A 144,179-nucleotide genomic window follows, 5' to 3' on the forward strand; every position below is an offset into this window, starting at 1 on the left:
TGCCAGCCACGGATGCTGGTGAAACATCAAGAATAAACTCTTCTACTACACAGCCACATAGCCTGAAATAACCACAAAAAACCACTGAGTGACCTTGAGCAATAGCAGACCATCTATGACTAAATCTTTCCAAGTAAACCTATGTTATGGTCACCATGAGTCAGAATCAACTTGAAGGCACATAACAACAACAACAACTGAATATCCTTGACATACTTTTCTTGGCAATACATTTTGCATAACTCCAAGGAACTACATGCATGCATAACCTCAGGATGGGCTTCCCATGTGTAAGTGGTTGGATGCTTGATGAACAGAATGTTGGATAACATACAATGGGCCTTTGTTCTGATCCAGTGTGACTCTTCCAATAATGACTCTGAATATTGCTTTTTTTCAGACATACTAGCCTTTTAATGTCCAGATAATGGTTTATTTTGAACAGCTGTTGCTTAGGATTCATTTAAAGATGATGATTCTTTGCAGTGTTCAGAACCTGGAGAGAGCATGGAGAAGAATATATTATTATATATTATATATACAGTCATGTACATCACCCTGACAGCCAACAGACTACTCCAGCTCCACTATTCTTCTGATTAATGCTCTACCAGCTTTCTCTATTGTCTCCCAAAATGCTGGAGCCAGTGGATCCTGGCACCAGACATTACTGAATTAATGGGTTATTGCTTCACAAGTCTCTGATCCCCAGCCAGTTGCTAACACCCTGACAGGTAGGCCAGGCACATGAATACAATCACAAGAGAGGGGCACTGTTACAGTTCAAACTAGAAGAGCCAGAATTCTTAGTGGTCTACCTGAGCATGACCTGACCGAGATCCTGACATGCTTTCACTCTAGGTCCACATATTGTGATTTACATTTGTCTGGCTCCTTTTCCTTTCTAGGCCTAGTTCATAGGTTCACTAATGGGAGTGTAAAGAACAGGCAAAGGAGGTGGTGGGGGGGGGGGAGTTCATGGGCTGCAAATGGCCCTCAGTGGCCCAATTTGCACCCCCTATGTACCTTTTAAGGGCCGTAGATGCACTTTTTAAAAAAAAGTGGGTAATTTTTCATGCAAAATTCCATGCAAAATGAGTGAAAATTATTGCAAAATGCAGTGCTTTCCATCCACAATTTCCCAGGACCCACCCATCCCCCCAATATTCCCTAGATCTTTTAAAAAATACCAGATAGACCCAAAATGGAACTAGAAGTGATGTTACATCACTTCCAGTCATGTCTGGTGAAGCACATTGGATGTGGGGATGAAAAATGGTCCCCCCATTCTATAGTCCCTTCTGCTCATATCGAGGCAGGGGCAAAATGGAGCAAGATTGATTTAGATTATTAGGAACAAGGACTACTGCCTGCTAGCTTGCCTCCTGTTCCCACTGAATTTAATTGCAGCTCCAACAATAAATGGTATTGCTGTGAACTCTCTCAGTTGCAGTGCAGTTTATTTGGGGTGGCATGGTTTAGAATAGACAATGAAGAATGGGCAGTGAAGACCCATTTGCTTTATAAATGAATGTACCCCTGGTGATGAAAAGTACTAGAACTGCTAGACATGGATCAATGCAGCTGACAGTATTTTTTAGACCATGGGTGTGAACATGCTGCCCTCCTGATGTTGTTGGACTGTAGCTCCCAGCATCCTTTCTCACTCGCTATGCTTGCTGTGTGTTCTAGCCCAACAGAGCATTTACATCTCTCTGTCAGACTCCAATGGCTATGATGACTGTGGTAGTGATGAGTCCTTCATTTCATATCACTAAACCACAAATATTTCATTGCTTTTGGCCAAAGACAGTTACAAAAACAAATAAAGGAAAATACAGGCATTAGAAACATAACACACAAAACTTAAATTACAGGTAATCTAACCTGGGGAGAGCCAGTATGGCATAGTGGTTTGAATATTGGACTAAGATTCTGGAGACCAGGGTTCAATTCTCAGCTCAGCCATGAAACCCAATGAGTGTCAGAAATCACTCGAAGGCATACAACAACCTAACCTGGACAATTCAAACAGTCTGATGAAATAAATCAGATCCTTGCAGATCTACTGCATGTCACTCAGAAAACTATTGATGGGACAGGCCCTTCTCCTCCCCCCTGTGGGCCAAACTTATATATCCACCAGAAACGACACTATATCATTACCGGGTGGATTATTATATTTTTGCAAGGGACATTTTCGATTATGGGGATGGATGAGACAAACTGTAACATTTATGGGCAGTTTGGGAGCATCTAGGGATGAGGGTAAAAGAAATATCATCCCAAATTAACCTGGATTGTAAAAAAAATAGTGAGTTTTGGGGGTCTCAATGGGGATTCAGGAGACATGGATGTGGGATGTGGGGTCCATATGCAACATCAAAGTACACATTCCCGATCTCATGTACTACTAGTCATTCAGACATCTATCCTGATCAAATTTCTGCCCACCTCTGCAGCAGAGAGTGAAGTAGGCTCAGTTCTAGGAAGGATAATGATAAGCTGGAACATGTCCAGAGAAGGGTGGCCAAGTTGTAAAAGGTCTGGAAGAGAAGGTCTATGAGAAATGACTTAGGGAGCTGGATATGTTTAGCTTGGAGAAGAGATTGTGTCAAGAACTGCCTCCCCCTCTCCTTTCAGAGAACCATCCTTCTGTATTTCAAACAGCAAGACCTTTATCCCAGTAACCATATATGTTAGAAGGAAGATATTTGTAGACAGAATCACCATCATCCACAAACATTGGCATAAAATTAAGTGTCTTGTCTCTAACATTTTGCATGCTTTCCTTTGATTAATTTACAAATTTAAACATACCTGCCCTCTCCAATCATATTTGCCCAGTCCACCCAGCCCCACATACCTTTTAGTCTTGCCTATTTTCCCTTTTCCCTGAGAAAGTTCTGATGAAAGGAAACCTCCCCCAGACATTCCAGTGCCAGGCAACAATCTTCCCTTTTCACCACTATTAAGTATTTAAACCAGCACGATGCCTCCCATCACTCACCAACAACAAAACCTATATACATTAAAACTTTCAAACTGCTATATTAACCAACATAACTAATTAGCATAATACAGATTCACAATTTATGACAGATTCAGTTAGATTCTGACAGACTGAGAGGTGATATGACAGTCATATTTAAAGACTGGAGGGTATATAATGCAAAAGAGGAACTGAGATTGTTTTGTGCAGATCCAAATTCAGATTACAAAAAGAAGAGACTCATCCTAAACATAAGAACTTCTTGGTGGTAACATACCTTCAAACATTTCACAGGTAAAAACTGAGATGTCTGAGGTGAAGCAACCATAGAATGTGGTCAAGATGGTAGAAATTATAAAACAGAAGCTAGGAAAGCTGCAGCAGCTTGCTTTTGTCTGAGTCTACTGGCATGGCAAGACCCCATCTCTACTGTCCTTTCTCCACACTGAATGCAAACTACTTTTCTACTTTGCAGTAATGGAAGCAAGTGAAGGACAAAAGGGAAAGGTGGAAGGAGGAGAGAGAAAATGGAACATTTTAAAAGCAACTTGGGGGGGGGGGGGGAGATGACAGAGGATTAGTTACAATTGTACCTGCCAAAACAGGATAGCTGGAGGGTATATGGTAAGAAGGTATTTTCAACAGTGCAGTGGACTGCTTTAGATGGTGGCGGACTCTCCCTCTTTGGAGGTCTTTAAACAGAAGTTGGACGGCTCTTTGAAATGTTTTAGGTGTCTATTCCTGGGTGGCACAGCATTGAACTAAATGGCTCTTGCAGTCCCTTCCTACTCTGTTATGAAGGGGGAAAGTAGGGGCTGATCAAAACAATTGTTCATCCAGTCAATCAGAAGATCCTCGTCCTTTCTCTCACCTAAGCAAGCTCAGGCAATGTCCTTTTCTTACCATTTCTCTTGATTTATTCCAGCCCAGTAATTGTTTTATCATGTTGCAACGTAATATTTTTCCACACTGCAGCACTGCAACTATTTCACATCCCTGACATGGAGCATAAATCTCTGTCAGCTCAACATAGGAGGCAGCAGTAGATAGCAGGTGTTTGTATGTGAGGTGGGGAAGAATAAATTTCCTAAATTGCAAAGATTTCTATATGAGAGAGCCAGCTAGTTAAATTAAAATATAGTTGGTTAAATTATATTTTAACGATGATCACTTTTTTGTATATTTTAATCTGTTCTATGTGTATTAGTATATGTTTTAATTTTCTGAGCTGCTGCCCAGTTTGGACTGGGGGAGAGTGTGAGGCAGGATATAATAATAAATGAAATTAATTATTCCCAGCCCCCACTTTTGAAAAGATATAGGATATAGGCTCTGAGCAGATAGGCCATTTTTTTTAGGATGGCATAAATATCTTAGGCTGCATCTGCACTGTCAAAATAATCCAGTTTGACAACTACCATGGCTCAATGTTATGGAATTCTGGAAAGTGTAGTTTGTTCCACTCTGGTGCCACAACAAACCACACTTCCCAGAATTCCATAGCATTGAGCCATTGAGCCAGGAGTTAAAGTGGCATCAAACTGTATGATTTTGGCAGTGTGGATGCAGCCTTAGTTCCCATTCAGGCTACATTTAAGGATGCCACTTGGTTCAACATCTGAAAGAACCTTTTGAGTTCATTGCCTCAGACACCTATTTCCAGGCATCTAAAAACAGAAAAAAATCCATGGCCCACTGAAAGTTTGGAAAAATTATCACCTAGGAGTCATGGACCTACTAAATAGAAAGCAATGACCTAACAGTAGCTGTTACAAAATAACTACAAAATAATGTTAGTCACTCATAAAAAATACCACTCATCTGAATGGAGTTACAATTCTTATGAGTGACTAACATTATTTTGTAACAGCTACTGGGCAGTAGCAGTTGTGGAGGGTTACACTGGCTGGGGGTATCTCAGAGACAAGGGCAGCAGCACCATAACTAATGCATGCCAATACTGTGTAGAAGGCGGCACTGGTAAGCCACATTAAAATGTCTTTTACCATGAAAACACAACACTGAGACAATCCAAAATGAAGCAAGAGATAGTGCCAAAAGATGACACTCCAAACTTAAAAAACACTTTTAACAAGCTACTGGAGTAGACCAGAGGACAACTACAAGTAGCACTGTGGCTAATGATGCAACTGGACTCAAGTCAAAAGGACATTCTTCTGTTGACATGCTCAAGGGGTGAAATGAAAGTCCAAGGCTGCACAACATATAGAGATATGGAATGCGAGAAGCATTAATCAAGGAAAGCTGACATAGCAAAACAAGAAATGGAACACAGGAATATTACAATACTTGGGGTGAGCAAGCTAAAGTGGACAGAAATGGGGCATTTTCAATCAGTAATTTCACAATATTTTACTCAGGAAATGAAAATCTAAGAAAAATGGGGTGTTATTAACAGTGAGCAGAGATATAGCAAAAGCAGTCAGAGGACATAATGCAAATATTGACTAAATAATATCAATAAGACTTCAGGGAAAACCCATCAGTATAACCACAATCCAAGTTTAGGCTCCAACTACAAAGCAAAAGAGGAAGATATTGAAATATTATATGCTGGAGTCCAGAAAGAAACTGATTAAACACCATAATAGGACATGTTGATCATTATAGGTGATTGGAGTGCAAAAGTAGGAAACACAGCAGTACCAAGCATTGTAGGAGAATTTGGCTTAAGATCAGGAGATTGACTGGTTTTCTAGGGATTGTATGCCACGAAATTCTGCTGCGTTTACCTTCTTTTCTTGATAGCTGAGTGCAGACCAACTAGAAAAGCAATTTCTGCATATTAATTCACTCAAGACTTGCCAATTCTCATCTCCATATTTTTTAATCTATTTCTTTTCCATATTTTTTAATCTATTTCTTTTCCACCTATCTACTTTGTGGTTTATGACAGATATGATTCTGTTATGATTAGACAATACCAAAACTGTGTTTGCTTTTGTCTCCAGTCCAACATTTTCCATGTCAAAGCTATGTCACAGAATCTTAGAATAATAGCATTGGAAGAAACCACAAGGGCCATCCAGTCCAACCCGATTCTGCCATGCAGGAACTCTCAGTCAAAGCATCCCCATTGACAGATGGCCATCCAGCCTCTGTTTAAAGACAAGGAGATTCCACTACACTCCAAGGAGTGTGTTCCACTGTCAAACAGCCCTTACTGTCAGGAAGTTCTTCCTAATGTTCAGGTGGAATCTCTTTTCCTGGAGCTTGCATCCATTGTTCCAGGTCCTAGTCTCTGGAGCAGCAGAAAACATGCTAGCCCCCTCCTCAATATGACATCACTTCAAGTATTTGAACAGGGCTATCTTATCACCTTTTAACCTTCTCTTCTCCAGGCTAAACATCCCCAGCTCCCTAAGTTGTTCCTCATAGGGCATGGTTTCCAGGCCCTTCACCATTTTAGTTGCCCTCCTTTGGACACGCTCGTGTTTCTCAACATCATTTTTAAATTGTGGTGCCCAGAACTGGACACAATATTCCAGGTGGGGCCTGACCAAAGCAGAATACAGTGGCACTATTACTTCCCTTGATCTAGACACATTTTACTTCTGTTGATGCAGCCTAAAATTGCATTGGCCTTGTTAGCTGCCGCATCGCACTGTTGACTCATGTTCAACTTGTGGTCTACTTGGACTTCCAGATCCCTTTCACACAGTTTCATTCAGCCAGGTGTCCCCCATCCTATATCTTTGCATTTCATTTTTCCACCCTAAGTGCAGTACCTTACATTTCTCCATGTTGAAATTCATTTTGTTAGCTTTGGCCCAGCTTTCTAATCTATTAAAGTCATTTTGAATTTTGCTCCTGTCCTCTGGAGTATTAGCTACTCCTCCTAGTTCGGTGTCATCTGCAAATTTGATAAGTATGCTCCCAATTCTGTCATCCAAGTCATTGATAAAGATGTTGAATAGCACTGGGCCCAGGACAGAGCCCTGTGGGACCCCACTGGTCACTTCTCTCCAGGATGAAGTTTGTAGAAGCAATACTATCCATAACTACAGGTCTGAGTCTCACACCCAAGCCTTATGCATGTGATGTAGTGATTAGTGTCCTGCTTTTGGAAATTGGGAGATCCAGATTTACGTCCCCACTAAATCAGAAAATTTGCAGGGTTACCCTATCTGACAGGCTTGTTTTGGGAATTGGGAAAGAAGCCAGGTATACAGCCTTGAGCTCGCTGGAGGAAAGAGAAGAAAGAAATGTAAGTAATATAAAACTAAGCAAAAACAAAAACAAATTTTAGTCAGCCCACTAAATTCAGTGGGGCTTACTGTTTAGTAAGCCTGCATGGTATTGCAAGCTTAGTCTGAAGTGTGTGTATGTGCATACATGCATATATACACACATATATACTAATGTGGGGAGGTGTATCTTCAAGTCACCTGTCAGTCTATGGAGAACCCATGAATTTCAAAGGGCTTTCTTACTCAAGGAATATTCAGAGCTTGTTTGCCATTTTCTTTCTCTGAAATATAGCCTACAGTATTTCCTGGTAGTATTCCATTCAAATACTAACTTGGTCTAATCTTCCTTAGCTTTCAGAATCAGACAGGATCTGGTGCTCTCAGAATATTTAGACATATATACATATAGTACTGTATGTGGAAATTAAACTTTAATTATTGCAATGAGACTATTTCCAAATTTATACACTAGGCCTAAGGTGTAAACCAGTTACTTGCCTGTTCAGTTCTCTGACTCAAACTCCACACCACTTATGTAACTTCACCATCTTCCTTGTTTGTATCATAGTGCACACATGCATACCTTTCGGTCTAGTTCATTTCTGTGGTGTTTATTTACATGCTACTACAGCTCTCTGCAGAAGCAGCTGGCTCTTGGGTTTTCCCATGCTTTTCTCCCTTACCACAGTAATGGCTGCTTCTCCTCTGTAGATTGCTGGTAAAGGAATGATCTGAACACATACTTTGACATCTAGGTGGACAAAACAAATCAGTCTGTGTTGAAAGACAGGCTTCCAGAAGATAGAAATGGCATTGCTAAGAGATCTGTTGGCATTCCAGCAATGGCTGAAAATTCTTTCAGGAAACCTTTGAGATGGGTCACAGATGGGTGCCAGTTTTAGAGGCAGTGTGGCCTAATGGTTGGCATGTGATTTGAGGAGTTCAAATCCTGACTAGAAAATCATCTAAGTGTATCTTTCAGCTTGACCTATCTCACCGTGGGTACATCTACACTGTAGAAATAATGAAGTGCTGTAGATCCCTCCTATTGAATCCTGGGATTTGTAGTTTTATAAACTCTTTAGCTTTCTCTGCCACAGCGTGCTGGTGGCTCACAGAACTACAAATACCAGGATTCTGTAGAATGATACCATAGCACCAAAAGTGCTATAAAACGGCATTATTTCTACAGTGTAGATGCCCCCAGGATTATTGTGGGCGCTGGACTGGAGGAGAGCCACATACACAAGCCCTGGGCTCATTTGAGGAAAACCAGCAGATAAGTTGGAAATTACTTGAAGGCACATAACAATAACAACAACAAAATGTAATAAATAAATACCTTTCCTAAGATTCTGGCAAAAAGTAAGAGTGAGCTGGAACAGGAAAGCACTGTAAAACATTAAATGGGATATCCCTGCAGAACTTCTTTAAAGGATGAGTGTATACAACTGAACACTAAAGTTAGAATGGTTCACACCATTGTATTCCCCCTCACCATGGGTGCAAGAGCCGGACAGTTAAGAAAGCCCATGGGAAGAAAATAAATTCATTTGAGATATGGTACTGGAGAAGAATGCTGAGGATACCATAGACAGATAAAAAGACAAATAAATGAGTTCTGTGCAGATCAAGCCTGAACTGTCCCTGGAAGCCAAGATGACAAAACTGAGGCTGTCATACTTTGGTCACATCAAGAGAAGGCATGACTCAATTAGAAAAGACAATGATGCTATGAAAGTTATAGAGCAGCAGAGAAAAAGAGCATATGCCAGATGAATAGACTCAGTCATGGATGACATAGCCATGGGCCTGCCGGTCCTGAGTAGAGAAGGACAGTGGGTTTTGGAAATGTCTCATCCACAGGGTCACTATGAGTCTGGCCACCTCGAGGGCAGTTAACAATAGTATGGGGGAGGGATGCTCTCTTTAATCTTGTGACCTGTAAACAGGCTCATTGCCTTTGTGCTCTATTGTCATCACAGGCACTGTGGTCCATTCTAGCATCTCTTTTGTCTGGCTTTATTAACTCCCATGTAAAAAAATAAAAATAAAAGAACATGAAAAGGCCAAGCAGAAAAGATATGTTGATTGCTGCAGCTTCAGTTATCTGCTTACTGACTTGCCCTTTGTCAGTTGTTTCCTTTTTTGGTTGATTTCAGTATTTCTCTTTGACAGTCAACTATATTTACAAAGAAGTCTCATCTAGCCTCTTTTCTCCACCAGTTATTAAGACTTTTCCTTTTTCTCATCTTCAGGAAAGTCTAATACATAGTTCTGGGTAGGTAGTAAAAGGAGGAGAATCCTGGAAATAGATAAGTTCACTGCATAGACAATAGACAATGCAGTAGGTTGTCATTTATGGAAGCTTTTGCCCCAATTATTTTCCCCCCAATTCAAACCTAAACTCATTAATTTGTGAATCTGATAATGTTCCCTTCAACTCACCCAAGATGTACCTATGAGTCTGGATACAATGGCAGCATTTAGGCACAATCCAAACTCTTAGCAAACCAACTCATGATGGATTATAGTCTAATCCTTGTTTTCTTACAACTGAAAGCACAACACTTTTGCACGTGGATAAAACACAGCTATGTCCAAGATCAGCAAGGGAAAGGGTCCTTTATGCTAGGCTTCAGTTTTTGCCTGGGTAGGGGATTCATGAGGCTACATCCCAGGACTAAAGAGGCCAGCATGCAATAGTCCCTATTTCCTGCCACTGTGGATGCAGAAGGCACAAATTCTAAACTTCAATTTGTATTCTAAACTTTAGGTTGTAAATTGACCAATATGGGCCCATTCCATCTCACTCCTAGTTCCCAAAATAAGGCATGGCAACTTTCAGTGAGAATACAAGAATAAAATTTTATTTAAAGTGTGAAGTTTTTAAAGTGAATTTCCATAGCTCCCTCCCTCATTGTCTCCAAGTAGTCATAGGCCAGGGCTTAGATCTTGAATTGTAAAGTCATTTGGTCAGTTGGCATCAAAGTCATTTTCAGCTGGTTCTTACAAAAAGTTCTATATCATTTTAGGAACTGGTGTCTGTATTCACTTCCCTCTCCCTTATCTCTCCATCCTCCACCTTTTCTTTTTCTATTGCATCTTTTACATATAAACCAGGAGGCAAGGATTTTATTCTTTTTGCTGACTGCATAAGCCAGTGTGCAAGCCCCTTAGGTTGAAGAAAGGACTAATACTTCAAATAAATAAACACACACATGTAGGAATAGCTAAATTTCATCTTATCCACCTATCTGTCTGTCTGTGCCTACAGTAGCATTTCGAGATCCAGCATGGTGTAGTGGTTTCAGCATTGGACTATGACTCCAGAGACCAGGGTTTGAATCTCCATTCAGCCATGGAAACCCACTGAGTGACCTTGGGCAAGTCACTCTCCCAGCCTCTCAGGAAGGCAAATGCAACATTCCCCCTCAGTCCGAATAAACCTTGCCAAGAAAACCCCATGATAGGTTCAGTTTAGGGTTGCCATGTCAGAAACAACATAAAGGCAGACCAGAACAATTTATAGTAGCATTGCATGTAAGCCATAGACAATTACTATAAAATTTCACACATACAATTTCAGTGCAAGGAGAAAAAGTGAGGGATCTCCTGTCCTGAAGGAAGGTATAGTAGCCCCCTTGCAGAAGCTAAGCAATTCGTCTGATCAGTGACTGGAAATCAGTCTGCCTGGGAACCCTATGTGAGCTGCATAGGAAGGTATGCAGAGATGGAAAAAATGACTTTTTTGGATTATAACTCATAGACTCCCCAGCCAGCAAAGACATTTGCTAAAATTTGCATAACTAACAAGGAAACAGGCTGGCTTATGCACTGCTTATTTGTGTTCTGTCTCAGAATTACGTGACTACTTACCTACTACTTCTAAGTCCCTTTACTAGTAAATATATTTCAAAATAACATACTAGTAAAATCATATAGAATTAATTATATCCATGTACAGTTGCAACCAAAATAAGGATTTTGTGGCACCTTGAAGGCTAACAGCTTTACTGTATCATAGCTTGTGTGATGAATCTACAACGCCTCTGGGAAAGATTCTCATTTTCCTTTGAAGCTGTTTGCCACTTTGGGCTTCCCTTTGGAAGAGAAAGTGAGATCCAAACAAACACTGCAATGGAGTAGGAAAAGAATAATACATTGTGTTCATTTTGCTGCAACAGACTAACACAGCCACCTCTTTGGAAGCTGCTATCAGAGAACTGCTGTTAAAACTCCATGCTCAATGTCACAAAACATGTATCTTCTTAAAGTGAATGTTTGAGTGCACTTTGGAACCCAAGGGAGGTAACCTGAAGTCTTTGTGAATGGAGAGAAATAGCAGTTAATTTCTTCAGCTGTACAAAATCTCTTCAGCTGTACAAAATGACATTATATTTGTTTTATATGATACAGCTGACAGTTAAATGGGTGCTTATTTCCAAGGGTTCAGACTGAATCATTTTCAAATTATATTTCGAGAAATGGATTTAAGCTGTTGAACTCATTTATACTTAAATTAACTAGGATGCCAATTGTACATATGTCAATTGTGCTTAAGTCTATCATTTAAAATGGATGGATTCTGACAATCTTCAATCCATGGTGCAGCCTATTTGCACGGTTTAACTTTTGCAAGGAGCAATTTCAGAATATTTTAAGGAATCAGGGGCATAATCTGCTTTGAAGTCCTGTGGACTCCAGAGAAAGAGCTGAACACATATTTAAATATGTCACACTGAAATAAATTGATTTTAAAAGTGAAGTCAAAGGCTTTCATGGCCGGCATCCATATGTTTTTGTGGGTTTTTCAGGCTATGTGGCCATGTTCTAGAAGTTTATTCCTGACATTTCACCAGCATCTGTGGTTGACATCTTCATTTCTCTGAAGATGCCAGCTACAGATGCTGGCGAAACATCAGGAATAAACTCTTCTAGAACATGGCCAGATTTTAAAAGTGTTTACCCACATCCGGAACATGTCCATAACTGTGAGATATTTCTAAACACTATACTCAGAAGTTCTCAAAACTTTTTTTTAAAAAAAGAAATGTTTAGGAAAAGGATTTACAAATATCTCATTGTTTAAGTGGTATTAGGCTCAATGGGGGAAGATTACAGAAGACAAGATACTGTTATAGTGTGTCTTTAGAAATAAGATGAATTAAGAATTCAACATAGTTTACACATCCATGCAAACATATTCACCCACACACATATGCTGAAATCAGTATTAGACCTTTTCAAAGAATTACTCGCAAGCATTTAATCCTTTAACCCTTCCTGACTACCCTTTGAAGAGGTGAAACTCAGAACATGAGTGTGATTGTTGTATTGGATTTTGGCATTCTCATCAGGAGTCCCATTGAACGTGGAGCAAGCCACTTTTGAGGTTCCAAAACAGTTTGTGATATAACAGGGTATAACAAGGATAAAAATAATATTAGGGGTGTTCAAAGGCTCCAAGTAACTTCTTGGATTCTGACCCTATGGATTTTGACACAGCTAGATTGCAACATAACTGCAATCTGGTAAACGGTATGCAAAACCACTTTTGTACACCTGAAGGGGCTGCTATTCCTCATCCTACAACAGATTCTTCCTGTGACACTGTAAATTGTTTCTTCAGTATAGCACAGGGAGCTGCTGTACCAGAAATACAGGTCTCAAAGCCCTACTGGGCAGATAGAACTAGTCATTCTGTGCTCAGAACTGTGGCCTGTTGTTCTGTGGCTAAGACATCAGTTTGTGAAGCACAGCCTGGGGAAAGAGAAGTGACTTGCAGAACTATGGCACCCAGAATCCTCAGCTAGCATGACCACTGGCTGAACATTCTGGGAGTTGTAGTCTTTTTCAAGCTCTGGTTTGACACAAGAGATGAAGCAGTGAGTGGAAATAAGCAAAACAAGGGGAGAAGAAAACCAGTGCAGATCCTGACACCATTTTATGCCTGCCCCCACATTTCCCATTTTACAATGCATTGCACATACACACGGCATGCTTTCTTCTCCTTTTACCAAACTGTGACTGAAATCTTATACACACTTAGGTGGGAGTTAAGTCCCCTGACTACAATGGAACTCACTTCTGAGAAGATATAGCTGGGTTTGCATTGTAAAAAACTAAATCTGTACATATTTATTCAGCCTTCAAGTGAGTTCAACAGGACTTATTCCCAAGTAAAGAAGAAGATTGCAACCTAAGACAAACAGTGGTTTACTATAACTGATAATGACAGAAACTGACTTCTTATACTGGATACAATGGGTTTGGATCAGCAGATCAGGTATGAAAGAGGATTTCATTATACCTTGAAATGCAACTGATTAGATTTTGTTTTTAAAGTCTCTTTTGACAGCTGTGCTTTCACATGTATTTGGCTTCTGACCCAATGCAGGGTAAGGATGAAAAGGTTTGCATATAATTCCCAGCCAATCTCAATACCTAACAATCCACAAAGAAACATAAAGATACAGTACTTTATCTAATTCCTTCCATCATATCCTTGAAAACCTTTTGGCAAAGGATTATGGAGGTTGCAATACCATCTGGCAGACCCAACTGGTGGTTATAGGGATTCTGACTCTTGGATTGCAGCTCCCAGAAGCACCCTGCTGAGCATAGTCAGTGTGGTCAGGCTGTTTGTGAGAGTCTGGGAATTGTGATCCAAAAAAATACCATTTCCAAATGCTAAACAGCCACACAATTGTCACACGCCTGTTTTGCATCTGAGGAAGGAGACTTTAGTCTACGAAGTTCATGTTGCCAACTTGTTTCTTTCAGTTAATCTCAAAAGCACTACAAGATCTCTTTATATACCGATTCTACAAACTAACACGGCAATATCTTTGGACTCCTGTTCTGAGTTTCACCTCTTCAAAGGGTAACCAGGAAGGTTTAAAGAAATTCTTTGCCATGGGATTTGGATATCAGAGTTTAGAGACAAGGAAAATGCTGAGTAAGACCAGATTCTTCACTACCACCAGCACATGCATGCACACACGGTGAACTCCAGGTACTGTTAACGTTTTACAAGCAACTCAAGAGCAAAAAGGCGCTTCCTGGCCTTGAGAAATCCTTCATGCTATCACCACTAGCACACTCGCACCACCATTTAAAAACATATAAGCTCATGGAGTCCAGCATTCGTTTCACACAGTGGCTAGCCAAATGCTTCTGGGTAGCCCACCAACAGGCATATGGGCAACTGCCCCATCTTGCTTTTGTGGCCTTTACCACTTGCTTGTATACAACACACACATACACGCAACCCCTTGGGCTATGCCTGCAGTCAGTCTGACTATAACCCCATCCCTTCCCCTTCCACAGCAATAGCATATTAAAAGGCACGAATGACAATATAAGGCTAATGGGCTAGAAAAAAGGACAAGCTTTCCTAAGCCTCAAGACAACACTGGAGGCTGGAGCTAATTGCCTTCTTTCTGCTAGCTGCAATTAACACAATTTGCATCTAATTCACTTTAATATGGCAGATGCTAAGCTGGGAGACATGGATTGCACTTATTGTGCCTTTAAGTCTTTCTCCCACTGCCAAGGCTTTCCAGGACAGCCCCATTGCTTAAGATTGTCTTGCAAGCCTCTGGCCTGTTACAGACTGCCAAAATAAAGCTGCTTCAGGTCTCTTTGGAGGTATGCTATTTAAATGATGCGTGCATCCTAAGAATCCGGAAGCTGCACCACGGTGCTTAGGAATGGAGTGTGGCTTTGGTGCGACCTCCGGACTCTTAGGACCCATGCATCATTTAAATAGCATACCTCCAAAGAGACCCGAAGCAGCTTTATTTTGGCAGTCTGTAACAGGCCTCTAAGTCTCTTAATTTTACTTCTAAGAGTATGGAATCCATGCATTTTAAAAGAACAGTGAGACCAGGAAAATAAAATGAATCTGAATACTGTATTTGGCATCTGTGTTTGGACACATTAGCTTAGCTTACCATTATATTTACAATTTTATCCCAACCATGTGAGTTAGGTCTAAAACACACTGCAGAAATAATCCAGTTTGAGACCACTTTAACTGCCTGGGCTCAATGCTAGGGAATTCTGGGAACTGTAGTTTTGTGAGACATTTAGCTTTCTCTGTCAAGAGCGCCCTGGTACCACAATAAACTACAATTCCCAGGATTCCCTAGTACTGAGCCAGGGCAGTTAAAGTAGTCTCAAACTGGATTATTTCTACAGTGTGTTTTGGACCTTAGAAACTTGTTTTCCTAAAATCTGAGATTCTCTGACTTTAACTGGATTTTCTATGCTGCACAAGTTACTCTGAACAGAAGTCTATGTTCATGCCACACAAAACCCTAACCTTTCTTAGTATGTCTATGTCCTTCCTAACAGTAAGGTAAGCAAATCTGAAACACTGGCTCTGATCACACCAGGCAGACACATACAATGAACAGTCAGATAAAGATTTTCACACTCACAGATTTAAGTCATCTGTTTTTAATGCTGCCCCTTCCTTCCCATTGCCCATATTATAAAAACTCAGTATAAATCAACAACATTAGAAAACAGGGAGAGAACGTAGAGACTTACTGTGCCAGTTATCTTCTGATTCTCTTGGGTTTTGTTGTTACTAACCCAGGAAAACTGAAAGAATGAGCAGCATATTTTTACTTAGAGAGTGGGAGAAACCCAGAACTTGCTTCACTGGACAGGACAACACCAATGTTAACCACGTTAATATTTTCAGATCACTCTCCCACCATCTCATCTCCCCCATGAAAATGAACATTTGTTGCTGTTAATGCCTTAAAAGAAACAAGCTCTCATTTTCCATCCTAGCAATAAAGTTTTATTAAAATTGTTCATTAATGCTGCATAGCAAGAATGCATAGATCCCAAAATATACATATGTCCTTTTTTCCTTATAGAAATAGATCATTCTTTTATTATTTTTTTAAAAAAACCTGTAAGAACATCTTTAACAGATTACTCAATCCATGACTGACAGTTACATGAGGTTGCATCATGTGTAGCTAACTTCCCAGCCATGTTTTAAAAGATTGCATCACTCTGGATTCCCTTCCTCTCTACTTTTATGTTATTGTCCCTTTCTTTCTTTCTTCCATTCTTTCCTTAAATAACACTAACATTCAACCAAAAAAGGGGGAGAGGGGGGTGAAAGGGGAGCAAAACAACAACAGCCCTGCAAAGATGGCTTGCTTGGATTTGGTATCTCTTTTTCTTTCCCCTTAGGGAAAAAACCCTAGTAAAGTTGGGGAGGAGGAGGGCAGAGATACATGGAAACGGCCAGGAGACTCCCCCCGCCAGCCGAAGGAGTTAAAGCACAGAGAAAAGGCTCTCCCAACATCAGTGTCAATTAAAGGGGGGGGGGATATATATAATATATAATATCTATGTAAACCCTCTGGGCTTTCTCTCTCTCTCCCTATATATATTTTCTAATACTCCCCAGCCCCTCAATGCTTTTCCATTTTGGGGGTGGAAGAGAGATGCACCCCCCACTGCCATTCATTCACCCTCCTCCCCAAACTCTTCCTATCTCCCCCCCCCCCCCCCTTTAAACCTAGGGGCAAAAAGACATCCATCCCGGCTTCATTTCAGTCAATTAAAAGGGGAAAACATATAATAATCTATATGCAACCCGCCTGAGGTTTCTCTTTGTGTGTCTCTGTATAAATCTATTTTCTAACACAGCCCCTCAACAATGCTTTCCCATTCGAGGGCTGGGGGAGAGGCTCACCCCCACATACAGCCCTCGCCCCCAAATCTCCCCTCCCTCCCCCGGGGCCCAAAGGGCATCCAAGCCCGGGCTGCTCCTCCTCCTCCTCCTCCTCCTCCTCCTCGGGGCCTTCCTTTCTCCCGGGACGTCGAGGCCAAAGCGCAGGGCCTCTCCAGCGGTGGCTCCCTCCTTCCTTCCCTCCCTCCCTCCTTTCCTTTGGGTCCCACTCGGCGGCGAGGGAGAGGGGGGCTAGCAGTGTCCGGCGTTGGCGGCCAAGAGGGGCTCGGGCAGCTGCTTGAACAAGTTCCGGAGGGTGCCGAGCTCCCGGGAGAGCTGCTCCACTTTCTTCTGGAGCCGCTCGTTCTCGGCGGTCAGTTCCAAGACCTTGTGCTGGGTCTCCAGGTTGCGCATCTTGGCCTTGTCGCGGCTCTTGCGGACGGCGATGTTGTTGCGCTCGCGGCGGATCTTGTACTCCTCGCTGTGCTTGTCCAGGCACTTCTTGGACTTGTGCTTCCCGGCGCCCGACGAGTAAAGGCCGCCGCCGCCTCCAAGGCTGCCTCCTCCGCTGCGGTCTCCAGCCGAGGCGGACTTAGAGGAGTCGGAAGGGTTGGGGGTCCCCGGGGGGCTGGAGGAGGAGGCGGTGGAGAGGTTGCCGCTGCTGCCGCTGGGCACCGACTGGTAGCCTAAGTAGGAGCGGACGGCGCTGCCGTAGGGAGAAGCCAGGCCCCCCAGCCCCGGCCCCGCCGCCCCTCCGGCCCCGGCCCCCTCCTCCTTCCGAGGCCCCCCTCCTCCTCCTCCTCCTTTGCAAGAGTCCAAGTGCTCAAACACCGGCTCCACCTTGGTCTCCACCATCTGCGGAGGGAAGCAGCCTAGGAGAGGCCCCGGCTTGTGGCTCTGCCCGATGGCGGCTCCTGGGTGATGGTGGTGGGGATGATGGAGCTGGTGGTGGTGGCTATGCTTAGCCAGGCTGATGTAGGTGTAGTCGGAAGAGGGGTGCTGCTTCTTCCCGCCGCCGCCGCCGCCGCCTCCTCCTCCTTTGTAGTCCTGCTCGGAGAAAAGGTCGGAGAGGAAATCTTGGGGGTGGCTGCTGCTGCTGGTGTTGCTGCTGGCGCTGCTGTTGCTGCAGACCGGCTCGAAGTTGCCCCCTGGCGCCGCGGAAGAAGGAGGCGGCGGCTGCTGCTGCTGCTGCTGCTGCTGCTGCTGCTGCTGCTGCTGCTGCTGGGCTCCGACGGGGTCCAGGTAAGGGCTGAAGTCGATGGCTCTCTCGTGGTCGCCGATGCTCAGCTCGGACATGGAGCGTCCCCCGGCGGCCCTCGGGTGCAGCTTGCTCACCGCCGCCAGGCAGTCCGTTTCGTAGTAGAGGTTGGCCACTTCCATGGATTTAAAGGCCGAGGGCGGGAGCGGGAGGCATGCCTGGTCCCAGGCCACCAGGCGTTGCATGAAAGCAACGGGGAAAGGAGGCCGGGGCTGAGCACTCAGGGAGGGCGCTTGGAAGAGGGGTCACACTCTCTCGGCCTCTCTCGCCCCCTCCAAGCCCCTCGTCGGCGCTCTCTGTCTCCCTCTCTCGCCTCCTTCCCACCGTCCCAAACCCACCCGCAGAAGGGCTTCAGAAGGGCTTCGCAAGGGCTCTGGGGGTTGGAGGAGGCTGAGGAAGAGGAGCCTGTCTCTGGACTTCGCAACCACCTCTAAGGGTTGGCGTCCTTCTTGGTTGAGGGAGACTCGTCCGGAGGAGCATCTGGCCTCGCCTCTCTCCTCTTCCTTCCCTCTCTCTGGCTGGACTTGGGAAAGTTCTTGGGCGCTTGGGGTATTTATAGGGCGCGTCCCATGGCAACCAAGGCGCGTCACGGGGTTGGCTGCTTGGCATGCTGCTTTGCTCCCCTCCTTCCCCTCCCTCCCTCCTTGCTTGCTGGGCCTGTCAATCATAGGGCTCGCGCGCCCAGAGGCTGAGAAGGAAAGGAGGCACACACAGAGAGGGCCTGGTGCGCGTGCTGGGGCTGCAAGGGCTCGGGGACGAGCTCCCTCTCCAGCCAATCACAAGGAAGGAAATGAGCAAGGAAGGCTGGGCGGGGCTGTTTGGGGGGAAAGAAGAAGAGGGAAGGAAGCAGGCAGGAAGGAGCGCGCCACCCCCGGGACTCACTCGCTCACTCTCGGGGCGGGAAGGGAAGTTGAAGTCTGTGCTTCCCTCAGGCTCCAGTCCCACCAGAGCGGGCCCTCTCCACACACACACACACACACACACACACAGCCCCCCGGTTGCATGGGTAAGAGGGGATTTTGAGCCCAGAGAAGAGAAGGCGGAGAGGAGAGGTGTGCTTCAGAGTGGAAGACGCTGCCTCCGAGGAGGGGGGGGGGGAGTCTCCTGCTTTGGAGGGTTTTAAGCAGAGCCCCCCTGAATATATGTGTGTGTGTGTGTGTGTGTGCGCGCTTTGGTTGGGAGTTCCTGCATGGCAAGGGGGTTGGACTGTATGGCCCTTGGGATCTCTTCCAGCTCGATGATTCTGTGATCAGAGAAAAGCTGAAAAGCATGGCTGCATCCACAGTTGATAAATAACCCGTTTTAGCACCGCTTTAACTCCAGAAAAAACTCCGCTCCGGGACCACAACAAACTCCAACTCCCAGAATTCCATAGCCTTGAGCCAGAGAAAGAGAGAAAGTTGCAATTGCGAAGGGAGCCGACAAATCTGCCTGAGAGGAAATAGAGACAAGAATAACGATTTTGTTCGTTATTGTAAGGGCTTCCTTCTGTGTCAAGAGGAGAACTGGGCAAGCAGGCTGAACATTGGGCCCCAGCCCCAGGGGTTGGTGTGTGTCTGTCTGTGTGTTGTCTCCTTCAAGTCATTTCTGACTTATGATGGAAACTCTATCATGGAGTTTTCTTGGCCAGATTGGTTCAGAGGAGGTTTGCCATTGCCTTCCCTTGAGGCTGAGAGAGTGTGACTTGCCCAAGGTCACCCAATGGTGTTCCATGGCCAAGCTGGGAAACTGAACCCTGGTCTCCAGAATTCTAGTCCAACACTCAAAGCATTCCCCCACACTGGCTCAGCCCTCTTTATGTTGAGGCGCAGCAGAGCTTGGCAAAAGGTACATCTGCACTGTGAAAATAATGCGGTTTGTTACCACTTTAACGGCCCTGGCTCCATTACACAGAATCGTGGGACTTGTCATTTTTGTGAGGCACCAGCACTCTGGCAGAGAAGACTAAAGACTGTAAAACCACAAAACCCAGGATTCCAGAAGATGGCACTACAGCACTTAAAGTGGCTCCATACTGCATTATTTCTAGACGCACCCAAAATCCCTTTATGGACAGCATTGCTGTTGCGTGCCTTCAAGTCATTTCCGACTTATGGTGAGCCTGTCATGGGGATTTTTGCCAAGCTTCTTCAGAGGATGTTTGCCATTGCCATCCTCTGAGGCGGAGAGAGTGTGATTTGTCCAAGGTCACCAAGTGGGTTTACATGGCCAAGATGGGGTAAAATTCCTGCTCTTCAGAGTCCTGTTAAACCTCCATGCCCACACTCTGGGGAATTCTGGGAGTTGTAGTTCAAAAACTTGGCAAAGCTCAGGTGAGGAGGAAGGCCCTTTAGAGAGTGGCACACCCAACTTTCTTCTCTAGGAAAAAGTAGATGTAATAAGGAACTCAGGAGGGAGGAGAAGCAAAAGCCACCCCCTCCTGCCTCTGCCACCCGAAGCAGCTGCTGTGCTCTGTTCCATGGTAGGACTTGTCCTGTTCTGAGCTCACAGACAGATTCAACTCAGTTTCCTTTTGCCAACACCTTAGAGAGGTGGTTTCCATTATCTATTTCAGACTGCAATTCAAAACATACCTGCTTGCAGCCTCCCACCAACCTGGTGCCTCAGTCTTAAATGTCTTGCATTACACCTCCCATCTTTCCAAAAAACATGGTCATGGTGACTGGGAATGATAGAATTGGTAGTGCAACAGGACACCAAACTGGGAAGGGACCAATTTCCATTAAATGCAATGGAACTAATTTTAGAATAAGCAGGCATCAATTGTAGTTTTTTGTGGGTTTTTCAGGCTATATGGCTATATTCTAGAAGAGTTTATTCCTGACGTTTCGCCAGCATCTGTGCCTGGCATCTTCAGAGAAAGGCATCAGTTGTGTTTTCAAAGAGTGAGCACATAAAGGTAACCTCTCCCACAACTATAGGTGACAAGAGAACAGAAGATCACAATTATTCCATTAATGCAAAACTGGGTTCCAGGAGTAAAATTAAAATCTTGCTTAAATTTAGAACTGGCAAGAGAAAGTAGACTTGGTTTCTGCCCTTTCTAGTCCAGCACTCTGCATTAATTTATATTTTCTTGCATGCTTGTAGTTGCCCATCTTTATGGAAAAGGAAAAAGAATTGGTTAAAAGAGCCACACTAGGATCTGGATTCAAAACAAAATATCTTGGAATTGATTAGAAGTGATCGGTACCTGATTTGCATTTGTTGCTGATGTGTTTATGTGGTTGTTGTTGTTTTTAATGAGACAGAGGCATTGGGACAAAACGTGTGGACATGTCTAATTGGAAAGACCTTTTCCTTAATCCCACATTGGGGTGTGAGATAAGGAAATAGAAATGGCAACTTGCACCCATTCAGAGGAACATTTTTCTAAGGGAATTGCTTCATCCATTTCTAGGCTATGCCTTAGTAAAGAAAACAGGTTCGGGTGTTCTGCAGAGCTGTAGCAAAACTTCACGTGGCCCCAAAGAGGAGCACCAGACCTCACCATTTCTACTATCAGGGCCATTTTGTTTGCCCTTTTCCTTTGGAAAAGCTGAGTCAGACACTAAACTGCTATTGATAAGGACAACACACAGTAGGCATGCTCAGGCAAAGAGCTCTTCCTTGTCCAGCACAGGAAAGTGCCTTGTACTGAGTCAGACCACATAGGCCCATCTACTCCATTTCTCTCGCCTCTGATTCGTAGCCATGGATCTCCAGTGTTTCAGGCAGGACTTTTTCCTAGCCCTGTCTGGAGATTCCTAGTATGCCTTAATCAATGGTTTCCCCGCTTAGCCTCTGAAATCCGACTAGGAGGGAAACATAAGAAACTGCCCTTATGTTGAATCAGACCCTTGGTCCATCCAGCCCTGTATTGTCAGCCCTGCCTGTCAGCCATGGCTCTCTAGGGGTTCATGGAGGACAGTTTCCTAACCCTAACTGAACATCCCTGGTATCTCCTAGTGGTCTGATACTATGGAATAAATATAAAAAACACACTTTTATAATAAAATTCCAAGGTGGACTTCTACACAAGAAGCACTTCATAAAGAAGAAGAAATGGCAGGAAGAGGAAGATGGCTAAGGTGTGAAGAAATCTTAATAAGAACAGGAGAATCAGACAAACTTAAAATGGGGGAACAAATCGTGCAAGAAAATTGAGAAATATTGGCTTAAATATTGGCAAATAAGAGAAGATTTCAAAAAAGATATAGAAACACAAGGAATAGGAAAAGGAAAGGCTTTGATAAAATAATGAAGGAAGAAGTCAATTGATAAAAAAATTACAAATATCTATTAGAGATAGAATTATATGAAGAAACAATTAAGGTAAACATGATTAAATGGTCACAAAATATTGGAAATGAAAAAATTAAGATTTACACAATGTAATAAAAGAAAATTATTACAAAGTTTTTTACAGGTGATAGGGATTTGCACTTGACTTGGTATTGAAGGCTAGTCTGTTTTAAATGCCTGTTGGGTGGGAGAGGGCAGTGACCTTTGAAGGCTCGGTGCATGAACTTCTGAGATCTCTGCCATTGGGACTGTTGAAGTACAGCTGAAGAGGGAGTGCCATTACTTGGAAGTAATGAAGCCTAATACCCTGTCTAATTAAAGACACCCACCTTGGAGAGGCAAACCTATATTTTCCCCTCTTTGACTCCCACATTTACCTGTTTACAAGAGGGTGACTCAGTCCCAGCATAAAGGACACCAATTTGAAGCAAAACATATCATTAAAAGCAGTGGGAGTGTCACATGCCTGAGCAAAAGACAACCCAGCACTGGGGAAAAGGGAAAAAATGGCTTTGCCTCTCCGAATAATGTGAAGCAATCCTGCGGTGTGAGAAACATTGTAACATTAAGCCAGAGGAACAGGTATTGCATTATGCGATTCAAACAGTCAACTGTTTATGAAGGCTCCAACCTCAGAGTTTTAAAAAGAGGAAGAAATCAACAGTCGGGCTGTGCAGTCTTGCATCCCTTCACTCCTCAGACTCGTGTTCTTGGTTGGAAGTATAATAGTGTCACAGCACCTAGAAATATGCACAGTTGCTAGCACAGCCTTCGGCTTTGTGGCATAGATTCTTAGGCATTTTAAAAAAATTCTCTTTAAAAATATGGCTCCAGTCCACATGGCTAATACTTTATCCAGTTTGAGACTGCTTTAACAGCCCTGGCTCAGTGCTAGGGAATCCTGGAAATTGTGGTTTATTGTGGCCCAAGCTCTCTGACAGAGAAGGCTAAATGTCACACAATAATACAATTCCCAGAATTCCCTAGCATTGAGCCAGGGCAGTTAAAGTGGGCTCAAACTGGATTATTTGTGCAGTGTGTTTTGGACCTTAGAGAGAATGAGTGGGCCTCATGGTAACTAAGATCCAAATTTGGCACATATTTTCTAGTGTTTCTGTATGATCATTAGGATCTTATCAATTTCATTTTATTTCTTCCAAGGAATATTATTGATTTTATTTATGATGATGATGATGATGATGATGATGATAATAATAATTTATTTATATTCCACTTAATCTCAAGGAATCCAAGCTGATTACAACAGTAAAAATAGCAAAATACAGTTAAAAGAAAGATGCTTAAAAATGCAAAACCCCATTCCTCATCCCAATCTTAAAAGCAGTTAACACTAAAAAGAAATTAAACCTAGAAAGAGTATAAAACCATTAATATACAATTGGATATTAGCTGTACCATAATAACAAGTTCTCTTGTCTGCTGGATGTGCAGCAGTTCTGATACACTTAATTATGCTTCATTTTCTTTTTTCTTTTAGTGAGCCAGCATTGACAAGAATGAAAATAGAAAAGTCTAGGTATGAATAATTTTCCACATCTCATTCTCAGTAAAGATAGAAACTTGGGGAACAGAACGAAAATTTCAGTATTTAAAGGGGAATAGAATTCTTATTGTGGAGGCAATGCCCAAATTTTGGAAATGATTAATGGTTCATCCCAGCCAATTGCTGAACTTCAGGCTTTATGGTGGGTTTTTCGGGCTATATGGCCATGTTCTAGCAGAGTTTCTTTCTGATGTTTCGCCAGCATCTGTGGCTGGCATCTTCAGAGAATGCTTTGCCTGGAAAAATTGGGTGTATATATACTGCAGGAGTGATTTGCATGTGCATTCCCAGGCTCACACAGTATATATACACCCAATTTTTCCAGGCAAAGCATTCTCTGAAGATGCCAGCCACAGATGCTGGCGAAACGTCAGAAAGAAACTCTGCTAGAACATGGCCACATAGCCCAAAAAACCCACAAAAGGCTATGGATGCTGGCCATGAAAGCCTTCGACTTTACATCGAACTTCAGGCTATCCAGCAAGCTCCCAAAACCGCCACAAAAATTGTCAGCTAGGGACACCAGCATCTCACAGTTATCCTGGCCATCAGGAGGTGGGTGGAAAATGTTGGGGATTTTACACCATGACAGCCTCCTAACATCGACTATCCCAGTTTCCTAATGTCAGTTACTTCCTTCGGTCAAATTTTTCTTCTTTTCCCTTTTACAACAGTTTAAAAATATCTAATGATGTAAAGCACTCCCAAAAGATAGTCATCCAACCTCTGTTTAAAGACCTCCAAAGAGGTGAAACCAGGAACTTCTGTGGCAGTTCATTCCACTGCTGAATAGATCTTACAGTAAATTTAAGTGGAGCCTCTTTTCTTACAATTTGAATTCATGGGTTAATGTTCTAATCTTTGGAGCAGAAGAAAACAAGCTGTCTCAGTTTTGTACATGACATCCCTTCAGATGTTTAAAAATGACCATCAGACCACCTCTCCATCTTCCCCCCCTCCACATTGCCAATGAAAATCCTCTGTCCTCAGTTTTTGATTTTTTGATTTTTTATAACTGGAATAAATCATGCAAATTAAACTAATGTACTGCATTCTCATTATGAGGGTTGTATGTGTTTAGAGAACAATATGGGGAATCATAGAATCATAGAATCATAGAATCGTAGAGTTGGAAGAGACCACTAGGGCCATCCAGTCCAACCCCCTGCCATGCAGGAAATCCAATTCAAAGCATCCCTGACAGATGACCATCCAGCCTCTGTTTAAAGACCTCCAAGGAAGGAGACTCTATCACCCTCCGAGGGAGTGCATTCCACTGTCGAACAGCCCTTACTGTCAGGAAGTTCCTCCTAATGTTCAGGTGGAATCTCTTTTCCTGTAGCTTGCATCCATTGTTCCGGGTCCTGTTCTCTGGAGCAGCAGAGAACAAGCTTGCTCCCTCTTCAATATGACATCCTTTCAAATATTTAAACAGGGCTATCATATCACCTCTTAACCTTCTTTTCTCCAGGTTAAGAGGAAAGCTGGATGGAAGCAGTTACACTTCATTTGTAAATACAACAGTAAATTCACACAAGCCATTTTGGGGGTTCATCTTGGGGGGTTCATCCTCTACTTGCAGGGACTGAGCCAAGAGTGTTTAATACAGCTGCTATGTAGTCGGCTTAGCATTTTGAGCAGGAAAATAAAAATGATAATTAACAGCAACACGTTTACAGAAAATGAAGCTTAGACTGTCACTTCACCACCCCCAAATTCAACCTGGGCTGGCACAACAAAATTACAAGATCAACTCTGGTCTTGTGATCTGTTCTTCATTGATTTCATATTGTTCATATTTTGGTTGAGAAAACCCATTTTGCATTTCCCAAGACTACCAACAGAATCTGTACATTTCTGAGGTATATGAGTGTTTGAGAGGAGATAAAAGGAATGGAACCATGCATGCACTTGCAAAAATGTGCATGACTAAAATGTGTACTTAAAAAAAATACACACAAATATGCATTGATTAATCAAAAAATGGGAAATCATACTTTAAAAAAAAAAAAAAAGCACAAAAATATCTGCAAACAAGTATGCAGGGAGGAAAAAAAAGGTCTCTCCATCCAATGTGAATCAAAGAGCCAGAATAGCAAGGTGAAAGAAAGTTAACAAGAAAAGGCCAGCCAGCTTTACCCATTCCTGACTGCTGATGTTTTGTCTTCTTTCTGTTGCAATATCTGTTTACTGGACCAAGAGTCTATGAAAGAAAATGAAAGTTATCTCATGGAAGTCACTGGTGGACAAGTTTACCAAATGGGTTAGAAGTATGCCATTGTTGCTTTGGACACAAAACAGATATTGGCAAGTAACCTTTTGCTGCCTGAGGCAAAGGACAAAATGGTTCCTCTCCCATTCCACCTACTGATTGGATTGGGAGTTGGAGATGATGATGATGATGATGATGATGATGAGTCTCTTCCTATCACGTCTTCTTCCCCAAAACCAAAACTCAAGGCAATTTACTGATTAAAACAAACACTGTATGATATAGCAAATATCTTACCTCCATTAAATGTAACAGAATTCTCAACAATACTAAAATCAAATCTTAAAATACAATTAACAGTAATGACGCTATTTTGAAAACAGCACAGCTCAAAATAATAAAGCCCTTTTTTAAAAAAAAACACAATTTCTCACAAGCTTGTCAGAATAACAACAACAAATTGTTGTAGATGAAAGGACAGCAAAGAGCTGCCCATTCTGTTCTTCTTAAGAAGGGAGTTCCAGAGCCTTGGAACAGCTAATAACAAAACCCTACCTTGTGTCCCCACCAGATTTGCTTATGAATGTGATGGGAATGAGAGAAGGATCTCTCCCAAGGCCTAGACAAACTGATATGCCCTCCCCTCCCTCCTTCCATCTGTCATCTACTGGCCTTAGAGGGAGTGAAAAGACAGGCCCAACGCCATTGGGCCCGGCCTCGATTAAGAAAAAGAGCCCCCCTTCCAGTCCATCTGCCTTGGTCCAGGCCTCAGAGGGAGAGAAGAATACTGAACCTGATCCCCTCCCCATCACCATTCCCTTCTCCTTTTGTGTCCTGTCTTTTTAGATTGTAAGCCTGAGGGCAGGGAACCGTCTATTATCCCCTCTGTTGTAAGCCGCCCAGATTCCCAGTGATCGAGCGGGCGGCATATAAATAAATCCTATTATTATTATTATTATTATTATTATTATTATTATATGGCAAGATACAGTTGGCCCTCCATATTCACAGATTCTTTATTCATGGATTCAATCATCCACAGTTTGAAAATATTTTTAAAAAAATATTAATTCCAAAAAGCAAACCCTGATTTTGCCATTTTATATGAGTGACATGATTTTACTATATTTAATGGGGCTTGAGCATCCACAGATTTGGGTATCCATGAGGGGTCCTAGAACCAAACCCCAGTGGATACCAAGGGCCCACTGTACAGTATATCAGATTTCAATGCTGTTGTCAGGATTGCATCCTTCATGGCACCTAAAAACAGCAGGCTACCTTAGGTGGTATCCAGACCGGTGCAAAGCACCGGCCTGGATACATGCTAGGGTTGCCTCGGGGTGTCCTTTCCGACGCCCCACAACCTTAGCACGTAACCTCGGTGTTGTAATGGCAGCGCCCTGTCTACATGGGCACTGCCATTACGACGCCACAGCCACACCGCTGCATTATTGCTGGCGCGGCCTTTAAATGACCGCACCAGTGATACAGAGAGAAAGGGGCTGAATGGCCCCTTTCTCCCTTTCCCCTCCACTGTTGGGGTGTCCTTGGGGCATGAAGCCCCAAGGACACCCCTTTCCAGGCTGTGGAGAAGCGGCATTTTGCTGCTTCCCCAAGGCCAGGAAAAACGGCGGATCAAGGCTTCCGGGGCTGCCGCTGTGACAGCTGAAGCCCCGATCCATTGGGGAAAGGGGCGGGTGCAGGCTGCCCCAAAGGGGCGGTCTGTATCCCGCCAAAGTTTCACAGGCCAGATAGTTTAATGCTTTACTCTGATGATGGTTACCATCTTGGTACTGGCAGGCAACAGTGGTGAGATGTCCACTTACAATGCTGGATGCTGGACAGTACCATTTCAGCTGTGTTAGTCTTCTCTGAAACTTAGACATTAGACCTCTGCTAAGAAATAAAATTATTATTAATATAAAGTGCCCCACATTCCAAGTGAAATGCAAATATCTGTTTTCCTCTAAATGTTACAAAATATGCAACGGTTTCTTTTTTAAAAAATCACCATTGAGCAGTCTGTTTTTAATATCTTACTTGAAAAAGACAGTTCTTCTATGAATTGCAAATATTTTCAGTCCCTCATAACCCAGCTTTACAAATAGTCCACTGTCAGGAATACAAGTGTGATCAAACACTCGAGATGAAGGTTCCAGAGGGTGAGCATGTTAAATCTATTATGGGAGAAGAAAATGGAGAGAAGCACCTAGTAATAGCTGGTGGTTCCAATGTCAGTCAGGTGGTGAATTTGTTCTGGGTTGGGCCATGAGACATTCCTTAGTTACATGTTCATTACTAAGTTGCTTGAGGATACAACTACACTGCAGAATTAATAGAGTTTGTCACTGTATTAACTGCCATGTCTCCATGCCATGGAATTCTAGGTTCTGTGGTTTTGTGAGATATTTTGCCTTCTCTGTTAGAAAGTTCTGTTGCCACAGCAAACTAAAAATCCCAGGATTTTACAGGATGGAGCTATGACCATGAAATCAGTGTCCAACTGCTTTAATTATGCAGTGTGGCAGTAGACAATGTAGGGTCTTGATCTTTATTTATGATCCTCCTGTCTCTCATTATGGGACCCAAGGTGTCCCAGGTTCATGCATGAGATTATCTTCTGCAGTTCATGCATGAAATTATCTTCTGCAGTTTATGCATGAGATTATCTTCTTCTAGATATACCAGCAGAAAATAACCACTTCTTTAGTCTGAGGGTACAGTGAGACAATTTTCACTGTGGGGTAACAACAAAAATTGGAGAGGGGAGAGGAGGTTTGGGGCATCAGTAATTATAAAAGTGGTTTCTGAGGGGGAAATGTTTTCATAGACAATGACTAAAATAACCCCCAATTAATGCATTTTAATTAGAAAGTATGATATGTATTTTCCAAACAAGCAAATTAGCCTAAAATGAAATATTTTCCACAAGCAAAATTGTTATGTAAACTAAATAACAGTGACTATGACAGAAATGCATATTGCACAAGTTATCCTGCTAGAATGATCTGAATTGTTAATAAAGTGTAATGAGCCATGATTTCTCTGCTAATTTGTAGAGAAACTAACTGCTGGAAATTTCTTCAAATAGTTTATTTTCAAAAGCCAAGATGACTAAATTTGCTATTCTCTGATAAAGCCCTGAATGTTGGTATAGTGTCAGCACATGAACCAAAGTTGAGAATGAGTTTTCACACACAACTGTAGATGCACCAACACTCATGCAGACTACAAACTGATTTTTAGTATACTGGTGAAATGTTAGTATTGAGGTTTTGCAGGATTCAAATACTGAAAGCATGCTGCAAGGGAAAAAAATGAGCAGGGTTTCTTTCAAGAGAGATGTTAGTCTTTCTCAGTCTGGATGGTGCTTGGCTGTCCTTCAAATGCATCCTTCATCTGGCTCCCCTCTGATCAGTTGTTCCCTCGCCTTGTGAGATTGCACAATCTGAGCCTTATCTGGCCAGAGGATGCTCTTTGCCCTCCAAAATGCAGGAGAGACGTCACCTGGCCAATGGGCAGCTCCAGTCTATTGCCTCTGGGGGACAACATGACCAAAATGCACAAAAAGGAAAAAGATCTAGTACAGCAGAAAGGTCAAAGGAGCACATGCCTGTCAGCTTTGATGGTGGCACAGGAAGAACTGTCAGCCAGCTGAACTCATGCCTCCTGTATGTTTTCTATACAGCCATGGAATCAAATTTTCAAATAGTTTACACAATACTTTGCCAACTGTTGGGAGAATTACTTCTTTGGAATACAACTCCCAGAATCCCCCAGTCAGCCAGAAGTCCTTGCCTTCCTCAAGCAGCTAAATATGGAATCATACCATATACACAAAAATAGGGTTACCAAATTTCAGGACTTGGACCTGGATCTCCAGTTTCATGTCATCTCCAAGCAGGAGATGAGGGTCCAAATTCCCCAGTTTTGGGGCACTCAGCTCTTGACAAGAGCAAAGTACTGTGTGCAAATCTCCAGCTCATCTAAAAGAACAGCCCCTTTAGCTAAGATTTCTATCTCTATTTCCAAACAGAAAAATAGAGCTCAAAAGTGGTGTAGTGGTTGAGTATTGGATTACAACTCTGGAGACCAGGGTTTGATCCCGTTTGGCCATAGAAACCCACTGGGTGACCTTGGGCAAGTCACACACTCTCAGCCCCAGAAAAACCCATGATAGAGTTGCCTTAGGGTCTCCAGAAGACAGAAACGGCTTGAAGGCACATGGGAACAACAACAACAAAGAGCACCATATTAGAAGAGACCCCCCCCCCCTCCAAAAGATGATGATGGTGATGGTGATGGTGATGATGGCTTAACCCCCCTCCCTGTGGATTGAGTCAGGGAACAATAACAAATAACAGAACACTTATGAAACCACATACATGGCAAATTGCAGGTATAAGCAATAATAGGGTGCAGATATGATAAGATAATATGCAACTTAAGAAACAATTATGGATGATAGTTTATACTTCGAGGTAACATGAAAATAGTTAGAAAGGGGAAATGGGAAAAAAGAGAAGTAGGAGCTTGTGATGTACAGAGTTGAGAATTGTATTCAAAGTAACAATGGAAGTATTGGTTAATATTTTTCAATATATTTTCTGACACCATGGTGTAATGATGAGTTTGTTTTTTAATTTTCTGTATATAAAAAGTTTTATAAATAATTTTTTTAAAAAATAAAACATATATAAGAGCATATAAAACCAATACAATCCATCGATAAATAATTTATAAACCATTTTTTAAAATAATCTAGATAGGCCTGCTGGAAGAGACTGGTCTTTACTGCTGATTTAAACTTAGAAAGCACCTTGAGCTTCATCTCTAAAGTTCAAATTTAAAGAACTAGATCCTGATCCTATTTGACCTTGGATAGTGCATCTGAATTTTGAACTAAAACAGAGGAGATTTACCATGTCATTGGCATCAAACCACCAACCTCCACTAGAATGGGGGGGGGGGGGTGTCAGTTTTATTGGTCTGTGGAATTATCCTAACAGAGGAGATTCTGCTAAGTAAATGAGAAACCCTAAAGATTTCAAGCAGTTTCAATCAGTTGCCAGCAGTGGGTCAATTTTCTCATTGTAGTGAGAACTATGATTCTTAAGCTTCCTGCCTGTGGCCTAGCCCAGAAACAGAGCGCCTGTGGCCTGTGGGGTAATGATTATTTTGTTCTAGGTGTGAAGGTAAGCATGTCATTGGTGTTGAAACAGTAGATCTGAAAAGACCAAAAACAAAGGGTACTATAAGTAAGTTTTGTCTATATTTGTTTAAAAGGATAACCAACAATGTATATAACAAAAGTATACAAAGCCAATATATACAAAGGATACAAAATAAACTAAAGTGCGCTTGCATCATATGCGGGTGCGCCATATGTGGCTTCCAGCAAACGCTGGAAGCCATGCTGGAAAAAAGCCTCCTGTGCCCTGGAAGGAGTAATGGGGTGCGCTGCAGGCATTTTCTGTAATTTTCTGGCATCAAAATAACCCACTTGTGGTTCACATTCATGAATGAATTGATTCAAAATGATTCGGCTCCAGTCAGCTAAAGCACAAATTTGAATCGATTCTGATCTGCTTCTGGTTCATACTTGTGTTGAATCAATTTGGTGAAAAAGATGTGGAAAAAATCAGTGTCAAAAAGACATGGGTCAAATGGGTCGCATGGTCTCCCTCACCGAATCACTTTAGCAAATCAATTTAAGTGGGACCCAATTTAAGGGTTATTTGACCCAGTTCAAACCACATTGCAATCTGGTTTAAAAGATAGTGGGAATGAGGCCTAAAGCTAGACATACACAGCTGAAGATCATGTGTATTCTCAGTAGCTCACCATTAATCCTATAAGGGTCATTAACCCTATAATGACTCAAATATAGATCTTGTTACTATTCCAACAATTGGAAGTAAATAAAATACATGTTACCCTGTACAAATAGTAAAGTCAGGCACTGACTGACAATGACTGTGTAATGAGTATTACATACTGACAATCCAGAAACTGAAAGTCAAAGCTTTAAAAGCATCTTGGTGTGAATGTTCTAAGGAGGCAATTCACACCACACATGCATACATACAGCCAACAGAGAACTAAACATGCACAGCGGTTAGTTCCACTAACCAAACTGCTCTCATTGTCAAGATGCTCCTTCTAATGTTCAGTCGAAATCTACTCCCCTCTAACTTAAAACTATTCAACCAAGTTCTACCTTCTCAGGCAGCAGAGGACAAGCCTGCTCCCTCCTCTCTGTGGCAGCCCTTGAGGTAGTTAGACACAGCCCATGCATCTTTGCAACCTATATAGTCTATGTCCTGACATGAGAAGAACCACTGAATCAATTAAATTGGTATATATGTTGACTCAGCATTTGATTCAATGAGTCTGCTTTAATGGGAATCAACTAACAGTATTCCTGCCTATATGTACCATACCCAGGAATGGGTAAGAGGTATGAGAAGGTTAGAATCCCTATAGAATTGATTCATAACCTCCTGATTCCTGCCCCTCTCCATAACATACTCATGGATCACTTCCTACCCCCCCCCCCCCCCCGAGCCACTTCTACCAACACTTGATTGATTGATCTTGAAAAAGTTACTTTTTTGGGACCACAGCTTCCCAAACCTCCAACACTGCCTGGGGAGAGCCTGGAAACAATAGTCCAAAGAGTAACTTTCAAAAGCTCTGGTTCTAACATGGAAAGGACTATGGAAATAGTCCCTGCAATTGGGAGGGAGTTTGCAAGGTTGGGCTTTCCCTCTGGCCTTGGATGACCTCCCAGGATAATAAGATTACAGCAGAAGTAAAAGAAGGGCCTTACATTTCTAGGAGATGGAGCCAATGTTTGCACAAAAGCAGCACAGTATGAAATATGTTGCTCAGAATTTTCATTTTGGCCAAGAAGCAAAATGCAACAAAATCCAAAGGATGCATTTATTAGATCAGTTCAACCATGCAAAATATATTATACTAATTATTAAAGTTCCAAGCCTTATTTATCAGGCAAAGGTGTTAAACACCACACAAAACAGAAGTGATGAATGATGTTGAAAGCTTGCAATGCATCAAGGACAGAAAGAGCAAAAAAAAAAAAATTACTTTGTTGTTGCCAATAGAGATGGTAAATTTATGACTTCATTTTTACTGCCTTTACCTTAAGAAAGAATGTGGCCTCTGAGTGCATCAATGCACCCTCAAGACCTTCTTAAACACCAGCTTAAGCAAACGCTCAAACCAGATGCAGGTGCATGACTGTTTTTTCTCCTGTATGATTTTTAACATTTTGATTACATGCCTTGATTTCCTCCCCTTTGGATTACTGTAACTTTCCTCCCCTTTGGATTACTGTAAATGAGGTGCCTTTGCAAACTGCTCAGAAATTTTATCAGGTCCAAAATGCAGGTCCAAATATCTGAAGTCATATCATGTAAGAGATGGAGCCAACTTTGTGATCGCTGTTCTAGAAACTAGAAAGCTAACCAATGGATCCAAATGACAAGAAAAGAGAATCCGCCTAAATGTTAAGAAAAACCTTTTGTCAGCAAAAGCTGTTTAATCATGCAACAAACTGTCAGCACACAGCAACATATATTGATTATTTGATTTTATGAAATTTTCTGGTTTAAACTGAGGTTTTAAAACATGCTTCTCACAAAAGTTATGTCCTGCACATACATTAACTTTATTTTTATTTTTTACAAGCTAACTTCAGCTTTATTGTCAATTGGATATGACAGGTGAGTACCTACTGATTTGGACTGTACTCTCTGTATTGGTCCTCCTCCTGCAGATTTTCATCATTTGGCATGGGGATCTACATAGTCTCCTTACAGCTTTTGACATTCAGGTATGCTTCTGATTCTGCAGATTTCAGCACTCACAAATCTCCTGTCTAGAAGGACTTTTTATTTATGTACTTTTTTTTTCTTCCTAAGAGCTTGGTAGGAAAAAAAAACAAAACAATAATTTTAAACACATTTTAATGAAATGAATGTGAGTTCATGCTGCCATCTTGTGGCTTACCTGTTAATAGCCACTTGTTAAGGTAAAAATGGCCAGAGATAGATGTGGCGTGGCAGCGGTGATACTAGAGTTAGGGACCGTGCAGCAACTGCACAGTCCCTAACCCTAGTACATGTGGGCGGTGTAACAATGGTGGCATCCTGTGTACACTAGCACCGCCATTGTGACGTAAGCACCGCGTGGCATCCACACGGCACCGCACATCGCTTACATTTCAAGTGCCCCATTGGCACACTCGTGACATCTGCCCCATGGCACAAAAAGAACCTGGTTTTTCCAGGTTCTTTTTACTCTGGAGGGAAGCCATGCAGTTTGGTGGCTGCGGCTTCCCTTTGGAGGGAATTAGGCCACTGGCAGGCTGCCCCTTTGGGGCGGTCTGTACTGCACCAATGTTCTGTTTCCTGTTTTCAAAGAAGTAGCATAAAAAAGGAGGAAGGAGAAGAAAAGAAATGTAGGCTAACTGGGTTTATTTTTTAAAATAAACTGATTGGTTTTTATTTTGAGCTTTTGTGGATTTAAATCCACTTCTTTTGATGCTTACAGAGTGATAATAATTAAGATATAAAGTATATATGCAAGGCCTAAATACCCTAGAAGCACAAAATCTTGTCTGAGCTTGCAAACTAAGCAGGGTCAGCTCTGATTAGTACTTGGACGGGAGACTGCCATGGGTTAGATTTCAGAAGAAGGAGCTGGCAGAACCACCTTTGAGCATTCCTTGCCTTAGAAAATAGAAAATCCTATTAAATTCATGGGGTCACCATAAGTCAACAGGCAACTTGAAGGTGCGCGCGCACACGCACGCACGCGCACACACACACACACACACACAAACACACACAAAGCATATATACAAAGCTGTGAGAGTGGGATGGAATATAATAGGATCCAGAAGGATGCAAATCATGACCATTGTCCTAAATTTTCAAAGGTGGTAAGTGTTGATGTGTGAAAGCATTTAATCCACTTACCAAAAGTCAGTTCCTCTAGTGAGAAGATTCCTTTTGTTACACTAGAAAGGACTCTTTTGTTACAGTAGCAAGGATTTCTCTCTTTGTCTGAAAGGTGCTAAAAGATCTCTTTGCATAAAGACACTTTTGTTAATATGTATAGCCTGCATGAAGCCATTGTATTTGTTCATATGTGTTAATAGTTTGGAATGTGTAAATAAAATTCAATTCAGTTGTTTCTCTTTTGAGCTTTCTTTTTTCAAGGACTGCAACCTTTAAATCCCTTTTCTTGTTGTAGCACTTTATGGAAAGGCCTAAATACCCTAAAGGCACCAGATCTGTTCAGATCATGAATGGTAAGCAGGGTCAGCTTGGGTTAGTACCTGGATGGGAGACCACAAATGGATACCAGGTTCAGCAGGTTACATTTCAGAAGAAAGAACCAGCAAAACCACTTCTGCTTATTCCTTACCTGAAAAAAACCTATGAAATTCATGGGGTCACCAAAACTCTACAAGTGACTTGAAGGCAGATACACACACACAGTGCTTCCGGACAGCTTTAACTATGATCCCCCAAATTTGGAATTCTCTCCAAACTTATGACAAAGTTTTACAACTGTTTTGCAACAACAACTGCATGTTTTACAATACCCCTAAAATCGAGTATTGTTTCAAATCTGGGTACCTACTAAACCCCTAAAGTCCATTGCTCCAAATCTTTGCCAGAGTCAGAGCACTAGTTATGTCTTTCCATTCACAGAAGCATGTGAGTGTATACATGATTTGTAAACTGAAGGGTTGAACTGACTGCCCCTTTTAGTGCTGGAATGGGGCTGCGGAACTACATACTGTGGCTCTGATCTCACCTTTCCACAGTGCAAAAGGAGTCGCACAAAACAGGTCCTTTTTGCACACCGAAAAGGGCACAATAGCCACCGGTGCATGGCTTTTCTGCGCTCCTTTGGTGCTGTGTCATGTAGACACATTGTCGGAGGAACACCATGCCACCATCCAGCATGTCGTGTGGCGTATGGCTTCACACTGGCCTGGGGGCGGAGTCAGGGTATGCATCATGTGGATGCCATGCCCTAACCCTGCCCCCAGGCCGACCTTAATGGCTGGTCTGTACAGCCCCTGAGGCAACATTTCATGTCTCTGATGAAGCTGGCTGTTTTTTAAATCCAATATTTTTATTAATTATATCACGCATGATAGACAGCAAATAACTCAAGACAAAACATTACATATTACACATCAAACACACAATTAATTGCACAGAGGTTTGTTTTTTTTTTTTTACAGAAGGACAATATCATGTCAACAATTTGCCAAAAAGCTTCCCAAATGAAAAGATATCAGCCTAAGTCATTGTGTTTTAGGTTATTGTTGTTATGTACCTTCAAGTCATTTCCAGTGTATGGTGACCCTAAGGCCCTGAACCTATCATGGGGTTTACTTGGGAAGATTTGTTCAGAGGGGCTTTGCCATTGCCTTCCCCTGAGGTTGAGAGCATGTGAATTGCTCAAGGTCACTCAGTGGGTTTTATGGCTTAGCTGGGAATCAAACTCTGGTCTCCAGAATTGCAGTCAATCATTGAAGCCACTACACCTTGCTGTTTCCCATAGGCAGACCTTCCTAGTAAAGAATGTAAAAAGAAAATTGATGGTTGAATCATATTTTTTTCCTTTTCCAATCTTTTTAGATTAACATACCCATAGATTAATTTTCACAGGATATTCTGTGAATAAAAAGCAATGCTAGAATTCCTCTTTATTCATGGGCTAATTGCAATGTCACACAATGTTGTATGATAAACATGGCTTCATTCTGTGAATCTATGATCTTACCACTGTTCAGTAACAGACCCCTGTCATCTATTCATTCTTCTTTAGAATAGCTATCCAAATTCTGCCCTCCCCAGGGGCCAGATTTCAAATTGGGAAAAGTTTTGGGGGCTGCACTCCAGCAGTGGATGGGACTAAAGGTACAACACAGGTTCAGAGACAGAGTTTTGTTGTTTGTTGTTATCTGCCCCTGAGCCAACCTCAACTTATGGCGACCCTGTGAATGAGACACCTCCAAGAACCCCTATCTTCTACTTCTCTGCTTAGTTCCTGCAATCCCATGCCCATATCCCCCCTTGATTGGGTCAATCCATCTGGCATGTGGTCTTCCTTTTCTTCTTCTGCCCTATACTTTTCCTAAGATTATTGCCTTTTCCAGTGTTCCATACTTTCTCATTATTGGCCAAATTACATCAGTCTCAATTTTATCATCTTGGCTTCTAATGAGATGTCTGGCTTGATCTGTTCCAAAACTCATTTGTTTGTCTTCTTGGCTGTCCACAGTATCATAAGCACTCTTCTCCAGCACCACATCTCAAATGAGTTGATTTTCCTTCTGTCTGCTTCCTTTGCTGTCCTGCTCTCACATCCATGCATAGTAATAGGAAACATGATGACTTGGATAATTCTTACTTTTGTGCTCAGTTGTATATCTTTACTCTTCAGTAGTTTTTCTAGTCCTTTCATAACCACTCTTCCAATTCCCAATCTTCTTCTTATTTCCTGACTGCTGTCACCATTCCTGCCTATATTTGATCCTAGCTATAAGAATGCTTTTAACTATTTCAGTTTCCTCATTGTCTAGGCTGAATTTCTGTGTCTCTTCTGTGGTCATAATTTTTGTTTCCCTTATGTTCAGCATTAATCCTGCCTTTGTGAGACCAAAGGAAAATGATTCAGATGTCTACTTGGACAGTCTGCCACTGGGCATGCAGTTTAGAATGCCAAACCTAAGCAGATCAGGTTGGCCACAAAGGGGAGCTGTTCTACAGTTTATTTTCTTATATCCACAGAAGAGAATGAACAATTTGATGGAGGCTTCTTTCTTCCTCCTATTCCTTTCATCCTATCCACCTTCACCCTGGCTGCATTTACACTGCAGAATTAATGCAGTTTGACACTGCTTTAACGGCCATGGCTCAATACTATGGATTTTGGGGAGTTGTAGTTTTAGGAGCAGTTTAGCCTTCTGTGTCAGAGAGCTCAGTGCCACAACAAACTATAAATTCCAGGATTCTATAGGATGGTTAAAGCAGGGATGTAGCTAGCATTTTAGGAAGGGGGGGGGGGGGTCCAGACTAAGTGCCACCATTATAATGGGGCTTGGGTGCGGCGGCGCAGCAGCACGCACCATTCATTTTTCTAATGGAAGGGGGGGTCCAGACCTCAAGACCCCCCCCCCTTTTTGGCTACATCCCTGGTTAAAGTGGTGTCAGTCTGCCTCCATTGGCTACCAGTTTGGACCAGAGCTCATTACAAGCTTTAGGTCTTGGCATTTAAGGCCCTGTGCTGTAACTTCTCCAATACCTGACAGTTCAGCTACCATGGTATGTACCATCTAGGAATTTAAGATCTACAGACAAAGGACTAGTGACAGTTCCAGCAATGCATCCAGTTCTATCAAGGCTGCAAGCCTTTCAGAATTTGGCCCTGCAATTAACAGTCTTATTTTGCATCTCCATCTGGAAGAGGATCTTACCTGCTTTCATAAAGGATTGAAGACTTTCCTCTTTGATTTGCTGGATTAAGTTGCTGAGTGAGTCTAAGGTGGCCAAGATGGGTAACAATATTTGTTTTTGATTATATATGTCTGATGTTCTACCCTTTGGTGAAAAGGGTGCTATAAATAGATGTTGTAGGTATTATTATTATTATTATTATTATTATTATGTTGTTGTTGTTGTTGTTGTTGTACAAATGCCATGCCCCCAACACAGCCTGAAGCTGGCACTTTTGCCCATCTGTTTTGGGCCTTTGTTTTCTCCCTCCCTCACCATTTCTCCTCATTTTACTTCAACTACTACAAACTGAGTTCAAAGTTCAAAAGTGGTTTGGACTCATTTAGCAGGGTGGAGGGGGGAAAAGGGACAGTCTCTTGCCCTTGCCAGTAAACTCAGGCAAAAGCAAAGTGCTGCAGCCTCTCTTAGCTTGTGTGCTCTTCCTCATTAATAACGCTGCCATCTTGACAACATTCCAATATTGCTTGGTCTCAAATTTCATTTTTCATCTGTGAAATTTTGCTCTGCCTGTTTACTGTTACTTTCATGCCTGGCCAGATTATCTATGGAGCAACTGTTTCAGCTCTTTCATTAGCTAGGCACTTAGCACTGGAAGGGAAAAGCAGTCACTTGCATCCTCTTTGCCTCCAGTCGTGTCCAGAATCTCCCAATATTTCTGATTCTAAAACATAGGTTGAGATCCTACATTGAGCATAGGCCGCATTTCACACACTGTTCTTCAATCCAATGCCTTTTGCTGTATCTCCCTGCCCATACTTAATATCTGCTGCTGAGGTTGCTGCCTCATCTAGTTTACTAGTAGGATCAGCTCTACAGATGTATTTTATCCATTGCTCACATACATAATTTTAAAATAAAAGGCAACATTAATAATACCTTTCCTGTTGTTTTTGTTTTCTGCTTTCAACTCATTTCCAACTTATGGTGACCCTAAGGCGAACCTATCATGGAGTTTTCTTGGCAAGATTTCAGAGGAGGTTTCCCACTGCCTTCCCTTGAGCCTGAGAAAGACTTGCCCAAGTGGGTTTCACAACTAAACTGGAAATTGAATCCTGGTCTCCAGTACTCAAAACACTACACCTTACGGATTGCTAAAATGCCACAAATATAGCAAATATAAGAGTTCTAGGTGTGAATGATTTTCAATGTTTCACTGTCTGCAATGCTAGAAATTTGGGGGATGAAGGAAAATTTCATTGGGGGAAGCAGAATTCTTAGTTATGCTGTTTTGTCTCGCCCTCCACAGACTCATAGTTCTACACCTGCATTGGTAAGAGCCATGTCTATATTCTGTAATCTGTTTTTCGGAAGCAAACAGAACAGAAGGCCAAATGTACACTTTCTTCTAACTCTTCATTCTACACATAAAACCTAATTTCTGGCTGGTGAACCCTACTTGGCAATGCAACAGGGTTTTCTACAAGACCCAGAGAAAAGACAGGATATACAGGAGAGTTCAGGGGTAAGAATAGACTGTGTGGCACACATGCTGCTGCTCCCCAATATTGGACTGCTTGTCGGTCCATTTGAGATCCTGGCCACTTGAGACAGTTGTGTCCCTGTGCCAGGATTTCAAAGGGACTAACAAGAAGCCAGCACCTTTCATGGATTTTCTCTTGTCAGAGACTGATATTGCATGGAGGAACTCCTCTCACTCCCACCCCAACCCCATTTCCTTAATATACAAAGGCATAGAAATTACACCAAATGTCTTTTACCTTGTCTCTTTAATAATGCATCCAGGCTGAGCAGCTGCTTCAGATGCACTGTACCATGCCTGGAAGAAAACAAAGGCGATCAGAGAAATAGCTTGAAATATGCTTTTGTTCTCTGCTGCCTTTTCAATGTGGACAAGGACATATTTACTGTCCCAGTATCATCTAAGGCCTAAAATGGGGTGCATAGTTGTTGTTATTGTGTGCCTTCAAGTCGTTCCTGACTTATGACAACTCAAAGATGAACCTATCATGGGGTTTTCTTGGCACATTTATTTGGGGGGGAGGGGGGCATTGCCATCCTCTGAGGCTGAGAGAGTGTGATGTGCCCAACATCACCCAATGGGTTTACATGGCCAAGCTGGATTCTGAACCCTGGTCTCCAGAGTCATAGTCCAACACTCAAACCACTACACCACACAGACTCCTCTGTTTGTATTATTATTATTATTATTATTATTATTATTATTATTATTATTATTAACCTTTATTTATAAAGCGCTGAAACCTGAAATCCCAGAGCTGAATTCAGACCTCTGGGAGTCCCCGCCCTAACATGTGGGGTTCCTCAGATGGCCCACCCTCTCACATGACAGCATCGTTTGATGGTTTCCCAACTTTCCTATGCTTTTCCCGCCTACATTCCAAAAGGTTGAATTGCTTCTCCTAAGGGTTAGATGCTGTCAGTAAGGGTTTTAAGTCCAAATATGCTGGTATTATTAGCCTTATCATTTTGCCATTGGCCTTGGACTGAAATAAGTTTTTGAGCTGTGGTCTAAACTCAGTTTTGTGCTAATGCCTAACTACTAATACAATAGGATTTTATTCTACTCTCCTGCTCACAGTTTCACTGGTGGAAGCGGTCACAACAGAGAAACCATGCTGTCAAATCTCAACTTAAGCAATCATTTGTCAAATTATCAAAACAAAACAAAAACCACAAAAAAAGTGCTATCCATCCCCTAATTTTGAAACTGCAATGAAAGCTAGCCGAACAATACTGCTTGCATCTCTTGGTAATTCAAAAAATCCCAAATCCACAATTGATAATACAGATACCTCAGTTAACAAAACCCCTGACAATGGAACATCTTTTTCCAAAGCTTTTTTAACATCAAGCCTCGTTTTCTTCCTTGTTCCCTATCTGGTTGGAAGTTTTTTTAGCAGCATTGGGAGGATGGTGAGAGGTGAAGGGCTGGAGAAACACAGACTTTTGATGTGGGGTTGCAGCTGTGTGTCCACCATAAACAATACACTATTGCTTGAGCTGGGAAAGAATGGGATTCCACTTTAGCTCATCCTATTGTAGCTGTTTATGGTTGTCTATAATAGCAAGGTGAACAGCAGATATCTCCAGAATCCCTTTCTAAGACGGGGTACAGACCACCAAAAAGAGGTGCCTCCTCGGCGCCTCTCTTTCCTGCGCAGGAGCGCCGCAGCATACAAATTGCGCGGTGCTGCTGCGCAGGAAAAAAGGAGCCCCAAAAAGGCTTCTTTTTGCGGCGCCGCAAAGCACCAGAGACGGCGCTGTTATGGCTCAGCTGCGCAGCCCTATTTGGAGGCTGCACAGCTGTGCTGTAACCGTCACATGTCGTGTCTGGCAGGAGTGCTGCAGCTGTGGCGCCCTCATCACGTGCGAGGGCTGCCAGGCATGTGGGTGCTCCGCCCACCAGGCAGCCCTCACACTTGACAAGGGCAGCTCAAAGGCCCGTCTGTTCTGGGCCTAAGCATTCATGAACAGCAAAACAGAGAGAAAATGGAAAAGTAGCTATAGGCTGGTGAAAGAATTTGGAAGATGCTTCCAAATGGTATCTAGAAGTTTCAAAAGGTTTTTTTTTTTTTTATGTAAGACCTGCAATGACCTGGGGCTCTTTCACATTGCACAGTTACAACACTATGACTGCACTTTAACTGCATCCTATGGTGAGACACTAGAGGTTTCTGTCTGAATATTTGAAATACCCTTCCTTAAACTACAAACCCTAGGATTCCATAGGAAGCAGTCATGGCAGTTAAAATGGAATCACAGTGCTATGATTATGTACTGTGAAAGGGACCCAGGTTGTTTCTTTCACACTGATATATTGCTTTAAATAAAAGGTTTGCTGAAACATGTCAAACTGTTCTTCTTTTGTGGGGTGGGGGGATGTATGAACTTCTTCCTGTGCTTTCTGTATTATTTCTGCCTCTAGTACAGGATCACATCTGCTTTGTTACTTGAGGTATTCCAGAGTGACGCAGTGGTTTGGGCATTAGACTACAACTCTGGAGATCAGGGTTTGAATCCTAGCTTGACCATGTAAGCACGCTGAGTGACCTTCGGCAAGTCACAGTCTCTCAGGCTCAGAGGATGGCAATAGCAAACCCACTCTGAAGAGACTTGTCAAGAAAACCCCATGATAGGTTCACTTTAAGGTTGGAAACAACTTGAAAACACACAAGTACCTTGTTTAGTATGCAAAGGGATCTTGTAGCACCTTTGAGACTAACAGAAAGAAAGAATGAAAGAAAGAAAGAAAGAAAGAAAGAAAGAAAGAGGTAGCATGAGCTTTTGTAGACTTGAGCCTACTTCCTCAAATGCATGGCAGTAGGCTCGAGTCTATGAAAGCTCATGCTGCCAGCTTCTTTTTTTTCCAGTTAGTCTGAAAGATGCTACAAGAAGATCCCTTTGCATACTGATTTTCCAGACTAAAACGACTATGTCTTTGAATTCCAGTACCTTGATTAGTTGTTTTGTTGTGTGACTTCAAATCATTTCCAACTTATAGCAACTCTAAGGGGAACCTATCATTACAGTAGATTCTCTAGAGTTGAGAGTGTGTGACTCAGCCAAGTCCACCCAGTGGGTTTCCTTGATCAAGTGGGAAAACTGAACCCTGGTCTCCCAAGTCATAGTCCAACACATGAACCACTACACCACACTGGCTTTCATACCTTGATTAGGCTAAGCCACAATTTAACAAAATAAACAGCAAGTATTTGAGCCTTCCAGCATCAACTGGCTACCTGGCTCTTGGGAAGTTACCTTTTAAAATATAGCGGGCCCTGGTATCTGCTGGGTTTGGTTCCAGGACCCACCGTGGATTCCAAAATCCATGGATGCTCAAGTCCCTTTAAATACAATGGCATAGTAAAATGGTGTCCCTTATATAAAATGGCAAAGTCATGGTTTGCTTTTTGGAGTTATTTTATTTATTTATTTTAATATTTTCAAGCCATGAATGGTTGAATTCATGGTTGCAGAATCCGTCCATATGGAGGACTGACCGGATGCCAATGTAAAATCTGTCAGGGATGTACCTAAAAGTTCACAGTAAATTCATACTTTTACTTAAAGCTAGAGGGAAACAATGGAATACATATGAGGGAGATCAGAGCTTGGACATGTTTCTTTTGGATTATAGCTTTAAAAAACCAAACCAGAAAAAAAAACCCTCAAGGGAATTCTTGGATATATAGTTCAAAGAATGTAACTTTCCTGGGTTCTGAGCTCCAATTCACCCCTGTGTTTTGCATACTTTTCTTACAAGCACTTTGTGAAATTAGTTGTGACCCATTAAGTCATTTAAAAAAGTCAAAACAGAATTGGCCACAGTAAGATCATTCCTGTGACACTGTGCCAGTATCACTAACCACACTGATCCATGATATGGCAGAGGCGTGGCATTATGAGCTGACATCACTATGCCACGTGAGTTGCATCAGCAGGTGTGTCATAATGGTGATAGACAAAGGCAGTAAGGTTTATGTCATGTGCATTCTTATATGAGAGTAAGCTTAATCCAACCCACTCTTTCCAAGCACAGGGCCAGGGTATAAGAGGCACAGAAAAGAACAGAAAAGTCACTAAAAATCAGATGAGAATTAATCCAGTATACATTTTACAACAGGAGGAAATCAGCTGCCTCCAGAAATACCACAAATGGGACATGGAGGCCACAATCCTGCTTTTCTTTTTGTCCCCAATATTTCTGTTCAGAAGTTTCTTATATTTGACTCAAAGCTTCGGAAAGGTGTTTTGGACTGTATTTCCCAGCCGGTGTGGACACTAGAAATTGTACTAAAAAGTAGCTCTGTGTTAAACTTGGAAGACCTATATTACCATCTCACTTTCATGGTTAATACATCTTCCTGGCTGACCAAATTTATAATCCAGAACACACTTGTGTAGAATAAACCAACAGAACTCCAAGGGATTTACTTTCTGAATAAGTATGCAAAATATGAGAAGCTATATGATCTCTACTGCCTAGCACAGTGAATTTGATTGTTTGAATACTAGCCAGGAAATACTCAGGCTGGTTAGATAATATGTTCAGGACTGGCCCTCCCATTAGGCAGAGGGGGAGAACTGCATGCGCTGGACAGCAATGCTAAACTCTGCTGTTCCACATGAACTCTGTTCTTCCCTGCTAGAGAAAAGACTCTGGCTACACCTGCACAACAGAAATAATGCAAAGTCGAAAGCTTTCATGGCTGGCATTCATAGTGTTTTGTGGGGTTTTCAGCCTATGTGGCTATGTTTTAGATGGGCACATAAATATTCTTGCTGTTTATTTATGCTGGCAAAATGTCAGGAATAAACTATTCTAGAACATGACCACATAGCTTGAAAAACTCCCAAATAAATAATGCAGTTTGAAATCACTTTAACTGCCATGGTTGAATGCTATGGAACTCTGGGATTTGTCATTTTGTGAAATACTTAGCCTTCTGTGTCAGAGAGCTCTGGCGCCACAACAAACTGCAAATCTCAGGATTCGATAGCATGGAGCCATGGCAGTAAACCAATGTCAAACTGCATTATTTCTGCAGAGCAGATACAGCCTATTTATGCTACACAACCTACCCTGGTCTTCTAAACTGGACTGTGCTCAGTTGTGGGTAAAGGACACTGTTTCATTACCAGTGCTGAAATACTGTACGATTCAGTACCTACTGTACATTCAATATGGAGACTGAAGAACAGGTACCATCTTAGTCTTCACCTCAGGCAGCAAATGCCTTGGGCTGGTCCTGTTGTTTCTTTGATGCAGCTGTTCTGAACAGAGGAGTTGTCATGATGAGAGACAAAGGGCTCTTCTATACTGTTCTAATGAAGCCTGGCTACTCACAATATAGCTCCATGGGTTTGCTGTTTCGCCAGTTGCTGCTGCCTCTGCATCCATGTACTCTATTCTTTTGGGGGAGCTGTTCATACCAATTCTTTCAATCTGTACTTGGGCTTTTCCAACATTTATTTTATGACTAGTGCATGGTTTGCTGGAGTAGTCCAATGATTTGAAGGCCAACTTTCCTTTCTGATTTTTTTTTTTAATTAGAGTTGTGGTGCTATAGTGTAAAAAGTGCCATTTCACCTGATTGCACCCTGATCCTATCCAGTTTACTCAGCTTATGAAGATTCACTAACTTCAGAGGAATTTATTTAATGGCTTGTATTCCTTGCCTAAACACACACATTTCAGAATTTCCTTTCTGAACCACAAGGGATTGCTTTATTATTCTATGAACTATGTTTTGTAACACATTATGCACAGGCTTGGCTACTGAGAAGGAAGACTGTAAACAGGGCAGGAGAAAAGACCATGAAATGACAAGCGATACAAGGTCCAGTTTTAATTATTGTTGCAGACTTCATAAATCATGACTCAAGAAGCCTTGGGGCTAAGCATTCCTCCCCTTGCCAGCTTCCATACAAAAACTTGAACTTGTATTATGCCAGAGTTCTTTGTTATGTCAAAACCAGATGATCCTGTCTTAATGTCATTTAACAAATGAGTGGGGAAATTCAGGATCACACCCTGAAATATTTGTCTGAATCAGATGTTGTTGAATAATCTGCAACAGAACTGGGCTCAAGCCTATGAAATATCATACCCAAAATATAATTATTCATTAAGATGCTATATAAGATTGCTTGTTTTTATTGCAACAAACCACTCTAGTTTAAGCTGATTATTATTATTATTATTAAACTTTATTTCTAGAGCGCTGTAATTATACTGCTATTCCAGAGTAGGGCTGACTGAGCCACATGAAAGAAAGTTTGATCATCTTAGCTTCCAGGGAGAGTTCTGGCAGAAAGAAATAAAGATCCGGAGCAATTACTGAAAAAGGTCAAGGAGGAAAGTGCCAAGGTCAGATTAATGTCGAACATTACGGAAACAAAAATAATGACCACAGAAGATCTAGAAGAATTCATCCTAGATAAGGATAAAATTGAATTCATCAAAGAGTTCCCATACCTTGGATCAAATATTGATCAGAATGGTGACTGCAGTCAAGAATTTAAAAGAAGACTAAGACTGGGAAGGGCAGCTATGAAAGAATTATTAAGATCCTAAAATGTAAAGATATACAACTGAGAACTAAAGTCACAGTTGTCCAAGCCATTATATTCCCCATTACGAAATATGAGTGCAAGAGCTGGATAGTGAAGAAAGCTGCCAGAAAGAAAACCAACCCATTTGAGATGTGGTGATGGAGAAGAGTGCTGAGGATACTGTGGATGGCCAAAAAGACAAATAAATGTATTCCACAGAAAGCCAAAGAGAAAGTGAAAGGGTAAGCCCATCCCTAAACAAAAAGAAAACAAAAATAATGACCACGGAGATTTTACATAAATTCAGCCTAGATAATGAGGAAACTGAAATAGGTAAAGATCCCATACCTTGGATCAAACATTGATCAGAACTGAGACTGAGAGACTGAATGGGGACTCAAGAAATCAGAAGAAGCCTAGGACTGGGAAGGGCAGCTATGAAAGACGTAGACCAAATCCTAAAATGTACAGATATACACCTGAACACTAAAGCTGGAATCATCCAAGCCATCGTATTTCCCATCAACATGTAGGGATATGAGAGCTGGACAGTGAAGGAAGTCGATAGGAAAGAAAACCAACTCATTTGAGATGTGGTGCTGGAGGAGAGTGCAGAGACAAACAAGTGGGTCCTTGAACAGATCAAGCCTGAACTCTCTCCCTGGAAGCTAAGATGACCAAACTGAGGTTGTTGTTCTTTGGCCACATCATGCGAAAGTACAACTCATTAGAAAAGACAATAAAACTAGGAAAGGTAGAAGTTGTAGAAAGAGAAGAAGACCAGATGGATGGAGTCAATCAAGGCGGTCATAGGCATGAAGCTGCAAGACTTGAGCAGAGCAGTGGGGGGCAGGAGGAGTTGGAGATGAACCATGAACATCCACATGAACCAACGTCGACTCGAGGGCAGTTAACACCAAAGATGCATCCTCAAGAAAAGTATCCAAAATACTTGATAACATCCAAACCATGGAGTTTATCAGACGCGAGTTTTTGGCGATTTTTCCTGCCTATCGCGCAATGTTAGTGTCACCAACGTTGCGCAATAACGTGAAAGCGCGATGTTCTTCCAGATGTTCCTCCCATTTCTACACTGTAGAACGAATCAAGTTTGACACCAGTTTAACTGGTGTGTAATCCTGGGAAGCAGCCTCTAATAGGGTCCCTTTCTGAGAGAATGGTGCCATAGAAATGGAATTAACAACAACAATAATGATAATAATAATAGTAGGGTCTCTTTCTGGGAGAAAGGCAGCATAGAAATGATAATAATAATAACAACAACAATAATAATGAGGATGACGATGATGATAATTAATAATAATAATAATAGACACACCTGCTGCATTTGCTCCCACCCTCCATTTTCCTCAGAAATGAGGTGCCATAGAAATTGAATTAACAATAACAATAACAACAATAATAGGGTTCCTTTCTGGGAGAAAGGTGCTATAGAAATGGAATTAACAACAACAATAATGATCACGATCATGATAATAATAATAACAATAATGTCCTTTTCTGGCAGAAAGTTGCCATAGAAATGAAATTAACAACAATAGTAATGATCATGATAATGATAATAACAATAATAGGGTCCCTTTCTTTTAGAAAAGTGGCATAGAAATAATAATAATGATGATGATAATGATAATGATAGGGTTCCTTGCTGGGAGAAAGGTGGCATAGAAATGAAATTAAGAACTACGATGATGATGATGATGATGATGATGGGGTCCCTTTTTGGGAGAAACTGATGATGATGAAGATGAAGAAACAGAAGACCCACCTGCCTCAGTGCTGCCCCCTGCGTCTCCCTGAGGAACTGCCATCTGCGCCGGCAACCCCTCCCTCCCTGGCTGAGCTTCTTTGGTGGGAGGAGCCAGAACCTTCGGGTCCCGACGTTCCCATGCCGCCATTGGCCGAGGCAGGAGCGTCCTCCTGATTGGCCGGCTCCTCCTCTGCTGGGGGCGTGGCCTGCCCTGACGCCTCTCTGGGCCGGCGGACGCGGCGGAGGGCGGCTCGGAGATGCTGCTCCCGCTGCCGCCGACACCGCCTTCCTCCTCTTCCTCGGCTCCGCTGTTGCTGGCGGCGGAGATCCTGGAGGAGGCCGAGGAGGAGGAGCGGGGCCTCGGGGGGACCCCTATGGCCGGGGCCGAGAGCGTCCAGCGCCGGGCGGAGGAGGAGGAGGAGGCCGCTGCGTCAGCCGGAGCCCAGGAGGAGCCCGAGGGCGGAGGTCCGCGGTGGGGGGCTCAGCACGCCGGAGCCCGGGAGCTGGCCGAGCTTTACTCCCCCGGTGAGCCCTGCTATGGCAGAAGCCACACGAGTCTATTCAGATATTGAGACATTTCTTTTGTGTGTCGCCTTTCTCTCAGGGAAAGGACCCCAGGCGGATCACAGAATTTTTTAAAATATATATTTAATTCTTTTTGTAAGTTAACCCAATGAAAGAGGCATAGAATTGACCCATGGGTTAAAAACTGTGGGTGAGTTTGTTCTCAGTCCTATAACTAGCGCTTGCTGTTGGAGGAGATCAGTTGTTACAGTCATAGCCATATATAGATAGATAGATAGATATCTTCTTGGTTGTGGTTCAGCTGAACTGTGGACTTTGTAGATCTTATCTTTAGGAAAGCCAGGATGTTTTTGGAAAAGGATGTTCTTTCTGAGGACTTGATGTTCTGTTTTGTTTTGAGCCAACCTTTCGCCCCACTTGGCAGCTCCTGTCTGTCAGTGGAGCCATCCCTTCTGGTTTAGTCTTAGAAAACTGTAGCTACTTATAAAAGAAGAAAGGAAATATAGTTACTTATTGCCAGTGTGTTGTCCCATGATCTTAATGGTCTTGTTGTTTGTTGTGTGCCTTCAAATCCTTTCCAACTTATGGTGACCCTAAAGCAAACCGATCTTGGGGTTTTCTTGGCAAGATGTGTTCAGAGGAGGTTTGCCATTGCCTTCCTCTGAGGCTGAGAGAGTGTGACTTGGCCACGGTCACCTGATGGGTTTCATGGATGAGCAGGGAATTGAACCATGGTCTCCAGAGCCATAGTCTCAACACTCAAACCACTGTGTGCCACACAGGCTCTCAACACTAATAATACACACAGCTAAGTTTGGGGCTGAGAGTGTGTGACGTGCCCAAGGTCACCCAGTGGGTTTCATGGCCAAGCTGGGAATCGAACCCTTGGTCTCCAGCGTTCAGACCATACTGGCTCTCATGGTGACCCTAACGTTGACCCTGTCCTGGAGTTTCCTTGCCAAGATTTGTTCAGAGGAGGTTTGCTAGTGCCTTCCCCTGAGGCTGAGAGCATGTGACTTCCCCAAGGTCACCCAGTGGGTTTACATGTAAGATATAAGCTCATCCAGTGTATTTATATGTTTGTATCTACAGTAAATCCACCATATCCACAGATACTTTTTTTAAGTCACAGATTAAAAGATCCATGGCTTGAAAATATTTTTAAAACATGTACAATAGGCAAACCTTGATTTGGCCATTTCATATAAGGGGCATCAATTTACTCTGCTGTTGTATTTAATGGGACTTGTGCATCTATGTTTTTTGGTATCCATGGGGAACCCTGGCACCAAACCCCAGCAGATACAGCAAGGGCCCACTGTAGTTCCTTTCCTTTGCATCCTCACAACTATACTCTGGTTTCTCTTCAGGTCTTATAAATCTCACAAGAAACCTATCAGGTAGGCCAACCTGAGAAAAAGTGGCAGTTGAAGGCTGCTCCTTTGAGTTTCATGTCTTGCTGGTTACTCTAATCTGGATCCTCCAAAGATCAGTAGAAACTCTGTAACCACTGCACCACACTGGCTCTTCTTAGCCCTGGCAGTCCTGTGAAAGAAAGCGGCACTTGCCGTAATGCATAATCTAGAAATCCTAGATGTGATCAGTTGAGTAGGATATCTGTCATTGAGTGATGGCAATAACTGTAATTTTGCAGTCAATGTGATAGGTGGATTGCTTGAATTAGACTTGAGAATGCAACAAATGCCTTTATGGTAACTAGTGTATATACCTAAATTCAAAGATATAGCTGTGTTAGTCTGTAGAATCAGTGTGGAGAGATATCTTGTAGCACCTTTTGAGACTAGCTGAAAGAAAGAAATGCTGCCCACCTCCTTCTTTAAGTTAGTCTCAAAGGTGGTACAAGATCTTTCTACATATTGAGTATAGCATATTCTCTGTTGTCATGTAACACATTAAATGGCTTTCCGAAGACACAGAGCCGAGCACATTGTGGCAGTTGACACTGATGAACTCAACCATTTTCTAATGTTCTCATTGCTAATCTCAAGTAGCCACAACCTGCATCAGCATGCTTCTGTTCAAGGTTGTTTAATGTGAGTTGGTTGGCTTGTAAAACCTTCTTATCTGCTTCAGCTTGGCAAGTCTCTTGCCCTGGAGATTTGCCAGAAAACTCTTGGTGTATCTTACAGAGGTGGTGTTTGATTTATTCATTCCGCCTGGCATTTGGAGCCTAGGGGAGAATCACACAGATATTGTTTCCCACCCCAAGCCCTCAGGTTAGGGCAGGTTGCAGGGCTCATAGACTTGCCCTGTCGTATTCTCTACAACAGAGGTGAGCAAAGTTTGCTCCTGAAGTTGCATGTTGTTTCCAAGCCTGTTTTTCTGGCCCTGTTTCTCCAGATTCCTATGGACTCCCTTCATCCAGCCAAAAATGGTGAGTTGCCTCTCCTAGAATCCTTCAGGAGAAGCAGGTCACCTTTTAAATAAATTGCAGCCTGTCATGTACTATTTAACTTCAAAAAATACCAATTTGTCAAAAACAGAACTGGATCAATCCTTTGCCTTTGGCATTCTTGGCTGTGTGTACAGTATTATCCAAAGCCCACAAAATAGTAGCATCTTTATTGGGCCAATCCAAATGCATGTTAAACATGTTGCAAGCTTTTGAAGCTCCACTGGCTTCTTCATCAGGCAAAGGTATTAAAAATTATACAGAAGAAAGAGAGTTGCTTTTGTGGTTGTTTTACAATGCCAGGCTTAACCCTACATTTGATCAAAATGTTGTGGTTGTTGTCTACAGTTCAGATGGTATGGAAGGGTATTTATGCAGGTGGACCCCTCCTCCTTCTTGCCACGTAGCTACTGGGATATTCAGTCCAGGAAATAAACTTTACATCCCATTAGTAAGACAAAAGCTACTACCATTGAGATCCAGAAGTGTATGTGGGTCTAAGAGCAGAAAAGTGCCCCCCTAGGCCCACCACACTTGCTTCCTCCCCTGCTCTACAATAATGGGGTGTGGTAAAAAATAGTATATCTTCCTGCTAAATCTTCTGGCTATGGCAGAAAAGGAGTTTCTGGAAGGGTATTCATGCAGGTGGTACAGCAAAGTTTTACATGTTAAAAGCGTTTAATACATTGTGTGGGAGCTACTTAAATCTTGTACCATATACTGTCAGCACAACTGGAGAAAAAACAGGCCACACAGGTGTCCTCAAGGCAAGATGTTAGTGTGCAGTGACTCCCTACATTGGTGTCTATGTGTATGTGTTGTGCGCTGACCCTAAGGTGAACCCGTTCTTAGCAAGATTTGTTCAGAGAAGATTTGCCATTGCCTTCCCTGGAGGCTGAGAGCATCTGACTTGGCCGAAGTCACTCAGTCGGTTTCATGGCCAATTGAGGAATCGGCCCCTGATCTCCAAAGTCATAGTCCAGCACTCAAACCACTATGCCATGCTGGCTGTCTGCTACATTGACATAGCAATCCTAATCCTTGTTAGAACTAAACGGGAGAAGGGTGAGATCTTCATGCACGTGGTATTCGGATGTGGCTTTGGGTCCCTTATGCTTTTGAAAGCAGGGGAAGCTGCTGTTTTTGCCTTTGAGGTTGCATGGTGATGATTCATCTTAAGGAGAAGTGTGTGTCCTGAGGAGTTGATCATTTTCTGCCTTGGGGGAGAAATGTGCCGTTCATTCTAGGGTGGAGTCTTCATATTGCTTTCTTAATGAAACCAGCATGCTTAATTTCTTCCTAATGACTTCTGAATCAATGTTTTGCAAAGTAAAGCTCAGGAAGAGTACAGCTGTGGACTCCCAAAATTCTCCAGAGTGGTCATGCTGGCTAGGGGATTCTGTAACTTGTAGTCCAAAAATAACTCTTCCAAGCATTGTCCCAAAGTAACTCTAGTACTGGAAGTATTTCATTGTATCATATGAGTTAATCTGAATGAGTGATACATTATTTGAAGGTTTTCTGCAACCTTTATTTTATAGTTAAGTATGTGAGAGGAGAGGTTAGAAGTTTGGTCTTGTGGTTCTATCATGGGGTCTGATGGACCAAAAAATGAAGTATTTATGATACTTTAAAGTCTTTATGACAGAGTTTGGACTTCTGACAGCTTACTATCAGTTTAAGGTATGTTTATTTTTAGTTTGCGTGTGTCTTTCTTGAGGTATAATAAAGATAAGTTCAAAAGGAATTTTGTAAAATTTCTAGAAAGGACACTGTAGGCCTGGTTTTTTTAGAAGCTTGAGGGTTGTTTATCTGAAAGCAGATCCCCACTTAGGCGTTTATGAGCTGACTTGAAGGCCAGGCTTGGTACTTGGACACTCCATACATCCCATCTGTTAACTTAAATGGAAAGCCCATGCTGTTCTGCCTGCCTTATGGCCAACTAGGGTCATATTTGCAGTTAGGTGAATTCAAGTCAATTCTGACACATGGCAACACAGTTATGGGGGTTTCTTGGCAAGATTTCTTCAGCAGAGGTTTCCCATTGCCTTCTTCTTAGGCTGAGAGTGTGTGACGTGCCCAAGGCCACCCCAGTGGATATCTGTGACTGAGCATTTGACCCTTGGTTTTCCAGAGTCCAACAATCAAACCATTACACAACATATGGTCATACGTTTCACCAAAAGGTTTGTAGTAGTTGCATAAAATCCAGGATCTCTGGCCCATTCAAAAGTTGCTCATTTCCTGTTTGTGTATATTGTAGATTTAGAGGAAGAAGAAAAAACATCAGATAAGTGTGGGCTGGCATTTAGAACAGATCTGGGGGAAAGTTGGAGGCCTTATGTGGGTTTTATCTTACTTTTGTTCTCACAAACTGTTTTAAGAAATAGCAACAAATGAAAGAATGGGAAAAAAATTCTGCAAGGTGTATGGATTTTGTAATGCCACGTACATGTTTGGGAATTATTAAAACTATGTTGGAGTGGTAACATAAAACTTTAGTAACTTTTTTAAAATGTGAGCACTTAGGAGTCTCTTTTTCTTCAGCTCTGCATAGGATAATTTGCTTTTGTCCAGCCTTAACGCTGTGAAAATCTAAGTCCCTCCTTGGTTCAGGAAGTATCATGAATTCCCCCAGTAACTTTTGTATCTCATGTGATGAAGGCTTGTAAATGAACTTTTTAGGTCACTTTCTGGCTCACTGAAAGACAAAACCCCACCCAAACCAGACTCCAGAGAATGAGGCCTGTAGACGCCAAGTGTCTCTGAATGCAGTTACAGTGCAAGCTGATCTGTTTCCTTTAATTCTGTTTGCCATGCTGTCATCTTGCCACTGTGGTCAGAGCTGGCTTTTCTGCATGGTACAAGAAACACAGTTTTCATCCTGGTTTCAATATTTAAGGTATGCGTAAGCTACTTATGGTGGTAATTATAGTCTTTAAGATCTGATACATTGTGTTGGTCTCCTTAGGACCAGTGTGCAAATAAGTTACAATCCCATAAGTCAACAGTATGCCACAATAACCAGCTTTACAAAAGCGTCCTTAGCAGGTCACCAGGAAATGACTTTCACTCACCATAGGTAAATGACTGTTGGTAAGTCGGCTTTAGCACAAACAATTTTGCATTGAAGTGTCACTGCATTTAGACACTTTCACATGCTATTCTGAACACACAATGATAGCTTTCATATGCAGTGGGAATTTTTAAACAGTAGTTTGGAGTTATCACAGGTTGTTTCAGTTTGTTTTGAGCCTAGTTTTTTTAGTTGGTTGATGATAGGGCAAGCAGGCTGGTTCATGGTCAAAAACATACTTTGAAAGCTTTCTGCTTTCCGTACTGGGGGTGTTTCTTTACTTAATCAGAAAGTTAAAAAGTATGTGTTGTTGCTGCTGTGTGCCCTCAAGTCATTTCTTACTTATGGCAACCCTATCATGGAGTTTTCTTGGCAAGTTCCTTCAGAGGTGTAGGGGGTTTGGCGTTGCCATTCTCTGAGGTTGAGAGAGAAAGTCACTTGCCCAAGGTCACCCAGTGGGTTTCCATGGCTGAGCTGGGATTCAAACTTTGGTCTGCAGAGGTGTAGTCCAAAACTACACCACACTGACTCTGTTAAAAAGTATATGAAAGGCTTGGTTTAATTATTGTATTTGTATGTTGTATATATTTGTGTTGCTGTATTTTAATCAATAAAATTTATTAAAAAAAATAAAATAAAAAGTATATGAAAGGCTTAAAGTAACAGGTTTCCAGGTCAGATCAAGTCTTCTGAAGGAATATAGGCTGGCTTCTTTGCACAATCTCAAAGACAAGAAATGAACCTCTGTTTCCACACTTAAGCAAGACACACCAGGAAAGCACTTCATTTTCATGTGGAAAGGTAATGTTTAAAGAGTCTAGAAGGAGTTGCTGCTCCACTGCCAGGTTTTGGTGGAATGTAGCCTGTAGCACTATGCAAGGAGGGTGAGATTGGTCATTGATAGCTTTGTTTCCCTTGAATTTATCTAATCCCTTTACAAGTTGACTGAGTTGGAGGCTGTCACTACATTTTGTGGTAGCAAACTCTGTTTCTCAAGGGAAGGCAAAAACAAAGCCTCTCTTGAATAATATTATCAACAAAACCCATGACAGGTTCTCCATAAGTCATAAATGACTTGAAGGCACAGAACAACAAAAACAAAACTCTGGCTATGAGATGTGTACCGAAGTGCCTTCTGATGAGCTTCATTGAGTCACCTTGAACTCCAGTTTAATAGGAGAGGGAGAGAATCCTTTCTTTATACAGTATACTTTCTCCACCTTGTGCCACATCAAGTCTTGCATGCCTCTTTTCTAAGGTGAAGACCTTCAGATGTTGCAGCCTTCCTTTGTTGCTCTTGTACCTTGATCTGTGTTGTACTTCTGTGCAGCATCTCCACATGCATAGTGTCTGTTCTCGAAGTGCCTTGGGCTGTGTACATTGTTTCAAATGTGGTCATCCATAGGTTGATATAAAGGCATTATGGTATTGGCAGCGGCTTTTTTTTTTCTTTCCTAATGGGCCCAGTATAGATTTTGTCTTTCTCATGGTGGCTGCGCACCGAGTTGACATTTTCACCGAACTGTGCTGGGCCTACAAACTGCATGTTAAGGGTTACTGCCTCTTCCAATTTTCTCTTACAGTGGTTAAACTATATCTCTGTGTTGTGGTGATGTTGTAACTCAGTACTTTACTCTCCTGTTCCACTTAATGGCAGCTGCTTGGGTGAAAAAATAATAGGTGAAGTGATACAGAACGTATTTAACTAAGTGTTGGTTGGCAGTATGCATGTTTCTGTGATTCCTTAGCGTGACATAACGTTTTTGTCCTGAACATACTGCTCAATTGTTGTTTTCTGCATTGTAGCTGTGTCAACTTGAAATGATAGAATGTGGGAAGTGGGGGGGGGGGAGGAATCCATTCATTTGTTGAATTTCTCTATGTGTTTATTATTTAATAGATATGTTTACTCTAACTATTAGGGACTGGTTTCATGTCTAGTTGTCCTTTTGAAATTATGGGACTTAATCATAGCTAATTCAGACACTGTTCATTTTAGTATGTCTCCTCACAGTATGACTAAATCTGGTAACAGCATTTTGTCTCAAATTGAAACCGAGATCTGTGTGCTTGATTTTTAATTATTTGTTAGGGTTTTTGAAATGTTTCAGACCCTGGTGTATGGAATCCATACCATTCAAACACAATGGTGAACCAGCATGGTTGGAGTGTTGGATTAGGATTCTAGGAGACCAGGTTTCAAATTCCTGCTCAGCCATGGAAACCCACTGGGTGACTTTGGGCAAGTCACATTCTCTCAGCTTCAGAGGAAGGCAAAACAATCCCCCCTGAACAAAACTTTCAAAGAAAACTCTTGATAGGATTCCCTTGTGAGGTGCCATAAGTCAGAAATGATTTGAAGGCACACAATAAAAGGAAAAAATACTCCCATCTTCGTCACAAGATAATTATGGATGTCTTTAAGATATGACCAGCTGACATTCACCACATTTCAAGGATCAGTGCCTTCCATAAGCAGCCAACTTATTCCAACATAGGACAAATTTTAAGGAATGGAAACGGTAGTATTTGACTGTTAAAGCGGCTTTCACCAAAAAGGCTACAAATGGCATTTTAGTTAAAACACCTTAGCAGGCAGGTTTTGTGTAAGCAAAACTGCACTTCTCTGATTTCTTGTGCTTGGTGGCTTATTCCACCTTAGGAGTTATGATTTAGTGCTGAGACTAAAGTGGTGAGCAATTACCAACATTTGGCTATTTTAGGGCCTGTATATTGCAAAAATAGTAAAATACACTTACTTTAAAATTTGTCCTATGTTGGAGTAAGTTGGCTGTTAATGGAAGGCATTGATCCTTGAACCAGAAGCTCTGTCGCTTTGGTTGTTTTAGCATGTGAATATTTATAAGTAATTTATGACTACTGGTTTTGGACCAGTGCTGTTTTCAGGGCATTTTTCAGTACATACAGAGCTGGGCCTGCAGTTGTACGACCTCCCAAGCAAAACACAGCCAGACTGTTTTTATTTTTATAAACTGCTTACATGTCAAAATAGTACTTGTGTTTACTCTTATTTAATGTTTAAAAATAAGCTTCTCTGGCTGTGTTAATAGATCTATAAGTAAAAATGGTCTTATTTTGTTAAACAGGGAAAAGACTTCAAGAATGGATCAGTGTCATCTTATGCTTTTCTCTGATGTCTTTCAACTTCTACAAGCTCCTCCTCTGCTTAAGACTGGAACATGCCTTCTCAGTTATTGTTGGGATATGTAAGTACACATTAGTTTCGATACAGTAAAGTAATATTTTCCATAACTATTAAAGTGTATGTTGGATGCTAAAAAACATCACAACCCTGTGCAGAATTTTTTGTGCTCTGAATAGGGGAATCATGTCTTCATCTATAATTTGGAGGTAACACAAGGGCTGTTAACTTTGGCTCTTTGTCTCTCCAGAAATTTCCTGGCTTTTTAAACATAAACTGTATACAGGTGGAATTATACATTAACCTAATGAGATATCATTTGGTGTAGGAAGTGATATAGAATAAATGAAGATTAAGTGTACTCTGAAAATGAAAAGTTGAGTTGAAAAATTAGTTTGGGCAATGTTTTATCAAACTGGTTTGTATAGCATTCCCAGAGCAGCTCTGCAGAATCAGTGCAACAAGGAAAATCACAACTAGTAGCACAAAATCACCCTTGCAATCAGTACAAATTGGCCCTTGCTTATAGGCTGTGACTACATTTACCACAATAATTTTGGGTTGCCAGTACACCTCCCAAGTTGTCCAACCCTTGGCTGAATCAGGCAAGGAAGGCATAGTATTATTAGTAACCTGGGATGATGGCATATTGTGCCCAAGCAAGCTTTGAATCAGGAGCTAGCTCTAAACAACTGCATTTGTTGTTGGATTACATACCTGGATTGGGGTGGGTGGGCACAATATACTATTATCTACAATAAACTCTTTTACTAATCTGACTCTGCTTAGTTGATGTATCTGCACTCTTGTAGGGAGGAGCAAATGGGCTGTGTACACCTCTGTCCAGCTTGTTCACATTGCAGTTTTAGAACCCCAAATATCTGGCTTCTTATGTGTGGGCATAACCAGTGAAAACCCATCTGTGGTAATGAGGTTGGGTCAGAATAGCATACTTAAGCCATATTCTGTATTCCCAAATGTGTTAATCAGAATGAAAACATTGGAATAACCAGTGAAGAAACAGGGTCAGGAGGAAAAGGTGTATAAAAACACACACACCCAAGAAACCCAGAGTTTGTTTTATTATTATTTAAACCAGATTTTTTACATTAATGTTTTAATTCCAGCTCATATCCACAGTTCTTGCACTTGGCTCTACATCCTTTTTTACTCTCATTTTTATCTCATGAAAAGAGAGGTAGACTATGTCTTTTTTCGTTCCACTCATCTCACTGCATTGGTTCAGCTCACTCAAAGACCACAAGCAGCAGGAATGTGGAATAATAATTCTTGCCTTGTAAAATAAAGTGATTGAAAAGAAACAACTGACACTGGATACTAGTCTAACTATGAACAATTACCAATATCAAATACCAGACTGTTAAAGTTGAAATGTTTAAATTCAATTAGTAATTGTTTTTCCAGTAAGAGGGCTGGTAAATAGTAATAATAGCCAGACTTTTTTAAAAAAAGACATGACTAGTCAGTTTTAAAAGCCAGGAGTGTTTTTTTAAAGTCATATGGTTTAAACCAGCCAACCCTGTAAAGAAATAAATACTTCTGATCTCATTTATACCAATGAAAAATAGCTTGAAATGTATGGGTCTGCTAGTTCCTTTTCTGGCTGGCACTCGGTACCATTCTAGCTATATAGAGAAGCTAGAAATTGGATCTATCCTGAAAACTGTCTCACCATACAGAGTCCTTGAACTGGATGTTCTGGGATCTCAGGGAATTGTCTTACTTCTGCGCTGAAACAGGAATGATGTCATATTTGGCTTGTTACCCTACCAATTAATGTGTCCAAAATGTCATTCATTAATTGAAAGGCTGCCTTTCAATCAAAGTGTGCAATCAGCAACCCTTGGCCTAACACCAAAAGTTCTTTTTCCACCAAGCCACCCCCCCCCCCCCCCATCCACCATATGGTCCCTGACTAATAACATGGAGGTAGTACAGCCTTTGATAATGAAAAGGGGCTTTTCATTCAGGGATGATATCAAATGGGGTCAAAAATACTGAATACAATTTTGATAGGTTATGTACCTCATCCGTCAGGAACTATCATGGTCTTATAGCTTTGGTTGCGATCTTTACTATATCAATTATAAAGTTAACTTTTAATTATATCAAATGTATAAACATTATGCAATGTTTATTATTACATTTGTCTGTACAATTATTGTGTTCTCTTCTGTGTGCCTCCCTCTCTCATAAGGGGATAGGGACTGGCTCCATGCTGTTCAGACTATGTTACTATGGTGCTTTTTGTGTGACAATTTTAATTATACAAGGTCTTGGCCTGTAGAGTATTTTTAAATGATGAATCTTGCAGGGGAACATCCTGGTACATACATAATATTCAAGATTGGAAGCTTCTCAGGTGTGGGTGTTTTGTTTTTTGTTTTTCATTCAAAACCAATATTACTATGGGTTCTTGGCATCTCTTGACCTACAACTGCACTCAATAAAAGGCATTGTGCAGTCTGACATACTTTTAACTTTATTTGTCTGACTCCCCAACAGGTCAGACAGCATTGTTTGTTGAGGAAGACAATTAATGGGGTTTTCTTAACAACTTCAATGTAGAAGGATTCTTTTCCTTATTGAAATGTTATGCCTGGACATTCTGTGCCTGAGCTTAACTTTGGAAAACAGACAGATCACCTCCTCAGTTCTGTTCTGCATAACAAGGAGATTTGCTTTGGCATTGTCCTTTTCTCTGAAAGTCAATTCTTCCATTTCAAATGTCAATGTAATTAATGTCTTGGGAACCGTGATGCAAATACTGTATTAGGAACTGTTCTCAGTGAGTTTATGTGGGTGCAGGTGTGGTAACTTGGTCTGTTTGGCTTCCGACCATTTTACCAGCAGCCTGTTCAACTCAAGGCCAAACATCAAATAGATTGAATTTTCATACTTTTAACCTGTTCAGTGAAGACTTACAATTAAAATATCACCTGTTGCTACTAAAAAGTTGTTTAACTGAACTGTCACAGGGCCAAACTAGATGTCATATTAACTACACTAATACAAAAGGCTGTTAGTCCCAACAGAAATTGCCTCTCCAGAATTGCTATTTGCATTTCAAGGGGTAATGGTGGTGATGATGATGGAGGATATTGCCCTGCAGAAGTAGTACTGCTACATCAGGCTTTTGGGTGGGAAGTATACTTTGTCTTTGTTAAGAATTCAGAGACATAGTTGTGTTACTCTGGAACAGGGGTAGGCAACCTTTTTGAGCTGGGGGCCAGGTTGCTGTCCCTTAGACAACTGGGGGGCCGAAGCCAAAAAATAAATAATTAAAAAATGTAAAAAAATTTCAATAAATAAATAAACCGGGACAAATGTAGGACAAAATTTTCAAATGGTGGACACTTTTTTAAAAAAAAACTGGAGGACACGCAAAAAAATTTGCTAATTTAAAAAAAATGTTAATATAAATGCATGTTTCTGAGGCTTCTATAGACAATTGCCCCTGCGTGCGAGAGGCCAAAGGCCCCGGCGGCAATCGGCGGCAGGACTGGGCTGGGGCCGGTCCCAAGGCCTCGCCGGGCCGCATCCGGCCCGCGGGCCGCAGGTTGCCTACCCCTGCTCTGGAATATCAATATGCAAAGGGATCTTGTTGCGCTTGAGATCAGCTGAACAAGTTGTAGTGTAAGCTTTTCTTCTTCCTCAAACACATCTGAGAAAATAGACTTATGCTACAACTTGTCTCACACAGTTAATTTCAGAGATGCTACAAGATCCCTTTTCATTCTGATTGTCTTGGTTAAATCTTTCTTGCAGAAATGTAGAATCCATCAGTTATGTTCATTATGTTGTAGCAAGCATTTTTGTCTTCCACTATAAAGTTCTCAGCTATTATCAGTTCAGTGATTAGTGGGTAAGGACTGACATCTTGCTGATAGTATTATTGAAGTAATAGTAAATCATTAAAACAATGGAACAGAGATTCTTCGTAAACAGAGCTTTCTGACAACCACAGGTGGTGGTGGTGTTTTTTGAAAAAGTCATGCATTCTGTGGCCTGAGTCCAAAAAAACAGCCAGTTCTTAAAAGCCCAAAGTTTTAACTGGGTTCTCAAAAGTCAGCCCCCCACCTCCACACCAGAGTGTCACAACACAAATTACATTTCTAGTTGACCCTTTAAATATAGTTACTGAGCAGATATTGTATCATTGGCAATAGGATTAAATAGATTTAATTAAGCATTGATATCCTCAGAAATTTAATTCATTTGCAATAATGTTAATGGATTTTAACATGTTTAATTGTACATTCAAAGCAAGCAGTGTCACAAACCAAAGAACTGCCAGAGAATATTTGGGTTCTCAGCCTTTGGTCCTACAGCCTTTGGTCCCAGGAACAGTAGCCAACATGGCCCATGTTGAGAGATTCTGGGAGCTGAACTACATAACATCTGGAGAACTAGAGTGTTAGTCCCTTGAGTTCCTGCCATGTCTGTTAGTGAAATATGCTGAGCCTGCTTGGGTTTGTATTACTGGATGTTGGGATGTGTCATACCTTAGGGTGAAATAATGTTTGTCTAAGAAGGATTTGGTTAATGAGCAGATGTGAAGCAGAAGTAATAGGCATGGGAGCGGTCAAGGTCACTTCTTGGAAATGTAAGGTACAAGAGAAATAATGGGGCTCTTGAAGAGAGATGTTTTGGCTTGGGGACAAATGAGTTTTGAGTGCACAAAAAAGTTTGAAATGCTTTGTGTTTTCAAAATGCAGCTGAAATTGCTTTAGCTGTAACAACATCACCATGCTGTGAACTACTTTATTTTTCCAAATAAAGCTTTATGTTTTCACACTGAGGCATGGCTTACCGAACTAAGGTCAGCCAGTACATGACACAGTGGTTGAAAGTTCATGGCATAGATTATAAATGGCACAATTTGTTTTTGGCTCCTTCAGAAGTGTATTTCTGGGAGTCTAAATTACCATCTCCAATTTATGATACTTTGCATCTCTTCTCTTTTTTCTTACCCCCACTCACTCCCAGCAACCCCTGTACTGGTCACTTGCCCTTCAAGCACCATGGATTATTTGAGAGAGAATGGCATAAAGCTTGAAAGATTCCTGTCAAAATACCTCTGAAATGCCCTTCAGAAAAAGCTTTGTAAAACACCATCCATCATCATCATCATCATCATCATCATCATCATCATCATCATCTCTAATTTCCGCTTTCCCGCCAGAGTTGGGACCCAAAGAGTACAATAAAATACTTGTTAAACCAGAGGTGGGCAAAGTGTGGCCATTGAAGTCCCCACCATTCCCTTAAAATCCTTCCTGTTATATAAAATTAGCATGATTTGGGGATTTTTTTTGTCCCTACCCACACAGAAAGCCCCCAACTTCATGGGAAAAGAACCCAGAAATAGTTCTCCCTCACCTCACCAGTAAGTAGCTCAGAACTCTGTCCTACCCTCAGATTCTTCAGTGAGGGTTTGCAGAGAAAACAGAAGTATTTAGACTTACTCTCTAGGAGGTGCATCCCACAGTGGAGCTGCGAGAAACTGGTGGCCCCCATGCACTTTCTCACTCTGTTAAATCTAAACTGGTATCTCCCCCCTACCCTCCGCACATTCTGTTTCCTTTGAATTACAGTTACATCCTCATTGCCAACAACAAAAACTTTACACACAACTGGATTATTTTTACAGTGTTCATTCCCATCTCTGCTATTGACTAATACTGTTCTGTGTTCTGTTTACTTACAGAAAATTTCATAGGCTGCCCTATTTTTCATACCCTTTCATTAACTTTCCCATTTTGATTGTGAAAGAGGCTTGATCAAAATCTATATGTGATTAATTACAAACTCTTCAACAATGAGGCACCATGTGTATTGTAGCTGGGCACCTAATTTCAGCCCTTGGTGACCCAGTTCAAGAATCAGGAACTGGAGCCAATATTTGTTTTGCAATAACTGCTCACTTGCCACAGAAAAATTTCTTAACAGAGTTCAAAAGCAATGGGATAAAATACACAATGTCTTTAAAATTTATACATGTTTTACAGCTCTTAAAGCTAATTTCTGATGAGAGGCTTCCCTTACAAATTTACCAAAGAGACTGCAAGCCATTCCACTGTAAATCAAATACAATTTGGATTTTGGAGCTGCATTGCTGCTCTTGCTCTCTATCATATGATGGTCAATGATGCCTGTTTAGATGGCTTTTTGGCCTACAGATTACATCATCCCTAGCCAGTGTAGCCAAGAGTATGAAGGCAGTGGGAGTTGAAGTTCAGAAACATCTGCAAAGGCAGACTTGCCCAAACCTCAGTTGAAGCAATTCCACAGTATTGAACCTCTTTTGCTTATTTAGTAACATGTGCCATCTCATTTTCTTTCTCATCTAGCTGGCAGGATATAAATAGAATCATAGAGTTGGAAGAGGAGACCACAAGGGCCATCCAGCCTTTGTTTAAAGACCTCCAAAGATGGAGGCTCTATCGCACTCTGAGGGGAATGTGTTTTACTGTTGAACAGTTCTTACCGTAAGGAAGTTCTTCCTAATGTTTAGGTGGAATCTCTCTTCCTATAGCTTCCATCCATTGTTCTGGATACTGTTCTCTCAAATTACATTTGAGTTTGAATATTGTAGTCCAGGGGTGGGAACTGTATTATTCATGGGGGGCTTTTGTGTATCCTGTTGAGCTCGTAATTAAAGAAACTCTTGACAGTTGAAAATGGGAAATGTTGAGGTGGTGGCCCTGTTATGCCCAAGATTGTAAGGGCAACCTGTTTATCCTGAGAGCGTGTAATGAAAACCTCTCCCTCTGTGGACTTATTCACAGCAAGGCTGAGAAAGACATTGAGACACCAAATTTGGTTTTAAACACCATGCATGTAACATTTATTGAATCACACAAGTAACACAACCATTGATTATCAAGAGCTCTTTCACTCACACATTCATACAATACTCACACACACTTTCCTTCCGCCGAACATTGATCAGTTGTTCTCGAAGGCTGGGGATGACACCGTTGCCGCGGATGGTGCCAACAAAATGGAGATGAAAGTCCAGGGTCTTTATACTTTTTCTTCTCTCTGGCTCTTGGCTGCTGAAGTCTTGCAATATTACAGCCCATTACTCAACTTCCTCTTTTGGGAGGACAGACAGGTTGTTCAGATCAGTCCGTGTTCAAAGCAACTCGTTCTGTTCAAAGTTCTCCATTGTCCTGTCAGTTCCTCATCATGGCGACTGAGGAGATAAGGTTCTTCCCGGTCATGGTTCGTCACACCTGGACGGCACCCCGCTTCAGCTTCCAAGTTTTCAGACTTTCCTCGCCTCGGTTGCCAAATACCTTCGTCACATCAGTGCTTTGCGCGGAACCATCTTGTTTGTTCCTTTAGCTATGTTTAAAGCACAATTCCTTGGTTCTTCGGTTCTTCAGCTCTGAGTTTAAGTCAGAACTCACGCATTCCTCTTACAGCCCTTACCCTCCAAAGATGTTTGCTTCCATTCCACTACATTTTGTATCTTCATGAGATGTCAAGACTGGCAGATTATGCATATTGTCTGTTCCTGTTAGCTAGAGACAGTTTCTTATCTGTGTATTTTCTGTTTCTTGCTGACTAGACAAACACTGCAGGCTGTGAATGACCCTATTCTGTGCTCCTTGTCAAAGAGACTGTTCCTTGGGTGTCATGAGGAGGCTTTGGTTAGATCTCCTGACATCTAAAATCTTTGTGTATCCAGGATTGCATTGTGCACAGATTTCTTTCTCCTCCTCCTGCAGTGTAAACTGAAATAACATGGTTGGTGTCAGTTTGTCAGCATTGGCAGTGCTGGGGAGAACCAGTCTGTTCTAAACTATGGATTACTGAAAATAACTGTGGTTTTAGCAGAGATCTAAAAAGCAGTAGACTTCTGTTTTGGGAATAAACTAGTGGGGACCCATGGAATAATATGGTTGAGGTGGGTGCAAGGTTGGTGAAAGCGATCTTTCAGGCCATTGTCTCCAACTACAAATGTCTTAAATTGAGAGGTAATGACACAAGAAGTTTGGACAACAACTTCACCATCCCCTGTCATTGGCCATCCTGGGTGAAGTTGACTCTTAGACCAATACATCTTGAACTCCAAATGATCAATGCAGTTTTAAAGAATCCATTAGTAGGAGGATTTGGTTGCAACTAAGAACATATCCTTGAGTCTACACATGATTGAAGTTGAGCCTAATATCTGCATTTAAGTCTTTGGCTTCCCTCCTTCCAAACTCCTGCTCTTGTCCAGCTGAAATCTATGGCTGTGTGGAAGTACTACATAACCAACAATCATAGGCACATAATGTGCAGCTTTTCATCCATTTGCCTCCTTACTTCAGTGATCATCCCTGCTTGTAGTAATCCATGCTTGTGTTTTTCACCTCCCATCAGATAAGCTAGCAGTGCGCCATAGCAACATGGGGACTGAATCTGTCAATTTTCACACACTTACTAGGAAACACCAGAGCTTGAGTGCCAAGTGATGGATTTCAGAAATTCTGAATTTGGACTACTTTAAACCACCTGACCCTTGAATATATTACCCCTTTTCTGATAGACCTTCATAGGAACAGAGGCGGCTGTTTTCATATTTGAATCAGAGCATAAATCCATTTACCTCAGAGTTGGTAGTTCAGGCAGGATGTTTCCCAAGTCTTATCAGGATTTATTTTAAAGCTTTCTCATCTAAGTACTAGCTGGGATTGATCGTACATAACTTCCTAAATCAGAGGGTGTGGTACATATTTATAAGTGTTTCCTTTCTGTATCCTTCAATAATCATTTGGGAAGAGGATTATTTGATGTATCTACCATATGATAGCTGCCGAACACATCTGGGACCAAACAAGATACTTTCTTTTCTACCATGCACTCAAAGTAGTGATCCCTTTGTGCTTTTGATGAAGGATTCATGATCCCTAGAACTTTCTGTTGCAGTATATTTGTTAAGTTTTAAAGGACGTAAGGGATGTTTGGCCCTCCAGAGTTTATTGGACTATTTCAGCTGTCATCTTTGATCATTGTTTGTGCTATCTGAGGCTGATGGAGAGTTGGGAATCCCAACAACTACAGCAATGATGGGCAACCTGTGACCCTCCAGATGTTACTGGACTGCAGTTCTCTTTAGATCTAGCCAGCATAGCTAGTGGTGAAAGAATATGGGAGCTGTAGTCTAACAACATCTGGAGAGTGCCAGGTTGTCAAACTTGGGTCTAGAGAACCCAATCGCTGTTTATAATATACTTAATTATTGCATATACAAGTTGAGTATCCCTTATCCAAAATGCTTGGAACCTGAAGAGTTCCGTTTTGGGGCTTTTTTTTTCCTTTCAGATTTTGGAATACTTACATTTATTTTCACATAGATTATAAGGCAAAATGAGGCTGCAGAGAGACTGACAATCTGTGAAATTGTGGGAATCCACTTGTGGTACTTGGCAAGAATCCACACCTCCCACCATTTCACAGATGTTTGTGCCTCTCTCCAACCTTACAAATATGGTTCAGGTATATAGCTCAAAAAGTTGTGGATTTTGGAATTTAGGATAAGGGGTATTCAACTTGTACTATGTCAGATTGCTACAGCTTCCTGGAACAGAATGCTGTAAAGGAAGCACTTGTAATCTAAAACATAGGAAGGACACCGGGTTGTCCAACCCTGAGTTATATTACTTGCTAGTGTGGTTTAGTGGTTTGAGCATTGTACTGTGACTTTGGAGACCAGGGTTCAGGTCCTTGCTTGGCCATGGAAACTCACTGGGTGACTTTGAACAAGTCACATTCTCTCAACCTCAGCGGAAGGAAAAGACAAACCTCTGAACTAATCTTGGCTCAAAAACAACCTATGATAGGTTTGTCTTAGGCTTGCCATAAGTTGGAAGTGACTTGAAATCACACCAGCACAGTAACAAAATGTAAAGAGGAATAGAAAGAATGAGAAGGGAAAGAATATTGTGTAGGTCTCAGAATGTTGGGGATAACAGTAGCAGTCAGAAGAAATCAAAGTCATTTCAGAGTTGACAGAAGCCTCAAAAGAGGGTTTTACTGTAGTTGCCTCAGTCCAGGGAATTGAAAGCATACCATAGATTTGGAAAATCAGAAGTGTACTGCATACTGGTTATTTAGAAAACTTTTGGAAATGTTTGCTCTATTGTAGTGTGCCATTCCTGCTGAATTTTTCTTGTGAGGTGACACTGAGAAGTTCAACAGAGAATGTGCCATTGTTTGTAGGCAACAGTGGCCCTATTACTGTGTAGGAAGGCTGGGCATGAGCATGCTGACAAAGAACATTCTGTCTGTTTATAAAGACTTATCCATTCACAAAGGGTACAGCATGAGTTCTATGGAAACCTTTGTGGGAGCACTTGGTTCATAGTGTAGCTTTTGAACTCCATGTATATCTGTAACTATAAGCCTGACTTAATAACCATTCTTTCCACCATCCTGCAAGCACAGAGGGCTAGAAATGAGACATTGCTTAGATTCACACATCATGGTAAGCCAAGGATCCATATGAACCTTGCCTTACTGTTGGTGAGTAGTCTGTTGATGCATGCTTCCCATGCAGGTGAAGCATCAAAACAAACCAAGAACCAAAGTAACTTGTTCATTTTGGCATGTGAATCCAACAGGAAGCCAGCTCTTCCACTTAATTTCCTCCTGACAAGCCAGAGTTAACCTTAAAAGAAACTGTGGATTATTTTCTTAATGGAGACTTCTGTTATGTTTATATGCCACAATAAATAAACTAATAGCCAGGCCTGTTGCAAGTAAGAATAATCAGACAGCACATATCAGCATGATGTCATCCTGGACAAGGTAGAATTCCTTTAAATTCTGAAATGTCTTGACCTCTGAAGGCAGCCAGATTCTTACTTCCTTTGCCCACATGCTTAGATAAAGGAAGAATCAGCAGGAGAATTTTTGTCAGAGGACAAGGATGTTTGACCTGGCAAGGTGAGTGAAATTGTGATGCCTGGTTGTGTGTGTGTGTGTGTGTGTGGTGGAAGAGCAGATGGACTGAAAAAAATTGGAACTGGACTATGGTGGTAAAGAGAAAAGCTAGTTGTGATCATATGACCTTCTGGGTGTAGTGTTATAAGATCTGTTCCTAAGTGGCAGTTTTTTTATGCGCGTGGAATCAGGCATTTGACATTTTGGTCAATTTTAAAGCATTAACATTTCACAGTTGTGGCAAATTCTAGTGTCATCTTGTTCCCAGAAGCTTTAGGCCATGTCAGTACTAATATTAATGGCCAGAATCCCAGATGGAACTTACTTCTCTGTAAGTGCACTTGCACATGTGGGAATTAGAATTGGTTAGTTCCGTAATGTCTCTTTACAAGGCAACCCTTGCCTTCTCTAGAATGCAATGTCTCACTCTGACTCCTTGTCTTCAAAGGCCACCTCACCCCTGTCCATAGCTAACAACTGGTACTCTCACCCTGTTGCCAATTTCATTCTGTGTGGGTTGAGCCTGTAGAGGATCTGCCTTCAGCCTTTGGAGCAGCATTTCCCAACCTGATGGACTTCTGCTAATAGGGATTCTTCATTATGCGGTGTTTCTGCATATGTTCCCTTGTCAAAAGGAGCCCTGCTCTGCTGAAGGGTCTGGGAGCTGCAGTCCAAAATAATAGTAACAGCAACAACAAACATATCCAAACTCTTCCATTGTTGTATAGATCAGTTCAAAATTGTTGGCCAGAATAGGTTGGGAATGGGGTAAGACCAACTGGCTTTATCCCCTGTTCAGCCTATTAAAAAGTACTTAACACAAAGATGTTGTTAACTTTATTAAATATTTGTTCAGTTAGTTAATCAGTGCCTCAGTCCTTCTTCAAAGGACCACTTTAACTTTCTCGGCACAGTTTTTCCAACTTTTAGATTCTTAATGTAAGTATGAGATAGGTGCTCTATGAAGATTCTTTTCTTCTTTCAGGACACTTACCAAGCTTTAAGTGTGATGAGTGTTTAACTGAATGACTGCTCCTAACATTTTGTACTTTGGGTTTTTCACACGGAACTCAAATGAACAGCAGCATAGAAGCCAGCTGCGTGGAACCAGCTGAGAACAGGAGGAAACCTGTTGAGTCACTTTCCTGCAATAGTTTCAGAATACCACACACAAATTCTGTGAAGAGGCAGTCTTGTACACAAAGAACTGCTACTAAATTGCATCAGGCTGCTTCATACCTGACACATGAATCACCAAGTATTCTCAGTGCTCATTGCTGTAGTACAGAATAAGTACCTACTTCAGTTATGAGTGCCTTTTGTTTCCTCCACCCAGCAGCTAGCAATCTTTCTTTTATAGGCTGTTACAAACCACATTACTGGATAGCTACACATTTCCTGATTTTACTGAAATGTTGATTATGGGATGGGAACCTGTGGTCCTTCAGCTGATGAGCAGTTTCCACAAACCCTGATTATTGCTCAAACTTGTGGCACTGCTGGTGCTTCCCACCACTTCTCAAGGACCACTGATTCTCAACACACACCTGCACAGTCTTAGTTATGAGCGAGAATTGGCTACTTTTAGAAAGTCACAGCCTGCCTGTCTACTATTGTGCCTTTAAGAACAGATTAACCTCCATAAAGCAGCAAGTGATCCATTTCTAGGTTTAGAGACAAGAATTCTCCTTCCTGATAGCAGACAATGGTGCATGTAGTAGTAAGAATGTCTTTGATGGGATAAATATTAGGGTTAAACATTGCTTGTTTTTTAACATATTATTTGAGTTTATTAATATAAACATTTTCCCTTACAAGCCAACAAATTAATCATATCCGATCTCAAAAATATTCTCAACTATTTACCAATCCTTCATACACACACACACACATCATATTTCCTCTATTTATTTATTTTTGCCCCTCCCCCATCCACCCCAGGAATGGTGTTTTCTTTTTAATTTCTTTTTCCTCCCATGTGGAAAATCATTTTAACTGTTTCCTTAACAATTTCATACCCTTCTCCTTGGGCTAAGCAATATTGCCATTGAAGTTAATGGAACTTGGCAATCATGTATCCTGGGTGAACCACGTCCCTGTACTTTACGACAAATAAAATACAGTAGCTCAGTGCAAACAGTGCAAAGAAGGCATCATTACATAACTGACATTCCAGTGTTTTTTATCCCCTGCTGGCATGTTCTCTGTTATCTTAATGCACTTTTGTGTTTATTTGTATCGGCTGCCTGGTTTGCTTTGTTTGCTTCCAGGGATTGAAGGTAGTGTTCAGTCTCCCCTTAAGGTTTCCTAGTTTAGCAAGAATCTGGATGGCTCCAAACTCAGTCACTGCAAAACAGTTGTCATGCTATTTATGACCTAATAAAATCCTGTATTTGTCCTGGGTCCAAGCTACTATATTTGGAACGCTGCCTTTCCCCGTATTAACCTGCTGGTATCTTAAAATCCTAAGGAGAGACCTTTGCCCCTGTCCAATAAGTGGTGTGCTTGGGACGAACATGAGAGAGAGCCTTCTCAATGGCTGATCCCAGGCTCAGGAACTCTCTGCTAAAGGAGGACAGATTTGTTCATTGTCTTGCCCTCTATCTAGCAAGCAGTTCCACTTTTAGTCAGGCAGACCTTTGGCTTTTTGACTTGTTTGCTGAAAGCAGGTTTTAATCTGAGAATCACAGATTCTCCAAAGAAAGAGACTTCACCACACTCTGAGGAAGTGTGTTCCACTGTCAAGCAGCTCTTACTGAGATTAGGAAAGTTACTTCTTTTGGACAACGAATCCCAGAATCCCAGTGGCCATGGAGGGTAGGGATTCTGGGAGCCATAATCCAGAAAATAAGCTTTAACTTGAATACGAAGGATACTCTTCAATGTTGTGTATAATCTTGTATTATTTGTATTTTATTGCTAGTTGCCTTGATGGCTATTTTAGTGGAAATGCGGGATAAGGCTTTTTTAAAAATGAAAAAACAAAAACACATCAGATGGAAGAGATACATCTTGGATGCTATAGAATCTTCCTTACTGACCAGTGCTTTTAGTCCAAAAGCTAGATTTCCCCCCATTTACAGGTTCTAGAAAACCATTCAGAATTTGGCATAGGGACATAGCTAAGTTAAGCAAGTTTAAATTTTGGCAAGGCAAAAGACCGAGAATCAGGTTTAAAACTCTTCAAGATGTACGAGAGAGATGGGGATTGGCAGTTCCAAATTTGCAGACATATTTTGAAGCTTGCAGACTTCTCTGGATGAGAGATTGGATGCATTTAAATGATAGAAGACTTTTAGAATTAGAGGAGGAAGGATTAAAATTTGGTTGACATGCATATCTGGCCTATAATAAAGAAAAAAAATTAACATTCAACAATCATTGTGTGAGGAAAAACCTCTTATTACATTGGAAAAACTATAAGAATAGAATAATGTAGAAATTTTCTATGTGGCTGCCTCCCCAGGAAGCTATATATAGTAAAGAAATGTATAGAGAAAAGAAATGGTTTAAATATAGCAAAATTATAAAGAAACATATGGGGAAAATAAAAATTAAAACACAAGAAGAACTGCAACAATTGGGATTTGATCTGGGATGGTTTGAGTATAGACAAATTTATGAAAGAACAATGATGGATTTAAAGATATTTGGGGCAGAGGAAAAAAAATCAGACTTGGAAAAAATACTATATGATGAAAATTCAAAGTTAATAGGGAAATTATATCAAAAATTATTAGAAATTGAAATGGAGGATGAAACAATGAAAGATACTATGGTTAATTGGCCAAATTTGACCAATGGGGGAAAATGTGGAACAGAGGGATCAAATATACGGCATCACAAATTATGAAAGAAAACTGGTATAAAATGTTCTAGAGATGGTACCTAACCCCAGAGAAGTTAGCCAAGATTTACAAAAACAATAAGTGCTGGAAATGTGGTGAAGCAGTAGGAACATTTATGCATTGTTGGTGGTCATGCAAATATTCTAAAAATTATTGGAAAAAGCTGACACAAATGTTAAAGACTAGACCAAAAGACAAAATTGATAAAGATTGGTTATTAATTTTGGAATATATGAAGGAGCATCGGAAGAACACAATAATAAAAATAAAATAATAAAATTTATTTATATACCGCTATTCCATGGATCATAGCGGTTTACAGCATAGTAAAAACAATTTAAAAACACAATATACAATAAGATAACAAGATAAAAACAACAATACAATTACAAGGCTGACAGAATGGAAAAACGTCACATTCAGGGGGAGAAAAATAACACCAACGATTCATGGGGGGAATGCCTGATGAAAAAGGTAAGTCTTCAAGTTTTTCTTGAAAACGTCAAGGGAGGTGGACATGCGGAGCTCATTAGGGAGTGCGTTCCAGAGTCTAGGGGCTGAGACAGAATAAGCCCTCCTCGTAACAGCGTAGCGGACATCTGGAACCGTCAACAGATGTCTTTCTCCTGATCTAAGAGTGCTGATATACTGATATAACATGGAGTAAAATATAAGTGATGTAAGTGATATAAAAAGAATATATATTAATAAATAGAACTCAGTAAATGTAGTAAGGCCAATTAGCTAGAGATGTAAGAGAATAGAAAATAGAATGGCATAGTATAGTTTAATAATTTAATAGTAGAAGATAAATTGAAAAGAGAATAAATAATAGGGATATTATGTTGTAACAGACAAATATAAGGGAGGGAGGGAGGGAGGGAGGGAGGGAGGGAGGAAGTCAATGTTTGAGATGGTTTAGATGAATTGGAATAAAAAAAGGGAAGAATGAGTTTTAGAGGGATTAGGCATGTAGGTAAGATATAGATGAAGTACAGGAAGGTTAGAGTAATTGTAGAAGGTTAGAGAGGGTGGGGAAGGAATGGAGGTAGATTGGAGGAGAGGGGTAGAAGAGATGGATAAGACAAGGCTTGTGATTGGAGAAAGGAGGAGAGGAAGATGGAAGGGGGGGGGATAAGGAGAAGGGTGTGAGGGAAGTTATTTCTTTGGACCATCACAAAGCATAGCCCAAAAGTAATTTTTCCAAGTTCTAGTGGACACAATCCTTTCAGGAAGGGTTCCACAAGACTTTTCCTTTTACTTAATTGAAATTGCACATGTCTGTTTTGCTTTGGATATAGAGAAAGGGCTGGTAGCTTTTGATGAGTTTTATTCAGGAATGCAGATTTAGTTGGGGAAACATGAGCTGATGTGTGTGTTGTGAAAGAAATAACCTGATCTGTGTAATGCCTTTCTGCAAACAGGCAAAGGAAATGCAACGCAGTGTTAAAAGTAGCCTTCTGACTTCTGCACTGCTGCTGTTATCTGCTGTCTGCAATCTTGCTAATTCGGAACAAAATCCTGTTAACTGGGATCTAAGAGAGCTGATCTAAGTGGCTTGTTCAGAATGGGAAGTTGGCTCACCAGCCCTGATTTGCATGAGCCACATGTCTGGATTTGCTCATGGTGGAGGGCAAAACCTGCTTCTCTGGCCAATGATATCAGGCTGATCTAGGAGTGGTGATAATTCCATGAAAGTGACTAACACACATGATTTTCAGAAAGACAATAAGAACGCAGAGAGGAGGGATATAAAACATCTTTTTAGCATGTTCCTTCACGGATTTCCTCTGTTTCTTCAGATCATTAATGGGCTACAGTCGTCTTAGTGAAAATCTGTCTCTTCTCCCCACACCGGCCATAATGAAAGAGAATAGGCCATAGTAAGGGAGGATATTTGGTATCATGATGATGATGAGCGTATTATCCCCTCATTCCCATGCAACAGCTGCTTCTGAGGGAGGGGCACTGTAGTGGCTATTTCTAACTTTTGTAACATGTGGATTGCTTTCCTGGTCAGCGTTGCCAATTTCTGGGGAATTCCCTGGAATCTGGGGAATTTATTTAATTTCTTTCAGGGGATTTTGACTGAATATTCCGGTAAATATTGGGGAATTCCAGGGATTTGGGATTTTGGTAAAACGTTCTGGGGAATATCTTCGAGGCTTGTTGGCCACACTGTTCGTGATACTGTTGTATCCAAGGCAGTGGAGTTGATATGCCAGACCTTCAGCTCTGGCTCCTCTATTTTCAGCAGTACAAACAAATTTACAGTAGCATAAGGAATTCCATCACCTTCACGTGAATCACCAGGCTTTAGAACATACAGTATATTTATTTGATGAAAAGGTGGCGGGGTACAGACCACCCAAAAAGGGAGGTCTGCTGGTGCCTTGCTTTGCTGCGCGAGGGAGCCACAGTGGACAAACCGTGCGGCTCCCTCGCTCAGCAAAAAGGACCGGCAAAAGGTGGGTCCTTCTTGCGGTGCCATAAGGATGTTGCAGTATGCCAATGGCGCACTGATGTCCTTATGACGCTGGGATGTGCGGACGCTAAGTGTACAGGGTGCCGCCATTTTGGCGCCCCCATCACATGCTGGGGTGAGGCCAATATGGGCGGTGCGCCCTTGGCCAACCCCTAGCACGTGACGGGTGCGCCACAAAGGCCCGTCTAGATCGGGCCAATATGAAAAAGAAAATTTTCATAAACTCCTATGTACGTTAAAATGCAACAAAGTGTGTATTTCATAGAATTATAAAACATGGAGTTGGAAGAGACCTCAAGGGCCATCACATCCAACCCTCTGCCATGCAGAAATCCCCAGTGAAAGCATTCCCAACAGATGGCCATCCAGCCTCTGTTTAAAGATCTGCAAAGAAGAAGACTCCACCACACTCTGAGGGAGTGTCTTCAACTGTCGAACAGCTCTTACTGTCAAGAAGTTCTTCCTAATGCTGGAGTGGAATCTCTTTCCCTATAGTTTGTATCCGTTGCTTAGTGTCCTAGTCTCTGAAGCAGCAGAAGACATCTCAAGCATGATAGCCCTTCAGATATTTAAACAGGGCTATCATATCGCCTCTTAATCTTCTCTTCTCCTTTTTAAAATATCATTATTATTTTATACATTTTAAAAAGGGTTTTACAGAAACATAGTATATGTCTTAAAATTAAAGAATATATAAAATTAAGACAAACAGAGCATAATACATATATTGTTACACTGCTACTATATTTGTTTATTTTGAAGTTGGAGTCAAAGTTGGCACATTTCTACCAACTCTTACTCCACTCCAAATTGCTTTTGACTGACTTCATAACTCAGACTCCATAATTTCGACTGCACAGCCCTGGTTGTATCTAGTTTTCTTTTGTATTTTCTCAACTTTCACTTTGTGGTTGGGAGGGTTCCTGAGACCTTCCCATTTCAAGATCAGACTTCTCCCTTGACCACTCTGGCCATCATTATCTGCACAATACTTCCCCAGCAGCTGAGGAAAGGTCCTCCATCTATATCAGCTGCCTTGTCCAGGCCTCTTTGAGTTAGCCAACATTTGCTACATGTAGTTCCTTGGAAGCTAAGATTGTCAAGTTGAGGCTATCATACTTTGGCCACATAATGAGAAGGCATGGATCGCTAGAAAAAACAATAATGCTAGGAAAAGTAGAGGGTGAAAGAAGGAAGAGAAGACCACAGACCAGATGGATGGACTCAGTCAGGGGGGTTATGGACATGGACTTGCAGGGCCTGACCAGAACAGTGGAGGATAGGGTAAGATGCCTCATCCAAAGGGTCGCCATGAGGCAGAATCAACCCAAGGGCAGCTAACAACAGCAACAAGTTCCTTCCCCACTGCCATGTTCCTTTCCTTGCACTTTGTGGCATAGATTGTAAACCCGAGGGCAGGCTGAGGCAGGGAACTGTCTTATTAACAATCTGTAAACCCCTCGGGGAGCCTTTTTGGTAAAGGGCAGGGTATAAATGTTCTAAATGAATAAGCAGCAAAGTGTCTCAAAAGCAAAACATTATTTGTATTGCAGCAAAGGAGAGTGAGATTTACAGGTAGCATGCAAGCACAATAAAAGGGGTAGAGCAAAAGTGAAATTATGTGAGGGCTATTTAATGCATGTTAGTTTTTAGTAAACTCTATACTGCATCCTTAATTCAGAGATGAACAGTGTTGCCTTGTTCTTCACAACTCACTTTGGGAAACTGTGTGTATACATGTTTGTTACAAATCTTGGCAAAATTACTATTTGGATTATAATCCCAACAGTCCCCCAGCCAGCATGATTGTGGTGTTTGAGGGTTCCAGGTGCCCAAATTCATGTTTTATAAGGTTAGCCTTCATATTTAGGACCAGACAGAATATAGTGCTCTCTAAATAAACATTTAGATTAGATCACACTTAAATATCTTCAAGCAGAAGCACACATTACTGTCTCCTGAACAGCAAAATTAATTTTACAGTAAGCCACACATTTTAGTCAAATATAAATTGATTGAATGGACCTTTTGTTACTCTTTGCCCCTTGGTTGCAGCTTGAGACTTTCAGCAAAGCCAAAAACATGTCTGCATAATTAATGAAAGAGAACTGTGCAGCCTCACAACTGTTTTCTGGTACTTGAATGGCACAAAACAAATGCTTACAAATCTACACTTAGTGGCTGGCTGCTGCAGTTGGGCTGGGCACATTCCTGAAGTTACATGCCTCTGTCTGGTCTCCTCCTTCCCCTCCCCCATTAGATGAATGGCTTGCTTAGAAATGCAGTTGAGGATTATAAAAGCTGGGGTAGTATGGTTGCTAAGCCTTGTAAACTGTGATGAATCAAAGTTCCCAATTCAAATGTGGCTACCAAGTAACTAAAAAGTTGCTGTTTGTGGCATTGTGCATTATTGGAGTGAAACAGTCTGCCTTATAGACTGCTGTGAGAATGGCTGAGATGGTGTATGTGGGGGATTTACTTTGAACCCTTAGAAGATCTTACTGTTGTAATTGGATGTTACGAGCGTTCATTGGCTCTAAAGTTGGGAAATGAGAGGTGATTTATGGTTCTGGGAAACCCATGAAAACACAGATACCTCTGTCTACTGTATATAGCATATCTTGATTTCAGTAAGGCCTTTGACAAGGTCTCCCATGATATTCTTGCAAACAAGCTAGTAAAATGTGGACTAGACAATGCAGCGGTTAGGTGGATTTGTAATTGGTTGACTGGCTCAGCAATGGCTCCTCTTCAAATTGGAGAAAAGTGACCAGTGGGGTGCTGCAGGGTTCTCGGCCCAGTGCTATTCAACATCTTTATCAATGACTTGGATGAAAGAACAGAGAGCATGCTTATCAAATTTGCAGATGACACCAAATTAATAGGAGTAGCTAATACCCCAGAGGAAAGGGTCAAAATCCAAAATGACCTTAAGAAGGCCAAAACTAAAAAAATAAACTTCAACAGGGAGAAATGTAAGGTACTGCCCTTAGGGCAAAAAAATAAAATGCATAAATATAGGATGGTGGACACCTGGCTTAACAGGACTGCATGAGAAAGGGATCTAGGAGTTCTAGTAGACCACAAGTTGAACATGAGTCAACAGAGTGGTGTGGCAGGTAAAAAAGCCAATGTGATTCTAAGCTGAATCAATAGAAGTAATCAAGGGAAGTAATAGTGCGGCCACTCTATTTTGCTTAGGTCAGGTCTCACCTGGAATACTGTGTCCAGTTTTGGGGATCACAATTCAAAAAGGATGTTGTGAAGCTAGAGCATGTCCAGAGGAGGGTGACAAAATGGTTCTTCTTTCTTTTAATTAAAATTTTATTAATACATTCTAAAACAAAACATGACAACAAACAGTAAACCAAAACAACAATAAATACAGGCAGTAACCCAGATAAGGCCCTGAAAATTATAGATAAAAGGTGTATTCAGGGATCCTGACAGAAATGGTGAAGGGCCTGGAAACCGTGCTTTATGAGGAGAGACTTAAGAAGCTGGATATGTTTAGCCTGAGGAAGAGAAGGTTAAGAGATGATATGATAGCCCTGTTTAAGTATTCGAAAGGTTATCGTATTGAAGATGGAGCAAGCTTGTTTTCTACTGCTGCAGAGACTAGAACACAGAACAGTGGATTTAAACTACAGGAAAAGAGATTCCACCTCAACATTAGGGGGGACTTCCTGACAGAGCAGTTCAACAGTGGAACACACTCCCTCAGAGTATAGTGGAGTCTCCTTCTTTGGAGGTCTTTAAACAGCCTGGCTGGCCATCTGTCAGGAGTACAGTCGGCCCTTCTTATACACAGATTTTTTATACACTGATTCAAGCATCTATGGTTTGACAATGTTCAAAAAAAGTATAAATTTCAAATATCAAACCTTGATTTTCCATTTTGCTATGTCATTATATTTAATGGGACTTGAGCATCCACGGATTTTGTTATCCCCAGGGGATCTTGGAACCAAACTCCAGCGTATAACAAGGGTCCACTGTACTTTGATTTTGTGTTCATACATGGCAGGTGGTTGCACTGGAAGACCCCTGAGGTCTCTTCCAACTCTATGATTCTTTGATAAGAGTTTGCTTACCTATGTTTTCTAGGTGTTTAAATATTGGGTTCTGAATATAATCCTAGAGTTTGGGAAGGTTATTCTTTTGGACCACAATTCCAATACACACACACACAGAGAGAGAGAGAGAGAGACAGACAGACAGACAGACAGAGACAGAGATATCGGCATGATCACTGAGATTTGTAGTCACAAAATTATTCTTCCTAAGATCTAAGATGTCAAGTCTCAAAGGTGCCATGGTTTTTTTTCCCACAGAAATGGAAAATCTTTGCCATGATCAACCTTTGTATATCTTTCAAAAGAGCACCTATACAGTATTGAGATGTTGTGTGGTTTTTAAAAATAGCAATAATTTTTTTTTCTCCCTCCTCTTCTTTGTCTCTAAAGTTGCAGGAGTTATTACTGCTGACTTTGTCTCAGGTCTGGTGCACTGGGGAGCAGACACATGGGGATCTGTAGACCTGCCAATTGTTGGAAAGGTTTGACTTTTAAAAATGTCATTATTATTATTATTATTATTATTACTATTGAGATTTTTTAAAGCTGAATTCATGTACAAGACTATTAATTTTTTCCTATATTAATGTTTGAAGCTTATTTATTTATTTAGAATATTATTACCAGTGGTGGGTAACTGTGGACGGCTAGACAGCTACTTCAGCCCCCGAGGAGACCTTGAATGGCTGCACTCCCCAACTGCATCTATGCCTGTAGTTTGTTTTCCAAGTCCCCTACTCCCAAATGTCCTCTGGAGGACAGAGGGAGCATTGTCACCCTGTTTGGGGCACCTTTCTGGGTCACTATAGGATGATAGGTTTGGCATAGGGTCTCCATAAGTCAGAAATGACTTGAAGGCACACAACAACAAATAGGCCGAAGAGACACTTAACAAGAGGAGGTGACTAGATATAATTTCCTGTTCACTTTCTGCTTCAAAAAAAGTTCTCTCCTGGACCTAAACATGGTGGAAATCCTATCCACATAGAGAACACTATATTGCAAAAGTATTTTTTCCCAAAAAAAATATGCCAACAAAAACAGCCCCCGTGGGCATTTCATGCAGCCCTCAGGACATGTTTTGCCCATCTCTGATTTATACCCTGCTTTCAATTGCAAAGGTTCCCAGCTTCCTAGACATTGTGGATAGGATAGGATAGGATAGGATAGGATAGGATAGGATAGGATAGGATAGGGAATATTTGGGTGCAGAGTCCCAGAGTAGATTGATCCTATTGAAACATTATGGCCCTACCATAGTTTGACCATTAAACATGCTTAGGTCTTGCACACTGCCTTCAGTTCCTAATCTAATTTCCTTGCTTGCAATAATCACAGTTTTCCCTGACATCTAGCTTGACCTATTTGTATTTATGACAAAACCACTCTTCTCCAACCTGGTGCTCTTCAGATGTTATAGTCAGCGCCTCCTATCAACATGGCCAACAGGCAGGAATGTTGGGAGTTGCTATCCAGAATATCAGTAGGGCATCGGATTGGGGAACCAAATCATAATCTGCCTCCAAACAAATTGGAAACGCACTTCAAGCTGAATTCTCATTCTGCTTTGGAAATGAATTATGGTTAATATTAACTGGACCAGATTGATGTTATTAGACCTTCTGCTTTTAGCTGTTTAAAACATAACATCCAAATGTTAGCCAAACATTAAGAACTTGCCTGGGCTCATAGTTCTTTTCCCTCTTGCATCTTTTGTCTTTGTCAGTCTGGTCCAGTTACTAGACGTTCTTGTTTTAGCCATTTAAAATGTGAAACCCATCAAAAAAAGAAGAAGAAAAAGCAAGATTGTCACATTATATCAGTTTTTTTTAAAAAATCCTATTTGTGTGTTTATTCTTTTTAGGAAAAGACCACAAGAGAATATGAGGGCTGCCTAATAACTATTTTGGACCTTTTCAGCTTTAATAAAAAGAAGCAATTGTCACAGTTGAAATCTAAAGTGCACATCTTGTGCTTCTTTCTATGAGCTAAAACAATTTAACCACACCATCACTGTTCAGCATCTTAACACTGGCTAGTGCAAGTGTCTTCTCTGCTGATCTGATTACAAACTGTGTTTGATCTCTCCCTACCTGCCTCCCTCCCTTTATCCCATCATAATAAGCTTGGTGTACTTAGCAGAAAACTGACGTATTGTGCCAAGCTAAGCTTGTTCTAGATGCAGGTTCTGTCTTCAGAATGAATGCAGTGGGTAGCTTTAGGCCACCATGTCTCCAGAGCTTGAAAAAGTTACTGTTTTGGACTATACATCCCAGAATCCTCCAACCAGTATGGTCAGTATAGTCAGAGGCAGTCCTGCGATTAAGGTCGCCACGGATCCCATTTTGGGAGAAAGGCAGGATATAGGTGCAATAAACAAACAAACAAATAAGGTGGCCATACTGACTGGGGGAGTCTGGAGGTTGTAAGCCCAAAAAGTAGCTTTTGCCATTTTTGCCTAGATCGTCCTAGTCTCAAATACACTTTAGGCAATGATAAGTAGAACTTGGAAATTTTTTTTAATGTAATCCATTGTGTGACTTATTACAAAGCCTCCCATGATTTGCAACCATTAACATTGCCAGGACGTGTGTCTTTATTTTTGTAGTTTTTTACTATTTTGGTTTTGAGAGGGTAGGGCAGTGTCACACACATTGATTAGAGCAGGTGTGGGAAACATGCAACCTTCTAGATATTCCTGGACTGCAAATCCCAGTATTCTTTAGCACTGGGTTATGTTGGCTAAGCTGCTGGGAGTTACACTCTAAGAACATCTGTAGGACTGTATTACCTCCCTTCCTATTAGAAAATAGCATAGAGTAGTGGAAAATTCTACTGAAGATGTCTCTAAAATACCGTTTAGAAATAAGTTGATAATGTTACTTATTACAGGAACCAAAAAAAGGGTGCTCATGTTAATTCCTTGCATTACTTTTAAAATGTAGGTTCTTTATGTCCTTGTTAAAAAAGCAGGGGGTTACTTGTATTACTTCCTTATTACCAAACTTGAATCATAAACTGTGTTCTCCAATTTATTGTAATGCTAATAAAACACCTGATTGACTGTGGCATGGAGGAATGCTCTCCAAGTGACAAGCCAAGAATGTGGTCCTCTTTTGATTGTTGTATCAATTACTTTCCTGTTTGTGAGTAGATAAGCTAGTAGAATTTGTGTGGGCTGAGAAGCTCCTTGGACTTGGCTGTTAAGGTTGACATAATTGCATTTCTCCATTCTTCCTACTTGCAGGCTTTTATTAGACCTTTCAGAGAGCATCACATTGACCCAACAGCAATTACCAGACATGACTTCATAGAGACCAATGGCGATAACTGCATGTTGGCGGTAGTTCCATTGGCAAACATGGCCTACAAATTGGTGTCTTTATCACCAGGTGAGCGACTATAAATCTGTCCATAAACTGAACTTCTGTCATTCATGAAGTTTAAATATGATTGTCATCATCATCACTGTCGCCACCACCACCACCATCATAATTCATTTAATCTTTTTGTTCATGCAGGCTTTTCATACTTAATCATTATCGGGGAGGCTTTTATATGAGAGGTGTTCAATTTATGTTTTTTTATGTTTTTATACGTTATTTTATATTGTTTTAACAAGATGATTTTAATTGTGTTTTTTTTAAATTATTGTAAAGTTTTTAACTGTTTTATCTGCCATTCACCTTGGGTCCCTTTCCAGGAGAAAGGTGGCATATAAATGAAATAAGCATCAAATACATTTCTATAGCACTATCAGTGTACATGGCACTTCACAGAATAAAACAACCAAAAAGACAGACCTGCGAAAGGTGTATAGTGTAAACACACACACACACAAAAGAGCCAGCACAATGTAGTGGTTTGAATGTTGGGCTAGCGCTCTGGGAGATTTGGCCATGGAAACCCACTAGATGATCCTCAGTATGTCACATACTCTCAGCCTCAGAGGATGGCAATGGCAGGTTCCCACTGAATAAATCTTGCCAAGAAAATCCCATGATAGATTCATCTTAGAGTCACCATAAGTCAGAAACAACCTGAAGGCATATAACCACAAATAGGAAGGAGAAATACAAATATAAAACCAATACAATACAATTGTAAAGCAAAATACTGTATTGATAAAAAAAATACCAATGTAGTATAATCAAAACAAATACATATAATAAAAGATATAAGATTTTTAAACTAAATTGAACTAAAATTCCATAAGCTTTGGAAAACAAAACAGGGAATTAGGTTTGAATGGCCATATCATGAGGAAGTGAGAGTCTGATAGGAACAGGCTCTGAGGTAATATTCACCTGCCTCCTTCTTCTCATGGCAGGGAGATGGCCACCATCTGGGAGAGTTACTTTTTCAAATTTTAATTCCCATAACCCTCAACCAACATAGTTGCTAGTCACGGGATGGGAACTACAGTAGGCAGCCCACCATCAAAGCTTCTCCAGGTTACTTTTTCTTTTTGCTGGATCACAACCTCTGGTCATGCTGGCTGAAGATTTTGGACATCATCGTCATCATCAAAAATTCTTTGCCAAGCCCATCTGAGTACAGTATTTGGTAACCACTGTTGGGCTGGTCATCGGGCAGCATTTCAGAACATTTATTTATTTATTTATTTATTTATTTATTTATTTATTTCATCTGTATGCTGCCTTTCTCTCAGAAGGGACCCAAGGTGGCTCACAAATAAAACTTTATTTTTAATTACAATTTTTAATTTAGAACAATTAAAATCATCCATAAACAGTATAAAATTATATATAAATATATAAATTAAAATGAATCACTTAGTTGCTACAGTGTCACAGAATAAACTGCTTAAATTGTATCATCCCATAGGAAGAGTTCTGGTACTGCAAGGCAAGATGGTAGATGTGTCCAGATATTTTTGTACTCCAGTTTTAATTAGGGATGCCTAAATACCCTAAAGGTAACAGATCCCATTTGGTCTTGGAAACTAAGCGGAGTCATCCCTAGTTAGTACAGTGGACTCTTGTTATACGCTGGGGTTTGGTTCCAAGATCCCCCGTGTATAACAAAATCTGTGTATGCTCAAGTCCCATTAAATATAATGACATAGCAAAATGGTGTCCCGTATAAAAAATGGAAAATCAAGATTTGATATTTGAAATGTATACTTTTTTTGAACATTTTCAAACCATGTATGCTTGAATCCGTGTATAAAAAATCCGTGTATAACAAGGGCCGACTGTATTTGGATGCCAATGAATCCCAGATGCTCTAAGCAATATTTCAAAGGAAGGAACTGGCAGAACCATCTCTGAATATTCTTTACCTAAGCAAACTATGAAATCCATGGAGTCACCATAGGTCGACAGGTGACTTGAAGGGACACATGCATATTTCAATTAGAGTAAAATGGATCCTACCTCCCCTGCCCCACTTTTGTCTTTTCCAGAAGCATTACACCAAACGTGCCCTTGGGAGTGTTACGTCTTTGCCCTGGCTATATTTGCAACCTTGACAAACCAGATTCACAAGTGGTCTCACACCTACTTTGGTCTTCCTCGCTGGGTAATCTTCCTACAGGACTGGCACATTATTCTGCCACGAAAACACCACAGGATCCACCATGTGTCTCCTCATGAAACTTACTTCTGTATTACTACAGGTAAAGAAAAGCAAAACTCCATTTCTTCACATGGCGGACACTTTTTAAAATTTCATATGGCTGAATGTTGGACAGTATCCACCCCAATTTAATATGTGGTTGTGTCCCAAATACAGACAGAAGTCTTAGCAGAGCATCTACTACCAGTATTCTTAACCCCTTGCCCCTCGCTCTTTGAATGCTGAGCAGAGGGGGACTGACGATTTGGGTTCAGAAAATAGTGAATGCCTTTTCCTGAAAGTAAGTGGTTTGGGGACAATTCCTAATGAAGCCAGGATATTATCTTAGATGGCAGCCAGTTTCTGATTGTAGGTGTTTTTAGCAAGGTGCTCGAGCACATTTCTGCCACTCCAGCCACACTTTCAATTATTTAGGATCCATTCTAGTTCCTCCTTTTGGTTTCAAACCTGGTTTTGGCACAGAATCCCTTGGAATCCCTAACAGATGTCCTGTGCCAAAAAAGCAATAACAGATGGGGTGTACCTGTTGCGGTGGGGGAGGGGAGGTGAGACCCAAAATGAGCGCATTGCTCTCTCCAAATAAGAAATCTGCACCTTCAGATGAAATTTTTCTTCAGACCCCAATGTTTGACATTGTCACAACTTAAAACTTCAGTTGAGCATTTAGAAATACAGTTCAGGCATCCCCAACAAAAAGGGGAAAGCAAAGATTCCAAGGGAATGCAAATATAGCAAAAATAAGAATTCCAGATTGTTATTCAGTGTTATTTTCTACAGTGCTAGAAATCTGAGACCAAAGAAAAATTTCTTTTGTGAGAGGCAGAATTCTTATTTGGAAAGGCTGTGCCTTCATCCCACCCCCCTGCTCCCCCATGTGCTATATCCCTGAATAGAGAGGGTGCAAAACCTGGGGGAGAGGGTTGCAGCCTTTGATACAATTGACTATAGGACCCTTCCAGATAAACCCTTATCAGTTAGACATTGATGGGGGTTGGATTCTTGTATTTTTGATACTTTTATTCCTTCTGGGGGGCCAATTCTAGAAGATATTTTAGGTAAACATCCAGTTCAATTTATGTAGTACTGTCCCCAATGCTGTAACAGCTGCCTGAACCTTCCACAGATATTCGAGGGTGCGGACCCCAGATCTGCGAGTTAAGAGGGGCAATTGTATTTTGTCCTCCATGGATTTGGAGATTTAGCCAACAGTAGTGATGAATGATTGGCCCTCTAGGCCTGAGTGGGCTGACCTACTGGGATTTTCTTCCTATCTTCTTTCTTAACCGTCCAGCTCTCACATCCATACACGGTAATAGAAATACGATGGCTTGTATGATTCTTACTTTTGTGGTCAGTTGTATATCTTTGCATTTTAGGATCTTGTCTAGTTCTTTCATAGCCATCCTTCCTAGTTTTAAATCTTCTGATTTCCTGGCTGCAGTCCCCATTCCTATCAATGTTTGATCCCAGGTATAATTCTAGGTAAGATGTGTATTTGGAGTGAGGTGCCATTTGGCATATTGATGGCACAGGACTTACTCTCTTTTTGATCTGATTTAGGGGACAGCTGAATGAACCAGTGCTAGGCCATTCTAATGGTCTTGGGTAGAGCTTGGGAAAATTCCTTTTGGGAATTACAACTCCCAAATTTCCTGAGTGGGAGTGGTGAATGTTTCACTGCAGCAAGGCAAATTTCCATCCACAGAATCATAGAGTTGGAAGAGACTGCAAGGGTTATCCAGTCCAACCCCCTGGCATGCAGGAAATCTCAATCAAAGCATCCCCAACAGATGGCCATCCAGCCTCTGTTTAAAGACCTCCAGGGAAGGAGACTCCACTACACTCCGAGGGAGTTTGTTCCACTGTCAAACAGCCCTTACTGTCAGGAAGTTCCTCCTAATGTTGAGGTGGAATCTCTTTTCCTGTAGCTTGCATCCATTGCTCCGGGTCCTAGTCTCTGGGGCAGTTTTTTTCCTCAGATTAAATCCAAGCATTCTTTAATGGAAAGAAGGTCCAAACAAAGTAGGCCATCTATATTTACTCTTCTCCCTCTTCCTCATCTTCATATGAGTCAATTCCCACCTCTTCATAATCCTTCTCCAGGGCAGCCATGTCTTCTCTTGCCTCAGAGAACTCCCCTTCTTCCATACCTTCCCCTACGTACCAATGCACAAAGGCCTGTTTGGAGGCTGTGGAGACCATTACTGAAAAAGAGCTCCCTGGATCCCACAATTCTAAATAACTATTGGCCAGTCTCTAACAGTACATTCTTGAGCAAGATTCTGGAGCGAGTGGTGGCCTCCCAGCTCCAGGGATTTCTAGATGAAATTGATTATTTAGATCCATTTCAATCTGGCTTCAGGCCTGACTATGGCACAGAGACAGCTTTGGTTGCCTTGGTGGAGGACCTCCCCAGGGAACTGGGCAGGGGAGTATGTCCCTGTTGGTCCTGCTGGATCTCTCAATGGCTTTCAATACCATCAACTATGGTATCCTTCTGAGCTGCCTTTTTGGGATGGGACTTGGGGGCATGCTATGCAGTGGATCCGGACTCAGAAGGTGGTGTTGGGGGGACTCCTGTTCGACTTCTTGGCTTTTGTTCCCCATGCTGTTCAACATCTACATGAAGCCTCTAGGAGAGGTCATCTCGAGTTTTGGGGTGAAGTGTCATCAGCTCTATCTCTCCTTTCCATTTGACTCCAAGGAAGCTGTCTCTGTGCTGAACCAGTATCTGTTGTCTGCAATGGACTGGATGAGGGCTAACAAATTGAAGGCTAATCCAGACAAGACAGAGGTGCTCCTGGTCAGTCATAAGGCAGATCAGGGAATTGGGGCTGTGCCTGAGATGGATGGGGTTACTCTCCCCCTGAAATCTCAGGCTTGCACCGTGGGTGTGCGCCTGGACTCCACTCTGAACCTGGATGCCCAGGTTTCAGCAGTGGCCAGGAGTGTACTTGCACAATTAAAACTATAGTGCGCTAGCTGCGCCCATTCCTTGAGACATCTGATCTGGCTACAGTGACACATGCTTTGGTTACATCCCGTTTACACTATTGTAACACACTCTACATGGAATTGCCTTTGGAAACTGGTTGGAAACTTCAGCGGATCCAAAATGCTGCAGCTAGAGAACAATGACCACAGCCAGTTATAGGGAGCATATAACGCGTGTATTGAAACAGCTTCACTGGCTAATGGTTCATTTCCGAGAACAATTCAAAGTTCTGGTCACAATCTATAAAGCCCTACACGGCTTAGGTCCAGACTATTTGAGAGACTGTCTCTATCCATACAAACCAACCAGAGCCCTAACATCCCCATAGAAATCTTTCTCTCAGTCCCACCACCATCCCAGGCTCTCTTGGTGAGGACACGAGAGAGAGCCTTCTCAGTGGCTGCTCCCACCCTCTGGAATGCCCTTCCACAGGAGGCTGGCCCCCTCCCTGCTGGCCTTTCACCACCAAGCAAAAACATTTTATTCCAGCAAGCTTTTTAAAATCATACAGGCCTGGTTTAGGTTAAGGGTTTAGGTTATTTTAACTTGATTATTTTAATTGTTCTAGAGTGTTTTAATGTGGTGTGTGTGTGTGTGTGTTGTAAGCTGCCTTGGGTCCCAACTTGGGAGAAAGGCAGGGTTAAATAAATAAATAAATAAATAAATAAATAAATAAAATGACTTGCCCAAGGTTACCCAGCAGGTTTCCATTGCCAAGCTGGTATTTAAACCCTGGTCTCTAGAGCCATAGCCCACTGCTCAAACCACTATACTGGGTTGTCTCTTGTGCCTTTGAAAATTGCTATTTTATACTGTGTCCTGAGAACAGGGATGGGCATAAAGACCCTTAAGATTGCTTTGCGGCTCTAAACCCCTCTAAATCTCTTGGACCAATTTTCTCCCCTCTGGCAAAAAAGATACTTCTTGAAGTGTCTAGGAGGATCAAGTTACCTTTTAATTTGGTTGCAGCCCCCCTTACACTGTTTTGCATTAAGAATGAAAATGCATATTTATAAAATCAGAAGTGGGCCTGTGGGATGTTGTTTTTTGTTGGAAATGTAGGTAGTTCTTGTGCCATCCCGTAAGTGCTCCAGAGATCTGAAAATTGACTAGCAAACCCACTGCTCTTGCCTATGCTTTAAATCATTTTGAAAGCCTCCTAAGAATAGGAACCCTGGTGACCTGTCAGGTTGAAGGGTCTGCAGGTAGAAATTGTGTGTGTGTACATGTACACAACTGATTTTCCCCCCTTCTGCCAGCAGTTCTTCAACTCTTCTGATTTCTGGAGGTCCTGTGAACCTTGTCCATGGAGCACGATTACTGGAGGGGGGGCTGAAAAACGGAGAGGTGGCGAGCAAAAACATGATCTCGGCTGTTAATATGAATTACAGTATACAAATTAAAGAAATACCTTTTCCATTATTATGAATGCCACATATGTAGCAGTAATGTTTCACTTGTAACCCTAGCCAATATTCTCCCAAGTCTTACTTTGCAAAATAGAACTTAAAGGGTGTTGAGTGTCATTTTGATCATGTCTCTGGCACCTGATCTTCTTATTCTTCATGTCAGGATTTACTGATCGCATTAGGTAGGTAACAAAGCAATGTTACTCAATAGCTGACGTGCATGCAGTTCAGTATTTATTGATGGCTTACACTTGGTATTTTGATAGCTTATGCTCATTTTGGTGTTTTTGTTGTATGCCTTCCAAGTTGTTTCCAGCTTATGGCAAACCTAAGGCAAAAACCTCTCATGGGGTTTCATTACCAAGATTTGTTTTGGGGAAGAGGTTGCCCAAGTTTACCCAGTGTGGTTTCATGGCTGAGCAGGATTCAGACCCTGTTCTACAGTCCAGTAATCAAAGCACTGCACCATGCACACCTCTGAATTGTCTTCTACCAGCATCAAGTTTCTCCAAGCCCCTTATTTTTCTTAGCTTTGACTCCCTTCCATCTATTGACATAATCAACACATTGTATACATTTATTTATTTATTTACAGTATTTATACCCCACCCTTCAGCCCTAAAGGCTCTCAAAACATCTTACAATTATTATTAATTTTAGTTAGACTCAGGCTTATAATCTAAAAAGACATGACACAAAAGGAGAAGGGAATGGTGGTGGGGAAGGGGATCTGGCACTTCTTCTCTCCCTCTGAGGCCTGGACCAAGGCAGATGGATTGGAGGGAGCACTCTGCTTCTTAATTTAGGCCAGGCCCATGGAGCTGGGCCTGTATCTCTCCCTCCATAGCCGGATGGCACCAGATGGTTTGGATTGGATTATACATTGGTTTGGATCCATGGTGTCTTTTCTATCATGGAAGATCCAATCTAACTAAATTTGAAGATCATCTCTTCCCTCCCTCACTTAACAATTCCTGTGACAAGATTCTCTCTTTAGTGTTTTTTGGGGTACTGGGGTGGGAAAATTTACTTTTTTCAGTCCAGTTGGATGCATTTAAAATTTGGATTAAGTACTCTTAAATTTTCAAGGACACTAGTAACTGATTTGTGTGACCTCTTTAAAATTAGGCTTGTCAGTCCAGTTTATAATGTCACATGAAAACCACATAAACATGTTTGTGTATACCCATAAGGAATTCATGTAAACAGATAAGGTGATCAAAGAGACCACAGAGTAACTTTCACCTGACTTGTATAGAATGGGTTATATCTTCCTTCTTCATAAAGATGCCGAGTGATCTTACACCTAGCATTCAAAACAAATGAGTTCTTAATTCATTCCATCTCCTTCTTCCTTTCTCTTACCTTCCAGGCTGGCTGAACTACCCACTGGAAAAAATCAGGTTTTGGCGGTTCCTGGAAAATATCATTCAAGGACTGACAGGCGAAAAACCTAGAGCAGATGATATGAAATGGGCTCAGAAAATAAAATAACTCTTGCCAGGCTTCTACTGTCCTTATACTTGTTGCCAATATTTTTAAAAGAAGAAAAAAAAGCCATCAGCCAAATTAAAGACTTGCAAAGAAATAATGGACTAAAAGCACAATGCTTTTAAAAAGTGCTAACAGACTGCAAGTTAAAGGACTCACTCTTCAAAATAATACTTGAAAATGCAAATGGCTTTTTCCCATTTGTACCGAGCACCTTCTGTTAGCCACACCTGCCGATGTTGACTGTTTTCATCCTTGAGTCTCAAAAGCCATTAGTCAGAGAAGACACTGTACCATTTCTAGTAACATGTCATCGGCACAGTAAAAAATGTGTTGTATCAACATGATTTTACCACTTTGAAAGTAGTATGAGACACAAGATAGCATATGAGCATTGTGTTTAAAGGAGCAGATTCAAACTTACTGCATGAGAATCAGAAGGAAAGAAAGCTCATGAAATTGTCATCTCTTCAATGCATTTTGTGTTTGGTACACTTTCCAGTTGCTTCATCTTGCTATCATGTCAAGTCTTAGTCTATGTGTGCAGCAGAACACTGTACACTTAGTTTAGTGTGCAGCAGAACACTAGGGAGTCTTATTCAGCTGGTGGGTTGAAGGATCTTTGCTGTTGTCTGTCTCCTGAAATAAACAAGTGTTCCACTTCCTTGATATTTGAGCAGACCATTGCTATATATGCCTGTAACTAACTTGGTAGCAATCTGAGGAAAAACAGACCATGTTCTGTGTGAGTGTCAAACATATAAATCACTTGTATTAGATCACTTAGTGTTCAGTGATTGGATTTGTTTCAGTATGATTCTTCCAATAATCATTGTTTAAACTAGATCTAGAAAATTGGGCACATCATTAAATTTATATATTAGAAGGATTAGGTTAATGGTGTGTATTTTTAAAGGTGCTTGCTCATTCATGTAAATATCATAAAGCCTTAATTTCTTTGGTGTAACATGGAATAATATTTTAATGTGGTCTGAATGTACATAATTTATAACAAAGCAGTTCGATTATACTAATTGCGTTTGTTAAGTCTTGTTGCAATTCACTTTATTTATTTCATGAGGGTACAACTAAGTGTCATTTATGAGCAAATGCAAATTGTAGAATAGATCTTGAGCAAACTCACAGGATCAAGAGTAGATTTCTTGATCTGTATAAAAGACTGGTGGAATATTCTATAGCATAAAAAATCCTCTTTTTGTGACACACTTATGTGCCTCAACAATGAACAGCCTTTTATTGCACCTTAACCGTAGCTGCCTGTGTTAAAAACACTGGCTTCCACTTGCATTTCTCAAGATCTAGATTTCTCTGTTTTTATGTACACGTTTCCTATGTTCATGCCATGGTTCTACAACAACTTGCATGGATGTTATAGGCCTTGATATTCTAAGTGGGTGGGAATAAAAAAGAGGACCATCTTTATAGTGAATATTACTGATGATAAAAGAATAAAAATACCTTTCAGGGCTGCTTTTCAAGATAAAATCCCCCTAAGGTGGATGATATCATAAACTGAAATTTTTCAGACCATGAAAACAATGCTCATGAAATTCATAAGTCATTATAATAGTTTCCCCAGTTTTGTATTCTCCATTTAATTTGGACTACAGTTCTCATTAACCATAGCCAGTGATAATGAGGCTTTTAGTCCGGAAGTTGAGGGGAGCTTGCACTAAAATAACAAAATAGCAACAATTGTTTTGAAGGCAGACTGGAAGAATAAGTCTTTAGAATTCAATAAAGAGGCCAAATGTACTGCTTTGTTCCAAAGATGTGGGACTACCACAGAAAAGTCTCTGTTTCCCAAAACATGCCAATCATATTGTGCTCACCAGTGGACCAAAGAACAGCGAATGAGATGCTGCTCTTAAAGCAAGGCAACTCATAAAGACTCAGGTGGTCTTTCACCTGGAACATAGTTGTTTCTTCCTCAAAGTTTCAGCCCACCCCAGATCATACTATTCTTAAGGCTTCCAGTGTCTTTCAGTTAAATATTTTCACATTTATGTGCTTTGTTTCAGGACTCTGCTTTTAAAACAATAATGTGTTTGCAGCCATGAAATTGATGTATCTTTCTCCAGCCTCATTCTGCCACAGCTGTAATTGTAGTCTTAAACCTCCTAAGGGAGGGAAGAAGGCAGACCTACACCTGATGAAGCTTCAATACAAGGAAGAGTGCAGAACTGCATATGTTCCAAGCAATAATATACATCCAGTTCAAGTTGCAGCTCTTCCAATTGACAGAGTTGCCAGTGAAAATCTATTTCAGAGCAATATTTTTTGGTTTAGCAGGGTTAGGTTGTGTACCAGTTTCACTTGGACACCAAAGATAATTGAATTGGCAGGTAAATATCTTGCCTGAGCTTTTGTGTCACGTTAAATTGAAACAATAAATATGCTTTGTGCTTGCCAACTACCTAGGATACATGGGCGTCCACTGCCACTTTGTCTTCCTGCCCTAGTCCTATTCTCTGGATCAGGAGCAACATTGAAGCTTAGGTCATATATTTGCCACCTCACTGCGTGCTGACCCCTGCTTTCTTCATAGCTTTCAAGATTACAAAGGATTTGAAGGTGCACACTACATGATTATGGCACTATGATTGCATTGAAATTGTCATGACTTCATCTTGCAGAATTCTGGGCTTTGTATTTTGATGAGGCACTAGAGCTTTCTGACTCAGGATTCTAAAAGTAAATGTGCCTACAAATTGCATGTTGACTAATGGTGATGCCATGAATTTCATAGAGTTTTCTTTAGCAAGGAATATTGAGAGGTGGTTTTGCCAGTTCTTTCCTTTGAAATACAGCCTATGGCACACAGTGTTAAAGTCTTCTATCCAAGTACTAAGTAAGTCTGACCCTACTCCACTCCCAAGATCAGAGAGGGTCTGGTGCTTCAGAGCATTTAGGCCTTGGATTATGAATAACCCTCCCTAAACTGCCAATCCCAGGATTCCATAGGCTTGAACCATGGCAGTTAAAATAGAATGACAGCACTAGAATTGTGTAGTCTGGAAGGGCCCCAGTTAGATGGAAATGGGGCAAAGTATCATGAGTGGACACTGATGAAAGAGCAATAAGTGTGACTTGGTGTTTTGAATAATCATTTGCAGGACTGGCCTTGGTAATGGATTGATACTTTTAAAGTCAGTCTTTAAAATGGTTGTACAAAATATGCCAAGCCAAGCAAACCTTACAAGTCAGATAATAACTGAAAATCAGACTGTACTGGTTATGTTTTATGGTACACAAGATCTGTGTCCTGAGGTGGATAAGTTTTGGAAGCGGTTGGCTGTGAAACTTAAAGAACACAAGAACTTTAAAATGTTGCTTATTAAACATGAATGACCCACTGACTCCAGTCTCTGAATTGCCCTCAAAACACACTATAGTTTCCCTTTTCTCTTCCACTACACACTAGTGAAGCACAATAAGTAGCACTGTGCAGCACTGCAGTGTGCAATGCAGAAGTACAGTTATCCGATTAAGGAAATTGTCCCCTTTCTTTCAGAGAGGCTGCTGGGTTATTTTAGCCTATTCTGAGCTCATGTTGTAATTAACAGACCAGTCTATTTAATTTTTTTGGTATCATTAAGTTGTGAATGCTCAGACATTATGTTGGTTCATCAGATGAGTTGGGAAGGAATTGGGGAGAGGATACCTCATGGGAAGCATATTTCTAACTTTCATAATGTGCTGTGAGCAACATTAACATGTTTTTTCTATGACTAGCCATGGTAACATCAGTAAAAGTAATACGTTGAAACATACACTCTGACTGGCTTCTTCAAACAGTGGTGGCTGTCACACACATCCTGGCTCTCCTTCTTACTTTGACTACTTGTTCTATTTTTATTTCTTGTTCTTTCTGTCCTCCTCTCCCCAAGTTCAAAGCAATACAGAGCCTTATCCCACAGGTTTCAAGTGAGAAGGTATGTACATACTTTTATAGCAAAGTCAGAAAATCACAATAGCAGTGTACCTGCAATATAAAGGGGCTGATATAATCTTAAGACCTTTAGGTGTTGGATACACCAAAGTAGGACTACAACCAGGTTCTCCTGTAATCAATTTCAATGTTACTTTTGCAGATAAAGATCAGTGTTATGCTGTAAGGCAGAATAACAAACACTTAAAACATTAATGTTCCATATCATTGTTGTATGTCAACAGTGGTGTAGCAAAATCAGGTTATAGATCTGAAGTACCAAGATTTTTTAAACTTATTAGCAGTAATGCTATTGTCATTGTCCATTCCTCTCAGACCTCTTTGTTTCCCCTACATTTAGCTACAATCCTCACAGTAGCTAGGAAGAAAGAAGAAATGTTTATTGATTAGCCCATTTCAAAATAACACAAAATAACACAAAAACAAGTAAAACACAATAAAATCCTATAGAAATTCTATAGCAATTAGAAGAGACAGTAGTTAGGAGGAAATTGATTTTTCCGAGAATGATACATTGCTTTCAGTTATCCCTGTTGTAGGAGTCAGAGTGGCATAGTGGTTTGAGAATTTGACTACCATTGTGGAGATTAGAATTCGATTCCCAGCTCAGCTATGAAACTTACTGGGTGAAACTACAGGGAAAGAAATTCCATCTCAACATTAGGAAGAACTTTCTGAGCTGTTCAACAATGGAATATGCTTCCTCAGCATGTGGAGGAGTCTCCTTCTTTGGATGTCTTTAAACAGAGACTAAGTGGTCATTGCTTTGACTGTGTATTCCTGTATGGCAAAGGGTTGGACTGGATGCCCCCTTGAGGTATTTTCCAGTGATATGAATTCTATGATTCTATGAATTGAGACTTTGAGCTGGGACTTGCAACTTTAAAAAAAAATCTGAGAAATGGCTATACAGGCAGCCCAGATATAACTGTTGTGTGCCTTCAAGTCGTTTCTGACTAAGGTGACCTGAAGGTGAACCTGTCACAGGGTTTTCTTGGCAAGATTTGTTCAGAGGAGATTTTCCTTTGCCTTTCTCTAAGGCTAGGAGAGTATGGCTGGTTTTCATGGCTGCGTGAGGATTTGAACCCTGGTCTCCAGAGTTGCAGTCCAACACTCAAACCACTGTGACTACGCTGGTTTGCACTTTGGTATGAGGATAAAGTGTTGCAACTTTGTCTATAGATTAATTCTTTGGGTGAATGGGGACTCCTGCTGGATAAAACTGGGTATTGTGGAAACAAAAATAAAGGTAGGATGGACTGAAGTATTTCAGACAAGGCAAAAGAACTGAACAGGGTAGCCTGTGATTTTAGTCTCTCTGAACGTAAGACTCCCACATGATATCATAAGCAGCTGTGGAAAGCATTTGGTCATAGAGCTACTGTTCAAGTAATACAAGCCTAAAGGCTTTGTGGTTGTGTGATTCTATGTATTTCACATAAATTCCAGCTCTCAAATGTCATCAATTTAACTTAATGGGGGGGGGGGGGGGAGTAACATTTTCCTTCAAGTCATTTCTGAGTTATGGGGACCCTAAAGCAAATATATCATGGGGTTTTCTTGGCAAGAGTTGTTCAGAGGGGGGTTGCAATTGCCAAGCCCTGATGCTGAGAGGATATGACTTGCCCAAAGTCACTCAGTGGGTTGCAGGGCAGAGCGAGGAATTGAACCCTGGTCTCCAAACTCATAGTCCAACACCCAAAACACTACCACAGCTCAATGCTATGGAATTTTGGAAACTGTAGTTTGTTGTGGCACCAGAGCTCGAAGGGATGTCATATTGAGGAGGGAGCAAGCTTGTTTTCTGCTGCTCCAGAGAACAGGACCCAGAACAATGGATGCAAGCCCCAGGAAAAGAGATTCCACCTCAACATTAGGAGGAACTTCCTGACAGTAAGGGCTGTTCAACAGTGGAACACACTCCTGAAGGGAGTGGTGGGGTCTCCCTCCATGGAAGTCTTTAAACAGAGGCTGGATGGCTGCCAGGTATGCTTTGATTGAGAGTTCCTGCATGTCAGGGGGTTGGACTGGATGGCCCTTGTGGTCTCTTCCAACCCTATGATTCTATGATAGAGATGGCTCAATATCTCTCAAACTACAATTCCCAGAATTCCGTATCATTGAGCCATGGCAGTTGAAGTGGTGTGAAATTTCATTTTTTCTGCAGTGTGGATGCAACCAAAATGTAATATAGCTTTAAATAAAACATATGAAACAAATTTATATTTATAATTAGTGCTTTTAGCTTTTATTTTGTAATGCCCTACATTTTTCTTGAATGTCCCACATTTCACAGTGCCTAGTCCTCCTTTGCAGTTAGGCCATTTGGTCACTCTATGCTGGCCTTGGGATGTCAGATCTGGACATAGTCTCACATGCCTTAGTCATGTTATTTTCACTACTGTGATTCCAGGGGCCACCAGTCCATTTCTGGGTATAATTATAACTGCTGATTATGATGACCTGAAAAGCCCTACAGTAACCATGAGCAACCTGTGGTCCTACAGAGGCTCTCTCCTATTCTATGCACTATGCACCATTCTAGCACTATGGTTCCATATCTGCCATGGCTGCACCCAATGGAATCCTGGAGTATCTAGTTTGGTAGACTTTAGAGACCTTTGGCTGAGAATTCTAGATACCGCTTCCTAATCTAAAAATTCCATGATTCCAGGGGATGGAACCATGAAAGTTGAAGTGGAATCAGTGCTATAATTGTGCAGTGTGAAAAGTCCCAGCACAAGGTGACCCAACGTCCTCCTTTTCCAGGACATTTGAACTTTCTGTCCAGGAGGAATTCCAAAATGGCCTTCATTTACAGTATGACTAAGGTCCAAAACACACTGCAGAGATACAGTAATCCAGTTTGAGACTGCTTTAACTGTCATGGCTCAATGCTATGGAGTTCTGGGAACTGCAATTTTATGAGACAGTTAGCCTTCTCTGTCAGAGAGCTCTGGTGTCACAATAAACTACAATCCCCAGTATTCCCTAACACTGAGCCAGGGCAGTTAAAGTGGTCTCAAACTGGATTCTTTCTGCAGTGCGTTTTAGGCCTAAGAAGCATTCATTTATATTTATATTAGTGTTTTTAACTTTTATTTTGTAGTATCTTACATTTTTCTTGAATGTCCTACAATTTACAGTGCCTTCTCCTCCTTTGCAGTTAGGACATCTGGTAATCCTGTCCCAGAAGGTAATGCTGGATTACTTCAGGTCTATCCAGAGTAGCCAATGGAAAAAGATGATGAAAGACAGGATTCAACATCATATATTACGTTACCTTTACACCAACAGTGCAAGCAGGTGAGTAACTCAACCCAGAAAGGTGGGAGGAAATCCACTCCTTCTTGGACCACAAGCTTCCTGCAAATGAGGGATTGCTTTATTCCTTTGCAGTGTAACTATTTAGTTACTCTTATGTTTACAGGCATGTGGTCATATTTAGGTGTGGTTTATATCACAGGCCAATGGTTATTACTAGTCTGTCTAAAACAGAACAGAATTTTCTGTGGTGTAGTGGTTTAAACATTGGACTATGACCCGAGAGACCAGGGTTCAAATCCTGGCTTGGCCATGTAACCCCACTGGGTGAACCTGGGCAAGTCACACTCTCTCAGCCTCAGAGGATGGCCATGGCAAACCCCCTTTGAAGAAACCTGCCAATAAGATGTCATAATAGGTCACCCTTGTGATAAATCAGAAAAGACCTGAAGGCACACAACAACTACAACTAAAGAAATAAATCTAAGCGTGTCCCCTCCATTTTGGATGGACCCTTGTTATACGCTGGAGTTTGGTTCCAAGATCCCCCGTGTATAACAAAATCCGTGTATGCTCAAGTCCCATTAAATACAATGACATAGCAAAATGATGTCCCTTATAAAAAATGGAATATCAAGGTAAATTTATACTTTGTTGGAACATTTTCAAACCGTGTATGCTTGAATCCGTGTATAAAAAATCCGTGTATAAGAAGGGCCGACTGTAAACCAGTATCATAAACTACAGTGGGCCCCCCACATTTGCTGGAGTTAGGGACACAGGACCCCCGTGGAAGTGGAAAAACTGGAAATACAAAAACAGTACTTTTTTTTAACTTGAGAGAACACCTCTCTAGGAATCTCTAGGTCCTCCAGCAGAATTCTGTGCTTAACATCTACCAGAATTTGACCATAGAATTATGCTGGAGGGCTTACAAAGGCCCAGAGAAGAGTTTTCTCTAGGAATATTTAGGCCATCCTGTGCAACTCTATGGTCCACTTCCAGCAGAATTTCTCTAGAAATTCCTAGAGAGAACATATTAATCAAATCAGCAAATAACAAAAACTCCAAAGGTCAAAGCCACAAATGTGGCGGGCCGACACTAAGGCCCGTTCTGCACAGGCAAAAAGTACGTACTAGGTACGTACTAGGGTTACGAAAGGGCATCCCTTCCGGACGCCCTAACCCTAGTACATACCTAGTACGTACAAAACAGTGACGCCCTATACACAAGGGTGCCACCATTTTGACGTTGCGGGCGCTTAGCGTCCACACATCGCGGTGCAGAAATGATGCTGCAAGTGCACCATTGGTGCTTTGCGGCATCATAAACGCGCCGCAAAAAGAAGACGCTTTTTGCAACTTCTTTTTCTGTCACCAGGAACCCTCCCCGTTTGGAGGCTGAGGCTTCCTGGTGGCGGAAACGGAGGTGCCGGCAGACCACCCTTTTTGGGCGGCCTGTAAAGCGCCTTTGTTTAAAGTTTAAAACTATGGACTACATCCAATTGCTAATATGCGAGTTGTTGATGTTGTGTGCCTTCAAGTCGTTTCTGATTTATGGTGAACTTCTGGTGCCACAACAAACTACAATCTTCAGAACTCCATAGCACTGAGCCATGGCAATTAAAGTGGTGTCAAATGAGATTATTTCTGCAGCCTAAGAAGCACATATCTATTCATTTATTTTAGATCAGTTTAAAGGGAAGCCACATATTTTCACCTAACTCTTCTCTCTGTCCAGAGAGGAAACGAAACAGAAAACTAACAACTCCTCCCTTTCCGCTTTTGCAAGCTGCTTGGGACCAAAAATGTTTTGCATTTTGGTGTTTTTGGAATATCTGCATATACATAATAAGATAACTAGAGCCAGCCTGGTACAGTGGTTTGACCGTTGGACTATGACCCTGGAGAGCAGGGTTTGAATCCTGGTTCAGCCATGTAAACCCACTGGGTGATCTTGGGCAAATCACACACTCTCACCTTCAGAGGATGGCCATGGCAAACCCGCTCAAGAAACTAGCCAAGAAAAACCCATGACAGGTCCGCCTTAGGGTTGCAATGAGTAAGAAATGACTTGAAGGCACACAACAACAACAACTACAAAGTGCTATAATTGTGGAGTGGGAGAGTGTCACTATAGGGCTACACTAAGAGATAAGCTACAACAATGAGATTATCTTGGAGATAGGACCGAAATCTAAACATGAAATTCATTTAAGTTGTTGTTGTTGTTCTAAAAAATATTGATCATATTCCCTGAACATGCCAGCCACAGATGCTGGCGCAATGTCAGGAAGAAACTCTTCTAGAACATGGCCACATAGCCTGAAAAACCCACAAAAAACTATTGATTATATTGATGATGATAACAATATAAGTAATAGCAACATTGACATAAATGAATTTCATGTTTCGATTTGAGTTCCATCTCCTATTATTGTAATATTATAAATATTCCCTTATAATATTACAGTATAGATATTCCCCTGGGCCTAAAATATTTGACAATTATCCATATGGGTGGCTGAGGGACTGACCCCTATGGCCTTTGATGGTTCGTTCTGCACACATTTTGTTTCTTGCAGCAAGTGAATTTGAAATATTGTGTATAAAATTACCTTCAGGGTATATGTATGAGATATATATGAAATAAAAAAATATTATATTATATTATAATAATTATTAAAAGTGTTTCATATGTACTTCATACACATAATATATTTTATTTCATATATTATTTCATATTCAGGGTATATGTATGAGGTATATATGAAATAAAAATATTTTATGTATTATTATTATTATTATTGTTTCATATATACCTCATACATATACCCTGTATATGAAATAATATATGAAATAAAATATATGAGTATATTAAATAAAAATATATTATATTATGATATATTGTTGTTGTTGTTTCATATACTTACGTCATCCTCTTTTATTTTATTGTATTCTCTGTATTTTTATTGCTGTAGCCCACCCGGATTCCTTGTGATTGGGTGGGCTATTAATAAATTATTATTATTATTATTATTATTATTATTATATACCTCATAAATACACCCTGTATGTATACATATATGTATGATGTATATGTGAAGCATTATTATTATTATTATTATTCATATTTTTATTATTTCATATATACCTCATACATATATGTATGTATGAGGTATATATGAAGCATTATTATTATATATATATGTATACATTATTATTTATTATTAGGTATATATGAAGCCTTATTATTATTATATGTATTATTATTATTATTTCATATATACCTCATACATATATACGTATGAGGTATATTTGAAGCATTATTATTATGCTTATATATTTTATTATTATTTCATTTAATACCTCATACATATACATTATATATATATATATAATTTCATATATCTATACATATGTATGAGGTATATATGAAACATTATTTTTATTATTATTATTATTATTATTATTACTATTTCATCTATACCTCATACATATACCCTGAAGGTAATTTTATACACAACATTTCAAACAACTTTGCACAAGAAACAAACAAAAAGTGTGCGCAGAAGGCAGCATCAGAAGCCAGAGGCCCCTCTGGGGCAATCCTGGGACATTTGTGTCTCAAACATTTTATTATTAAGCTATATATACCTTCAAGAAATACTTCATTAACAAACCCAAGCCTTTAATTCCGCCCTCCCGAGAGGCTTCATTTTCGGAAAGGAAATCCCTGCACCTAATAAACAAATAACCGTCACAGAGAGAGCGAGAGAGAGAGAGAGAAAGACACACACTCGGCGCGCGCGCACTCGCTTTATTATGGTGGGTTTTTTGTTTAACGTGTCGTTATTATTACCATGATTGTTGTTTTGTGTCCTGCGCCCGCCCGCCTCCTTCTCGCGTTGCGGTGATGACGTGGGCGACAGGGAGGCCGGCCTGGCAGCGACAGCGGCGCAAGATGGCGGCCACCACGGGCTCCTCGGGTGAGAGAGGGACCGGCAGCCCCGGCCGGCGGCCCGGGAAGGGAGGCCCAGGGGATGGGCGCCGCACAGGGACGGGGGCCGCTTCTCCCAACGGGGAGAGGCGCGGCGGGCCCCCGGGAAGCCGGGCCTTTTGCCGGCTGGGTGTGTCTGGGGCCCGAGGGGCGGTGGCCTTGTGGGGCTGGGAAGGGAGGGAGGGAGGGCGGCCTTCCCCTCTGGCCCCTTCCTTCCTTCCTTCCTTCCTTCCTTCCTTCCTTCCTCCCTCTGGGGCTTCTTAAAGCGTGGCACTGGCCCCTCCGCACTTGCTGGGCTGAAGGGCGATGTGGCAAAACTATTAAAGCCACGCTCTTCCTTGTTCAGCCCAAGAGAACGCCTCTCTAGGGATTCCCAGGTCCTCCAGCGCTGCTCTATGGCCAGCACCTGCCACAGTCCTCCTGGGATCATGGAGTCATGGAGGTGGAAGAGCAGAAGGGCCGCCCAGCCCCACAGTACTCTGCCACGCAGGGACTCACAGTCAAGCACCCCATTCACAGATCATACTGGAATCCTGGAGTTGGAAGAGACCCAAGGGCCCCATTCTGCCATGCAGGACATCTCTGCCAAAGCATCCCCATTCGCAGATGGCCATCCAGCCTCTGTTTGAAGACCTCTAAGGAAGGAGACTCCAATACACTCCGAGGAAGGAGTCTGTTCCACTGCCAGGAAGTTCTTCCTAATGTTGAGGTGGAATCTCTTTTCCTGCAGCTTGCATCCATTGCTCCAGTTCCTGTTCTCCGGAGCATCAGAAAACAAACTTGCTCCCCCCTCAATATGACATCCCTTAAAATATTTAAACAGGGCTATCATACAGGGACATAGCTAGGATTTTAGGAAGGGGGGGTCCAGACTAAGTGTCACCATTATAATGGGGTTTGGGTGTGGCGGTGCAGCAGCACACACCATTCATTTTTCTAATGGAAGGGGGGGTCCAGACCCCAAGAAACCCCCTTGGCTACGTCCCTGTATCATATCACCTCTTAACCTTCTTTTCTTCAGGCTAAACATCCCCAGCTCCCTAAAGCGTTCCTAATTTTAGTGGAGGACCTACAAATGCAGAGAAGCGTTCTCTCTAGGAACGTTTGTGGTCAACCTCTGTGGAATGTGATAAATTCTCCTTCTTTGTAGGTTCTCCAGCACAACTCTGTGGTCAACCTCTGGAAGAGTTGCCCTGGAGGACCTAGAGAGAACACATTAATCAAAACCTGCAAATACAGTTCTCCATCCAGGTTTGCAGCTTCGACTTTTGCAGATTTGATTATTTGCAGTTTTGATTATCTCTCTAGGAATCTAGGTCCTCAAGCGCAACTTTGCAAGAGGTTAACCATAGAGTTGTGCTGGAGAACCTAGAGGCTCCTAGAGAAAACATTTTTCTAGGCATTTGTAGGTCCCAGCATGATTTTATGATCAGCCTCTGGCACATGTTGACCATAGAGTTGCACTGGAGGTGATTTCTAGGGAGTTGTTTTCTTAGGTAAAAAGAATAGTGTTCTTTTATTTGCATTTTTCCCACATTCATGGGGATCCTTCACCTCTAACCCCAGCAAATGTGGAAGGAACACTGTAAACAAATCCAGAAAAAATGCTGCAGATGTGGAGGGCTGACTGTACTTCTTAAATTATTACGTGACATTTTCCACCTCACTTTTTTTAAATCACCAAAAGAGGATTCTGCAGAGATATGTGTTCATGATAAGAATTAGTCTGCTATATCTATAGAGTGAACAAATATGGAGGAACCTCCGTGTTCAAAAGCAGTCCATCTCTGAAGAGAAGAAACTGGTGTTGAAGAAACTGGTTGGGGTGGTGGAGGAGGAGCAGGTGGCCATCCCACCTTTTTGTCCACAAATGGGGATTCTTCAGAGATGTGGATCCATGATAGAAATTAATCTGATATATGGGTTGGGCAAGAGATCAGTCTGTGGACAGGACATCAGTTGTATATGGAGTGGACAGGAGATCAATCTATAGTGGAACCTCCATGTTCAAAACCAGTCCAAATCTGAAGACAAGTGCTGGGTGCGATGGTGGAGGTGGTGGTGATAGGAGGAGGAGGAGGAGGTGACTGGGTTTCCAGCACTGCTTCTAAATTTTTAGTCTGCAGCTATCATTGTCCCTTACCATTAGCCATGCTGACTGAAACTTCATGACAGTAACAGCTATTTGACAGTGGAATATGCTGCCTTGGAATGTGATAAATTCTTCTTTGTAGGTTTTTAAACAGAGGCTGGATGGCTATCTGTCAAGTGTGCTGTGATTGTGTATTCCTGCATGGCAGGGGTTGGACTGAATGGCCCTCAAGGTCTCTCCCAGCTCTGTAATTCATTCAGCTAACAAAATGAAATTCAACACGGAGAAATGTAAGGTACTGCACTTAGGGCAGAAAAATAAAATGCACAGATATAGGATGGGGGACACCTGGCTAAATCTCTGAATCTATGAATCTCGAGAGGCAAACATTCCCCATGTATGCATCCTGCAATTACTTAGCAAGCTGCTTTTGGAAGTAGGATACAGAGGTGGGGAATGTTTGGCTCTCCACATAGAATAACAGAGTGGGAGAGACTTCAAGGACCATCCAGTCCAATCATCTGCCATGCAGGAATATTTAATCAAAGTACTCTTGACAGATCGCCATCCAGCCTCAGTTTTAAAACCTCCAAAGAAGAAGACTCCACCACACTCCAAAGCAGCATAATCTCACTATCATGAAGCCTCAGCCAGCATGGCCAGCGGTAAGGGAAAATTATAGTTGTAGACCACAATATTTAAAGAAGTAGAATTTCCCATCCCTGGATTAAATGAACCTTTATTCATTTCCTGCAGAGCTGGTTTTAGGAATGAAACAGTGCGGCTCTCTTGAGGAAGATTGAGCTGAAATGGTAGTAGTAATCTGCTTATTTAATATAGTTACAGTCTGGCTTTCTTAAACTATGGAAGTCCTAGGTAATCTTTCCTTCTTGGCATTTAACAATTTATACCTGCTTAAATTTTAGCGAGGTGGCTGAATTATAACCCCTTTTACTATGTGCTACACTCCATACTCTGGAACATGGTAGCTGTTCTAATTTTTGTAAACTGAGTCCCAGGGCTAGGAAAAGGAGGGATACTATTAATAATCTTCTTCTCCTTCTTCTGTATCTTTTTCGGTCACTCTTGCCAGTATACAATGAACATAAAGATTTTTTAAAATGTTGTTTCTTTGTTGGAAGCTGCCCTACCCAGCTTCTTATTTGTTGTTAGCTGCCCTCAAGTTGGCCATGACTCATGGCAACTCTGTGGATGAGACATCTTCAAGACCCCCCTGTCCTCCACTGCTCTACTCGGGTTCTACAAATTGAGTCCTGTGATCTCCCTGATTGAGTCTATCCATCAGGCTTGTGGTCATCTTCTCTTTCTTCTGTATTCTACCTTCCCTGGCATTATTGTCTTTTCTAGTGAGCCATGCTTTCTTATGATGTGGCAACGTACAACAGCCCTCCGTTTTGTCATCTTTGCTTCCAGGGAGATTCAGACGATGTGGTCAAGGAGCCACTTGTTTGTCTTCTGGCTGTCCATGGTATCCTCAGCACTCTTATCCAGCACCACATCTCAAATAAGTTTATTTTCTTTCTTTCAGTTTTCTTCACTGCCATCCCTCACAGCCGTACATGGTAATAGGGAATATAATGTTTGGGCAATTCTGACTTTAGTGCTCTGTTGTACTGTATATCTTTATACTTTAGGATCTTGTTTACTTCAATTCCAGCATGGGGCATGATTTATAAGGTGCTACTGCAAAGTAAGAAACAAGTAGGTATGGCCTTTTGTGAAAGTTCCCCTCTGATTAATAATGTGTCTCAGTTCAACCTCCAGAATGCTGTTTTTGCTTTAAAAGTCCCACAAGCTTGATTAGTACAGTACAGTATAACTGCTGATAGATTAAGCTATGAACCAGGATATCTGATTCAACTCAGGCTTCCTGGTGCAGCCTTACCAACAGCCTTTAAGCAAGTAATCCCCAATCTCAGCAGTATGGGGGTAGTACTGAGCTATCTCACTTGACATTGATTGGTAACACAATCTATTGAAATGTTTTAGTGCTACTCACACTGGTGGTCCAAAGTCTGGTGCTGGTCCACAAACCCACCAGCTGCCAGTCCTAGGCAATTTCCAGGAAAGAAAGAAAAAGTTGTAGCCAATGGGCAGAAATATAGTACTGGTCCCTGGCATATTGGAAAATGATTGCTGAACTTCCACAGCTTGAGAAGAATTGTTTTAGATGCTATAGTGCAGTGTAAATTGTAACTTTTTCTTAGGTTAGTCTATGAAGTGGTGGCTAACATTGAGCCCAGATGACAGCTGGACAATGGTTTGAATCTTGCCTTTTTTATTCGGTCTCAACATTTTAACATTTATTGACCTTTCTGAAAATAATTTTCAGGACATATTGAGATTTTTGTGGTACGCTTGAAAACATCTTCGTAGACTGAACGTCATCAGCAGCAATGCCTGGAGGCTCTTGGTGTGATATAGCAAGTTTTATAGAATCCTGGTTCGTAACGGAATGGATGAGGCTCTAGGAAAACTGGTGTAGCTTCGTAGGTAGATAATTAAATCTAGGGCCTGTTACAGACAGCCAAAATAAAGCTGCTTCGAGTCACAGTGGAGGTATGGTGTTTCAATGATGCATGCGTCCTAAGAGTCCAGAAGTCGCACCAAAGCCACACTCCATACCTAAGGACTGGAGCGTGGCTTTGGTGTGGCTTCTGGACTCTTAGGACGCATGCATCATTGAAACACCATACCTCCACTGTGACTCGAAGCAGCTTTATTTTGGCTGTCTGTAACAGGCCTAGGTGACATGAAATGAGGCTCTAAGTATGCTGCAACTAGTTCTATGTCTTTTAACAAGCTGCCCTCTCTCAGCCCAATGGTACCTCCTGCAGAATGAGAGTAATAATGATCCTACTTGCATAGTTTTTTGTCAAATGTAGGTAAGTCGGATGGGGAGAAGGTTTTTTGTTGTTGTTGTTGTTTATATAATACTATGATATGAGATTCAGGCAAGTAAAAATAATTCCCTCTTTAAATCTTGGTGGGAAAACATTGATCTTCCAGATATTTTAAACTTTAGCTCCAGTCACCTCCCTATACATACATACAGCAGGCCAGAGGTAAGAAATTATGAGAGTTGAAATCCAAAATGCCTAGAGTGCCAAAGGCTCCTCCTTCCCACTTCACATGGTGCATGAGTAATTTTTGAGACTTGTTGCCTGATATGTTGGAGACTGTAACTTAGGGGCAAAACAGACTGCCCCAAAGGGGAGGCTTGAAGCTGCTCCTGAGAGAGCCGGGTTGGGGCCATGGCAACTGCGCACTGTGGCCTCAATCCAGTTTTTTGCCAGCCCAAAAAGTTCTTTTTTGAGTCAGCAAAAAGCCGACTTTTCTATCCCCCTGTGGTATTACAGTGCTCCTGCATTGTGTGGTGTGTAAATGCTGCACCGCTGAAGCAGTGTGAAGCTGGCCCCTGTGTAGGCAGCCTGGTGGCTTCTGGGCAGCTTCAGAGCAGTGTTGGGTCATGCATACGCCACGCCCCCAAGCCACCAGGAAGCCAGAATTTCGAGCTGGTCTGTTTCAGCTCTAAATTGGCTTAAAGGGACATAATAGTCAAATTCATGGAGGATGTCTGCTAGTGACTTTACTCATGATGGGTACACCCTCAGAATGATTGGAAGTATTCTTCTGATTTCCAGTCACTGAAGACCAACAGTGAGAGAGGGCATAACATAATGAGGTTTGTTTCAGGTGTGCAAACAAACTTTGTATTATGTTGTAACTTAAACGCCCTTTAGGTTTCTTCTACGCAAAGCATTGCTCTGAATGTGTTACTAGATCATAAGGTCTTTAAATACTTCAAGGCCTGTTACAGACAAGAAGGGGCAAGCCTTCTCTCTGCTGCCCCAGAGGGTAGGAGCAAGTGTAATGGTTTGAAGTTGCAGAAAACTATAGATTTCTATTCTAGAAGGAACTTCTTGACAGTAACAGCAGTTTGGCAAGGTAACCAATTGTCTATAGAAATAGTGGGGTCTCCTTCTTTGGGCATCTTCAGAAAGAGGCTGGACAGTTACCTATCAGAGATTCTTTAGTGGAAATCTTGCTTTGAGCAGGGAGTTGGATTCAGTGATCCATTAAGTCTCTTCCAGCTATGATTTTATGATATTGTAGACATGGATAATCTCTTGGGATTTTCCCAGTAAATTTGGGCCTGAGACACACCAGCCAAAAGTGGTGTGCTGGCGCCGACACTATGGTTCCAGGGCGCACGGAAATGGCACACTTCGGAACCCTAGTCCGTCCTGTCTACATGGACACTGCCATGATGACGCCGCCACTGCACAGTGTCTTCACGTCGCTGCGCATTGCGTACATTACGAGTGCACCAATGGCACACTTGTGATGTATGCAACGCGCCACAAAAAGAACCCGGAAGAACCAGGTTCTTTTTACTGCAGTGGTTTGGCGGTTGCAGCGTCCTTCCACAGTTAAAATGGGCAAATCCAGCCCGCCATTTTGGGGCGGTCTGCACAGCCGCTAAGCTTCCCAAAAATAAATTGAGGATACCTTGACATGTTACCAGATTTGTTCTAGACAGTGGTTGATAGATGTGGGGAACAGATATATTTCCAGAGTGTCTATACTGGAGATAAAGGTACAGTTGGCCTTCATTTCTGTGGGGATCTGTTCCAGACCCCCCTCCCCTGCGAAAACGGAGGCTCGCATTTATTCAAACCCCATAGGCTTGAATGGAGTACACCCCATGTGTGCTAGGCACGGGCACGTGCACCATTGCAAATTGCCGGAGTTTGTCCCTCCGCATATATTCAAGGGCGTGGATCTCGTGAGTCTATGAAGAATCATCTTCATCCTCTCCCCACTAATGGAAGTTCCTGCAGCATAAGAACTTCAGTTAGATTTCTCTCTGTGTCTTCTCTCTGAAAAATGTGTTGCTGATTATGCTCACCTACCCACTGATGGAACTACAGAAGTAACAGATCTTTCACTTAGCCAAATAGAAAACATTATTCTAGGCATCACTGCATGTTATTTTTGAGTTTATTTACATAGCTCATGAGGAAACTAAGTACAGCTGACCATTTGTCTCAGCTTGTGGGATTTCTCTTTGGGATATAAGGGTTGGCCTTGTGGATCGATAGATTGTAAATAGAAATAAGAGGACGACAGCATTTCGGATAATGCTGATTTAAGCACTTTTTCATCCCTGTGGAGGCAAAGCAGACATGAGCTAATAGATCTTTTCCAGGGACATGAGTGGCTTAGGAGTTAGTTCCCCAAAACAAGAGAACACACCAGAGTGTCTGGCACTTTATCCCATGCTTATCCTTTATTATAATACCCAAGATAATGTTTAATTTTATTTGAAAGAGGTTGGCATTTTACCTAACAAGATTTGCTCAAAAAAGATGGTTTAAAATGAAAACAAATTAATGTATTTTTCAAAGTTTGCCAGTCATATTAGTATCCTTCTTTTCTCGAAGTTAAATATAGTCAGAGTATTTTGATAATGCATAAAGTGAAAACTGACAAAGGAAAAAGGATGCTAGGCTGTATGAATTTGTCAGTTTACTAAGATTACCCAGTACATTCCTGATATGTGCTTGCTAGTAAGATCTATTTGGTTTGTGGGCATGGGGCTTTTTATGTTTTGGCCCAATGTCTATGGAATACTGTTGTGTGAGAGGTACACCTGGCTCTTTTCTTGGTGATTTGGTATTTAAGAAGTTGATATTTTAATCAACTTTTGATTGATTCATGTTTTATTATTCTATTTTATATTTTCTGGTTTTAACCATTGTTGCTATTTTCCTTTCTATTGAGGTTTTTCTTTTGTAAACAGACTTGAATTGTTTCGTAACATTTTAAAGCAATATAAACATACTTTAATAGTTGGTTTGCATGATCAAGTGATAATTCATTTCTCATTTTGTATCTTACTCCTTTTCTGTAGAGTTCAGGTTGGTGTAAATTGAGACTATGTCATTCTCACAATACCACTATGAGGTAGGTTAGGCAAAGACAGTGACTGGTTAAAGATTCTCAGGGGAGCTTCAGATGCATCTAGGGCCTAATCCTCTAACCACTACAGTATTTTTATCACTTCCTCTTATGGGTGTAGTTCTGTTGCATAAAAATATGTTTACTAAACTTGTAGGAAGCTGCTTGTTTTCAATTTTAAAGTTATGTTCTTTATAAAGTATGGTGAGCATGAGTGGCCTAGTGGTTTGGTGTTGGACCATTACTCTGAAGACTAAGGTTTGATTCCCTGCTTGGCCATGAAACCCACCGGGCAACCTTTGGCAAGTCACATGTTCTTAGCCTCAAGGGAAGGCAATGGCAAACTTGCTCTGAACAAATCTTGCCAAGAAAGCCCCATTTTGGAATATTTGCATATATGTAATAGGATATCTTAGAGATGGGACTCAAGTCTCAATATGAAATTCATTTATTTTTTGTATATACCTTATACACATAGCCTGAATGTAATTTTATGCATAATATTTCAATTATTTTGTACTTGAAACAAAGTTTCTGTTCACTGAACCATCAAATACCAAAGGTGCCACTATCAGCAACGCGTGTGGACTATTTTGGATTTTGGAGTATTTTGGATTTTAGAATTCTGGGCAAGGGATACTCATATTTTGTAAAATATCAGTTAATTACTCAACCTTACTTTAGGCTTAAATTTTACAGAGATGTATTTGATTGCCTCTACCAATTTAACATGCTGGCACTTCCACTCTCAGCATTTGTGGTGTGTCAACCTGTATCCTTGTGTAATATACTTGTTGCAACAACTTAACACCATGTTTTGTGTCATTGTTCTGTCATTATGATGGGTACATTCTCTCAAATATTTATCTACTGCATTGCTTCTTGGTCTTTTGGCTAAGATAAAAAACAAACCAAAAAACAAATATATCGCTTCATACTCAACTAACAGTGTCTAAACAGTTTACAACTGTAAGCTAATTGCCCTCATCAATCTGGGTACTCATTTTAGCGACTTCGGAAGGATGCAAGCCTGAGTCAAGTTTGAGCCCCTTTAGCTGGCATTGAACTCACAACCTTATGGCTTTGAGTGAGTGGCTGCATTACAGGCATTTAACCACTGTGCCACCAGGGCTCTTGAATCAAGTGTAGTAGCAAATATTTATCTGCTATTACAGGAAGTCCCAGGATTGGGCTGTTCCTATGAAATGTGATGCTGACATGGGCACCTCTTGTCCTTTCATCCTGTGAAGTCTACAGTCCTTTAATCTTTTGCAGCTGCTGACTTTGCAGTGTAAAGTTGAATGGAAGAAGATCAAGCTATATTGCTCCTTTTTTTCTTCGATAGTTTTTTGGGCATTCACTTAGAGATGTTATAGGAACCATTGCTCAGAGAAACTTACTACAGTGGTACCCCGGGATACGAATGCGCCGCCTTACGAAATTTCCGGGTTACGAAAAAAATCTATTTAAAAAAACTGTTCCGCGTTACGAATGTTTTTTCGGGTTACGAAAAAACTTTTGGTGCTTTTCGGCGCTATTTCGCACCAAATCGCGGCTTTTCCCCATTAGCGCCTATGGTTTTTTCGGCTTACGAAGCCTTTCGGGTTACGAAAGCGGCGGCGGAACGAATTATTTTCGTAACCCGGGGTACCACTGTATGTTGGTAAGTGGCTTCCTTGGGGCAAGACAGCTGAATGGTAAACCAGAATATGTCAGCTATTGTACATACAGATGATCTTGGTAGATAGACAGTGCTATAGAGATACCCACAAGATTGAATTTACAAGGTTAAAAGTACAGGCATAGCTCAGTTAACATTGCCTCTAACATTAAAGCTTTTTACAGTGTCTTTTTATGTCTATCCCCAGCCCAGTTTTCCTCCTTGTCTTCTGTCTAGCTAGATTTTTGAAGCAATATTGTCATTGAAAGGGTGGTGAAGGAGGGCTAGAGAAACATATGTTGTTATATTGTGTTGTAGTAGCAGCATGTCTGCAGTGAACAATTCAATAAAGAGCTGGGAAAAAGTGAGATTCTAGTCTGCCTGATCCTGTTGTAGCTGTATGTTCCTGCCTACAGCAGGCAAAATAAATAGTATCTGCTACCAGAATCCCATACTGAGTATGTGTGAAGAGCAAATCAGAGGGGAAAGAGGTATGGAGACAAGCTTCCCTCACCAGCTAGCCTCAGCATGTTAAAAAGCATAGATCTGTAAGTTTGGACATCAACATGGATTAAGAGAAGTCTTCTTCTTCTTCTTCTTGACTTTACTTCGCGAACGAAGATTCAGGAAGGACTCATCCGTGCTTTCTACAAGCGCGTTGATGATGTTGGATGTATCCCTCAAGCTTGTGCAATGGATTTTTCTGGTGGAGCGCAGCGTGCACAGAACTGGCCTCACCCTTTAAACCAGAGGTTCGACTGCTGAGGCCTTGACAAGCATGGACAGTGGCAGCGAGGTCCTCAGGTCGTAGGTTTGATTAGAGTTTCCTTCTCTTAGATGGTTGACCTTACAGGGTTAGACGAGCACCATCTGCCCGGGTTTGGGATTAGAGTTTTCCTTCTCCTAAGATGGTTGCCATAAGGCTAGAGAGCCCATCCTGCCCTTTGGCGCTCTTGGTCAGACCCTTTGGTTGTGACCTGTCTGGCATGGGAGGCCCTACTGGTAGCTATTATACCACCAGCAGCATAGCTCACAACTTCATTAGGGTACACAAGCCTCTCCCCCACACAGTCAGAGTATAGCTGGAGGGGAATAGGAGGCCAGAGGATGACAGTTAAGGAGGGAGGAGCCTCTTTCTTCAGGCTATCCCTGGTTGAGCTGGGTCTGCCTGATCACTCCCTCTCAGGCCAGAAGATGACAGTTAAGGAGGGAGGAGTCTCTTCCTTCAGGCTATCCCTGGTGGAGCTGGGTCTGCCTGATCACTCCCTTTCAGGCTGGAAGATGACAGTTAAGGAGGGAGGAGTCTCTTCCTTCAGGCTATCCCTGGTCGAGCTGGGTCTGCCTGATCACTCCCTCAGGCCGGAAGATGACAGTTAAGGAGGGAGGAGTCTCTTCCTTCAGGCTATCCCTGGTCGAGCTGGGTCTACCTGATCACTCCCTCAGGCCGGAAGATGACAGTTAAGGAGGGAGGAGTCTCTTCCTTCAGGCTGTCCCTGGTCGAGCTGGGTCTGCCTGATTGCTCCCTCTCAGGCCGGAAGATGACAGTTAAGGAGGGAGGAGCCTCTTCCTTCAGGCTAGCCCTGATGGAGCTAGAAAGAGAAGTAGAGATAGATGAAAGGTGTATTTTGGAAGGGGATCTAGAAGGTTCAAAATGTTTTTGTCTACATATGCAAGGTTTGTCTGCCCTGACTGTTTCATTTCACATGTGCACATTGCTAGTTTTGGATAAAAAGTTCACTGAAACATGTTGAACTGCTCTTTTTTGTAGGAATCTATCCCTATTTTTCTATATTCCAACCACTAGTACTAAATTTTCTGTTAGTAATGCCCAGGAACACATATTTTTGTTAACGGTATAATTATAACACTTTCTATTTTGATAATTGAGGATCACATATGTGCATTGGCTTCTCTTGCAATTGGGAAATAAGGCGGGGTACAAACCGCCGCTTTGCGGCGGTCTGCCGCCGCCGCCGGTAGGTCCGTGGGGGAGCCGGAGCCTTCAGACGGCGCGGCTCCCGCGCGGACCGAAAAAGAAGCTCCAAAATGGAGCTTCTTTTTCAGTCGCGTTTGTGACGTAGCGAGGCGCCAGGGGCGCACTCGCTACGTCATAAAGGCTGCGACACGTACGGACGCTCAGCGTCCGATACGTAAAGATGGCGGCGCCCATGTGGAAGGGGCGCCGCCATCTTGTACGTATAGGATACGTACTAGGGTTAGGGGGGTGCGGAAGCACCGCCCCTTCCTAACCCTAGTACGTATCCTATACGTACTAAATGGCGGTATGTATCCCGCCTAAGTAAAATAAGTAAAAAAAAGGTCAGGCTAATGAGTTCTAAGGTAAAATGCCACGAACGTATGACTAACTGGTTAGTGTGTAACTGCACTATTGCCCTTCGTCATATTTAAATTCTTTTTGTTTCGCTTTCCCTGCTTGTTTCTGTACTGCACAAAGCTCAGTAGAAGAAAACTTTGTAAAGAGAGATGTAACCCCTCTGTGCATCTTATGGTTAATGGTACTGGCATAGCAAATATGAGCCCCTGTAGCAACAGTGGCAGATTATATGTAGGAGGAGCTAGAAAAAGTTATTATTTGAACTTCTGTTCTCATAATCCCTATCCAAGCATGGATGGTCCAAAAAGTAATCTTCCCAGTTTTTTGTAAGGCATATGAGCAACATGAAGCTGTCAACTTTCCAGGATTAGAAGGAATGAGCGGACATTCCCAGCCAAGCTGTTCAGCTATATCTTACTTTATGGCAGGAATAAAACTTGGAATTTTCCTCATTCAGACCAATAGTTCCATAGGACCACAAGTATTTCTAGGTGAAAAACAGTCACTGCAGCCATCTCTGCTGCTTACCCAACTCTTTTTTATCCCTGATCAAGGAACCAAAACCAACATACAGTAATGCATCTTGATCTAGACCAGCAATGGAGAATGCATGGCTCTCCATATGTTGTTGATCTGTAAGTCTCATCAACCCTAAGTTAGTGGAAAAGGTTGTTGTGATTTGCAGTTCAACAGCATCTGTAGGACCACATCTTTCCTGGATTTTGTTCCGGAGGAACCACACAGACAAGTATTACTGCATATTTTTGGTCTGAAAAAATCAGCATTTTCAAGTAGTGTTTACATTGTGAACCTGAAGAACTCAATCACTTGATACAACAAACTCCACGTTGCTGGTCCAAGCAGGATCTGAATGAGCAATATAAATTATAATGTCCCCCACCCCCCAAAATGTTGTTAATACTGTTATTTTGTGAATACTTGTTTAATGAGGTTACTGAGTTTCCTGTAGCAAAACCCACAAGTAGAATTGAAATCCAGGACAACACCCAGCTTGAAGTACAGACTACTCTAGTTTCCTGCTATCTCCGAGAACATGTCTTGGCAAAAAAATTTTTTTAAATTGACGCAGACATACTTTTAGCCCAAGTGAATTGTGTGTTTTCATTATCTGTTAGAGCTTCCATCCTTGTGTCTTTAAAAGGATAAAGGCATACTTATATTAAAGAATATATTAAAACATTTCTAACAGTCATAAAATCTTGAGTGTTTAAGCATATGTTTCAAGAACACATCATTGACATTAAGGTGCTTTTGGACTGTCCTGATGTAGAGAATATCAATAATGTTGTGAATGGTTTTAGAAAAGTGTTGTTTAGAAGGGTTACATCAAAACTTTCTGTACAATCCACCCCATGCACTCAGGTCCTTTGGGAGCAATTTGCTGCAACCTATAAAAACTAGACTGTCTGCAACCGGCCAGAGGACCTTTTCAGTAACCGCTTCCAGATGGAATGGCTTGCCAGAAGAGAGCCATCATATTACCAGCTTAAATAGCTTTAAAAAAACCTGTGAAGACAGATCTCTTCCAGCAGGCCTTCCCTGAATAAATAACTGGCCACTAAAAATCTGAACACCTGAACTTAATATTCCCTGGAACTAGGCTATGGCCATTGTTGATTTATTATTTTATTTTAAGGTATGTTTTAACTGTGTACTGTTTAATTGCTATTTTAAGGGTGTATGATATTGGGATATGGAATTGTATTATTTTAACTGTAAGCCATCCTGGTTGTGTTCCACAGAGAGGCGGGATATAAATAAATTTTATTACATTATTATTATTATAAAACCTGCCTATCTAAGGTAGGATACAGACCTCCCAAAAAGGGCCAGTGGAAAAATCGTGTGGCTCCCTTGCGCAGCAAAAAGAACCCTTAAAGAGCGGGTTCTTCTTGCGGCACGTTTGTGACGGCGAGACATGCGGACGCTAAGTGTCCGTCATGTCAAAATGGCGGCGCCCGTGTGTACAGGGCGCTGCCATTTTGATGCCCCTGTCATGTGCTAGGGGTGACACCAGTATGGGCGGTGGTGCGCCCTCGGCCAACCCCTAGCACGTGAAAGGGGCATACTTTAGGCCCGTCTGGAGAGGGCCTAAGTTATATGATGAGAGGATAACTGGTGCTAGTGCTATTTCATGTTGACATTGGGGTGATTAATCTGAAAAGTATACTTTCTAAATAGGAAACGTAGTACATTAAACCATTTTATAATAGCCAGCATGTCTTAGGTCCCGAACAACACAGTTCCAGGCATGTTGAGTGGTAAATCATAATGAGTTCCATGAGGCCTCTTGGTAGATAAACATGTATATCATTGCAGCTTTAGTATGTGGCCACCTGGAGTAAGCCCTGCCGAACTTGAGGTAAATTTGCCAAGGGTTGTATTGTATAAATGTATAATAATGCCATCTATCCTCTTTCCTCCAGAAAATAGCATGATGTATGTGTGTGTGTTTAATGTAGATTTAAAGCCTGTCCTGTCATGGCAGTGTGGTAAAGGAATACTCATGTTCTTGTAAGACTTGGTCTGAAAGATTATTCACATAACAAAATACATGCAGCACCTTCAGATGAAGTAAATATGTGTTTTAGCTCTCTCTGTGAAATATTAGTTTGGCCTGCAATATTTGTGGGTGGAAGTAGAATGAGCACTCTCTTATCACCTAACTCATGTTTGTTAGTGATCAAATTGGGTAAGAGGAAGTACTGAGTATTGTGTGTGACCCACCATTGGGAGCAGCCTCTCCAACCTGATTTATACTTCCTGAATTAATTTGCTGATCAGAACACAGTAGCTTTCTGATTTCAGACTTCTCTGAATTTTGCATTATCAAAATACCTATGTGTTCATGTGTTTGTGTATGTATGCATATAAAATATGTAAGTTGTGATAAAATGTATACTACGTAAAAATTTTCACTTACATGCACTTTTATTTTAAGTGTAGAATACTGTGCTAATAGGACAGAAATAACTGAGGCCCAGTACAGACCTACTTGAAAGGCTAGCTAGGGGATGGAGTTGGGGTGTAGCGTCTACACGGCGCACATCCTGACTCCACCCCCAGGGTGGCATGATGTTGCACGCCACAAGACGCGTGGTATCACAGCGCTCCTCCAGCGCTGTATCTGCACAACACAGCAGCAAAGTGTAAAGCCACCGCTGTGGCGCCATTTCCAGGGTGCAATAAGGACCTACTTTTTGCATCTTCTTTTCATGCCCCGGTAAGGCCAGATCGGGGCCGCAGTGTGCAGTTGCCACAGCCCTGGTCTGACTGTAAAAGGGGTGGCCCTTTGGGGCTGTGTGCACAGACCCTTAAGAATGAAAATGTGGGAAATTGACACCGGTCCTAAATAGTCTGATTAGTCCAGTCTTACATCAAATGACATTTTTTACTAAAAACATGCCTAGTTTCTGCTCATTTCCCCTCAGTTTGTCACATACTAGTCATGTAACACAGCCTTCCATCTTGGTGTAATTATTTTGTTGAGAAAATTGTCATTAAAGGTAAAAGTATTCTCTGTTGACAAGGTTGTCAAGTCATGTCCAATCATACTGTTACTAAACCAAAGAGCCAGCATTGTCAGAGACTACTTTGTGATCATGTGGCAAGCATGATTGCACAGAACGCTGTTTACTTTCCCACTGGAGTGGTACCTATTTACTTGTATTTGCATGCTTTTGAACTGCTAGGTTATCAGAAGCTGGGACTAGTGATGGGAGCTCATCCCATTATGCCGCACCCGGCCCTTGAACTCCCAACCTGCCAATCGATCGTGTAGTCAAGAGAGTCAGCATCAAATAATGTTGCCCTTCAATTGGGAAAGAGCTATAGGTTGGCCTTTCCCAACTTTTTCAGTTAAAAATTGATGCCTGATTAATTGGGCGTCAGGTATTTTGGTTTTTTTAGATTGTAAACCTGAGGGCAGGGAACCGTCCAATTAAAAAGATTGTATGTACAGCACTGTGTAAATTTACAGCGCTTTATAAATAAACGTTAATAATAATAATAATAATAATAATGACAATAATTTGTTTTAGTGGGGGTGGGGAAATGTAAGAAGTTGAAGCACAATCCTAACCTCAGATCTACTGGCGTAGAGTTTTCCCTACACCAGTATCTTTGAAAGAGCATATCTCCTTATATGAGTCTGCTTGTGTTTTAAGATCTGCAGGGGAGAGCTTTCTGTTTTGTCATAGGATCATCGCAGGAAAGTTTGGTGAGAGGACATGAGAGAGACATGGCCTTCTCAGTAGCTGCTTCCAGGTTGTGGAACTTCTTGCCACATGAGGTTCAGTTAGCCCCATCTATACTCTTTTCTGCTGGCAGGCAAAGACTTTTTTATTTAGGCAGGACTTTGGTTCTTAACATCTTGTCAGAAGGATCTTTTAATAGGGTGTGTTGTGCTTGTATCTTTTTTATTATGTTTTAAAAACGTTTTAAACTGTTTTCATTTGCATTTTAATAGAATTGTCATTCAGTTGTTTTAAATATTTTTGTACCAATAGGGTTTTTTTAGCTGCATGTTGTTTTAGCTTGTTAGCTTCCTTGAGTCCTGCACTGTGGGAAAGGTGATATATAAGTTAAATAAACAATAAAATAAATGTGTAGGGGTAAGGCAGCCATCATTCCCAGCCAACACACTGTTTGCAGTACAGAATGGGTTTTTTTAGTTCAGCACATTGTGGGCAGGGCTTGTGCACCCTGCAACATCTTGGTCCCATGTGTCTCCTCAACCCCAGGTGTGGGTTACAAACTTGCAGACACACAGCTTAGATGCTCTCAAACTTTACTGAACTTCTCAAACTTAATAATTGTCGCTTACTATTTGATGTTCTTTTGAAGCCTGTTTTATCGAACCATTTCCTGTATTGCTATGTACTTTATATGTATTAGCCTACTAGCCCCACCACCTTTCCCTTCTCCTTTTATGTCATGTCTTTTTAGATTGTAAGCCTGAGGGCAGGGAACCGTCTAATTAAAAAGATTGTATGTACAGCACTGTGTACATTTACAGCACTTTATAAATAAAGGTTAATAATAATAATAATAATAATAATAATAATAATAATAACGCCCACACCCCGAACATAAACACAGTCTCAATTAACTTTCTGTTTCTTCACGGAGACTCTTCTCCCAGCTCTTCTCTCAGCCCAAAGCACTTCTCCAACACCTCCAGCTCCGATTTGTCTTGCCATAGGCATTGGGCCCTGCTACCCATAGTTCTCCTTTCGGGTCCCACCACTCCCCTTCCAGAGTTCCTCCTTCCTTTTTCCTCCACTCCCCTTTCTGAGGATATCTAAAGTCCCCCTCTTCTTTAGGGTTCCGTAAGGTTACCTCCACGTGTGGGCCAACCCTCAGCAGCCCGTGCCTTCCTTGGAGAGTCACAGGGCGCCTTTCTCTCCAGGGGCTTCTTGTTACTTTCTTTAGCCCTGCTCCAACCGCCTCTCCACGTCCAGTTCTTCCACATCTTCCCCTCTACCATGCACTGTCCTCTCCCTTACCTTTTATACCTCTCTCCAAGGGTCTCACCTCCTCGCCTTCCCCTTCCCCTGGGTCCTCCTTTCCCTCCAATTGTATCTCTTCCCAACCAACCCCTCACCTCCTCCCTCACTACACACATCTATAGGGTACTAACAGCAGATGCAGAGCAGTAGTCAATGCTGAGGTTACTAAAGGACATGGACTATGTTAGGTTGTTGCTACCTTATAAAGGGGAGTAGCCAACATGTAAGGGGAAATAAAAGGATAATATGTATAGAAATACATGTACAGTATTGTATTCATATTGACTTGCTTAATTTTATACATGTTTTTGTACTCTGGGAGCTGTCTAGAATGAAGGCCAGTTTAGAAATGTTCAAATAAACAATACATTTTAGTCGAAGTCCCAAGCATATGTATCAGTAGAGTTTATATTTATCATCATTTATTTGAAGTAAGGATCTTGAAGGCTCACTCTGAGACATGCAGAGGAATATTAAATTGATATGTGCTTTTGTCTTGGGCTCATACTATTTATATAGAGTTCCTACTGGGATTTATTTTTCTGTCAGACTGATTTAACAATGTAAGTTAAGTTTCTGTTTCTTACTGCCCTTATCCCTCTTAGACTGTAACTCAAATGCATTCCAAATCCAATAATAAGGTGAACTTCATTACAGTTAAGATTGGGAGGGTCAAAGCCATACTGTGTTTTAGTCATACGGTCTTTTTCCTCTCTCTGTTTCTTTATGTTCTGTATGTACTGTATTTTTCTTCTTCTTTTTTTAATAAGTTTTTATTGAGTATAAAAAGCGTACAAAAAAGAATAGAGAACATTTCAACACAAATTACCAAAAAGAAAAAAAAGAAAAAGAAAAAAAAACAAGAAAGGACAAAAAACAAAACAAAACAACCATTAAAAATTCTGTATGGTACTTCCTTGGTTGCTGAATTCTTCCAATAGTTGCTTGATATATCTTACTGTACTCTTATCACTTTAATTAATACAGATACTATTGATTTCTTAATCCTGTTCCCACCACTTTTATACTATTTTAACTATGTTATATTCACATTCTTATATAATTCTTATCCTACACCGATATACACATTATTATATGTTTTTATTATTTCACTATTACTTATCTAGTCTCTTCATATTGTATTCTTTCGTCTATTATCTATTAACACAAGAGAGATATCTGTTTCATTTTTCCAAGGCCAGGTGTACCTCTCCTTTCTTTTCCCTCTGAAGGTATTCTTTCCAAATTTCCCATTCTTTATAGAAGTTTTTCATCGATCCATTCTTCACTAAGTAAGTCAGTTTATCCATTTCAAATAAATCCATCATTTTTAATTGCCATTCCTCAATTGCCGGGCATTCCTGCTTTTTCAAGTATTTAGCAAATGTTATTGATGCTTTTATAGTGTATAAAAATATTTTCATTCTTTCTGTCCAATCTTAGGTTGTCCGTCATATTCAAGAGGTACATTTTAACACTCATTCTTTCTTTAAGTTTAATTTTTTTTTCAATTCCATATGGATGTTTTTCCAGAATTTTTTAGCCTTTGAACGATTCCACCATATATGTAAGTAACTTCCAACTTCTTTTTTTACACTTCCAACACGTATTTTTATTGTTTTTAAACATTTTTGATAACTTATAGGGCATCAGATACCACCTATACATGGATTTGTAGATATTTTCTTTTAATTCTACACTTATGATCTGCTTGATTTTTCCTTTCAATACATATAATTTGATTTTGATTGTATATTAGAATGTTAGTATTAAAAGTAAACAATTAAAGTGCAAAAAAAAAGCTGTTTCTTACTACTCTCATCTCATTTGATCTATAACTCAAATACATTTCAAATCCAAGATATTCCAGTTGTACTCATTGTTTGGAATAAATTAGTAGCCAAATATTCTGACAAGAAAATGATAATTTGGAATATATTAATATAATTATTGCCTTGTATTTTGAGTTTGGAGATGTCAGACTGTGCTTAAAGTAATTGCACATTGCTTTTAGCACACTCTAAGTGAATGTGCAGCTTGTACAGTGGGCCATTATAGACTGCATTTTTAAAAAATATCTGATGGGCTATTAATGTACAATATTAATACAACCCAGCAACATCTTGGACTGCCTGAAGGAAGAGGCCCCTCCCTCCTCAACTGTCATCTCGGCCTCAGAGGGAGCCATCAGGCAGACCCAGCAACATCAGGGACTGCCTGAAGGAAGAGGCCCCTCCCTCCTCAACTGTCATCTCGGCCTCAGAGGGAGCCATCAGGCAGACCAGCAACATCAGGGACTGCCTGAAGGAAGAGGCCCCTCCCTCCTCAACTGTCATCTCGGCCTCAGAGGGAGCCATCAGGCAGACCCAGCAACATCGAGGACTGCCTGAAGGAAGAGGCCCCTCCCTCCTCAACTGTCATCTCGGCCTCAGAGGGAGCCATCAGGCAGACCCAGCAACATCTTGGACTGCCTGAAGGAAGAGGCCCCTCCCTCCTCAACTGTCATCTCGGCCTCAGAGGGAGCCATCAGGCAGACCCAGCAACATCAAGGACTGCCTGAAGGAAGAGGCCCCTCCCTCCTCAACTGTCATCTCGGCCTCAGAGGGAGCCATCAGGCAGACCAGCAACATCAGGGACTGCCTGAAGGACGAGACTTCTCCCTCCTTTAACTGTATTTTTATTGTATTACGATTTTACTGTACACCGCTATGATCATCGCGGAATAGCGGTCTATAAATAAAACATATTATTATTATTATTATTATATACATATTATAAACTTTTGAAGTTCCACTGGCTTCTTCATCAGGCAAAGGTGTTAAAAAGGAGAAAAAAAATGATGATGATAGTAATAGACCTGCATTTTGTCAAGTTGTTGTGGTTGTTCTCGGTTTAGATGGTATGGAGGGGTATTCATGCAGGTAGGCCCCTCCTCCTTCCGGCCATGAGGGTACTGGGAGATTCTTAAAATCTAGGAAATAAAATTTAAATTCCATGAGCAAGTAAAAAAATACTCCCTTTGAGATCCAGTTTTGTCTCCATCCTTTTGTGAGGTTACAAACCCCTTTGTTAGACAGAGAACACTGCATTTCTCAGGAAACCTTCATCCTTTTGCAGTAAGAAAACTTTTATGTGTTGTTAAGGTAAAACATGTCAATGCAGCGGACAAGTGGTAATTGAGGATCAAAAATTTTGTTTGCTGAATGAATTGGCAGATGAAATTTTTAAAAGCTGTGCCAACTATTGACTCATACATTTAATTTAGAATTTGGATTCTTCAATCATGGGCTGCGGTTCCATGAGGAGGGACTTCTTGCAACAGACGGGTTGCATCTCACACCAGTTGGAAGAAATGTTTTTGCCAACAGTCTCAAGAACTTGATCAGGAGGGCTTTAAACTGAGTTCCTTGGGGAAGGGAGACAATATTAAGGAAGGCAAAAAGGCTGGAGAAAATAGTCAAACTGACATAGAGGAAACAAGAAAAAAAGTGCAAAGACACAACAGTGAGAGGCAAAAAATCTTGCACAAGCAGCAGGTAAAACGGACCCATGGTCTGCAATGTCTCTACACTAATGCACAGAGCATGGGAAATAAGCAAGATGAACTTGAACTCCTAGTACAACAAAGCAAATATGATATAATAGGCATCACTGAAACCTGGTGGGATGAGTCTCATGATTGGAATGTGGAAATAGAGGGGTATAACCTTTTTAAAAGAAATAGGCCAAACAGGAAAGGAGGAGGAATAGCACTATATGTCAGAGATATTTACACCAGTGAAGAGATCCAGAACATCAATCATGGAAGCCAGATAGAGAGCATCTGGATAAAAATTAAAGGGGAGGGAAACAACAAGGATGTTATGGTGGGAGTCTACTACAGACCCCCAAGTCAGACGGAGGAATTGGATGATCTCTTTCTAGAACAGATGACCACACAGAAAGGAGAGATGTAGTAGTGATGGGCGACCTCAACTATCCTGATATTTGCTGGAAGTCAAACTCAGAAAAATCCTCAAGGTCTAGCAAATTCCTCACTTGCCTGGAAGACAATTTCATGGTCCAAAAGGTGGAAGAGGCAACAAGGGGGTCAGCTATTTTAGATCTGATCCTAACCAACAAGGATGGCTTGGTTAATGGGGTGCAAGTGGTAGGATCATTAGGTGGAAGTGACCACGTTCTCCTGGAGTTTGTTATACAATGGAAAGGAGAAGCCAGACATAGTCAGACACGTATTCTAGACTTTAGGAGAGCGGATTTCAATAAACTTAGAGAAGTATTGAGGGAGAGCCCGTGGTCAGAAATACTAAAAGGGAAGGGAGTTCAGGACAGATGGGAGTTTCTCAAAAGGGAGATACTGAAGGCACAAGTTCAGACAGTTCCAGTGAGAAAGAAAAACAGGAGGTGTCTCAAGAAACCAGGATGGATGACTTAAGAACTTTCAACTGAGCTAAGTTTTAAACGGAACATGTATAAGAAATGGAAAAAGGGGGAAATCACGAAAAAGGAATTCAAAGAAATAGCAGGTATGTGTAGGGGTAAAGTCAGAAAAGCTAAAGCGCAAAATGAACTCAGGCTTGCTAAAGAGGCTAAAAACAATAAAAAGGGCTTTTTTGGATATGTCCGCAGCAAAAGGAAGAAGAAGGAAATGGTAGGCTCACTGCGTGGAGAAGATGGCAAAATGCTAACAGAAGACAGAGAAAAGGCAGAATTACTCAACATCTTCTTTGCCTCAGTCTTCTCAGAAAAGGAAAAAGGTGCTCAACCTGAGGATAATGGAGCAGAGGAGAGATTAGGGGAATTTCAGTACAGAATAAGTAAAGAGATAGTAGAGGAATACCTTGTTAATCTAAATGAATTTAAGTCTCCAGGACCAGATGAACTACATCCAAGGGTATTAAAAGATCTGGCAAATGTAATATCGGAGCCATTGGCAATAATATTTGAAAACTCCTGGAAAACAGGATAAATCCCAGCAGACTGGAGGAGGGCAAACGTTGTCCCCATCTTCAAAAAGGGGGAAAAAGAGGATCCCAACAATTATCGTCCAGTTACTCTGACATCAATCCCAGGAAAGATTCTAGAGCAGATCATTAAACAGAGGGTCTGTGAACATCTAGAAGGCAATGCCATAATCACAAAAAGTCAACATGGGTTTCAGAGACACAAGTCATGCCAGACAAATCTGATCTCTTTCTTTGATAAAATTACCAGCTTGGTAGATGAGGGGAATGCTGTGGATGTAGTGTATCTTGATTTCAGTAAGGCCTTTGACAAAGTTTCCCATTACATTCTTGCAAACAAACTTGTAAAATGTGGGCTAGACAAGGTAACTGTTACATGGATTTGTAATTGGTTGACCGGCCGAACCCAAAGGGTGCTCAACAATGGTTCCTCTTCATCCTGGAGAGAAGTGACCAGTGGGGTCCCACAGGGCTCTATCCTGGGGCCAGTGTTATTGAACATCTTTATCAATGACCTGGATGACAGGATGGGGAGCATACTTATCAAATTTGCAGATGATACCAAATTAGGAGGAATAGCTAATACTTCAGAGGACAGGATCAAAATTCAAAATGACCTGAATAGACTAGAAAGCTGGGCCAAAGCTAACAAAATGAAATTCAACACGGAGAAATGTAAGGTATTGCACTTAGGGCAGAAAAATAAAATGCACAGATACAGGATGGGGGACACCTGGCTGAATGAAACTACATGTGAAAGGGATCTGGGAGTCCAAGTGGACCACAAGTTGAACATGAGTGAACAGTGATGCAGCAGCTAAAAAGGCCAATGCAATTTTAGGCTGCATCAATAAAAGTATAGTGTCTAGATCAAGAGAAGTAATAGTGCCACTGTATTCTGCTTTGGTCAGGCCCCACCTGGAATACTGTGTCCAGTTCTGGGCACCACAATTTAAAAAGGATGTTGAGAAACTGGAGCATGTCCAAAGGAGGGCGACTAAAATGGTGAAAGGTCTAGAAACCATGCCCTATGTGGAACGACTTAGGGAACTGGGGATGTTTAGCCTGGAGAAGAGAAGGTTAAGAGGTGATATGATAGCCCTGTTTAAATATTTGAAAGGAAGTCATATTGAGGAGGGAGCAAGCTTGTTTTCTGCTGCTCCAGAGAACAGGACCCGGAACAATGGATGCAAGCTACAGGAAAAGAGATTCCACCTCAACATTAGGAAGAACTTCCTGACAGTAAGGGCTGTTCGACAGTGGAACACACTCCCTCGGAGTGTAGTGGAGTCTCCTTCTCTGGAGGTCTTCAAACAGAGGCTGGATGGCCATCTATCGGGGATGCTTTGATTTCGATTTCCTGCATGGCAGAGGGTTGGACTGGATGGCCCTTGCGGTCTCTTCCAACTCTATGATTCTATGATTCTAGAATAATCTCCAGACAGTGGTGCACCCTTTCTTTGTTTGTTTGTTTGTGTATTGGCTTTAAATGTCTCTTAGATGTATTCATGCTGAGACATTTGTGCATTCAAGGTTTTAGTTATGCATCTGGTATTATGTTATCTGAAAAAAAGATACTGAATATTAAGAGACCCTGTTCATGCATTCCTTTTGACACATGCACAATTTGAATAAAGAACACTTTCTGGGGTGCTAGTCAGGCCTCCCCACTCTTTTGTTTCCACACATACAGACTATGAACAGGTACCATTTTCTGAATTTGAATTCTGTAGAACAGGCATGCTGCAGCACTATCTGGATCACACTGAGGGTTATTTGTACATTTTTACAGTGTGAAAACACTGCATTTTTATATTATTTGGCAAAAAAAATATTTTTGGTTACCGTTTTAATTCTGTGGGTTTTCTCCCCTGCTTGTTTAACCTATTCTTGAACATGTACTTTTACCACTTTTCTTGCCTTTCCTTTCCCTCTTTCGCCTTTTGGGAGAGTTCAGATTCACTTACCTCTCTTCTCCACCTCCAAACCTATTGCTGAGCTAACCAATCTGGGACACTGGGTTTTTGCTCTCACAGTAATGGATACTGTAAGAACTCAAATGACCCATACAGGTAGCTGCCTGCTGACCAAAGGATGGAAAAGTAGTTCAAGCTGCACCATATGCCTTTGAATCCATGGCGAGGCAGAGGAAAGCCAATAGTGATAAAGGTGTTGTTTCACTTCATTTTCTTCCTCACAAAATAAACGAGAACAAATAATGAGTACCTGAGATATCTTCAGAGTTGTACACTTCTGCAACAATTTTTTTTTCAATTGTACAAACCTATATGAGTCTTGGACCATATCACAATAGTTTCTTCATCTGAAATTTTTCTAGAAGATTTCACTTTTTTTTTCTAGATTTTCATTATTTTGTGAAACTGAAATTTTCTGTGGACATTAACCTTGGTTGCAAATTGTTGTTGAGTGACTGAGTGAGTGAAATAGGTGTACGCTACTGTTTGCACCAATATTTTGTGTTTAATGTACCTCTTATATATATATATATATATATATCATTTCTTATTTTCACTTTTTATTCCCACTTAATTCATTTATCACAATAGGATTTACTCCATTGTTAATTAACAAAATGTTTGGCACACTATTCAGAAATATCAGATAAGCTATCCAATCTTACTTTATCTTCATTCTTATTTGTTTAAAGGAGTAAAAGTTCCTCGTAATTTTCGACTGCTGGAAGAACTTGAAGAAGGTCAGAAAGGAGTAGGAGATGGAACAGTTAGTTGGGGTCTTGAAGATGATGAAGATATGACACTTACAAGATGGACAGGCATGATTATTGGACCTCCCAGAGTAAGCAGCGGTTTAAATGAAAATAAGTTATCTTATAAATCTTTAGAGATGTGTCTTTCATTTGCAGATTTGCCAAACTAATTGTGTGTGTGCATGTTTTCTTCTTGTAATTTCAAGAGTGTAGTGCCTGGTACTATATTATGTGAAAAATGATACTGAGTATTAAGATAGCCTGATCTTGCATTCCTTTGACACATGCACACCTTCTGGCATACCTGGACAATTTTCCCTCCTCTCTTGCACATGTACAAACTGTGAACAGGTACAATTTGGATTTTGTATTACAGGCATATTACAGCACAACTAGGATCACTCTTGAGGTCTATGTGAGTGTCACTTGTTAATCAAGAATGATCTGTGGGACTTCTGTTTGATTTGGGAGGAAATAGTTTAGCCCCATGATGGCGAACCTATGGCATGTGTGCCATGGGTGGCACACAACACCATTTCCCCTGGCATGGGTCAGGGAGGAGGAACAGGCATGTGTACGCCCATTGCTCCTCCTCCCTGCTATTTCCCGGCATTCAGCTGTCTCTGAGCGCTGGGGAGAAGGAGCCACAGGCACACACCTCTGGCTCCTCCTCCCTGTCTTGTCCCAGACTCCAGCTGTCTCTGTGAGAGTCTAGATGTTACTTTGCTGGTAAAATTTATGATAGCTTCACTGTTGGAAAGATTATGGAACATTGTTATAATTTTCTGGCATTGGTACACAGTTCATTATTTATTTGTTTGTTTGTTTGTTTTATCCTGCATGCTATCTAAACATTTCAAAGCAATTTACACATTTTAAACATGAACCATTTTAAACAATTTAAAACCATAAAAAAATCAAAGTAAATTGACTGAAAGCATATTAAATAATATAACAGATAAAACTAAAACAGTTTAAAACCAATTGAAACATTGGGTACATCCTCCCAATCTATGGTGTAAGCAAGCAGAAAGGAGTCCAAGCATAGTCTCTTGCTAATGTACTGTACCTTCCCTTTTCCTCCTCTATGCAATTGGGAGCTTGAATAAGACAGTTTTACTTTAGCAAATTCATGATTTCTTGTTAGGTACAAACCTGAGAATCATGGTTAACAGGTACTTTAGTCATTTTCTAAACAAAGTTAACAACAAACCCTGGTTTGCTTTGCTGGTTTGATTCACCAATTAGCTTACTTTAAGCCGTAATTCTTTATTCATGGGCTATAATAAACCAAGAATCTACAAAAGTAAAACTTCCCAGGCCTCTCTTCTTGGTTCCATGGGAAGAGGAGAGAGGAGAAGGAAGCATGTGAACTTGTTGCTTTCTTTCCAGGCACATAATGCTAAATTATGGTTTGGTGCTATATGTGAATGTTGCCAAAATCTTTAGGGATTCTGTCCATCACTTGCATGCAAGTACAAAAAACAGCCTTGTGGCACCTTTGATTGAGCATAAGCTTTCCTGGACTGCTTCCCACTCTTCAGATGCTAGTGGGCTGCAGTTCACAAAAGTTTATCCCATGGACTTGCTTCCCTGCTGCAACAGACTAGGACAGGTACCCTTCTGGAACTCAAGCCACTTGTGATTAAATAACTGTTTTAATAAGTCTATTGGTCTTAAAAGATTGCACAGGATTCACTGTTAGTTTGCTGCAACTGCTGTTTGAAAATCCATGCACGATCTATCATTCCTAATACAATTTCAAGAAAACTACCACTGGGCATCACAGGAACTGATGAGGCAAAGTTTCATACTTACCTACATAGCAATTTAATAAAATACCATATACCATGTAGTGTATTTCCCCATGTTACTGTTAAAGTTATTCCTCAGTGGATGGTTACATATATTCTGTGATGCCTCCTTTTTCCTTTAAAAGTGCTCAGGATATCTCTAAGACAAGTTCTCTGTATCTTTTCCTCTTCTGTGAGTGTTGCATACACTCTGAATATGGCTTAATTCATCACTTTTTAACACACATGGGCTTGGACATAAAGATCCAGTGAGCAATCTGCTAACATTTTTGCTTGTGTAGAGAGGTTCACTAATTCTTCCCATCACCTTCTCTGTAATGTCCTTCACACCTCCCTAAAATTATGATATGAACATCCAAATACCTCCTGGAGAAATAGCTTCAGTTGGTGCAACAAGTACTGATTCCAAACAGTCATTAAGTGGAAAACCAACTTGTAATTCTGCCTACTCAGCTACAAACTCTTCCTAATGTTTTGACAACTGTTCATCACAAAATGGCAGAGTTTGGCCAGAAGGAAACTGGGATCTGAATTTAATTATAGGTCAAAAGAGGAGGCAAAGTGATGTATTATATAAATGACAAGAAGACTCTGTTAATCTATTAGACATGCATTTCCGTCTACATTGTGAGACTTATTTTATGTTGTATCACGAAATCTATACAAGGAATGTTACGTTTCTTCTTCATTGTCTCTGCGAAGCACAAAAATGGGTTATTTTGTGCCTGTGCAGCATTTCCGGATCCTACTGGAATCGCTAGGGAAGACTTTTTGGTGATAGCTCCGCCCACCCTCAATATAGGCAGGCTGTCTTCCCGCCCTTTCTCAGTTCCTTTTGTCTGCCGCGTGAGCAGTTTAGGAACCTCGCTCAGAATTTCTCCTTCCTTAGCTTTCGCTTTCATTTCCTGCATTTGCTCTGACTTCGTTTGACTACTCTTTGGATTGTGAGTTGGACTTGGCTTTGGACTCTGATTAACGGTAACAACTCGGGCTTCTTGACAATTCTTTCTCTTCGTCCCTTGGCTTTGGTCTAAAGGTGTCTGCATACACTCTTTTAAAAAGGGCACTGAATGTGGGACAAACATCCCGGCACTCGACAGACACTCCTTGTGCCTCCTCTGCCTGGGTGAGGGCCGTGGCCCTGCTTCCTGCCCTCACTGCATGGCCTTCACTCCGCAGGCCAGGAAGAATAGGGAGATGTGCCTGAGATCCATGCTCTACGCGCAAATTTTGAAGCCTCTCTCCACCTCAAGAGCCTCTGCCAAGGGCAAGCTCCCATCACTGGCCTCAGGGGTCCCTGCCAAGTCTACTGCTGCCGAGGGCACTACCCCTTTGTCTCCTCCAAGGGTCCCTGCCAAGGCTACTGCTGCCGAGGGCAAACCCTCTTTGGAAGTTTCTGGGTCACCAACCCCAGACAAACAGAGGTCTTTGGACCAAGATGTGGCTGGCCACCCATCCTCACCAAAGAGGAATAAGTCCTCAGACTCCTCCAAACTGGAGAAAAGAAAGCACAAGTCTCAGGACAAGTCCAAGGACTCATCCCACCATTCCGGGAAAAAGTCCTGTCCCTGCCCGGACTCTGACTCCAACCGCCAGTCCTGTACCGACGTGCCCACCCAGCCCACCGATACCGAACTGGGCTCGGTACCATGCGCCCAACCAGTGCCTCGACCTCAGTTGTCTCCTCGTCCTGACTCCCGGGCCTGACCAGACACTTTTCTGCATTCCTTGTCTGAACCTTACCAATTCTCGGAGAGTGAAGAGGAACCTTCTCTTTTCACCCAGGTGCTGATACCGGACCGACTCTCCCAGACTTCAGAGGTCGTTTGTTTCGAGGATGAACAGGACTATGATGCATCCTCTGTCCTTGCTGAACCCTCCAGACGGGATGTTGTTTTTGATCAAGCCGCAAGCACTTATTTTTTGCCTCTTGATCCTTCTGAAGTCCGCGGAGGCTGTTTTATGCCAACCTTTCAAACTGTTGAACCTCTCTTGCCTCCTCCAAGGTCATCTGCCGCATTCATTCCACTTTGGTCTCGCCTCTCCTTGGCTTCCCGAGTGGAACCAGTCCGACCCATACAGTCAGTTTCTGCTGTCTCCCTGCAAGTGCGTCCCTCGTTGCCAGGACCGCTAACCACTCAGGCCCTCTCGGCTCACACCAGGACCAGGTCAGCTTCCACTGCATCCGCAGATCACTCCGTCTCTGACTACACTCAGGCTCAACAGTCGCAGGCTCTTGCCTTTCCTAAGGTCCCCCCTCCTTCAGATGACATTTTTTCATTTTCAGAATAAATGATCCAGATGGGCAAAGCCCTGAACATTGAAGTCCTCCATGCACACTCTCAAGCTCTTGATCCCATTGATGAGAGAGTTCGGGACAAGGTCCCAACTCCGACCTCCATTGCATTCCTACTATCTGTGTCCAGGATTGCAAAGAGTTCTTGGCCCACTTTGTCCATGGCCCAACCTTCCACCAAGAAACTTGACAATCTCTACCATATCACACCCTCGGAAGAGATTTGGCTTTTTGAGCACCCTTGTGCGAATTCAGCAATTGTGGAAGCCTCACAGGTTCGCTTGGCCCCGAAGACAGCTTTGAACCCAGTGACAAAGAGGGTCATAAGCTCGACACCATGGCACGGAAATCCTACGCCTCCACGGTCCTGGACCTCAAAATCCAGAACTACTCAGTGTGTATGGCTGCCTACCAACAGCAGCTTTGGGAGAGAGCTCTTCCTTTGTATGAAGACCTCCCTGAGGATAAGAAGCTCATGCACTGGTCTTGCACCAGATCTCAGCGGCCTGATACTCGGCTGACTGCACTTCCCGACAACTCTCGGGCGCCCTGGCCCTGCGATGCCACGCCTGGCTAAGGTCTTCAGACCTAACGCCTCAAGCCAAACAGGCCATCGAAGAGCTCCCCTTCGATGCCACAGGACTGTTTCATAAGGAGACTGATGAGAAGCTCAACTTCAAAAACAAAATGAAGAACACAGCCTGTAAATACGGCATGTCTTCTTCCTCAACTTCTCGGCCTCCTTTCTCTCAATGCTGTTCAGGATGGCAAAGACCTCCCTATCCCCCCAACCAGGGCAGATCCAACTAGTCTGCGGACTACCAACAACAGCTTTTCCCTCCCCAACAACAAGGGAAATGCCAACAAAAACAAAAATACAAACAACCATTCCATAAGAAGGATTCAGAACAAGGCAAGCGCCGCTTCTGAAGCTCCCCAGCCCACTCTGTTCTGACAACTCCTTTTGGGGATTGCCTGGCCCACTTCCACCATTCTTGGGCCTCCATAACATCCGACTCCTGGGTGCTTTCCATCGTCTGTAGGGGTTATGCCCTGGAGCTCCAATCCTCTCCCCCAAGGGGCATCATCCTCACCACTCCACCTCAGACACCCTTCTCGACGAAGTGCGCTCCTTGCTTCAAAAAGGAGCCATTGAGCCCGTCCCTCCGTCCCAGACCCAACATTGTCTCTTCTCCAGATATTTCATTGACTCGAAAGCAACAGGCGGCCTCTGTCCCATCTTGGACTTGCATTTTCTCAACTCTTTCATTGCCTATAAGCGTTTCCGCATGGTAACCCTGGCTTCCATTTTGCCTCTCCTGCAGGAGTCAGACTGGTTCGCCACCTTGGATCTTCAGGATGCTTATTTCCACATCAGCATCTGAGAAGACCACTGGGACCTCCTCGCCTTCTCTGTCAGCCCTGACTTTTTTCGGTACCGAGTACTGCCCTTTGGACTTTCCACTGCACCAAGAGTTTTCATAAAGTGCATGGCGGTTGTAGCTGCATACCTCCGCCAACAAAACATCATCGTCTTTCCTTACCTTGTCCAAGACAGATGCTCATCTTCAATCTCGAGTCGGCACTCTCTCTTCTTCACCACTTGGGACTCATGAGCAACAGAGAAAGGTCCACCCTCTGCCCAAACCAGCAGGTGTGTTTCATAGGGGCCACTTTTGACTCCATGACCTGCAGAGCATACTTTCCTCACGACAGGTTCTTCAGTCTCAGGTCTGCAATTCGTTGCTGCCTTGCCTTCCAACGCATCACTGCATGAACAGCTCAGGTCGCCCTCGGCCATATGGCTTCCATGACATATGTCACGCCTTGGGCCTGCCTCCATATGCGTCCCTTCAGTCATGGCTCCTCTCGGTCTTCAACCCTGCCTTCGATGACCCACGGCCTGTCGCCCACTTTCGCCGCTGGTGGCTCAACCCACGCAATGTCTTGGTGGGCATTCCCTTTGTTCTGCCACAACCACAGACCTTACTGACCACCAGAGCCTCAGACATGGGTTGCATAGCCCATTTCGACAACCTCTTGGTTCACGGGAGATGGTCTCCCAAAGTACGCCAATTCCACATCAACGCTCTCGAGATGTTGGCGGTACAGAAGGCACTGAACCCTCCCTGCGAAACCAGGTTGTCCTCCTCCTCACAGACAACACGACTGTGATGTATTACATCAACAAGCAGGACAGTACCAGGTCGGTCACTCTTCTCGGCCTCACCCTTCAAATTTGGAACTGGTGCATCCGAAAATGGATCACCTTGCAAGCCATACACCTCCCTGGAGAGGAAAACGAGCTTGCAGACAAGCTGAGCAGGACTCCAGACTCTTGTCACGAGTGGCAACTGAATCCTCAGGTTGCCCTCCACCTCTTTTCTCTGTGATGAACGCCGGACGTGAACCTTTTTGCCTCTCATCTCAACACTCACTGCAACCACTTCTGCTCCAGGTCTGGCAAAATGTTCTACGCCTTCCCCCCATTTCCTCTCATCACCAGAGTAGTAGCAAGGCTATGCACAGACAGATCGGATGCGATCCTGATCACCCCCGGTGGCCGAGACAGCTGTGGCTCACCCCCTCCTTCATCTCTCCAACAATCAATTCTGGCCTGTGCCGCTCCGTCCTGACTTCCTGACCCTTCACGACGGTCGGGTTCGCCACCCCAACATGGACACTCTCCGCCTCATGGCGTGGAGGATCCAGCCTTGACTTAGCTCTCGGTACTGGTCCAAGAAACCACCCTGGCTTCTCAAAAGCCTTCCACCCAGTGCTCTTATGCCCTTAAGTGGGGTAAATTTTTGACTTTTCTGTCCTCAGCGGGACTCACCTCTTCGAAAGTCAGTGTCTTCATTATTTTGGACTTCCTCCACCACCTCTCAGCATCTGGACTTTACATTTCGTCCATAAAATGCTACCTCGCGGCCATTTGTGCCCGCTACCAATTCTCTGGCCGCCCATCTTTCTTCACCAACCCACCTGTGAAGAAATTCTTCAAAGGCCTTGCCAACCTGAGACCAGCGGCAGTGATCCCTATCCCCGCTTGGGACCTCCAGCTCGTCTTGGTAGCACTCGCTACCTCACCCTTTGAATCTCTGGCTTCTTGTGACCTCAGGCTCCTCACCTGGAAGACAGCCTTCTTGGTAGCCATTACCTCAGCATGCCGGGCCAGTGAACTTTATGCCATCCATATGGACTCACCATACCTTCGTCTGGACATTTCCTTTCTACCAAAGGTCGTGTCCACCGACACCAAGCGCCGGCTCCACTTCCTTGATGTCAGGCAGGCGCTAGCCTTCTACCTCGATAGCACTGCATCCTCTCATCGTTCTCCCAGACTTTTCGTCTGCTACTCCAACCCCAAAATGGAGCTTCCAGTCACACCTCAACGTTTCTCCAAATGGGTGACTTCCACAATCCTCATCTTTTATGAGATTTTTGGGAAGATTCTGCCTGCTCGAATTCGAGCCCATTCCACCAGGGTGGTAGCTTCATCTTCAGCCTTCCTCTCCAGAATTCCCTTGGAGGACATTTGCAAGACTGTGGTATGGTCACAACCTCTGACCTTTATCAAGCACTACAGACTTGATATCAGACACCGACTTGAAGCAGCCTTTGGCAGAGCTGTTCTCATTTCCGGAATGCACTAAGGTTAGTTGGCACCTGTCAAATAATGACACTGACACTCTTTTCTGATTTAATAGTTTATTTTAGTTTGTTTTAATTATGTTTTATGTTTTGATATTGTGTTTTTAATCTGTCATATTTTTTAATACTTTCTTAAGGAGGGGAGGGATTATAATGTTTTTAATTTTATATTTGACTCTTGTTATATTTACTGTTGTCAACCGCCCGGATTGGTTCGCCACAGGGCGGTATAAAATAAATAAATAAATATTATTATTATTATTATTATTATTATTATTATTATTTATTGCCAGGACACTCCCTCCTCCACAGAGGAACAAGCTTGCCAGTCTAACCCATTTGTGTGCTTCGCAGAGACCACAAAGAAGAAGGACAGGTTGCTTACCTGTAACTGGTTCTTCGAGTGGTCATCTGTGAATCCACACAAATCCCGCCCATCCTCCCCTCTGTTGTGTCCTTCTCTCTTCCTTGTCTGCTCTTATGGCGGACCTTTTGGAACTGAGAAAGGGCAGGAAGATATCCTGCCTATATAGAGGGTGGGTGGAGCTACCGCCAAAAAGTCTTCCCTAGCGATTCCAGTACGATCCGGAAATGCTACGCAGGTGCAGAATAACCCATTTGTGTGGATTCGCAGATGACAACACGAAAAACCACAGTTACAGGTAAGCAACCTGTCCTTATTAGCAGTGGGAGTGAAGAGGAGACAAAATTCAATTTTACTAATCTGAAACTCTTGTAAATGTGACCTTTCTTCAGATCTAAAATATCTAAAACTGATATTTTTTCCCCTCCAGACAATTTATGAAAACAGAATATACAGCCTTAAAATAGAATGTGGGCCTAAATATCCAGAAGCACCTCCATTTGTAAGATTTGTAACAAAAATTAATATGAATGGAGTAAATAGTTCTAATGGAGTGGTAAGTTTTTCACTATTTGTATCACAACATTACTTAAATATAGTAAGTTTTCAGGAGTGAATAATTAAATGCATCTGTTTAAGCATAGAGGCTTTTATTTGTTCATTCTTCTTTACAATATTTCTGTTATTATAATCACAAACATATAATTTTGTTTTACAGCTGTCTGTTTATAGCATTTTAGCTCCTCTTCCTTTCATAATTACTTTTTAAATTGTTTCAATTTAATTAATTTGCATAATGCAAGAAATTGAATATAAGTGCCTTGTTGGTGAATTGAAGGAAGTGTGAAAGTTTAGGTCCAAATCCAATTTTTAGACCCTACTAGAGTTAGACCCAGTGTATCAATAGAAGTGACACAAATATTGACTTACTAATATTGACAGACATTAGAATAGCTGCCAGACTCAGAAAAACTCAGAGGAGTGAAGACAAGCAACCACCCAAAGGGAAGGTATTTCTACCATACATCAAAGGAGTCACAGACAGAATAGACAAAGTGGTGAAGAAGCACAACCTACAAATGGTTTACAAACCGAACAAAAAAATCCAGCAAATGGTGTGCTCAGCAAAGGACAAGAGAGACCTTCTCACAGCCTCAGGAGTTTACTGTATACCATGCAGCTGCGGAGAAGTCTACATAGGGACCACCAAACGTAGTCAAGGAACATGAGAGACACTGCAAAGTGGGTCAGCCAGAAAAATCAGCAGTAGCAGAACACATTATAAATCATCCTGGGCACAAAATGCTGTTTGGAAATATTGAAATTCTGGACCATGCCAACAACTATCAGGCCAGAATGCACAGGGAAGCCATTGAAATCCACAAACACTTGGACAACTTCAACAGGAAAGAAGAAACCCTTAAAGTAAATAAAGTTGGGATACCAGTCCTGAAGAACACCAAAACCAGGACTCAGCAAATGCAAATGGGAAACTACTCAGAGTCAGGGGCTTTTCCAGCAGACAATAATCACCAATTAGCAGACACTAATCCTCTTTTGCATATCCTCTTACCCTGAGGAGGCCATCAACAATAGAACAATACACAGATTAACATGAGGATCACTCCTTACCCAGGATCACATAGTATGTATATTTCTTCTTCGTGGTCTCTGCGAATCATACAAATGGGTTATACTGCTCCTGCACAGTGCTGCTCAGAAAACTTCTAGAATCACTGGGCAAAGTTAACTTTGCAACTTTTTGGCGGTAGCTCCGCCTATCTCTTATAAGTCCCCTGCATTCCCACTCTTTCCCCAGTTCCTTCTTTCCGCCGTCTTAGCTGCTTTAGAAACTTCGCTTCTGTGACTTCTGCTTGTCTCACTGGAAATTCTTGACCTCGGGCTGTTTGACCATTCTCAATCTGACCCCCTCGTGTTTTGTTGACCATTCTCTCTGCATGTTGAACGACTACGATTTGGATTGTGATTTGGTCCCGATGTCCCTGGTTCCTTTTAAGAAGTGTGACGTCTGCAGGGGTAAGATTCCCGGCCAGGACCCGCACACTTCTTGTCTTCTCTGCCTTGGGGAGGCCCACAACCCCAAGACCTGCACTCTTTGCAAGTCTCTGACTCCACAGGCGAAGAAGAATTGGGACTCCCACCTTAAAGCTGCTCTGTACCAACAGGCTCTCCTGCCTCTGTCAGCCTCCCGCTCTGTTTCTGCACCGGCCGCATTGGAGCCAGTACCTGTGGCGTCTGCCGCTATGGCCCAAAGCTCTTCCATTGAGCCAAGTGCCACTGTCCCGAGAGGATGCTGGGTCTGAAGGAGCACTCGAAAAGTCCAAGTCGTAAGTCCTCTAACAAGGACAAGACTATACACAAGAAGTCGGGCTCCAAGAAGGTTTCAGCCCTTACAAAAGAATATGAGCTCCCTAAAGGATTCGAGCTCCAAATCTTCCAAGAAGAGGCCTTTGGATTTGGGAGATGGTTCTCCTCATGGCTCTTCCCATGCCCGTCATACACCAGCTTCGGCTTCGGTCTCTTCTCTGCTGGCGATGTTGGCTTTCCACCTGGTCTTGGACGACGAGATAGAAATCCTGCTGGTTCTGTCGCCTCACAGAGGCTCTTCTGAGTGCTGTCGGTCCCCTACACCAGTTCCTCGGGTCGTGGTCTACCAGGCTGAGATTCACCAGCCTCCTCGCCATCTGGAGCATGAGGACTCGGACCTGTTCTATGACGGTCTCCTTGAGGCCTACACCGGCGCCTGTGATGAAATCTGCCTCGGCACCATCGGCTTCAGTCTCCGTGGTGGCCTCGGTACCGCCATCTCATTCTTCTGTGGTCGCTGCCACCCAGACCCTGCTTTCCGATGCAGGTGACGCCTCAGACTCTGATCATGACAGGTCCCAGCAGCACTTCCCTTGTGTGTCTCACATGGACTTGGTTTATTCTGATGAGACAGGCTACCAATCTCCTTAGGAATTGTTTCAGCCAGGTGCCTCCTCGCTGACTGATGATGTGCTTTCCTTTGCGGAGCACATCATCAAGATGGGGAATGCTCTTGATCTCCAGATCACCCACACCGAGGATGCTGCTGCTGACCCCATCGACAGACGGGTCCATGGGAAGGTCCCTACGCCAGCGTTCATCCCGTTGCTGCCGTCCCTAGATAGAATTGCTAAGCGCTCTTGGGACGCACCGGCTTCTGTTGTGCCCACGACCAGGAAGATTGAGTCCTTGTACAGGATCATCCTGTCTCAATTTTCTTGGCTGTTTGCTAACCCCAAACAGAATTCAGCTATTGTTGAAGGCTCCCAGCAGTCGTTCACCCCAAAGACTTTCACCTCCTCGGCAGACCGGGAAGCCAAAAAAATTGATGGCCTGGCTAAGAAGGCTTATCCCTTTTCCGTTTTGGGACTCAAGGTGGCCAACTACAGTGCCTGATGGAGAGGATTTCTCCTTTCATCCCGGATGTCCCAGATGAGACCCAGGGCGTTCTGACCGAGATCTGGGATGAGGCCCACTCCATCGGTAGTTGGCTGATTACATCTGCCCGCCACTCTACGGATTGTTCAGACAAATCCATAGCAGCAGCCATAGCCTTGAGGAGGCACGCGTGGCTCCGATCATTGGACCTGAACCAGAACGCGAAGGCTACTATTGAGGACATGCCCTTTGATGAGGCTGGCTTGTTCAACCGGGAGACGGACAAGCACCTCAATTTCAAATACAGAATAAAGGCCGCAGCTAAGAAGCACGGTATGTCCACACCTTCACAGTCTTCTTCCTGCAGGTGGTTTGGAGGTCAGCGCTAGTGGTATGGACAGGGCCAGAGGTCTTTTCAACAGGACCGTCCATACCAACAGCAGGAGCAGCAAAGGCAGTGTTACCCATCCCAGTCCTCTTCTTCTTCTGGCCTTTGCCAGCCCCCTGCTCGTTACAGGAAGAATACTGAAAGCAAGATACTGACCAGGGCAAGAAGAAGTCCTGAAGGCTGGCCGCGTGCTCCGTCGTCTCCCCTGGCTCCTCCTTCCTCGAAATTTTGAGACCCTTTTCCAACACCTGGGCCACTGTGACTTCCAGCTCTTGTGTCCTTGACATTGTCTGTAGGGGTTATGCCCTCGAGTTTGAAGAGCTCCCTCCAACTGGAGCTGTTGTTTCCACTCCCCTCAAACATCCTTCTCAACGAAGTACGCACTCTTTTGGCAAAGGGCACAATCTCACCCGTTGATCCCTCTCAGACCCGTAGATCATTTTTCTCCAGATACTTTATGGTCCCCAAGACCAATGGTGGCATTAGACTAATCTTAGACTTGAGACTCCTCAACTCGTATTTAGTCTACCATCGATTCCGAATGGTAACTCTCGCCTCTATTTTGCCCTTATTGCACCAGGGCCTGTGGTTTGCAATGATTGACCTGAAGAATGCGTACTTCCATGTGGGGATTCAAGAGAGTCACCGGAGGTTCCTGTCCTTTGCCGTCGGTCCCAACATGTACCATTCCAATGTACTTCCCTTCGGCCTCTCCACAGCTCCAAGAGTCTTCACCAAGTGCATGGCTGCAATCATGGCCTATCTTCACCAACAAGGCTCCAGAGTCTTCCCGTACCTGGATGACTGGCTCCTCGTGACCCCCTCCATGAACTAATTGCAAAGAGACGTCGACTTCACCTTGTTGTTCCTCTCCTCCCTCGAGCTCGTGGTGAATTTGGACAAGTCCCATCTCACCCCAACCAGACGGATCAAGTTTATCGGCACCGTCCTCAACTCCAAAGACTGAGTCGCTTATCTCTCTCAGGACTATTTCCACACTCTCTGCACTGCAGTCAGGACCTGCCTCGCTCACAGGTGAGTGAGGGCCAGCAACTTCCAAATAGCCCTGGGACACATGGGCTCCACAACCTTTGTGACTCCATGGGCAAGGCTACGGTTTCGGCCCCTCCAGTCATGGTTCCTGTTGGCCTTCAATGCATTGACAGACTCTCTGTCCAAGTGGCCCACGGTCCCAAGACCCGTATCCCGCTTGCTCTGTTGGTGGCTCGACTCCCAGAGCGTTGGCATGCCTTTTTCTCCTCCTCAGCCCCAGGTCACCCTGACCACAGATGCTTCCATGGAAGGTTGGGGCGCCTACATGTCAAACCTCTTCATCAAGGACAAGTGGTCTCTGGATGAGCAGGTTCTCCACATCTACGCCCTCGAGATGCTGGCTGTGGAAAAGGCCTTGAGAGCCTTCGAGATCAACCTCTCCAGCAAGGTAGTACTTCTACTGACGGACAACACCACAGTCATGTACTACCTCAACAATCAAGGGGGCACTAGGTCACAGACCCTGCTTGACATCACGCTCCGCATCTGGGACTGGTGCATCCCGAGAGGGATTCTGCTACAAGCGATCCACTTGCCAAGAGAGGAGAACGACTTGGCCGACCATCTCAGCAGGTCTTCCACCGTCTGCCATGAGTGGAGGCTCCACCCTGAGGTGGTTGATGACCTCTTCAGTTGATGGGGAACCCCCCAGATCGACTTCTTCGCGACCGCTCTCAACAGCCACTGTCTCCAGTTCTGTTCCCGAGCGCGCAACAAGGACTCCCTCAGAGACACATTCGCCTTTGCTTGCTCAGGAGAGATGCTATACACCTTCCCTCCATTCCCGCTGATACCAGAGTGGTCTCCAAGATGACAAGGGACTGCTCATGTTCCATCCTGATCACTCCTTGGTGGCCGAGAGAACCGTGGTTTCCGTCCCTGCTCCACCTCTCTCAGAAAGACTTTCTCCATTTCGAGTTCCGTCCCGATCTTCCCATTCTCCAGAATGGCCGGGTCCATCATCCGGACATCGAGAATCTGCCAATGGTGGCGTGGAGGCTCCGTCCCTAGACTCGCTACCCCCCTCAGTACGGACAGTGATCTTGGCTGCCCAGAAGCCAGCCACCAAGAAGTCCTACGCTTCCAAGTGGAAAACGTTTGTGGATTTCCTCTCTGCGAGAAGCCTCTCCATCCTGAGTGTCGACACCAGTTGTGCTGGAGTTCCTGATGACACTTTTGGATTCGGGGCTGTGGCTTATTTTCATTAAGTGTTACCTTTCTGCCATCTGTTCCCATTTCCAGTTTGATGGCAAACCTTCTTTTTTCAGGGACCCTCTGGTGAAGAGTTTCCTGAAGGGTTGCAACAACCTCCATTCCCTGGTTTTGGGTACTGACACCTGCTTGGAGTTTGGACGCTGTGCAGTCTACTCTGCAATTCAAGCCTTTTGAACCCGTGGCCAGAGCTGACCTGCGGCTGTTGACTTGGAAGACAGTCTTTCTTGTGGCCATAACCTCTGCCCGCCATGCGGACGAACTCTGTGCCTTGCGGAGGGATCAGCCTTTCTTTAGGTTCCATAAGGATAAGGTTGCCCTCCGTACTGACATTACCTTTCTGCCTAAGGTAGTGTCTTCCTTTCACATGTGTCAGGACATTGTGTTGCCGACCCCGGCCACCAACACCGAACGCCTCTTGTACACCTTGGACGTTCAGAGGGCTTTGGCCTTCTATTTGGACAGAACTGCGGGTTAGAGCCTTTCCGAGAGGCTTTTCCATTGCTACTCAGAAACGAAAAAGGGACTGCCTGTGACTGGGCAGAGGCTTTCCAAATGGGTGGCTGGTACCATCCACCTCTGCTATGAACTGTCGGGCGGACCTCTCCTGGCCAGGGTTTGGTCCCATGCAACTAGGGCAGTAGTGACATCCTTCACTTTTCTGACTGGGGTCCCCTTGGAGGATGTCTGCAAAGCTGCTGTTTGGTCCCAGCCCTTGACTTGCATCAAACACTATAGGCTGGACACCAGGGCCAAACGGAATGCAGCTTTTGGGAGGGCAGTGTTGGTTTCAGGTTTACATTGATGTTTGCACTGCATTCTCTGGTTTGTTTCATTGTTCTGAGTTTTTCTGCCTTGAAAATGAATTCACATGTTTGATAATGACACCTTGACCAATACTTGTGTTGTTTACAAATTCTTGTCAGTGAATGTCTATTTGTCAGATCTGGCATATTTTATAAATTGACATGGTTTGTGCATGTGCCTTATGGTTTGAATGCTAAGAATGACAAACACAGTTTTTGGTTCAGAAACTTTATTGTGTTGTTTAATAAACACAGCTTTATTTGAACCCTACTTTGGTGTCATGACACTCCCTCCTCCACTGACCGAAGCTTGTCAGTCTAACCCATTTGTATGATTTGCAGAGACCACAAAGAAGAAAGACAGGTTGCTTACCTGTAACAGTATTTCTTCGAGTGGTCGTCTGAGAATACATACAAATCCCGCCCGTTCTACCCCTCAGTGTCCTGCTCTACATTGGCTCATTCCCATGTCGCTTATGTGGCATAAATTTCGGAACTGGGGAAAGAACAGGAACGCACGGGGCTTATAAGGGATGGGTAGAGCTGCCGCCAAAAAGTTGTAAAGTTAACTTTGCCCAGTGATTCTAGAAATTTTCTGAGCAGCACTGCGCAGGCGCAGTACAACCCATTTGTATGTATTCGCAGATGACCACTCGAAGAAATACAATAATAATAATAATAATAATAATAATAATAATAATAGAATTTATTTATATACCGCCCAATCACTGGGAATCCAAGTGGTTTACAACAGAGGGGATAATAGACGGTTCCCTGCCCTCAGGCTTACAATCTAAAAAGACACGACACAAATGGAGAAGGGAATGGTGAGGAGGGAGGGGATCAGGTCCAGCATTACAGGTAAGCAACCCGTCCATACCCACTCTCTTCCAGGTCAGCATTCTCTGAAGATGCCAGACGCAGATGCTGGTGAAACTTCAGGAATAAACTCTTCTAGAACATGGCCACATAACCCAAAAAACCCACAAAAAACTATGGATGTCGGCCATGAAAGTCTTCGACTTCACATTGACTTACTAAGTTAATATTGATTCAGTGGGTCTATTATAGTCAGGACTAATACTTTGGCTTCGGCCTTACAGTTTAATAAACAAAATCTTGTGACAGGAGGAAAAGACATATTTACTATTTTTCCCAGTTCCTTTTGATAACTGTAACAGTCTTTTAAAAATTAACAAAAATGCCTTTAATATTCAGTTCATGCTAATTTAAATTGGATCCTATTGATTGATCTGTGAAATGTTTTATTTATTTATCTGTGAGTAATGCTTTCAGCCTTCAGCCAAAATCATAAAAGAGCAACTTCAGGCATGCTTTTTACTTTAATATTTTGATCTTTCCTACCTTATGCTGAACTACAGACTGGTTTTGAATAGTCTCAATTGCAAAGGTGGTGTGATATGTAAGTTTTGTATGTTTTTAAATGTCATTTTATACTGTTTTTAGCTAGTTTATTTTAATTGTTTTTATTGTAAAATCTTTTAAATGATTTTATCTGTGAGGCACCTTGGGTTCCTGTCTAGAAGAAAGGCAGCATAGAAATGAACTAAATAATAAATAAAATAATTGAGAGTATTTAGGGATTCAAGAATTAAAAGTCAACCCTCTTGTGTAGTTATCTAGTTCTTTAGATACTGGACCTGGTTTTAATTGGCCATGGTCTGTTGGGTGGGGAATAAGCTTTTTGAGACTGATTGTTATGATTTGTCATGTGTTTCTAGGTTGATCCAAGAGCCATATCAGTCCTAGCAAAATGGCAGAATTCTTATAGTATCAAAGTTGTTCTTCAAGAGCTCCGGCGTCTAATGATGTCTAAAGAAAATATGAAACTTCCTCAACCGCCCGAAGGACAATGTTACAGTAATTAACGAAAAACAAACAGAAAAATCATGCCCCTTCATTCAACTTAAGCTCTCTTCATTTTCCACAGTAGTAAATTTTCTAGATGCATCTTGTAGACCT

General features: G+C 42.0%; 3 protein-coding genes across 4 annotated transcripts in view; 2 read left to right on the forward strand and 1 right to left on the reverse strand.

Annotated features, from left to right (window-relative positions):
* Positions 1 to 16,251: 16,251 nt before the first annotated feature.
* On the reverse strand, positions 16,252 to 18,508 carry LOC149315658 (CCAAT/enhancer-binding protein beta-like). The gene has a single exon (XM_089513840.1). The coding sequence runs from the start codon at positions 18,350 to 18,352 to the stop codon at positions 17,162 to 17,164; it is 1,191 nt and encodes a 396-aa protein (XP_089369966.1). The 5' UTR covers positions 18,353 to 18,508; the 3' UTR covers positions 16,252 to 17,161.
* A 30,334-nt stretch (positions 18,509 to 48,842) lies between these two features.
* Positions 48,843 to 91,698, forward strand: PEDS1 (plasmanylethanolamine desaturase 1). Its single transcript, XM_089513841.1, has 6 exons — positions 48,843 to 49,132; positions 57,729 to 57,848; positions 79,546 to 79,637; positions 82,403 to 82,547; positions 84,584 to 84,796; positions 90,533 to 91,698. The coding sequence occupies exons 1-6, from the start codon at positions 48,865 to 48,867 to the stop codon at positions 90,652 to 90,654; spliced, it is 960 nt and encodes a 319-aa protein (XP_089369967.1). The 5' UTR covers positions 48,843 to 48,864; the 3' UTR covers positions 90,655 to 91,698.
* Positions 91,699 to 101,775: 10,077 nt separating this feature from the next.
* The window catches only part of LOC149315660 (ubiquitin-conjugating enzyme E2 variant 1-like), a 42,655-nt gene continuing 251 nt past the window's right edge, over positions 101,776 to 144,179 (forward strand). Inside the window, exons 1-4 of one of the 2 annotated variants that reach the window (XM_089513842.1) lie at positions 101,776 to 101,877; positions 127,124 to 127,272; positions 135,742 to 135,867; positions 143,939 to 144,179. The exon at positions 143,939 to 144,179 is cut by the window's right edge and continues 251 nt beyond it. In XM_089513842.1, coding sequence (XP_089369968.1) covers positions 101,805 to 101,877; positions 127,124 to 127,272; positions 135,742 to 135,867; positions 143,939 to 144,085 — 495 coding nt within the window. In that variant the 5' untranslated portion in view covers positions 101,776 to 101,804 and the 3' untranslated portion in view covers positions 144,086 to 144,179. Of the gene's footprint in view, positions 101,878 to 126,386; positions 126,625 to 127,123; positions 127,273 to 135,741; positions 135,868 to 143,938 lie in introns of those variants that run through there. The other variant, XM_089513843.1, reaches the window with a different exon arrangement.

The sequence above is a fragment of the Sceloporus occidentalis genome, unplaced genomic scaffold (assembly GCF_023333645.1).
Source record: "Sceloporus occidentalis isolate IW3139 unplaced genomic scaffold, rSceOcc1.0.p SCAF_3, whole genome shotgun sequence".
NCBI classification, from domain to species: Eukaryota; Metazoa; Chordata; class Lepidosauria; order Squamata; family Phrynosomatidae; genus Sceloporus; species Sceloporus occidentalis.

Excerpts from the sequence above, each read along its gene's own strand:
- PEDS1 (XM_089513841.1), top strand. The coding sequence starts at position 48,865 with ATGCTGCTCCCGCTGCCGCCGACACCGCCTTCCTCCTCTTCCTCGGCT. Across the intron at positions 57,849-79,545 it reads CTCAGTTATTGTTGGGATAT|TTGCAGGAGTTATTACTGCT; the intron begins GTAAGTACACAT and ends TTGTCTCTAAAG. Across the intron at positions 84,797-90,532 it reads TTACTTCTGTATTACTACAG|GCTGGCTGAACTACCCACTG; the intron begins GTAAAGAAAAGC and ends CTTACCTTCCAG.
- LOC149315658 (XM_089513840.1), bottom strand. The coding sequence starts at position 18,352 with ATGCAACGCCTGGTGGCCTGGGACCAGGCATGCCTCCCGCTCCCGCCC.